This window comes from Nicrophorus vespilloides, unplaced genomic scaffold (genome assembly GCF_001412225.1).
Source record: "Nicrophorus vespilloides isolate i.1.1-1 unplaced genomic scaffold, Nicve_v1.0, whole genome shotgun sequence".
Lineage (NCBI taxonomy): Eukaryota > Metazoa > Arthropoda > Insecta > Coleoptera > Silphidae > Nicrophorus > Nicrophorus vespilloides.
The window spans coordinates 1-104889 of NW_017099275.1; the positions used below are offsets into that span (position 1 = coordinate 1).

The 104889-nt window shown below is 29.9% G+C and overlaps 3 protein-coding genes across 3 annotated transcripts; 2 read left to right on the forward strand and 1 right to left on the reverse strand.

The window, feature by feature from the left end:
- Window positions 1-17869: 17869 nt before the first annotated feature.
- LOC108564299 (laminin subunit alpha-1-like) lies at window positions 17870-83748 on the forward strand. The gene is made up of 4 exons (XM_017923297.1): window positions 17870-17881; window positions 27675-27716; window positions 49167-49498; window positions 83683-83748. The coding sequence occupies exons 3-4, from the start codon at window positions 49169-49171 to the stop codon at window positions 83746-83748; spliced, it is 396 nt and encodes a 131-aa protein (XP_017778786.1). The 5' UTR covers window positions 17870-17881; window positions 27675-27716; window positions 49167-49168.
- On the reverse strand, window positions 83404-88336 carry LOC108564300. Its single transcript, XM_017923298.1, has 3 exons — window positions 87407-88336; window positions 87260-87349; window positions 83404-84023 (listed from the first exon to the last, which is right to left on the reverse strand). Exons 1-3 carry the CDS (start codon window positions 88334-88336, stop codon window positions 83943-83945), a joined length of 1101 nt encoding a protein of 366 aa, XP_017778787.1. The 3' UTR covers window positions 83404-83942.
- Window positions 88337-99842: 11506 nt separating this feature from the next.
- Window positions 99843-102980, forward strand: LOC108564301 (laminin subunit alpha-1-like; the record flags this gene model as incomplete). Its single annotated transcript, XM_017923299.1, has 3 exons — window positions 99843-99860; window positions 100268-100510; window positions 102726-102980. Coding segments are annotated over exons 1-3 (516 nt in total), but the record flags the coding sequence as incomplete, so codon positions are not given.
- Between the last annotated feature and the right edge of the window lie 1909 nt (window positions 102981-104889).

Sequence of the window (104889 nt, forward strand, 5' to 3'; positions counted from 1 at the left end):
TAGCTGGTCTCGATGAAAATGCTTATTCTGCGTCTGGTTGAAAATATAAACGATGTTCTTTCTGGTCTCGAAGGCTACCTTTATGCTGATTCATATATTTATTTATGGGACTAAGAGACACTATATTAACAATAATAATTGTAATAATAACGGTTGGACACAACATAATAACTGATAAGTGGCGATGTGTTCTATGAACTTGGTGATTGGTAAACAAGAGAGAAACGAAAGCGTGGGTGGACGAGGTGAAGGAGGAAGATGATGATAATGTGAAGAAGAAGAAGGTGGAGGTGGAGGATGTTGATGATGAAGAAGAGGAGGAGGAGGATGAGAAGGAGGATGATTTTATTTTTAATCCCGTTGTGCTCCACACGATAATGAAGCAAAAACAATAATTACCATAATGCCGATGAGTCACGGATGGCAAAAAGGCCGTGTCTTCGGAAATCGGATCTCCAGACACTCGAGAATAATATCGAGTGGGTGTATCGAGAGAAAGAGAGAGAAATGCAGACAGGATAATGGTAAAACGAAGACGGAGAACGGAAAGAAATAAAGAACCGAAAGAGAAAGAAGAAAGAGACCTTCTCATCAACCATAAACCATTAGCTCCGCTCCAGACAAATTGCACACTTAATGCAATCTACATTACGGTTCACTTAGGTTTAGGTTACGCGTTCTAAGTTTACCTTTTACCTCTTCGTTTCTGCTGCCACTCGTACCTTACTTTTAAGCCTTATTCGTCTTGTTTTTATTGTGCTTTCCTAGCCAATTACCGTTTCAAGTACATATGAAACAAAACAAAACAAACAAAATGTATCTTCCGAAGACATCAATTACAATAAGTGTCTGTACGGATTTAGACGTAAAGAAATACTGAGATCGTTTGCAATTGGATGTAATCCTCAAATAACATCAATTTAGACAATTTGAACTTGAGTGGTTTACATGTTATCTAATTAGAAAAGAAATGTTAATTAATTGAAATCATATTATATAATAATTTATTTATCATGAATCATTAATTTCCAGATAGACTAAGTATATTTGAGTAGATTTTTTTAATTATTTAGAAAAAAACTAACACTTTTTAATAAATTGTAGAGTTTATGAAGTAATTTTATGCAACATTTACGTACATATTAAAATAAAATGTGTAATAAAAACAACAAAATAACTAGCAAATTTTACTTCACTAGAACTTACAGGTGAATGAAATAAAATTTATATTAAGAATCTAATGTACTTAGACAATAATTAATGATAAAAAGTCATGTAATAACTAAATTAGATAATCTAGTAACTAATTAATATAGATTTATGATAAATATTTTTTGAACATTAATTTTGTCAATATTATTTTCTGTAAGAAAATTTATGTAATTTGTGAAAAATTTTAATAAATTTATGTTAACAAAATGTTAAATAAGTAAATGATAAATTTCACATTTCTTGTTTAAATAAAAAAATCAGTTAAAACTAAGATATTTAGGTAATTTTAATGCATTCAACGTAAAATATATTAATGAAAAAGCATTAAAATGAAATAAAATATACATTCATTAATGCATTCACATTTTTTTTATATTATGGACAACATATAGATTTAGAATAAGAAAGTGTAAACACTAATTATTTATCGAAATTACATGTATACAATCAAAACATTTTTACACTATTTGTAAAATAAAGGTATGAAAACAAATTTCACAAAAAATAAACTCTCATAACATAAAATGAATAAAATAAGAACTAGATTTAGAAATAAGAATAATAGTATTTGACATTTTTTTTAACATTGAAAAACAACAATTTGAATGTTTCTTTTATTAAAACAGACAAATTGTTTTAATGACAATAAGTTACTACTATAGTAGAACATTGCTTAACGAGTTTAATCCATTCCAAAATTTCCGGATTTTTACTCTTATAGTGAAACACGTTTTCCCATATAAACCAATGTAAATTCCGTTAATCCGTTCCATGCGAAAGAAAAGTAACTTGGTCTCGATTTTTCATGATATTGCTTTTCATGTATATGGTTATTTTTATTCTTTAGCTTTTTATTTGGAGACATGCAGATGTTATTAAATTTTGCACAAAAAAATCACAAATAACATGTCTGAACACAAGCTTGACAAGTTTGATACAACTAGAATGACCACTAACAACAGAAACTGTTTTCCAATTCACACACATATTTGAGCGAGTATATATTTGTTTATATTATTTTACTTCTGTTTGTTTAATGACAATTTGATTTTTTTTAAATCAAGTTATCCGAAATTATCAAAATTTTTAAATTATTAAAGAAATTTCAATGTAAATAAAAATCAAATTTGTATTGCTGTAAGTGTATTATTTTTACGTGACTCTTTAAGTTATTCCACCTTCAGTCTTTTTCTTTTTGTGGTGATGCCAGTTTTGGTATTGAGTTTTCTTTTTGCAACCGTCTGACGTTTCTTTTTTTGATGGTAGGTTAATCGCAAACATTACGGCCGTTCCATGTAGTGGGTGTAGCTTTGGATGCAAATCCCGACGGATCAACGAAAACCGTACGCTACATTGCCGTTTTAATCCGTACGTTGTTTGAACTCTACGGCCAATCAAAAGCGCGCGCGCGCTATTCGACGGGATGGGTGCAGAATTGTGCACCATAATATTCCATCCGGTGTCAAACCTCGCCGACCGAAAGAGACCAATTCAATTTGCGCAAATACTCGGTCGACGGGATATATACAGACTCTCTCGGATATGCCCAATATGTTTATCATGCATACACCGACCAAATTATAATCGCCTTGTTTTACACTATTATAATCCCCCTTGTATTCATTACGCTCGCAATAATCATATCATTTCCACTAAACATAAAAAAAGAAGATAATAAAGAAAAAATTAAACAATCCAAATTTGTTAATTACCAAATTTGATTGGATTGCGTCTAATAAACTATTTATTTAAAATATTAACAACAAATTAATGAAGAACTAAACAATTTGTGTAAATAAGAAGAATTAACTAAGCCGGTGATTCTCAAAATTGATGGCAGATCAATCTATTACATACCGACATTTTTAAGTGCGGACCAAAAAGTTTGAGAAACACTGAATTAAGCAATAAGAATAATACATTTTAAATTTATTTTCTTCCAAAAATTTTAAAGTTTATTCATAAACTACTATTTTTTTTAAAATATTTACAACAAATTCGTTGAAAACAAATAAAAGTAATTCGTAGTTATAACACTAATAAAATTAGATTTTTACTTTTTTACTACCAAAAAATATGAAATCACTGAATACTTTTGTGTATTAGTTCTGCTACTACTTCTTTAGATATTTACGTAATTCCTTGATTTCCATTACATGACATCAAATGTCAAATTGACATTATTTTTTATATCATATCATCTAGGTTACATATAAATGTAACGTCAAAACGTCAAATTGTGACATTTATCAATTGTTCTTTTCATCTCGTTAGTAACTATTGAAAATGTTGAATGTCAAACTGTGATAGATGTCGTACGCCTTCGGAGAAAAGGAAATCATAAATATTGATGTGATTTAAAATATACTTAGTTTGAACATTTTCACTGAATATTGATATGCCACAATGAATTATTAATAGAAAATATATATTGTATTTTAACTGCGCTGTTCACTTTAATTACGTCCGTTTCGACTGTCCGTTTCATTGTGTCCAACTTGGAGTTTAAATAAAGTGAAAATTTTCTGTGTTCCGTTGCTTGTGGTCGCGACAGTTTTAATGGGGTTGCTGCTGTGAGTTTGTGTATGTGTAGGGGATGGTTACAAAGGCGAATTCCGAGGGGGGTTGGGATTACGGAACAAATTCTCGAAAGCGCTGACCTCCGCCCACAACCACCACCCATATCCCTCGTGTCCATACCATGGGGGATCGTAGGGGGATGTTTCGACCACCGAAATTGTATTGTTTCTGACGGGTGGATCATCATGGCACACTGATGACCGAAATAAATAAATTCCCGAAGAGGTGCGTGTGCGTATTAATAGGTTCTTCTTTTAATAAATCTCGACCCAGTTGAGGTCCCCAATTAATCGCTCAATGAAGCCGATTGATCCAGATTGATCCGACGAAACACGGGTTCTCTAATGACCGAAACTCAGGTATCGGACGGAGAGGTGGACGAAAGAAGGAAAAGAAACATCGAAATATTTTCTATTCTTTTTTTTTATGGAGAATTCCAGTGGAAGGCGCCGCACCGAATGCCCAAATTGTTGTGTAAATAATCGGGTGTTTCTGGGAATTCCACGGGGGCTTCGGCCGACCGTAGGGCCCCGCATTATATGGCCCTTGACCAATGCGCCACAAAAGGGGTTTTACAGATAATTTAATTACATCGTCCGGCCGATTGTTATGTACATTATTTTGATGCTGTGTCGGAGGGACCTCACATGGAACAACTTGTTTCCAATTTACACTTTTATCCCAAAATTAGAGAGCGGCAGAATAATATATATCGTTAAAACAATACACACACACCCCTGCTTTTATCTCCATGACCACTTTACGACTAGTTCGTTTTTTTTCATTACTCTCTCTTTAGTTTCAGCTATTCAGTATAGATAACTTTTAGTATTATTCGACACTTGTTACTTCTCCACTCTCAAACCTCTCGTTAAATCTCTACAGCTTTCAAGTAATGTTGTATTTCACTAATTCATCAATTTTCCAATTTCCAAATTACTGACTTATAGAAATTTAATAACTCTAATACTAAATACACACTATACAATTTTAAAACAATTTATGAAAATATTTTTATAGAAATATCTACAGCTTATTAGAATCTTGAAAAATCTAATTAATTAACTATCCATTTTTCAAATCACTATTTTAAAGTATTATAATTTTAACAGTGGATACAAACTACACAAATTTCAAACCACTTTCAGGTATATTTTCATAATTTACTTCTGTTTCACCTATTCAGACTATCTAACTTCTATTACTATTATATGAAACTTATAGCTACTCTTAATCCACTTTTGAAATCTCTACAGCTTATTAGAATTTTTGAAGATGTAATTCATTAACTCCACAATTTCCAAATCATTGCTTTATTGAATTATAACTTTAATAGTGAATACAAACTATACAAATTTCAAACCACTTTCAGGTATATTTTCATAATTTACTTCAGTTTCAGCTATTCAGAGTAGCTAACGTTTATTATTTTTATTATATGAAACTTATAGCTACTCTTAATCCACTTTTGAAATCTCTACAGCTTATTAGAATTTTTGAAAGATCTAATTCATTAACTCTCCAATTTCCAAATCATTGCTTTATTTAGTTATACATTTAATAGTGTATACAAACTACACAAATTTCGAACAACTTTCAGGTATATTTTCATAATTTACTTCAGTTTCAGCTATTCAGAATAGCTAACTTCTATTATTATTATATGAAACTTATAGCTACTCTTAATCCTCTTTTCAAATCTCTACAGCTTATTAGAATTTTTGAAGATCTAATTCATTAACTCTCCAATTTCCAAATCATTGTTTTATTGAATTATAACTTTAATAGTGAATACAAACTACACAAATTTCGAACAACTTTCAGGTATATTTTCATAATTTATTTCAGTTTTAGCTATTCAGAATAGCTAACTTCTAATATTATTATATGAAACTTATAGCTACTCTTAATCCTATTTTGAAATCTCTACAGCTTATTAGAATTTTTGAATATCTAATTCATTAACTCTATAATTTCCAAATCATTGCTTTATTGAGTTATAACTTTAATAGTGAATACAAACTACACAAATTTTAAACCACTTTCAGTTATATTTTCATAATTTAATAGCTAAATTCAGAAGAGATAGCTTTTATTATTTTTTGAAACTTATAGCTACTCTTAATCTTCTCTTAAAAATTGTTACAACTTATTAGAATCTTTAAAAATATGTTGAATATTTCAACTTCATATTTTCATTATTTGTTTTAGAATCTATTTAGTAAAGATCACTTTTCTCCACTTTCAAGTAATTACTGAAATCTTTATGAATTTTCAGCAACTTTGAAGGAATTACCAATTTTATAACTATAATATTGAATACACAATGTTCTATACATAAAAAAAAACACTTACATTTACTTCATTAATTACAAAGATATAATTATATAAACATATGTTATTTAAGTTGATCCACATGTACAACAATTAAAATGTAAATTTATCATTTTCTAGTGATTTTATGTTTGTAAAAACTCATAATAAATGTATTTCAATTCTTAGTCTTTTAAGAAATCAGCTACTTATTAATAATAAGTATGTACTCATCTATTACTTAACCTATTCTAATAGTTATTAATATAACTTACATATGTTATATCTTGTATTTCTTTTATCTTTTTCTTTCCTCTTTGGTTCATTCTCACCGTACCTTTTATAATGGATTTTAACAAGTGTCGAATAACTAGTTAGAATCCACTCAACTACTTCACTCTCAAGTCTTCTCTTAATGCATTTCTCCACATCTTAATCAATTTTTTCTTAGAATATAAACGATTTTTCTTTGTATTTTAGTATTGAGTTTCCAATTTAGACATTATTAATAATGAAAAGATACAAAAAAAAACAAGGTGACAAAAATTATACTTAAAAATATCGCAATGTGATTGATTGAATCGGTACCACAGATTCTAAGAAGTAGCATGGAGACACAATTTGAATAAAGCTTTCGTCATAATTCTGCCTTTAGGTTTGTCAAAATATCACGATAAGGAAAGTATGCTTTGTCCGAATCATCGTTGCGTGCTTAGATTTGTTGTTCGAAAAGATTAGTCTTTTGGAATTTGTGAGAAGGGAAACAGGAAGTGACCATCTGACGTTGATCCTATTGTCACCGTAATGATCTGTCAATCTGTCAAAACTGAAGTGACATTAGATGCAAGGTAAACAAACGGCCGAATAAGAAAATAAAACTTTGTCTGTTCGAGATAAAAGAATAAGAATGAGAAAACGTCTTTACGATGTCAGTTCTAGTTCAGCGGCGCCGTAAATTAAATCCCGCGAAGAGAAAACCTCTTGCGCGCACACACGCTCACCAAGAGGCGCGCTAATTAGCCGCCTGTAAATCTTTCGGAAATTATATAACGCACAGTTGGCAACAAACAGCAGGGCAACGAAAACAAAACAGGATCAGAAATGGTGGAACAACAAAAACAAAAACAAACAAAAAATTCATGAGAACGAGATGAGAGCAGGAACAAAATGCACGGTGTAGCTGTAATTAATTGCATAACGAAAGGATGAGTGAATAAACAGTGTGCATAACGCGTTGTTAGGTTGGCTACCGTGGCCCACCTAGGTAACCTCCGGAGAGACGCAGTTCTTTAATCTTTGACCGCGCGCGAAGAGAATAATCGCACGTCTAAACAGATAATTCCACGTAATTATGTGTGTTCATCATTAGCGATTTCGCACGGCCCACTCGCACTGACAGCTGTCAATTTTCTATTTTTACACTCGCTGCGAAACGCTGAGCTTTTTGCAACCAAAAAAGAAGAAAAAAAAAAAGAAATAGGAAAGAATCGCTAATAACTCAACAACTGTACATAATGCCAACATTGAAATGAGCAAATATTTTCGCAGACGTTAAAGGGTTATTTGTCTCTGTGAAATTACTACACTATATTTATGATTAATGCAACAGTGTTTATCATGGTAACCAGAGAGTCACTGCCTTCTTCATTGCAATAGATCATATTATTAAGTATCTATTTTCTAAGTATACTAGTTCATGCCTCTATAAATCTTACATTTTATTTAGTACAATTACTAATTTCTTATACTATATATATTCATATATCAGTTATTATTGGCCTTTTATACGACTAAAGTATTTCTGTCATAAATTCAATTATTTCTTAGTATTTTTATTTTAAACTGCTTTTTTGTATTATAAGCACATAATTTACAAATTATTCATCAAAGTAATACAAATTTACTTAATTGATTCAATTCATAATCATTTATTAGTCAATTCTTAATAAACCATTTAGGTTATGATAACCCAGATTTGATTTAAAAAAATGCTGAAGCAGATATCTTCAATTTTGCTTAAGTGTGTTTGAAAACTAAAAGATTTTTTCGGTATGTTACTGTCACAATATCTAAAAAGCGAATGGGTTTGGTTGAAAAGCTCTGATCAAGATTAGCGTATATAAAAGTATTGTTTTTTTTTTTAATGTAGCGGAATGATTGTTTGACCGGAACTGATGGTATTTTTGTAAATAATTTGGAAGCTTTTAATGCAAATCGGGATTTAAAATGGGTAAAAGCGAACAGTTGGCCGATGTTGATTGGTGTCCAAGGGGGGAGAGAGAAGGGAGGGATGGGTTTTGTAGCAGAGAGCACACATCAAGTTCCATGAGCCAACTGTAAAATGATGGCATCCACTAATTGACAACTCTCTCTCTCCGAACGTTAGTTTATTGATAAGTTGATTGCGTTTCGAAAAGGGGTTGATTTGTATTTTTGGGATGGACGAGATTTATCGACGTGTAAACATGGAAATATGCGGCAATGAATTAGGGGGGCGATCGCCTGTAAAATATCCATGCAACAACAACAACCAACACACGATGCATTCAACGTTTCATCCTTCACCCCAACCCTGTAATTCAACAACCGTTGCAGGGATAAAATGCGAATTTCGGATCGAAGACATCGCTTCATGCGGGTTTCTTCTCCATCTCTTTCTCCTCTACTTTTTCTTCTTCTCGAAGAGTGTATTTATTTTCATTTGAAATTCTTTTCCTCTCGCTGGAATCCTTGATGGAACGCGACTCGCAATTCCCGTAGTTCTCATAAATATGGACTCATAAGGTATTATTCCTCTTAAGGTCGTACGACACAAGAACAAAGTCATCGACCGAAAGAGAGCAGCAATGCCACCTAACAGGGGAAAACAAATTCCCCCGACGAGGAGAGTCGAGAGCTGAAATCCAAAAGCAAAAGACGGAGCATAAAAATAAATAAGAGTTGGATGAGAAGGAGGAGGTTGTGGAGGTAAATAAAATAAGGTCCGGCAGAATGAGAGAGAATGCGAGCAGCGATCGCGAACTGAAACAGGACTTATTTTACATAACTGTAATGCGAAATCGCGATTTAATTGCTTCCATGATTGCGGCTCGAGCCATTCCGAAACCGCTAATTATCGGCGTTTTATTTCTTAATGAAAACATAAATCTCGTACGCATTTTTAGGTCCGCGTTCCGCGAAAAGAAGGACACGGAATGGAGCAAACAAGAACGCACTCGCAACGATGAAAGTTTCAAATACTGACCAATAGTTGGCGTTACCATATAGATAAAGAAAAGATGATGATGAAGTTAAAAACATCTTTTTGAAATGCATTTAAAAGCTTCAAGAAATAAAATCAAATTATGAAGAAAAGTTTATTCTTAATATGCAACATTTATTTTCTAAATAGAAACGTTATTATGGAAGCAACATGTAGAATTGGCAAAAACATTGAAGATAAATTGAACATTAAAATAATTAATAAATACTTATTCAATCTAGATACGCGTAAATATTAATGAACGTTGAATAAAAAAAAAATATTTGTTTAGATTTTGTGATTAAAATTGTAGAGATACCAAATACTCATATGATTGTACACATTACATTTTAAATTTATCCTAAATTCCTAAAGAAAAATCAAATTTTATATTTACTTTACTAAAGAATTTCAGGCTCAAAGGAACTTATAAAAATATAAATTTTCCTCTTCTTTCAAGAAGCTTATCAAACTGAAACATTGCAAAAAATGAATAAAAATTAATGTTTGTGCATGAAATACTGATGTTATTGGTGCTGAAAATTGATATTTGTTCAATAATTCTCTAAAGGCAATAAAAAGATTTGTAAAGAAGCGTCGGAATAAATATGTTGAGCTTGGAAGAAATATAAATTGTACAATTTTTCGAGGATCAAAATTTGGATAAAATTACCTTCATATTATGAAGTCATCACATCTAAAAACATTTCACTAAATTTCTAGTCAAACGTAGAAAATAAGCATGAGTGTCACAGAAAAAAAAATATAATCAATTAAGTTTATATAAGAAATTGGCACAAAACTGCTTTTTTGAAGATTAGATTTATCCAAATGAAATAAAATGACTGTAAATATATATTTTAAGAGTATGAACAATTTTTGCAAAGGTCTAAATTTATGAAGCTGGAAAGAATGTACAACATACTTTTTAAATTATCTTGTATAAATAAACAAAAATTTGTTATTTTTCTGTTTCAAAATGAATGGAAATCTTTAGAAAAGAGTTAGATTAAATGAAACAAATTCTAATTATGTTATTAAATACACATGATTTAGTCTTTAAAAAATTGATGTTTCGTTCAGGAAACTTTCTGATCTGCACTCACGTACATGCAATTTATATTTGCTCATTTCTGTCGGTGCTCTTCAATCCTTTTTTTTGTATCTTCTTTGGCTGGCAGTACTGTTGGTCTTTCGTGAAGAAGATGTGCCCTCCGGGTCCGACACAGCGACGGGGCGCGACACTTTAATTTATAAAACGGGCAATTTCGAGATCCGAACGCCATTACCATAAATCATCCCGAAAACCGCAATTACCGCCGCTCGCGATATTCAAGCACACTTCAAAACGGAAAGGACATTAAATCTGGCGGCCCCGAAAATTGAAGAAACGATGCGACGCGCTTAAACCCCCCAGTGTATTTACCATTTGGTCCGATGAGGAACATCGTTTCAGAATCATTTTAATCAAGTGTCAAACGCGACAATTCCACTCCGGGGCTTGGGCAATCCGCTGTCATCAGACGGAGAAAGTTTCCAATTGTCTGCCTTTATTTATGGGCAATTATTTTTTTGAAAAAATTTAATTTCATATACTCGTATTTTTTCTCCACTTTATCTCATCCTTTTCAGCTTACCTCAAAATTTACACCCCAAAGTATTGGTTATGTAAATTTGAAAATAGGTTTATCTAAACCAATTATTTACTAACCAATGATTTCAAAATTTTGAAATCTACATTCATATTCATTAGTTTTTATACTTATACAGAAATATTTAAAATATACAAAAAAATCTACTAGTTAATAAGTTAAACAGAAATATAGTCATATTCAAAAGGTGGAACATTGCGTTACTATCGGCCTTCAAAAAGTTAAATTTATTGAAAAACAGAGATAAATAAAAACTATGATTTTCATGTTTTTATACTTTATGAATGAAAATGTAATCAATAATTGAACTAATCAGTTTATGCTGTAAATAATTTGATAAAATCTTCATGTTTGTTATAATTTATTGAAAGTACTTGTGGTTTTTGAAGTTAGTCATCATGTGGTTATAGATACATAGGAATCTAGGTATAATGTTGGAAAACAACAAATTTTAGGTAATTCTACGTTCATATTCATTAGTTTTTATACTTATACAGAAATATTTAAAAGATACAAAAAAATCTACTAGTTAATAAGTTAAACAGAAATATAGGCATATTCAAAAGGTGGAACATTGCGTTACTATCGGCCTTCAAAGAGTTAAATTTATTGAGAAACACAGATAAATAAAAACTATGATTTTCATAGTTTACTTTATGAATGAAAATGTAATCAATAATTGAACTAATCAGTTTATGCTGTTTATCAAGTATTTTGTCAAGTACTTGATAAAATCTACATGATTGTTATAGTTTATTGAAAGTACTTGTGGTTTTCGAAGTTAGTCATCATGTGGTTATAGATACATAGGAAGTTAGGAATCTATGTCTAATGTTGGAAAACTACAAATTTTCTGTAATTCTTCTTCAATTCTAGTAAAAGATGTAGCTCATTAGATTACAATAATTTGATTGTATTGTGTGTTAAGGCGGTAATGGTGTGTAAACGGGAAGTCGTAAATCACGTCGCTTAGCGAAGTGCATAAATTCATTGTTGTTTTGAGATTTAAAGTCGGCAGTCGGCGAAGTGAGATTTAATTAGTCCGACGATCGGTAATACCCGAGAATCCGTGATTTATTCGTTCCCGTTTGGATTTCGGTGTGGTTCGGCCCAGAGGCATTGTTGTTTCTACTATCCACTTCTTTTTTTTAGTATTATTTTCGTTTCTCCTTCGTCCTTCTTTCGCTCATCCGAATTGGCGCGTCCGTCGCCCCGCCGACTTGTTCAATTTAGCTGCGGCGCTGAAAACTGGCACGGACATATTTCAGCAGTGAACCTCTGAAAATACCTCCGTAATTGGCGCACAGAGAGAGAGAGGTGGAACGAGAGGTAGAAAACAAACAAAAGAGAGGAGACCATCGTCGTCGTCCGGTGGAGTGGAGTAGGCCAAAAAAGCCCGAACTGGGACAGAAATAAAATTACAGCTGTGTGTATTCATATTAATTACTGTGGCGTTTGATGGAATTTGGATGGAAGCGACGACAAAAATGCGGGTTAAAAATATACCGTACGAGACGCTTGTTTTTATTTTCTTCCTTCCCTAATGACTTTTAACCGATGCAATTCGTACGCTCTAAGTGCGAAGGCGATTCTATTCCGATTCCTCTACCTTCATTCCTAGCTCTTCATCTTCTCTACACCTCCGGATTCCTTTTTTCTCCTCTCTCTCTCTCTTTCTTTTTCATTCTTTTTATTTTGTCGGCCGCTTAATTTTAGACGACGGCTTATTTTCGAACGCTTTGAAGTCTTACGGTATCAAAACATTTTCAATGTCGTTTGTCAATCGCTGGGAACTGGTAATTTATTTAACGCGCTCAAAAATTTACTACTGGTACTTATGTAATCCCACATGTCCATCAAATCTCTACACTGGATTACTGTTATTATATATATATACAACCGCATACTGTTTCTTTTCAGAATCCTACGCTATGGATTTACTTTTTATTTTGTTCAAACAGACAATATTCCATGGAAACTGATTTTCTTCCCAATATTAATAGAAAATTCAAATATTGGTATTAAATGAAATTTTATTAAAATTTAAAGAAATTTCTTCTAGAACCAAAAACATAATAGTTTCTGTACATCTCACGTACCTTATTACTATTGCTGATTTGTATGTTTGGAACCGATTTTTCAAGAACATTTTGTTTTATTAATGATATTAAATGATACTGACAATGTTTATAGAATTAAATATGCTCAATATATATTTCAAATTAAGCTTTATTTTTAATTTTATATGTATTTTAGTTTAATTTGTTTACAGTTTCACAAAGTTTCTTAATATTTTAATTTATTTGCTATAAAAGTTCATTACATTCAAAATTTTGATAATTGTTTTATTTAGTCATTCATATTTGATATGTGTTGCTGACAATGTACTAAACTTGTGAAGTTGTGAAAATATTACAAAATCTTAATTTTATCACAATGTGAGTTAATTATAAAAGTTTAATTCTAGAACACACACCTTGTTTAGTCATAAACTATGAGTCATGATATCAATCAAAATAGTTATTTAACGGAATAACCTCAAATTTTATTTACGCCATCTCAAGTTAATTCTAAGTACTTTTCAATTGCATTATGTTAGAAATAAATAAGATGTATTTTTGATTAACTATACAAGCTGTTAAGAATATATTAATTTTCTTAAGCGTTGTCGAGAATTTAATCATATTTTTAGATAAAACTCTAATTTATCATTGATTCCTAATATGTATATGTATCGCTTGTCTCTGTTCAGTATTAAATACTTACATATACACTCAATAGATGGTGCATTTAATAATCATTATACTATTATACTTAGTGAAAATCAGAGAGTCGAAGCGAAATTAATTTCGTTCCGGTTTACGATTACGTTCCAAGTAAATGTTTAGTCTTATTTACAAAGTTCCTTTACTATTGTTTTCAATTATAAAATTGAAAATACAAAAGAAATAAAAATTAATTAGTGACTAGTTCAACACATTCACTTTGTAATGTTTTTTCAGTCAAGTTTCCAGTAATAATCACTTTAATTTGAGTTTGTTCTAATGTTAGTTGCGCAAGACTTATTGCTCTTTCTTCTTCAAATTTTCTCTTTTTAGTCGGTGGTTGATTGGTGGTGATTTAGGCTCTATTTTGTTTATTATTATTTGTTTATTTGAAAAAAGAAGTCCGAGTATACAAATACACTTCGTGGATGTCTCTTATACATTGTTTGTTTAATGCTCTATTCACAATAGACCGACCAACACAATGTTGTAATTTATATCTTAGTACAAATTTCATATAATCAATGCATTTGTTCACTAAATAAATTTCAATCAAATTACAAATGAATAATTTAAAATATTCTTAATTATAAATTATGATTAATTATGTATACATAGATTTAATTATACAAAACCTTATTTCGTTTTAATTTTTCACTAAAATTATTAAAGTCAATCTTTTCCTGGACACTTTTTTCTATAGACCGACGAACACAATGTCGATTTTTTTTTTCTAATGACTATATAAATAAACCAAAATACTAGCACCGGCACAACCATCAAAGAGCTGTTACAGTTACGTTTCAGTTAAAAATCCCGGTTAATTTCGGTTCGGTTCCGGTTCGACTCTCCGGTGAAAATAGATAATAATCATTAAGAGATAAGACGATTCAAGTTCAAATTATTTCTAAAATATTTATGCGTTTGTTAATATATTATGCACTCATCAAAGACAATATTTAATGATAATATTTTCATGTCATCTCTGCTAGTGGATAAACGTAACAAATCGTCATATTACATTAGTTTACAACTTTATTTTGGCATTTATGAATAAATTTGTCTGAACTACAGAGAGTAGTTCAAAATCTCATGCATTGTGGTATTGATAAGTGGCAGAAATACTGCCTGATTATAATATCATTTTTTACAAAACGCCATCTATCTAATTTTTTATATGAATTTTGACATTTAAAAAAAAATAGTCTGTGACAAAAATTCTATTTCAATTGTAGATAGACATTCACAAGGAATGTTAGTAAATAGAAATTATTATATTTATTAATAAATATGAGTGAAATGACCTAGATGTAATAATTATATATTGTACAATTGGCAACAATGCGAAATAGTTTGATACAAAGTATGGTTGGCGCGTCGGTTAATTAATAAAATCAACGCTTGTCAATTGTCAGGTAAAGTGAGGAGGAAGTTGCGTTGCATTGCGTTGCGTTTCTAGACACGCGGCCGCTGCGATTTGCATACGAGTCGAAAACAATTTAATTAAAACGACGTTCATCCATAAATAATTTAGGTTTCAATTAGACCAAGCGAATCGAAGGCATTCAATATCTCCCTTGCCCACGTAATCCGACTTCAATTAAAATTTAATTAATATTCCCCATTAATGGGTTTTGCGAAATTTTTTTTTGCGACTTACTGCACGAGCTTACATTTTTGTTTGTCGTTTATTTTCGCGGAAAGTCTAAATTACTCTGGGGGGAGAATGTGCGCATTCCGAGGCCGAAGTAGATTTCCAAGTCGGAAGGAAAGGTGGATCAAGTCGTAGCTTATCCCAGAATGGAAACCATCCATCCGTCCCATGGGATACAATTTTTATCCGGATTTCTGGCCCTGTCATCGCGCAAAACACTATTTTAGTGTTTTATGAATTATTTATGATTGCTCATAAAATATGTAAGGCTTCTTCTCACTCTCTTTCCCTTACCCACTCTTTTCTTTTCTACTTCTTTATTTCTCAACATCCCTTCGTTCTACACAAACAGAAAGAAAAGATTTCCATCTCATCCCCCATTCGCAAATCCATTAACTATTAACTTTCAACTTCGGAAGGACTTTTATTGCACTTACTTTCGAACAATCTGAAATCGGTTAGTCTCCGATTCCATCGGTTTCACCCTCCCAGCTCGATTACACACCTTCACCACTTTCTAGGCCAAGGATTACAAATTATCTTTTTATTACTCAAATTCAAATCAATTTCGTTCTTTTCTTCTCTCTTTCAAGCAATACTTGTTGAATACATTTGAATTTTGAATGGAAATATGAATGTTTAATGTTTATTAAACGTACAGTTTTAATATTATCGAATAAAATTTAAATGTAAATTATATCTCAGTACAAATTTCATATAATCAATGCATTTGCTCACTAAATAAATTTCAATCAAATTACAAATGAATAATTTAAAATGTTCTGTACTTAATTAGAAATTATGATTAATTATGTATACGTAGCTTTAACTATACAAAACCTTATTTTGTTTTAATTTTTCACTAAAATTATTAAAGTCAATCTTTTCCTGGACACTTTTTTCTATTTATCATTTACAAATTCTTGAAAATTGTATTAACTAAATAATTAAAATTACTTGAATTTCATTCAACTATTTTAGTTCCAATTTGTGAACTGATCAAATTATCTATTATTTAGTAAATATAATTGTTAAATAGTAAGTTTCTATGGTTACATGGTCGCATATAAATAAATATATTAAATACATAAAGATGATAGACTTAATACAGGACACTTGTTATTAAATATATTTAGATTAATTATAGAACTTCTTTAAGTTTCCATTTACATTATGTTGGATTTATTGATTAATGAGGAAAATTTAGAAAAAAAAACCGATTTTCTTCAGGAAGTTTAGAATAAATTCCTGAAATATCCTGCAATCTATACATCGGCAACCTTTTTGGAGCAAAGAGCCATCTGTCTGTTAAAAAATAGTTTAGGGAGCCGCATTTCAATTGTTTCCACTATTGTGACTATAGTCAACACAGTTGGGATCCGCATTTTCTCATCCCTGCAAAATAGATTTTGATTAACCTATTATGTGTTTTATATCAAATAATGTCCTTCATTTTATTTATTATCTAAATATATTTCATATTGTTGTATTCCTTTTATATTTTTCAATCTATTTGATTTTTCTTTACGTATAATTATTAATTACTAATTTATACAATCTTTTCTCTTATTATCATTTACTAACTATATTTAAACTACGATAAAATTAAACTAAACTTTCATCCATAAATAGATAAAAATATCCAAAAATGTTGGAATTTAGTCCTCAACTGTCCTGTTTATATTTAGACTTATGTTTAGACCTTAAATATAAAACGAAAATCAGAATATTTTAATAATAAATGCGTGTTAATAACTTAATACGTAAATTTCAAGATCAAACATGCCATAAATTTTCCTAACCACAAATAGGATTACAAAAATTCTTTATCGACTTAATCCTATATGGATATATAAAAAAAAATTAGAGTCAGCGGCTATAGAAACTGAAAGGTATTTAGTGCGTGACACCTCTATTTTGAGGCAACCGCTAAATTTAGTTTTCAATTGGACAGGAAATGTGCGTGCGGTGCAACTCGATGGATGGATGATGATATTGGATTTGTAATAAATAGTCGGAAGGAGACAAAGTGTGATAGGTTGTCATGGTAATACTAGATGACGGATGCATAGTCTTGACGTTTTCGGTGGGGTTGATTGGACGTTAATTTGATGGAGGCGTGGGCGTTTAGATCGGAAATAAATGTTGGAATTGGGGACAGGTGATGAGGAGGAGGTTGCTTGGACACGTTTCGTATAGGAAAGAGGACACACACATAGCGAGAGTGCACGGATGAAACAATAAAAGCGGTCAATACATCTGCCGTCTGAGATATATTTAAGTCTGCACGCAAATAGACCGACTGTACCATCTCGTTTTAGACTCTCTCACTCTGTCTTATTATGTAGCGTACACGCATACACACATGCACGCACGGTACACAATAAAATGCTTACATGTATGTATACGCATACACACGAACACACATATAAGTATATACAGACACGGCAAGTTCAAAAGCAAGGTTAGATTGTGTTAGGTTATGCACGCGCTCCTCATTTTCTTCTTCTTTCATCTCGGCCACCGCCGCGCGCCACGACGTTTTACGGCCCTTTTGAACCTTTTTCTTTTGTGCTTTTATTTTTTTTACCAAGCGCGCTCTCGTTTCTTTGACTTTTCTTTTCTTATTATTATTACCTTCGGACCACAACTTGCCATTATCAATTATTCAGTCCGTTTCGCGCCGTACAATCTGGACTCGTCCGTACTCCCACGATCCTCCACATGGTACTACATCTGCTTATGCCCTTAGGTACATTACCGTATCCAAAGTGCTAATATACCTGTAACAATTCATAGCTTTAGGCTTCACATTAATTTATAGACTTATTACTGCAACATTTATTACATTATTAAAGACATAATTTTTATATCAATTCAAATTATATTGATTATTAATATTTATATAATATTGGTCATTAGACACTACACTATGAAATCAAGAAAATGGCAGATTTATTAATATGTCTCGCATAGTCCGGGCAATTGTTTTTGCTGATATGTTGCACTATTTGAAACCGGACTAATCGAGGAACTAAATACATACAAAAAGATACTTGACCGTTTAAAGAACAATCATGATTAATGTAATAAAACAATATTCTTTATTTATTTTGAAATATTCGAACTGGATTATAGTGAAACCGGACTAATTGAACTTTGTCTATGTTAGATATTGCTATATTTATAACATTTTTAACCTGAAAAATGTTTATTCTAATAAAAAAATAGGTTAAAACAGTAGACATAAGCAAACAAATTATTCATAAGTAAAATGTTTTAAAAGTCTAATAATAATTATTATACATACGTTGAGAAACACCGGGTTGTGGAGAAAAACGTTCATCATTCGGTGAAATAGGTTCCGCGGTGATCGTTAATCATCGTAGACGCGGTTAATGAGTAATTAATAAAATTTAAGGAGTTATTTAGCGAGATGTGCGGTCGTTAAAATCTTTGAAAACATTCATAAATAACGTGGCTTTATAAATTTTTAAGTAGATGAAACGGTGAAAAAAATATATGTAAACGGTAACGAAAGGAGAGAGAAGAACAGTAACGGCAGAAACGCGTCGGAATGCCAGGGGAATAAATATCCTAGGAATGGTAGAGAAATACGATCCATACCGAAAACAAATTTGAAATCAAAAAATGCATCCAATTAAAAAATAAATAAACTACGGAGACGAAGCATCTGCGGTCCACACACACCACACAATTTCACCTCTCATTTAAACTTGGTAATATTAAATTACTTTGAAGGATTCTTAACATTGTTAACATTTTATTTGTAACCATAAATAGAAAAATATTACACATTTTTTTTAATTAGAAAAAAAGATGTATTAGTTGATTTATATGATCATTAATGTAAATAAGAAAAATATAGATATTAATAGAAAAATTTCGAAATGTTGAATAAGTGTTTTTATTACAGGCTTTAAATATATCAAATTTTCAGTAAACACTTAATTATATATAGTAAATCAAAAGGAAAATTAAAGTTTCAACACTTTATAGCAATATGAACCAATATAAGGAACTAAATAAATTACACAAAAAGTGACATGATTATATAAAGGAAAAAAATCATTAATGCAAATAAATGCAAATAATTTAGTGTACTTATTTATTAGAATTTATTTTGATAAATACACTATTTTAGAATTCACACCGACCGAAGCCGCAGTATGTGAGGTATTGTTGTATATCGATCCGCACTGTTCGAGATATTGGTAAACAAATTTCATGAAAAATCTTTAAAAATTAATATTTTCATGTTTTTAAGACAAATTTTCTATAATATTTTTCTATTTTATATATATTTCCAAATATTTTAACTTTAAGTATTCAAGATATGATAATTTGATGAAAAAAATGCAAAATACTCAACAAAAAATACATTTTTTTTTTATAATATTAACGAATTTTATCCAATATTACGAGAATTATTAATAATGACAACAGAAATGAACGTTAATTAGCGATAAAAAAAAGATTTTTTATGCAGTTTCTTATAATGTAGTTAACAACATAAAACGCTAGTTGGCGCCAAAACATGTACTTAAAGTTAGTTTAGAAATATTAAACAACGTATATTTTCGGTATAATTCGGAATTTTGGATAATTTGGTAGAATTTGTGTTAAATTTTTATGTAAAAGGAATCTAACGAGGTTGAGAAATATAATTTTTACCATTAAATTATATATTTTTCTTTTCTCTAGTAATTACATTTTTAATTAGAATCAACAGAAAATATTTATATTGGTTCATTCAATTTACTGAACTTTTTTAAATGAATATTAAAGAAATGTATTCATCATTACAGAAGGAATCTTATGGGTTAAGAAATACAATACAATTATATCCATTATTACACAAATTAATTATGATAATAACAGTTATGAATGTTAATTAGTGATAAATTTGATTTTTATGCGCGTTTTTAAAATGTAGTTAATGATATCAAACGCTAGATGGCGCCAACACATGTACGTAATGCTACCTTAGGAAAGTTATGGAATGTGTATGATTTGGATTGGTAAAAGAGGAATTTTTTTTTTTCATATAGTCCTATATAATTATGGTTAATTTTTATTCAAAAAGAATGTTATGAGGTTAAGAAATACAATTTTTACCATTAAATTATATATTTTTTCTTTTCTTTTATAATTACATTCTTAATTAGAATCAACAGAAAATATTTGGATTATTTCATTCAACTTGATACATTTTCTTTGCTGAAATTCTGAGAGGAAACCATGAATCAGATTCATTGTGCGAAAAACGCTTTTCGAATGGAATTTAAACAGTTTTTCATCATCATCATCTCGCGTTTCGCCTCCCCGGGAAAATGGTCCAATTAACGTAGACGGGGAATAAATTAAAAGGGATTCGGGATTTGCGTAAATTATTATTCTTTTTATCATTTCCACTTTATTATATGAAGGTCCCACTTCGTCGTCTTTGTGCGTTGAAAAGGACGAAGGAGAGTTCGGAATGGCTGCTACGATTTTAGATGGTAGATAGATACGCTCGGTAATTTGTCGTTCTACCAGGGCCGTTTCTATTGTTAAGTGTTCTTTGAATAATAGTAATGATGAGGTCTTAAAGGATTTCTCTATGCGAGGCTAATAACTGAGCCTCCAAATGGAAATGCCTCTCTATTTTTTTCTTTCTTTTTTTATTATTATTATTATCATTATTATGCGCCATTACGGAGAGCGCGGCTTTAAAATACGAGTGTAAATCTTTACGCCGAACAAATTACAGTCTCTCGAAGCCCTTGCCACCTGTACGCACCTGAAAAAAAGAAAGAAATGTACACGTGAAGAAACAAAAAAAAAAGTACAAAGCTGAAACGGATAATGGTTTCTCTGCTTTATTGCCGGCGCGATCATTATTACAGCACTGCCAACATTTACCATCTTTAATGTCAAAATGTGATGAGCTGCGCGAAATGCAGAAGCACATTTTAAATATACAATAAAATTTATTTATACCTGCAGAGAATAAAAAGGTATACCTGTTCCTGTCCTTTATTTGTTTCATCATTTCTGTTTACGTTTCTTCGGCTATAATTGCATTTCGCATCTCTATTTTCTGAGTGCAATATTATTTTTTTGATTACTTTAATAAAAGATAGAAGCAGGAAATAGCAATAAAAAGAAGACAAGAATATAGATAATTGTATGAATTAATATACTCGTATGCAATTAATTAAGTTCAATTTCCGGCGGATGTTTTGCATGAAGTTCCTTATTGGATTGGTTCATGAAAAACAACTTTTGTCTCAACCAATCGCAGCGAAGAACTTTCCTTAACTGGGGCTTTGTGATTGGTCGAAATAAGAGATGTCACATAATTGAATGAAAGAAGATTTAATACAAACAAATTAAATTTAGATTAGTTAATAAATGTAAACGTAATGTGAAATATTAAAATATTTCAATATTAGTTGAGTGCTTGTAATTAGATGACAGCACTGCAGTTTCTTCACATCAGAAAGAAAATTCATATTTGCATCATGGTTTTAACGTAAATATAAATTAAAAATCAATGTCATTATAAAATAATTAGATTCAATTTTAGTGATAAATAAATTATGAAATTGAATTGAAATTGTAATTAAAAACGCTTTTAAATCAAAATTTTAATTGGTTCAAAAAAGACTTTCTTCAATGATATTTTACAATTTTCAAATTCATTTTAAGTAAAAAAAATAAAGAAATCATGAAAATTTCTTATATTTTCTGCAAATTTTAATTGCTTCAATAATACAAAAGAAATGTGTTATGTAATATTATTGGAGGTTTCATTTATTTCAATATTAGTTGAATGCACGTATTTAGATGGCAGCAACGTAGTTACTTCAATTAATGAGAAATATTCATTTTTGTATCATGTTTTTAACATTTTTTTTATAGTAATTTGCATAAAAATGTTGCAAATTACTGTACAATGTAAATGAAAGAAAATCAATGTTATTTCAAGTAAAAAATAAATTTTGAAATTTTATGCAAATAATTAAAACTACTTAAAATCTAAATTTTGATTGGTTAAATCATAGTAAATACATTTGTTATGCAATATTCATTTATTTCAATATTAGTTGAATGCTTGCAATTAGATGGCAGCACTATAAATATAAATATTTATACCATGATTCCATGTTAATTTTGTAGTAATTTCTAAAGTAAAAGATAGAAAATAAATCTTATTAATATATAAATTCATTAAAATCTATATTTTGATTAGTTAATATGTAAATGTGTAATTTCACGTCATATTACACGTTTAATTTATTTTAATCAGTTGAATTCTTATATTAAGGTGGCAGCACTATAGTTTCTTCAATCCATGAAAAAAATGCATATTTGTACTATGATTTCAAGTTTCCAAAGTTTTCATAAAATATGCAATGAAAAAACTATAGAAAATCAATGTTATTTTACTATGAATACATAGATTTTATATTAATTGATTAATATAAATATGATGATTATAATAATGACAATAATGATAAAAGATGGTCAACGACCTCATTAACACGTACAAAGTGAATGCCAAAGTTCATGGGGATGTGTTAAAGTCAACATCTGGACATAGTGTCAACGACTTCTCAAACAAGTTCACAAATGAAGAACGTCAACACTATTTGACTGTACTCTCTTTCATTCGAATCGTTGCTGCTGCTGCGTACAGAAAATCCGAAGATAAATACAGCTGAAATTGATGAAACCCCGTACACAGTTTGAAGATAAACGGTCCATCAACAAACAAATAAATAAACAAACAAGTAAACCAAAGAAAAAATCGTCTGGTTTTGGTCATGCGAGTGTTTTATTGGTAGCTCAAATCGAATCTCGCGATCTTAACAATTGTAAGCATATGTATTTCTATATTTGTGTGGCAATCGGTTCCAAATATGGAACATTCACTTTTGCCTTTAACGGACGGCAGCAATTCGAGAATGTAGTCATTAATGGCCGATGCAGAAGAGAAGACACACACAGCATTCGCATACTTTTGTGTGCATTAATTTGCAAATAGCGCTCTGTGATGCAAACACAAATAATTCATTTACAATTCTAAAAGTGCAAAAGTTCAGTGTATGTCTAAGCACCTAACATATGTTTCAATTCTAATCAATTATAGGCTAAGTTTATGCTGAAATTGCAATATTACTCATTTATTTTTTTAACAAAATAAACAATGTATTGATTAGAAACGTTTGAAATAACATTTACAGTGTGTATTAAGTGCTGCCATCTGTATCTCAATTAACTACTAATCTTGGATTAAGAAACAAAATGTAACACAAAAAATACTATATTGTTTTATTATCAAAAAATAAAAAATATGGTACATTCATTTGTTTGTTTTTACCTTTTTTTTAATATGAAAAATTAGGTTATAATTCAAATTTGTAACTAAAAATCTTAATTTATTTTGAAAAAATAAAACAAAATAAAGTTTTCAATAAAATTCATTCATTTCAATATTATTTATTTAAACTAAACAATGCTATCAACAAATACAATTATGAGTATTTATTATAGTGCTGCCATCTACAAAATATGTTTTAACTAAACTTCAAAATTACTGAATTTAAACTATTTACAAGTTACAAAAGTTTCTCATAATCTAGTTCAACCTGGGATGTACTGATTCTGAGGAGTAAAGTTATTAAGAAATGAACTATTGGAAGGAAGGATAGAACCTCCAGGGTCGTATTTTACCTATAACAGAAAATAAATTATTTAGTTTATGAATTATATTTCATATAATGTAATAATTTTGTAAATAATATTTAAAGTCATGATACATAGTCCAATTTTTATGTTAATAAAAGTAATTTGTCTATAGAATATTAGATCGTGATTGGAGTAATTTTTCTAAAGTTTTTGATGTAAATTGGATTTTATAACTTTCTGAAGTTGAAATATCATGAAGAGGTAATGCGAGTTCATCTGGTTGAAACTTTCGTCAAAAGCAATTACATCCCTCGAGAATTCCAACAGTTATCGCCGAAAGAAAGAAAAAAAGATCATATTTATAAATATATTGTAGTAATGAAGATGGCTTAATTTCGGGGGTAATTTGGATGATCGCAGCGTGCGTGTGGTACTACTTGCGGCGCGCATCAAATGAAGAACGAAGAATGGAGAAGACAAAGAAGCAGTTGGATGGATGGAAAGATGAGAGGATGGATCGAGCTTTCGCAACCACGATTAATTCGATTACGTCTCTCGGCACTCTGTGATAACTGTAACCGCATTATCCGGGCCACGAGGATATGTATTATGTCGGTGATGGTGCAACTTCTTTCGCCGAAATAATTGAAAAGAACAAGTTGAAAGGAAGATGCAACAATGACCGTCTTGACCGTCTTTCGCTGTTGCGCAACCCCGAAATTATTTACACCAGAAATGAAGAGTAAAAACCGTCGAACGGATTTCCATTTTCGATGCATAATGAGGTTTGATTATGGTTTCGGCTGATGAACGGACGTGTAATCACCTGTCAATTGGGATTCGCGCACACAAAGCAAGGTTAACTTTTTTTTTAGTTGTCAACGGATAAATAAATCACGGATCACTATTTGTGTAAATGGTGTAGTTATATGAAAAAAAAAAGAGGAAGATGGAAAAGAAGGAACGGCAAACAAAGAGCGGAATTAAATTAAAGAAGCAGAGAGAGGAGTGAAGAGTAATTCCATACAATTTTGTGCCATTACCGGACGTTAAATGAGCTTTTAAATCGAATGCCATCTATTATCCACACACGCCCAACATTCAAATCTTCTGAATCTGTAGGGTAGTTGAACTCAATAGAATTTTAATTCTTTCATCTATTTATAGACGTATACAATATGAAAATTACATAAATATAATTTGAAGACTGTTACAATGATTCATATAGCTTTTTATTTATATATTTTTTTTTAATTATTTAATTAATTGTTACTAAATTTAATTGAAAATGTAATCATTATTATTAAATATTATCGATTATTTACAGCATGAATTTCCTTATTGGTTAGTTTATGAACAACTCTTGTCTCAACCAATCACAGCAGAGAACTTTGTTAAACTGCAGCTTCTTGATTGGTCCAATTAAGTCATATTATGTCATATAATTGAATTATTGCATATATTTAAAATATTTCAATATTAGTTGAATATTAGACAAAATCACTTTTTAAAATTACAGCAATACCTCGCAAAGTTATGTTTTTTTTTCAATATCTAGGATTGTTTGAAACTGGACTAGTTAAGAAACTAAATATATATAAAAGCAAACCGCACAAAAAGAGTCTTTACTATATAATGTGGAAAAAAACAATATTTTTTGTATACAATTAAAAATTAATTTATTTTGAAATTATCAAACCAGAAATATTTCGCAAAGTGCGGCTTCAATTAGTCCAGATTTACTAGACTAATTGAAGTCGCACTTTGCGAAATATTTCTGTACTTATAAATGGAACAATATAACAACAATAAAATTAATCTTCGATAATATAATTTATTTGGCTCTTGAATGATTCAGTTTCTAAAGAAAAACTTATACAAAGAAAAGCATGAATTTCCTTATTGGTTAGTTTTTAAACAACTCTTGTCTCAACCAATCACAGTGGAAAACTTTGTTAAATTGCAGCTTCTTGATTGGTCCAATTAAGTCATATTATATCATATAATTGAATTATTGCATATATTTAAAATATTTCAATATTAGTTGAATGCTTGTAAATATAATTTTAAAGTCTGTTACAATGAATCATATGGCTTTTATTTATATAATTTAATTTAAACCACAAATAAATATAAAAAAAATTACCGAATATTTACATTATATTTACATAAATTAGAGATTTGGTAATGTTTATGGTTTTTGGTTTTTTATTATACCGATGAAATCCAAATAGAATTAATAATTTGGTGTAATTACAATAAAGGCAATGAAAATTTTCTGTAATTTTAACAAATAATCACAATTTATTAAATCTATATAGAAAAAAAAGTAGAATTTATTTTTGAATTGCTTTTATTTATTTCCAGTAACACATAGATTGTATTATTCCTTTTGATCTTTCTGATTGCCGAAAATCCATCGAGAATTTCAAACGCCATAAAACGATTCGATCCTATTTCGAAAATCTCATTACACATTTTAAAGGAAACTGCTTTTATCGACGCACATGAAAATCCATTACGTTTCTCTCTTTCTCTATTTTCTCTGATTCGAATCTCTAAGCTTTTATTGTGTAAAGTGTATACGTTATTCCATTAATAAGCGCCGAAACTGAGCATTTCAAGTGACATCGCTTTGCTTTCATTAAATTTTATTACGCAACTGAGACGCGGACAAATCGTGGACACGAATAATTCACCTTGTCTTTTATTGCGTCCATCGTCATTCCAGCATCGATGCAGGCCAAAGATTAAACAATTTATGTGTTCCGACACCTTGTTTCAACTCGACATCATCAACAACAACAAACGAGACACCAAAAAAATGCGTGTTTCTAACAAGAGAAATTTTGAGAGTTTATTAACAAACTAAAAAAAAAGGGAGAAAACATTTAAATGGGAAGATGATTAAAATTAATGCCCTGAATGGGTCGCATCATTAGTTCGGGTGAGAGAACATTAGGGTTGGCAGAACAAAAAATTGGAACATTAGCGCAGTTGTTCTCTTTCGTGTTTTGATGTGTGTTTCCATATTATTATATGCTTTTTTTTTCTTGGGGTGTTTTCTTGTTTGACAAATGATGGTAGTGATTATATCTGTAGATTAAAGGAAGGGATCCTCTCTTTTGTAAATCTCTGCCCACGATCACCTCTCCGGCTCACACATATCACGCACCGAAAGAGAACAAATTGAATAGGACGGACATCGGAAACGGTAAAAACGATGTAAACATACGCATTTAAAAAGACGAGATACGTTTTCAGATAATTTCACACATAAATATCATGGTGAAAGAAAGTGAAATAATTCTTCCTTCTTTTTACTATGGAAAATAAACAACGCGACACTGAGGAATTTTTGACGCTTTTGTTTCGTTGCTCGTGGCGGGAAAAATAAATTACGGTCGTCCATGGGTGGTTTTAGTTCTTTTTTTTTGTTAAATGTTTTCAAATTCCACAGATTTCACGCCGAAATTATTTAAATTTTTCTTTAGATTATTATTATTATTATAGTTGGTGTTTTTTTTTAAGTTATTCAGAATTTCGTTATTGTTTTACAGAATTTTGCTGCGGGACACATTCCAGAGCACCACAGGCCGAGGGTATTTTTTCTGTTTTGTGTTTCATCGTCTTAATATTTTAAACTCGTTGATGTTGTCTGTGTTTTTTCTATGTTTTTTTTTGTTGTTGTGAGTTTGTGTGTGTAATTTCCTGTCTTATAATTAGAAAATGCACGCTTTGATAAGTGACTAATAGTGCCTTTACTGTATACAAAATTAATTAAAAATTTCAAATAATTTAAAAAATTGAAATTTTCTATTATATAACAATTATTGCAGGTAAAGTATTCAATTAGACATAATCACTTTTTAAAATTACAGCTATACCTCGCATAGTGCGGTTGATGTTTTTTTTTTTTAAATATAGGATTGTTTGAAACCGGACTAATTAAGTATATATATGGAAAAAAAAATCAAGTAAATCCGGACTAATCGAAGCTGCACTTTGCGAAATATTGCTGTACTTATAAATGGAACACTATAACAACAATAACATTAATCTTCGATAATATAATTTATTTGGCTCTTGATTGATTCAGTTTCCAAAGAAAAACTTCTACAAAAAAAAATCGGTTTTCGAACATAATTTGAACTATTGACTAGCGTAAAATGCGTACGTAAGTTAAAATATTTAAATTTAAATTTTTCAATATATTTGCAAGAAAACATATTTCTTCGTGTTAAGAAAAAAATAATTTAACTTTTGCAGCAACAGCTGATTCATCGTATAAATACGTCGTTTTTATAATCATCTAAGGCAATTTTTCAATAATCTCCTAATTTGTATTACATTCTTATCGAATAAGTAATTGCTTTATAGCTTTCACTGAAATTCTAAATGTTATCTAATCCATAAAAATTCAGTAAAAAGAACTGTAGGAAATATATCATTTTTATTCTAATTATTTACCAAATTTGTAGGTTGATTTTAGATCATTTATTGTTAATACAAAAATCTTTTTAGAATTAATTTTAGTTAATTTAGAGTAATGAAGATAATTTAAGAAACATTATTAATTAAAATTATTATGATAACAAGTTATACGCAAATATATGATCATGAACTGTGTACGAATAGTTTAGAACTCATTACTTGAGAAGAAGGACAATAATTGCCTTTTAATTTAATTTGATTATAAATTACTTAATTTAACTATTTTAATTATATTTTGTACATTTGATATTTATTTTAATTATTTAATAGTTTAGAACTTGTAAGAGTACAGAAATATTTATAATTTCATTGCTTGAATTCTATAACGATTTATATGTAATTGTTGCTGTACATAAAAAGCTAAAAGAAAATTTTACAAATTTGCATTTTTCAAATAAAAACTTATTTGTGTAATTTTTCGCTAATTATTTATACCAATTTCATAGATAAATTAAACTAAAACTTACTATTAGTAATTTTATAATAAAATGTACTAAAATTGCTTAATTTATAAGAATATTTAGTAAACGTACCAGATTTAAACTGAAAATGTATGTTTCTTACCTTTTGCTACTATTTCAATCAATTTTAATTACTACCTATTTCTTACTCTAAATATTGACATATTTAAAAATTAATTAAAAAGTCGTTTACTCGATGGTTTAATTATAATTAAAAAGGAATAAAAAAAACATATTAAAACGTTGAAATCTATTTTGTTTTTAATTACAAAATTTATTGGTCCTTTTGAAAAACGAAAGTATTAAATTTGTTCTTTATTGATAATTATGATCAATATTTCATCGATTAAAGAAAACTTTTCTCATAATTTTTTTTACAATATTTTTTTTAAACGTTATTATAAAAATAATATGAATTATAATAATTTAATGAAGGTAAATAGCAATTGTGCTTATTGGGAATTTTCTTTGTTATAAATTGTGAATTATGTCTCATATCACGAATAGTGTGTACGCAGCATTAGAAACTAAGAAATGCGAAATGCTTTTCATGAATACAATTATTTTCATTGAGTTAAAGCAAAATGAAATCGAAATTACTAAGAACTACCGATCTGCAGAAAGGCAATTAAGACGTTGACTATTTTAACAGGCCACACGTTCATGGTCCGTCGGTCGTTATTTGCATTTTCCAAGAAGTAGGCGGTATCTTTTAGCTCAATTTACGGATCAATTTGTTAGGCAAAAACGATCCCTGCAAAAACACATGTCATCGATCATTAATTGACGCGCCATCTCGTTCAGATGATACGTAAAACATTATGCATCATGACAGATCCGATGAATAACATGTGTCATCTGTCACATTGCTCTTAAAGAAACATATGTTTTTTCGATCACCGTTTTCTCCGTATTCCTGTCTTTGATTTTCAGCACTTTAACGACTTCAAAATGTTCGATGATGACTCGCTAATGGACAATTCAAAGTTTATTAAATCGAACGACGATAATTGATTCGCTCACAGCCGATATATCATAAAGTGCAGAGGGCAATTAAATTGTTCCCTCGAAACGAACGGATTTTATCGTTCCGGGAATATCGCATATATTCCCATATATTATTAACGCGAACCCTATCTAATATCAATTATATCTGTCGCAATTATCAAATCATTGACTCTCTCTTTCTCTCTCTCTCTCTCACTCACTCACTCTCAGTCATTCTATGACTTTTATTGCATTCCACGCAATTGAAACGCTTTTGTTTGCATTTGGTAACCACGTGTGCTGTTAAGGTAGCAATCAAAACCGAGTTATTGAAACAGCGAAAGCCATATCCTAATAAGAGAGAAATCCGCTTTTTGCTCCTTTCGCACAGTCGTTGGTGTCTGTATATAAATTTAAGTTCGGAGCGTTTCCTAAGTGAGAAATACAAGCTGGTCTTTATTCTTTGCTCATTACTGGCTGCATCATAAATCACAAACGCAAGCATCCATCACGCTGATTAAAAGCCAGAGCCGGGCTCGTGTCTTAACAATTAACCATTAATTTATGTTAGGTGTCGCTTCTTCTAAAAAAAACAAAAACAAAAATTTAACAGTCAAAGTTTGTACAGCGAAATCAATAAATCGACGCCATTTTTTTTATTACATTTTTTTTTCTAATTGATGGGCGTTTTTAATTAAACGCCAATTAATCATCAAATTTGACGCCACTCGATTATGAATGTTGTTTTTTTTTTCTTTCAACTTCTTGTCTATTTTGTTTGTTTCCTTCGGGTTGCGACGAGCACGTCGAGAATTTCGTTATTTACATAACAGAGAACAAGCGTTTTGTCGCGTCGGTTAAACAAACGGACGCGAAACAGTTGCAACACTCTCAAATTAACTGCGATTGGAAAATTAATTTGTTTCTTTTGTTTTTGTTTTGTTTGGTTTTTGGGCTAAAAGAAACAAAAGTTTAACTGAATGCGACTGTAAATTTGCTCATTACTCTCCTGTCGATTTTAGTCTTTAAATCAGAGGCTGCACTTGTAAATGAAACACATTCTAGTTAATTCTGTGTTTGAGTACACGCCATTCGCAAAGTTGAAAAGTAATTTGTAGAATCGAGTGTACTGCGTTCGGTCATTAAGTAAAAATACTAGTTTTTCTATTCAGAGAGAAACAATAAAAAAATATTTTAACAACTTTGTCAGTGAATTGCATGAAATCTATAAATACGACATGTATATAATTATGCTTGTTTTATTCTTTATAGCTTTGGCTTTAATATGGTTCTTCATTTATTTTTATGACGATTCTGGTTATTGAGAAACCAACAAAAATGTAATTAAAATTTAAATATAATTACAATATATTTAACAGAGAATTATGTAAAAACTGCAAATACCATAAAAATACAATTAAACTCTTTTTATTCTCTATAGTTTTGTCTTTAATTTGTGTATACGTTCGGCTTTATAACGTTTGTAGTTATCGAGAAATATGTAAATATGTGAAAACTTTTCCTAGATTCAAAATTTCATTTGTACTATATAAATTACATAAACATTTCTAATTCTATAAAAATACATATTATTTACTTACATATATTTAGCTGTAATTTACAAATTAACGTACCTATGATTAGCGAAAAACAATAAAAATAAATTGAAACATAAAATTTCATTTTTCCAACTTTGACATAGAATTATGTAAAAATATAAATACGATAAGTATACAATTATGCTCTTTTCAATCTTTATGATTTTGGCTTTAATATGGTTATTAATTTATTTGCATGATGATTGCAATTGTTGATTAATAAACGAAAATGTAAAGAAAATTAAAATATAGTTAAAATATATTCGACAGTAAATTATGTAAACATTACAAATACCATAAAAATGCAATTAAATTAAATTTATTTTCTGCAGTTTCGTCTTTAATTTGTATATTCATTTGTCTTTATAACGCGTGTAGTTACAGAGTAATATGTAAAAATGTGAATACTAAGAAAATAATTTTACTATATTAATAATAAATTACGTAAAAATTACATATGCTATAAAACTACATTTATACTCATATTATTTACTATATTTAGCTTCAATTTACATAAACACTTGTCTATGATTGGCGAGAAACAATACAAAATTTATCTTTTATTAATTTCTTGTTTTTTCATGATATTTCAAATTATGGAAAATATGTGAAAATTTTGACAGTCAATTACATAAAAACTACAAATACCACAAATATTCATTTTATACTCATTCATTCATTCATGACAGTTTTAGCTTCCATTACCATATTCATTTGTCTTCGTACTACTAGTGGTTATCAAGAAACAAGTAAAAATGTAAAGACACTGCTGATGTTTTAAAGTTTGAGTATAACCTACGATAATATAGATATGAATAAAGGACTACTATGAATGAATGTGCGATGAAATGTTTTATAAAAAAAATGGGCAAAGCAATAGAAAATGATTGATGGAATGAACGAAAATATTATTATCTGTGGTCAAGCCAAGCGAAATTATTTATTGGACGTTTACAGATTATGTCGTTACCGTGACGATTATAATAAATCTCCTGACACCTATGCCAACCATAAAAGAGGCTTTCAACGTAGTTTCCATAGCAATTCTAATAAAGTTTATTGTACCATAGGGAATCGCTTTCTTCCGTCACCATATATAACATAACTGAATAAAGTTTTTTTTATATTTATTTAAAGATTGTACCAGAAACAGTGCAGTTAAATTTATTAAGATGTTCACGGTTCCTGAGAAAAACGTGTAACTCGAAATTGTAACTTTTCATATGTAAAACCGTGTAAATTGAAAACTATGCAAAAAAAAAACTAATAATTTTGTTGTTTATTAATTATGATTTTTTTTTTCATTTTTTTTTTAAAGTTTATAAATCAAACAAAAATATCCATAGCCAGTTTATTATCAACATTTATTTATAATTTTACTATTTTTAAACCGTGTACAAGCGAAAACTTGTAAAAAAAAGTGCCATGTTAAATGAGGAATATGTTATTTTTAATATTTTTTTTAATACGTGTAAAAGCGAAAACGTGTAAAGAAAGTACCGTGTATTACGAGCGATTCAAAATGTATAGTTTATTATCTATTATTGAACAATTTATTGAATTAAGAAATTAACAAATAATTGCTTTAAATCTATTTTTTTTATTAATTATCTTTTTTAAAATTGAAAAACATGATTTTTAATTACGTTAATTAATAATTATTGAAATTAATGAAAAAATTCTTAAAGCTTTTTGAAGCTTATATTATTTGTTTTCTATATAATTTATATAAGATAAATTAAACTGTCATCATTGATAATGGAAACTAAAGGAATCAATGAGCGTGCATGTAGTAATCCTTCTTTAGTCTTGAACTTCTGTCGGTACTTAAACGGAACGTAATTTTTCTTCTTCAGCGAAATTAATCATCCCTTCCTTTAACTCTTATTTCCTCGTATGCTCGGAAAAGCGTGCACATGGCTTTTGGGAAATGAAGCAGATCACGATACTTCTCCTCCGCAGCCCTTTTTCCCTCTTGTATTTCTGTTTTGTGCTGTGTTGCTTGCTGCTGCTGTTCTTTTTTATCCTTCCTTCTCTTCTATTTTCTCTGTTTTTCGTTATTCGGTTTGGTCGGTTTGCGTCGTGTTTTCCGGGGCTTCGGGAGTGAATGAAATCCGGCGCACGGAAATAGAATGCGAGGGTGAACTGGAAGATGAAAAAAAAAAGAAAACAGAAGAGTGAAAGAAAATCGACGATGGAAACAGAGAAAAAGCGAAAAAAATATAAATGATGCTTGGGAATTAGTGTATGTGTGTGTGAGAGAAAGAGAAAGAAGGGAGAGAAAGGGGAGCGAACTTTCCTCGTCTATAAAAAGATTTATCCCAATTAAAAATATGTACTTAAACGTGACTGGGTTATTAGTGGAGTAGGAAAGCGTCGGGCCACGTGCCGTACTAATTTCCAGCTCATTTTTAACCTCCACCAAATTAGTCAGAAATTTTGTCGCCGACTATATTTAAAACATAAATTGTAATCGTTTTAGTGTGGAAAGGATATGCGTGGAAAATTCTATAATTGTTTTCGCTTTTTTTTTTCAATTATTTTCACCAGTCGAGCTATGTGCTATTTAGCTTTACGTAATTTACTTACGAGACAACCATTCAAATTCGTTTTACTCGCAAGTAAAAAAGTCTAAATGAAAATCGATACTTGGAAATATTTATACATAGATATCTATACGATATACTATATAAATAACTCATTAAAAAGCAATTAACAAACAATTACTAAAAAAACATCATTTGTTTAAATAAAACAAAAACTACACATTCTTATTTACAATCATTACCAAAATAATAGATATAAAAATAAATATTTGCATGGTTTCATTATTCAAAGCTATTTTTTTCTAGAGCATCATAAGAAAATGTACTAGAATATAGAGACAACAAATATTGTTGAAATTTTTGAAAATATTTGCTACGTTAATAAATGATATATATTTTACATTATCTAGTTCTAGAGTTTAAATCGAATCGGAAAGAAGTTAAAACAAAGTTTAACCCCTAAGTACTACGAATGGGTCAGATTGACCCACTTGATATTTGCATTATATTGTAAAATTCTTGAAAATATTTGCTTCGTTTATAATTGATTGATATTTTACATCTTCTAGTTCTAGAGTTTGAAACGGAAAGAAATTAAAATAAAGTTTAACCTTTTAGCACTACGATTGGGTCAGATTGACCCACTTGATATTTGCATTATATTGTGGAGGTAGTAGTACTATATTCTATTATTTTCTAATGCACGTTTTAGTAGAAGCAAAGAAATCGCGTCGAGAGGAATGTAAAAATCAATAATTTGTTTTATTTTTGAAATATTTAATTAACAGGTCATTTTGACCCATAGGTTGTACATATATTTTTTCTTTTTTGTTGTATGATTTAATATTAATGGAAATGAGAACATATGCATGGAGATAATAGCAGATTACTTGATTTTATGTAAATAAATTATAAAACAAAGTATGAATTGAAATCGTACGAGAATTTGAATTTGATAATTTTAAATCTTAATTTTTTTGAGAATGGCTAAATCTTAAATAAATAGACTTAACATGAACTCAATTTAATAATTGAAACTTGACAGATGATGTCTATACGATTATGAAATAAACTTTGGAAATGGTGATTTTGTATGAAGAAACTGGAAAAGTTATGAAAGTGTAAATTATTTGAATAAAACGTTTAAATTTGATTTAATATCATTAGAAAAAAGCATAATCAAAATTATGGAACGAGCTTTGGAAATATTGAGTTTTTAATTAAAATCAATTAAATTTTTACCAAATGATAAGTGTTAAGTAAATAAATTAAAAACTAAATTAACTACTTTGAAATTAATAATCTCTAAAATTTGAATTTAAAATTATGAAAAAATACTTTACAAAAGTTCATTTTATATAAAATAAATTGGTGAAATTTCAAATTTGCTAATTTAATTGTAAAAATTGAGTCCATAAACAGAAATTTTGTATATAGAAACTTATTAAAAATGTATAATATTTACATTCTTGTCACAATTGTCACAAAACACCAAAAAAATATTGAATTTACTTAATAATTTCTAAGAAAAACATAGTTCAATATTCTATATATTCCAATTAAAAATATTGTCTCCAATCAGAGAATAAATAAAGATTTTGAAATTACTAATTTTTTGGGAAACAGTTCAAAATTTGTTTTCTTTTATTGGAGTCATAAAACAAAGAAAATATTGAAGTAAACTGATAATTTAAAAAGGAAAACATGATTGAAAATCCTATATTATTATATACTCAAATTAAAAATGTTGTTAAAAAAAAGAAAAGAAAAATACAATTTTTTTTTGCAGTTATTGAGAAAACAGTTGAAAATCTTGTAGGATAATATTTTACAATATAAAAAAGTCTTCAATAAGAGAAAAATTGAGTAAATTGATAATTTCTAAGAGTTCTAAGTTATATAAACATTAACTAATCATTAAGTACACTTTGCGTATATCGGACTTTATGAAAACTATAAGTAATTTGTAGACCTGATACACATTTGTGTCTCATATTACGCATAGTGCGGATGGAGAAGTAGGCTCGTTTCTATATTACTTTATTTTATATGTAATTTCTTTTTTTGCGCTCGTCTCATTTTCTCTCTCGAGCTGTTTGCAGACAATGTGTGGAAAGTTCCAATTTATGTCATTAGAACCAAAACCGGAGGGCCCCCTCAAGTTTCTGAAACTTTTCCCTCGCAATATTACGTAGAACTTATCTATTTGTCTTTGGAGCTTGTATGCGCATGGACATTCGGATCCCATCAGAAGGGAACTTTCCCCTTTGAGGGAAAAGGAACGAAACCCAAAAGTACACAGACAAATGCATTTGTGTCTCGTGTGGAATAAATCCGACGATGAAATAGACGAAGGGAGAGAGAAAGGAAAGAAAGAATCAAAGACAACAGTAAATCAATCGATACGATGGGCCACCCTTGAAACGAACAAGTTTAGGGAATCCGACCGACAAAGCCGCCCATAATTTCGATACTTACATCTTAATCTCCAACTGGAAATCATCATCATCATCAACGTAGCCGCCCGAAAGGATCGTGAACATCTTCAATTAAAACTGGAGAGGGTCTGTTGTAATAATACTTAAAAAAGAGAACGAGGGACAAGAATTCGAAATGGTCTCATGTTTCTGGGTGAAAATGAAGAATCCAGTTCATCTTCGTATCGAATTAAAAGGATGGTAATGGATGGTGAGGAACGCGGTTTATCTGAGTTTATAGCGTAATCTCCCGTTGAATAATGTTATACAATATTAGTTTCATGTGCGTTAAATGCATTTAATGGGATTCATTTATACGCGCTATTGGCTTTACGCGGAGCCGCATAATCCAATTCAGTTTTATATACAAAAAAAAAAACATAAAATAAATCTGAAAATATTTCATAATTTCTTTATAACAATTAAGCATGAATTTCAGAAACTATTCTTGGTATTTATTTAGTAAGAAGTAAAACATTTTATTGATTCAAAATTAGTTTCTTCCTTAAAATCTCAAACTCAAAAATAGGCAGTTAATAATGGAAATATGTATATGAAAAACTATAAAATGAACCTAATTAACAATAAAATAAATAAATTTAGTATAGAGAAAATCGTGAAAACTTCCTTAAAATCAACAAAATTTATGAAATTTAATAATTGAGAAATAAAATAAATATATTATAGATTACTTAAATTATATAATAATTAATGATTAATCAAGATTGCTCATGGAAACCATTTTGTTTTCTTGATAAGTAAATGTCAATGTCACTACAATGCTTATGAAAATCTTCTACAATCTTTCAGTGTTTTTGAAAAAGCTTAATCTGAATTCGTTATACCATGATAAAGATATGATGGGAAAGTATCAAACTGTTATAATTATATATTTCGAACAACTTTTGAAGTCTTTTGAATCTTGTAAATACAATAAAACGTAGATTATCCGTATTAATTCGGAAACGTTAAAGATAATTGAAAAACAAAGTTAATACATACATCGCTTTTATTTGCAATAACATTAAGAAGTCTTAATATTGTTTGCTTGTAAAACAAGAGTTCAAAAAACATTATTTTATGTGATTTATGAGATGACACAAGGCAACAATAGCAAATTGGTTTATGTAAACAGATTTTTGTGTCTTTTTTCATAAATTTTGATACATAATTTCAATACAAATTCGATTCTAATTGGTAATTATTAATTAGTTATTTTGGTACACCTGATTTAGTATTTTGGTATATCTGAATAAACAGTTTAGTTTGTTGGTTTGTTAATTGTCACGTGGTGTGTAGATATTGAGAGAAATACTTGTGAATACTTATTTTTGAATCTATAACAAAAGCTATTATTTCCGTTGTATTAAAATTGCATAACTAATAACTACAGTTTATTGACAGTTATCACGTGGTTTGTAGATACTGACAGAAGAATTGTCAAAAATTATGCAAAATAAAAAAGACTGAAAATTTAAAACAATTTGAAAAATAAATTTTGTTGGCAATTATCACGTAATTTAAAATTACTGATAGAAGACCTTATCAAAAATTACAGAACTGCAAACGGTATTTTTTGTTTATAAAGTTAGATTAAATGTAAATATGCCCAACGTCAATTATTTCAATGCTATAAAATTGTGAAGCAATTTCCAAACAAAGCAACAAAAAAAAGACCTACATTCATCCGTAAATACAGGATTCGATCCAATAATTTTCATCGCTCCCAGCTGCATTTCGCACCTCATCGTGAAGGGCATATTGTAAATACATAATATCAAGCTACACAAAAAAAGGAGTAACGACACACAACACAAATCGATGCAACAACCAGTTTTGCGCTTCCGGGCGTACATTATACTTTTTAAATACCTGTTCTCGAACTTCGGTGCATTCGTTTAATTGAAACTGCAGACGAGCAAAATCACTAATTGAAGTGTTGAAACCAGAGGAGAACGCAGCTGCAAATACTCTTCGTTATATGCAAACGTTGTACGAAACTTTTGGTACATTCGACACCTAACAACTTTTACTTCAATTTACTTACCATTACCAAAACTAGTTTCTCCAGTGCAACGAAAATTGAAAATAAGAAAAAACTGTATGTAAAAATAAAAGATTATTTAAAAGAAATGTAAACAAATACACATTATCTATGATGAATGGGTCACGTTGAAATGACATTAAACATAGTTTTGTTGTATTTTGATTTTCGAGATGAGTTATATAAATGCTCTTGGTTTGCAAATATGACAAAGAAAGTACGAATCTGTTGGTACATTCAACACATTAGAACTTTTACTTTAATTTACTTACTATTACCAAACCTAGTTTCTCTAGTGCAACGAAAATTGAAAATAAGAAAAAACTGTATGTAAAAATAAAAGAGTATTTAGAAGAAATGTAAATAAATACACATTATCTATGATGAATGGGTCACGTTGAAATGACATTAAGCAGAGTTTTGTTGTCTTTTGATTTTCAAGATGAGTTATGTAAATGCTCTTGGTTTGCAAATATGGCAAAGAAAGTACGAATCTTTTGGTACATTCAACACCTCAGAACTTTTACTTTAATTTACTTACCATTACCAAACCTAGTTTCTGTAGTGCAACGAAAATTGAAAATAAGAAAAAACTGCATGTAAAAATAAACGAGTATTTAGAAGAAATGTAAACAAATACACATTATCTATGATGAATGGGTTGTAATGACATTATACATAGTTTTGTTGTCTTTTGATTTTCAAGATGAGTTATGTAAATGCTCTTGGTTTGCAAATATAGCAAAGAAAGTACGAATCTTTTGCTACATTCAACACCTCAGAACTTTTAGTTCAATTTAATTACTATTACCAAACCTAGTTTCTCTAGTGCAACGAAAATTGAAAATAAGAAAAAACAGTATGTAAAAATAAAAGAATATTTAAAAGAAATGTAAACAAATACACATTATCTATGATGAATGGGTCACGTTGAAATGACATTAAGCAGAGTTTTGTTGTCTTTCGATTTTCGAGATGAGTTATGGATGGCTCAGACATGGACGGACGCACCCTTTTGAGTACACAGAAACGCTTCAACCCTCTCCTTATTCAAATAGGACTTAAATGCATTTCGTGGCCTATTATTCTTGCATAACGAGTGGAACCCCGTCGCGCTTCCCATGGGATGAGAACGAGGAAAAACCTGTCCGGTGTGTTTGCCCTCAATGGACTTTTGTCTCTATTTATTTTATTAAAAAAGAATGAAAAAAAAAACATAAAACAAAAAGAAGTAGTAAAAACAAGAAACAAAACTCGTGTAAGTCGCCAAACGAAAACAAACAACAATTAAGCCCTTCTCTTCTCTTATTTTCTATCTAGAATCTCACCGAGCTTTTGAAAACGGGAAGCGAAAATAAAGCGCAAGAAAAAATTAAGTCAAAGGAAAGGATGAGGGAGAAAGGAAAAACGTTTAGGTAATTGCAGGATGGGAAGCACAAAAGCTCCGGAAAGGGAACAACAAAAATTTAACAACAATACGTAACCTCCCACGAGACGTGCAGCTCAAATAGTTCGTTCCCTTTTCGCTTATTCCTCTTCATATATTTTTGTATTTGCACAAAGGTCCTTTGATATTATAATATTCGCGTTTTCCCCATCGCAAAGGTAATTACAGCTTCTTCTCTTTTCGATAAAAATACAATCGGATGGAATTTCGCTTTCGACCTGATAAGTCTATTTGCCTCTCTGATTGGATTTATCGTCGATTCGTTAACTTTCATTTAAATGGAGCCATAAATTTTCATTACCTCAACGTGTTTTCATATACAGGGCGTTTCCGCAACTACTTACATATTCATTTTTGTTTTATTTTGATTTATTTATTATATTTTTTTTTTATATAATTTTACATTTCATTCCTCGGTTTTACTATTCGTTTCGCGTAAGTATCTGAAACTTGTTACTGCAATCGTATTTTAGAAGCATTGTGTATCCGACACATTCATGCATTCCTGTCACTCGCATAAACGTAATAATTTTACCGTAGAAATAGTTCAAAGCAGTTTCATAACTATTAAATTACATTTATGAATTATGGAAAAATTAATTGAACCACATTAAAATTTACAAACTGTATCGATTACGTAACAATTTGGGTTAACGTATAATCATATTTCATCTCATGCAACATAAAGAAATATTTTTGCTATTATTTACAATTGATTCGATTCTTTTTTTAAAGTTATATAAAAATTTATATCAACTATTAGATTACATTTATTAATTATTATAAATAAAACATACTATATTTAATTGAACCACAATTAACAAATTAATCACTTAATTTAAAGATTTTTAACAAAATTTACTATTATCTACAATTTTTTCGAAAAATATTCTTAAAAATTTGAACAAACGAATTTGAAAAAAATAACGAATGTATCTACTATAATTTTGAAGAACTTCAACAGATTTATATTATTAAATTATAATTTAGGACAATTTCCTTAATATTCAAAGTTATGACCAAAGTTTGAAATATATTTGAGAAAATATAGCGATTAGAACTTAATATTTAAAAATTAATTACAGTTTAACTAATGAATATATAATGTTTAAACATTTAAAAGGAAATATGATACAAAGTATTATTAAGAAAAAGAAATAGGAAATTTCGAAAAGGATAAATTATTAATATTAAATATAATTGTTAATTACTTTTTTGCTTTCAAACTGACAGTAGACTCTAGTATAACGCGAGATCCTAAAACGCTGTAAAACTATTTTATATAACGCGATTCTCATACATCGCACAATATAACGAAATGAATAAATTCCCTGTTTCCATGACAATAGTCATACCAACATGCTTATTATACGATTTTTTTCATCGCACAACACGATTTCCTTCCTATAACACCATTTCATACAACGCGTAACATATAAACCGCGTTCTTCTATGTTAGAAAGTGATATAAGATTACTTTATAAATCACACTATTTCAATATTAAAGACACATTCAAATCCAATTCCAGATCCATGTAGAAATGGACACTAAGTTCCAAATATTTAAGTTAAAAAAATGTTGACAACTGTCCAAGTTTTTGTTCAACGACGAAAAATAATGCTATTATGAATTGTGACAAAGTACACTTTAAGAAAATCGTGCAATTAAAGTACCGTGTTACACGATTGTTGCCTTATATACATGAATGTTCGGTTTCAATAAAAAGTTGTAAATAAATCATATGAAATAACATTAAACTATGAGAAAAAAACAGCAATATATTTCTAAAGCAAAAAATTTGCAACACACTGTAGATAAAAAGCGTATCCATTTCGTAAATTAATAGCGAAACGGCGGAGTGCGGTATTACCATATGCGCCATTTTAAGTGAAAATAAATCACCTCTAAATAAATTCCCAAGTCCACGACGCGAAACCCCTGCTCCGACACATTTTAACAATGAGTAATTTGCAATTAAAACCGCCTATGATTTCTGGCGAAACGCTGAAAATAAAAAGAAGAAAATATAGCATATGCATAGTTTCAGTTATTAATTAAACAGAGTATCACAATTTTTTTACGAGCACTGCAATTTTTGCTGAAAAAATCATTTAATTGATGCTTTGTTATTTTTTTTAATAAGTTAATGATCTAGGTTTATTTAAACGTAGAAATTACTTTGTTAAGCAAAGGTTCGTTTTCAGAGGTAAAAATATGGACAAAGTGATGAAAAGTTCTATTTGTAAGAAATTGAATAGATTGTTTTCGAATAAAGAAAAGTTTTATTAAATAAATTTCTTCATTAAAAAAAAAACATAAACATAAAAATAAAGTCGTAAATTGGTTATTAAAATTATTTATGCAAAAAGTTCTTTAATGTTATGTTCATTTTCTTTGTCTTCGTTGCTAAGAAAATTTTTCTAAATTTTTCATTGAAAAACCATTATCTTCTGCATTCAGTAAATTTCTAACATCCTCTTTTCATTGACATTTTTTAAACCTATTTAAACCTTTGTTAAGCAAAACTTCATTTTCAGAGGTAAAAATATGGAGAAAGTGACGAAAAGTTCCATTTGTAAGAAATTTTATAGATTTTTTTTCGAATAAAGAAAAGTTTTATTAAATAAATTTCTTTATTAAAAAGACATAAACATAAAAATAAAGTCGTAAAATGGTTATTATGATTATTTATGCAAAAAGTTCTTTAATGTCATGTTAATTTCCTTGTCTTCGTTGCTAAGAAGATTTTTCTAAATTTTCCACTGAAATTGCATTCAATAAATTTCTAACATCCTGAAAAGAGGACATTTTTTAAATCATTTACAGATTCTAATTAATTGGATGCTATTTGCTGCTTTTTGTAAAACTTCTGAGTTTACTTTGCTTGGAATTGCGAACATCGTTATATCGAAACCTCCTTTATAAGAGGTGACTTTAACCGAGGTATATTTATGAGATTTTCTTATTTTATCGAATTTTCTACTGGTAAATCACATTTCTTCTGATATAACAGAACAATTATACTAAATGAAATAACTAAATGATAAAACTTATTATTATTATTTAGTACAAATAAAACAGTTTTTTTTTTCATTTCGTATCTTCTCAATTTATGTGTGTACATAAAACTTTTGATTTATGTTCGGCTGAGTTCTTAATTTATTTATAATTTACGCATTTATTAACACGTCCATTCTGTGAGATAACCGAACGCGTATCTTTTGAAACCTCTTTTCTGATTTACGAGCGACGATTGAGGCAAAAATACGTACGTCCAATCACATAAAGAGACTCGCAAAACGGTTCTTTATTTCTTACGCGTCCTTTTTTTTAAATTTATTATTTACACTTCGACGCATTTGATTGCTCCTTTTATTACCTTCTTTAAACGTTTACGAACAACAACAACAACAAAAAAAATATCATTACTTTCACTGAAAATGTCGTCATATTTTTGTAAAAGTACATACATCAAATTTTTAATAACTAAAGAAATTCTATTACTTTTATCAATAATTTCATTAAAAATCTTTAATTAATAAAAATATGTAATACAAAATTTACTATAATTAAAGGAAAGATGATTTTTCAATGCTTCGATCAGTGCGGATTCACTACATTTCGTAATAATAAATCAAAATAAAAATTAATTCTAAAAAACTTTACACAAAATTTGTTTTTAATCAAAAAAATATAGCTGTTTTATTTCTATTTAATTTTTCGATTAGTCCGGTTTCAAACAGTACGGGATATTGGCGATATGTGCGAGGTAATTTCTCCCAAAGATTTCGTAAAAGTATATAAATCAAAAATGTTAATTTAATAAACAAAGAATGCATAATTCTCGTAAAAAAAAATCAACATCTTCATTCGTAAGATTTCGTAAAAGTAAATAGAAAAAAAATATGTTAATTAAAAAGAAATAAATATGGAATTTAGATGTAATTTAATACCTGAATTTATCATTAGCATATTTCGAATATAAATTTCTTTAAATCTAATTGATCGTAATGCAATAAGTTAACAGTAAATACCATGAAATATCTAGGAATTACATAATTCAAACTACAATTCTTTTCTTGCTGTTGTAGGATGTGGATTACTTTTAAGTGACATTTTCTTCGCAATTGAACGTATGTTATGTAGGATTTGTATGTATTTCCGGCCACCTGTGCAAATGCAGGAGCATCACAGTTGTGGAGATTAATTTCATTTTTATGCTGATCATGGCTAAGCAGCGAATAAATGCGATTCTATCTTCGTGCGTGAATATTTCCTGCTACGTGATTGATTTTTATTTTTATCTATTGTATCTTTAACTATCGTTATGTAATCTTTACTTATATATTTAATATAACATCTAAAAACAACATAAAGCAAATATTAAAAAGATTAGATTTACAAATAATGTTCTCAAATTCATTAAAATTGCAAAAAATACAAATCTTATTTATTAATTATTCTAATAATTAAACAATATATGTATATGTTACGGTAAAAGTACATAATTGGTAAATGTATACCGACTTGATCGGTAAATGTATTAATTCAGCTTACATTTTCCCGGAAATGTATACATATACCTAACGACGTCGGTAAATGGTCATATAAGTTTACAAAACTGCATAATTAAAGGTTATTATTTATGTTTATTAAATGCTTTGGCATACAAATTAAACTGATTTTGTACAGTTCCGTTTAGCGTGCAATTCTTCAATTAGTATAATTAAATTCCAGAGACTACTACTTTATTTGGTGCATATCAGTAAATGTATGCATTTACCGATTATATACTTTTACCGTAATATATTTATATATTTATACAACTATAAAATCTACAATTGAAATGTGGTACAACATAATTTATATTGTCTAGGAAAAAAATATTTGTAAAATTAACAAGGAAAAGAAAATTGTCTTGAAAGATAACTGTATTATAACATGATAACAGAAAACTTCAATTTATAAAATTATCAATTATTCAATAAGAATTAAATCTATAATTATTTCGATTTTACTTTTATTCTTTATTTTCCTACTTAAATTTTATACAGATACTACTAAGTTTACTAATACATTAAATTATTCCAATTGATAATTTAAAAAAATATTAAGAAAATTATTTTATAAATATTAAAAAAAAAATACAAGATTTAAATTAATTTATTGATAAAAATTATCACATTGTCAGTATTATTCCATATCTATATAATAAATATGAAACTTACAAAATTTCAATGGACAATTTTATTTTACTTTAATTTCTTAATTATTTTATAAATTTCGTAGGCTTAAAATATCATTTAGTTCAATTATAATTTGTAACATTTATTCTAATTAAAAACTAGTTTTATCAAACGTAATTTTTGTAATATAGTTCAAACGTTAATTGAGAATTTGAAGAATTTGATAATGAATTAATAATTAGTTTTTGTTTGTAAACTCGAACAATTTATTAATAAATGTAGGTTGAAAGCTCACAATACTTTAGTTGTGATTACTTCTTATACAGGCTATAATTCAGTTACCCAAAATACGCTCTCTTTGTGGTTCACGAAATTTAATTTTCTTAATCTTCCGTTCAGTTCCTTTCATATTATTTCTTTTTTCATTTACGTTCTTTTATCATCGTCGTCCCGGATTTAATGTAATCACAGTTACATGTCACATTCTTTTTTGTATGTATAAATAATTCGCGGCGCCCGCACCTCGACGATACTCTTCTTTTTTCTGTTATTTTCTTCTTTTTTTTTCTCTCTCTCTCGCATCCACCGGGTGGAATTGTATTTTCGTCGGGGCTTTTGTGCCTCATGCACCGTTTGTTCTGGATCGTCTTTGTGCGAGCGCCGGAGGGTGGCACATAAAGGCGCCCATTGTTCCAGAAGGGGGGCGGCCGTCGCCTCCACCGCCGCACCCCCTGTGACTACGCCACTGCCGTCGTCTCCGTCGTCTAGGCGGGCACAAATCCACCCCCGCAGACTAAAAATCTCCAACTAACCAAGAGGACGACCCACTCGACATAAGTGTGCCATGAATACGCTCTCAGTCATTTGTTTCGGGAACGCGTGTCGCTCTTACAACCCCAAAACCATCCTCTGTCTGCCATTCACCGAATACACGTCTCTTAACACAAGACGACAGGTTGAAAAAAAGGGGAATGCGTATCGCGAGTAATTAGCTTCTTCACCTTCTCCTTAGCCTGTGAATCAAATAGAATTTTAAAGTAAAACTGTCAAATGGCAAAAAGTTTATAATTTGATCAAAAGATAGCTACTTGACGTTTTGGAACTTTCAGTTAAAGTTAAAGTTAAAAATCGTGTGGCTTGCATAGATACATTACAGTATTAAGTTACTTCTTAGGTTTCTACGATTTTTGCATTATAACTAATGTTTACAATAAGATTTTCTAAGATTGGTAACTTTTAACCTTATTTTCAAAGCATTTTTTTAACACATTGCAGATGGAGAATTTGTAAAGAATTGGGCGAATATTTCTGCCGCTTGTCCGTAAAGGATTAATAAGTGATTACAACCTTATTTCTGCCTCCTTTTCGATGATTTTTTTGATTATGTCAATGTTTAGTTATACTTAATATTATTACATCTTTGGTTTCTACAATTTTTGCATTATAACTAATGTTTACAATAATATTTTCTAATATTGGTACCTTTTAACCTTATTTTCAAAGCATTTTTTAACACATTGCAGATGGAGAATTTGTAAAGGATTGGGCGAATATTTTTGCCGCTCGTCCGTAAAGGATTAACAAGTGATTACAACCTTATTTCTGCCTCCTTTTTGATGATTTTTTTGATTATGTCAATGTTTAGTTATACTTAATATTATTACATCTTGGGTTTCTACGATTTTTGCATTATAACTAATGTTTACAATAAGATTTTCTAAGATTGGTAACTTTTAACCTTATTTGCAACGCGTTTTTTAACCCATTGCGGATGGAGAATTTGTAAAGGATTGGACGAATATTTCCGCCGCTCGTCCGTGAAGTGTTAACAAGTGATTACAACCTTATTTCTGCCTCCTTTTTGATGAATTTTTTGATTATGTCAATGTTTAGTTATACTTAATATTATTACATCTTGGGTTTCTACGATTTTTGCATTATAACTAATGTTTACAATAAGATTTTATAAGATTGGTAACTTTTTTTTTTTGGGCGAATATTTCCGCCACTCATCCTTAAAGTGTTAACAAGTGATTACAACCTTATTTCTGCCTCTGTTTCGATGGATTTTTTTTATTAGGTCAATGTTTAGTTATAAGGAAAATACGAATATTAACAAATAATTTTATTTTTGTGACTATTTACGTACGTTTATGTGTCTAAAACTATAAGCACCATATAGTTTGCATGCCTCATAAAATTGTTTCGTGTGCCATATACGGCTCATGGGTAGTCAATTTAAGACCATATCACAAAACAATTTCAAAAGTTGTTTTCTTGTTTATACCTACAAAAATACCTTAGATCTTTACAAAGAGTATTTTGTGACATGATACAATTTATTAATAACAATGTTTTTCATCAAATTTTAAATGAAATTGTTGAAATCTTCAAAGAGTCTGTACCGCTTGAAATGCTTCTGATGTGCAGACATGTATGTGATGCATCTGATAACTTCACTGTCGGCCAATCTTTGATCCTTTTACAAGAACAACAGCTCGTTGCACGCGAACGAATTTACGCTCAGCCACGATCTGTTTAGCAATTATAAAAGAGCATTAAATTTGAATGGAATTAATTAAAGGATTTGTGAAGTCCGCCGTCAGATAACGTCAACCGAACCTGCATTAACATCAAAATAGTTGGATCTGAATGCTACATAACTTTACAAATTGTATTTTACATTGTAAATAATTGTAAAGTTTTGTATTGTATTGATTTTCTTAAAATTATTCATTTCATTTTTTTTAATATGTAATGTTTAAAACCATTTGTTCACTTAACACTTTGATGTATTCTGGTATTTATTTTCCACACTTAGAATATAATTTACAAGGAAGTAATTTTACGAAAGAAAATGCTTTTAAAATGAAGTTAAAATAATTACATAACTGCTAATTACAAAAGTAAATTTGTAAAACAGTATAAATCTTGATCTATTAAAATACAGTTTTGTACGTAATTTACTATGAAATCTGAAATCTTACGTTGATGTAATTATATAAACCAAGATTTCACAGAAAAATGAAATGCGGTAAATATAATGGTATATTTTGTTCTAACCTTGACATATGTCATAACCTAACCTAACCAAAGCTTATTTTTAAATTAAAGAATGTTTTGTTTTGGGGCAAGATTTTTGCTTCTTTTTTTAATAATATTTTTATATTGTGGTTAGAACATTGTTTCTCAACCTTTTTCCCGCACGATCTACACATTTGTTTGTAGTGATTTAAGTTTGTATTTCACCAGATCCTTGCTTTGAAACAAGATGACAGATGTCATTTTACGACCCAATTGTTAAGAGTATTTTACCAGTTTCACGCGTCGACAAGGTGATAGCTGTCATTTTGCGACCCATTAAAAATTAAAACCAATGTAGATTTTCTTCTAGATAATTCTTAATCTAATCCTAATTTTACCTAAACAAATCAATTTCAATCTGACCCAGCATAACCTTACTTTTTCTATTTTTGTTCTGTGAATTATCAATAATTATACGTTAAAAATTTACTTCCTAATAATGTTTTTAAGATTCGTAGCAACGAAATAAAATCACCCTGTAGATCCAACAGCTAAAATTATCACCTGCTTTAATCTGACGATTAATCAGAGCATCTTTGGAATCTGGACGTGCCGAAATTAAACTTGAATTAATTCGATTTACATTGCGATGTTTGCGTTCTCGCCGATCCGAGATCCGCATTTATTCAGTCCAATTAAGGCCGCGCTTCTTTTTTTCTTCTTCTTATTTATTCAGTATTACCATTTTCGAAATAATTAACACCGATTTTCCTCTGTTTCTTTGCAGCGATGAAGTTTCTGCGCGGTATCGGCGTGAGCCGGAAAACCGGAAACGGATCCGGCGGACTGTGGCCGAGCGTCTTCAACGTCGCGACTAAAGCTGAGATCACCACCAACGCAACGTGCGGTCACACCGGAAGACAGGAGTTCTGCAGGATGGGCGAAGGCGCTTCCGGTAAAGGAAGATGCGGCGTCTGCGACGGTTTCAGTCCGGATCCTGGTAAACGTCATCCCATCACTAATGCAATAGACGACGGACCCAACAAATGGTGGCAGAGTCCTGCCCTGCACTACGGCAACGAGTATTCTTATGTGACCATCACTCTGGACCTGAAACAAGTAAGTCGAACATTGTTTTTCCTTTTAATCGACGATTTAAATGCATTTCGATCTATTTACAATCGACGCCCTTGGGAGCGCACACACAGCACAGCGCAACCCTCGAAATTCAGTTTCATCTATGTTTTTTATATTTTGTATCCTTTTAATTTCATTTTATTTATTCTGCTTCCACTAAAAACCCAATTTAGATTAGAGATCCATTAATGAAATTTAAAATACATGTGCGGACAAGCCACCAGGGCCCACTGAATTTATTACTCGGCGATGCCCATTACAGATTAAAAACTTTACTGTGAAAACCCGTGCGAGGGCAAAAAACCTAGTCTAATTACCATTCATTTTACCTAGTTTTCTATCAAACCAAAGCTCCAATCTTCTCTCTCTCTTTTTTCTTCTTCTTTTTCGCTCTTCACCGTAAATTGCTCTTTTTTTCAACTTTAATTATAAAAGACAAACCTTTATGAACCCAGCTTCAAAATGTATAAAATTTTCCATATGCATAAACTGAAATAATGCTGTTATTCAAACATATTTTTCTTAGTTATTTTTTTTATCAAAACTGGAGCTCCATTTTTTTGGTCGCATTTCACCGCAAATTACACTTTAATTATAAAATACAGTTCGTAAAGACACAATGATAAATAACAGAAAAATTCAAATAGGTAAAAATATAAATAATGCAATTACTGAAATCTATTCGAATTAACACTTATTTCCTCTTTATAATCGAAGCTTCAATCTTTTTATGTCGCTCTTCTCCTCTTCTGCAATTTCAACTTTAATTATAAAAGACCGATCTCAAAATGTATGAAATTTTCTAATGCATAAACTGACATAATCGTGTTATTCAAACATATTTTTCTTAGTTATTTTTTATCAAAACTGTAGCTCCATTTTTTTTGTCGCATTTCACCGCAAATTACACTTTAATTATAAAATACAGTTCGTAAAGATCCGGTGATAAATTGCATAAAAATTTAAATAGGTAAAAATATAAATAATGCAATTATTGAAATCTAGTCCAATTAACAGTTATTTTCTCTTTATAATCCCACTTTTTCATCTTTAATTATAAAAGACAAACCTTTATGAACCCAGCTTCAAAATGTATAAAATTTTCCATATGCAACTGAAATAATGCTGTTATTCAAACATATTTTTCTTAGTTATTGTTTATCAAAACTGGAGCACTTTAATTATAAAATACAGTTCGTAAACACCCGATGATAAATTACATAAAAATTCGAATAGGTAAAAATATAAATAATGTAATTACTGAAATCTAGTTGAATTAACAGTTATTTCCTTTTTATAATCGAAGCTTCAATCTCATTATTTCGCTTGTCTCTGCAAATTGCTCTTTTTTCAACTTTAATTAAGAAAGACTAAAGGTTTGTCTTTCTAAAAATGTATGAAATTTTGAAATAATGTTGTTATTCAAACCAAGTTCAATTACCATATTTTTCTTTGTTAATTTGTATCAATCTGAGTCTATATTTTTCTTGCACTTCTATTTCTATTTTTTTTCTTACTCTGTTTCAACTTTAATTATAAAAATACAGTCCTTTACGAATCCGGAGTTAAATTGTATGAAATTTCAATAATACATGTACTTGATATTATTATTTAAATAAGTTAAATTTAATTTTGCTGACAATTTTACATTACATTGTTGATCAAAGTTGAATGAAAATGAAAACTTGTTAATATTATCCTTTTGAAAATAATTATAAATATAAAGTCGCTAAAATTTCTGAATGCACCCTCGTGTTATATTTATAATACGAAGCTTTGTCAGACGCTCGTTTCGGAAGTTTCAGAAGTTTCCAGATGACAAATCCCTTTGCAAAAAGAGGCGCTTGTCAAGGTCCGCTTAGCTGCCGTAACAAGTGCAATAAATAACGTTTAAAGAGGAAAACTTCCGGAGGTCGAGTTATGATAATAATAATGATAATAACGATGATGATAATCAGAAAGAGCGGAGAGCTTAACGTACCCATAAAGAACGGCAGTAAATTCCGCGATTTTTAAGGTGAAGCCTAAAAAAAAAAAACGAACTAATTATGCAACCGGATTATGCAACGTGCCAATGAAGAGAGGATGCAGCGTGCATGCCTCCTATGGAGCAGGTGTTCACAGTTAGCTTCGGATAATCTAAATATGAATAGCAACTACATGATTATCCTCACGTCCTCTGCTTCTTCAGATTCCTTGCGTTAATTCACCCTGTCTTGTTCATTATTTTTTTATTTCGTTTTTTTTTCCTTCATTCTCCTTACATTTTTCTTTGATAATTCTAAAAGGAGATGCGGAAGTGGAGAGCGGCGGGAAAATTTAATTTTGTGCAACGATTACGGACGCACTCGAATTCGAATTGCTCGCAATCCTGCTGATGCTCTGAAGGGTAGTTTGTGTTGGGCGCCTCCGTTTTCCGCATATTAAAATGGCGCCCATCGCATAATGCGACCCCTTTCCACAACTACCTCCTTCGCCAATCTTTCTTTTTTTTTCTTCTTTCTCATTTCTTCCACTTCTCACGCTGCGGTGGCGGCGGCAGCAGCAGGAAGTCATCATTCCGTGGACGTGATCGAATCATTCGAATGATTCTATTCGAATGGAATCGGTTTTGCGGCTGCTGCCAAGCCAAGCCAAGCAACCGCAGCAGCTACCGCAAATTGATTACATCCGAAGCCGCGTTTATTGAGATTGTTTTCCATGGAAACGCATCCAAACAAATTGCATAAAATAAAAGATTGCAGTCATGGATATCCAACGATTTGGTTCAAACATCTTGCCAATCAAGCACAACACGACATACGCCAATTTTATAAAATAGCTTACTTTTGTAAGAAAGGAAGAAATCCATGAAATCATTTAATTCCAAGTAGGATTTCCACATTACACAAATACTGCAACACTTATACAAAACTCAAATACATATTGTTAATTCCAATTATTGAAATGATCATAGATAATTTCACAAGTAACTTGAAATGCCCAAATCTTTGCACTTAACTTTTAGTTTACTATAGAATCAAGTAGTTTATGATTGGTGTTTACTAAATTGAAATTTTAATTAGCATATATAATTTTCTTCATAACTCCACGACTTCGATTAAAATTTAAGAATAAACATGACGTGAAGTTCAAATTATGAGAAAACAACAAAGAAAATTGATGAAAATTGTCATTATTATGAACTTTATATAAATATTTCAAGTATTTTGGTTTATAAATTAACAATAATTCTTACTTAACACGTAACAGAATGACCCGATTATAAAATATATGAAAAAATAGAATAAATTATTAATTTTTATAACAAACATAGATTAATTCTTATTAATTTATGAATTTAACAAAACATAAATCTGATGTTAGTTTTCAAAACAAATCTGAGCAAATTTTTTTTTAATCAAGTATAACAAATTGAAAATTACAAAATTATATTAAAATAGAATAGCATGGGTCATTCTGACCCATCCGCAATACTTACGGGGTAACATTACTTTTCACCTTATATTATTCCTGTGATTGTTTCTGAAAATAAAAGCATATACAAAACTAAATATATTGTTGCATGAGTATCACTTTTTTTGAAGTTATGAGAAATCTTGCAATAAATCAAATGTTGAGACTATAATTTCTGTTTTTTCTACGAACCAAAGCTATTTTCATAAAAAAATAATTGATATCAACGTTGATTATCTAAGATTTATACACGGTATACCGAGTACGTAATAACTAGTGGTATAAACTTAATTATGATTTGGTGTGCGAAAAAGCAATATGCAAAGTCGTAAATGTTATTTTATATGTTTATACACACATTTCCATTTATTATTCTACACATTATTTTATATTTATTTATTTATTTTAAATCTGATATAATAATAATTAGTTTTGACACATAAATTTAATTTTAATTAGAGTTTAATTTTCACTTGTAATTTCAATAACAAATTACGAATAATTTAAACTATTTAAACTATTCAATTCATTATTAATTCAAGATTTAGTAAAACATTTTACCTAAGTTAATTTTTTGTCTATAATCATGAATAAATATGATTATTTTTGATATAGTCTTAAATAAATGTTTATTATATAAGGTGTCGCAATTAAGATTTAAATTTGGCGCCTTTTTTGTAATAAGGTTGGCATATAAAAATTATGTAAAAATGATCTTTTACATACTTTTTTTTAATATTTTTATTTTTGTATTATAAAATTATCATCAATCAATTACTTTCTTTGTAGTTCAATAATTGTTCTATTCAAATATATTTGATTCTTAATATAATAAGAGAATAAGGTCAATTGTATTTCAATTATATGAACTTGTTTCAGTTTTGTTTTCATAGCAGTTTTTTGCATGTAAATGCAATCAAATACCAATCAAAATGTGTACTCATAAATAAGTAAATGACCTTAATTTGCAAATTCAAATGTAATTACTCCGCATCGGATATGCGATGTGAAACAAACTATCGGAATCGGGCTGTTAAAAAGTGAAAGCCATTTCGACTTTGTCGACGCGGCAAAATCTGAATGGACTTTAGGAAATGTCAACTGACAATTGTGGATCGGATTGCGCATATATGGACAACCGTACGTACACAACTACTAGTTATGAAATATCCCACATGAATATATTGATTAATGCAATTAGCGTTTTCAGGGAAAATTGTCCTTTTTTTCTGTAATTTAAATTTGTTGTTGGCGATAATGAAGTGGTTCGATTATAATTGTGGGAAGCGATGAGAAAATTCCATAGTTAATATAACGATTGGATAATAATAAATCGGCGAGGATGTTTTTATCGCGCGCAATAAATATGTTAAAAAGTAGCTAAAGGATTATTGTCTTTGGGTCTCCGTTTGTGTGTACGTCTGTCTGTCTCTGTATGTTTGCGTGTGTGTGTGTGCTTTTGTATGTCCTTATTTAGGACGGACGAACGAACTGCTTGCTGCCTGTTGTTTGCGGGCATAAAAAGCGGCCGTCGTGTGTAGATCGTAGGCGTCCATGTATGGAAAACGTTACGATCCACGACGTTCCATTGTTTCCCGGTTAAATTGTCCTAAATTGGTGTGCAATTAACTATGGAGAAATTCTCCATTTGCTACTACATATATACAGGGCGTTCGATTCTAACCGCACGAAAAAGTCTGATTCCCATGCGGCTACTTTACGCTCATCGACAAATTCAAATACACAAAGTTGGTAATACTTAATGACATATTAGATTAACAACAACATATTTCTAATTACATTCTTATTCTTAATTATTAAGTTTTGCAAATGAGTAACATTGAAATAAACAAATTCAAATCGACAAAGTTGGTAATACTTCATGATATAAAATAGTTGTAGTTATGTTTAATAATTAAGTCTATGTAGATGTTCATAATTAATGAAATGAGTTTTATTATTGATTAATATTAAAGAACATTTGTTTGGTAACATTTTTAGAATAATGACGATCTTTTATTGGTAGCAAATTCAAGTTTACCATGTTAGTATTAACTATAATATTGACTATTTATTTCTAAATTTTTAGAACTGTCAATTCTCCGTATTGACATGCAAAGTAATATGTCTATATTAACAACTATCTACTGTTTGCCAACCTACAAATTCAAATACACAAAGTTGGTAATACTTAATGACGTATTAGATTGACAACAACATACTTGTTACAATTACATTATAATTTTTATTTATAATTATTACGTTTGTAAATGAGTAACATTGAAATAAATAAATTCAAATCGACAAAGTTTGTAATACTTTATGATACAAAAGAGTTGTAGTTATGTTTTATAATTAAGTCTATGTAGATGTTCATAATTAATGAAATGAGTTTTATTATTGATTAATATTAAAGAACATTGTTTTGGTAACATTCTTAGAATAATGACATATATATTAACAACTATCTACTTAATGCCAACCTACAAATTCAAATCCACAAAGTTTGTAATACTTAATGACGTATTAGATTGTCAACAACATACTTGTAATTACATTCTCATTCTTGTTCATAATTATCAAGTTTTGCAAATGAGTAACATTTAAATAAACAAATTCAAATCGACAAAGTTGGTAATACTTCATGATACAAAATAGTTGTAGTTATGTTTAATAATTAAGTTTATGTAGATGTTCATAATTAATGAAATGAGTTTTAGTATTGATTAATATTAAAGAACATTTTTTCAACATTCTTATAATAATGACGATCTTTTATTGGTAGCAAATTCAAATTTACCAAGTTAGTAATACCTAGTGACATTTTTAGATTGGTAACAACATTATTATTAACTATAAGATTGACTATTTCTTTCTAAATTTTTAGAACTGTCAATTCTCCGTATTGACATGCATAGTAATATGTCTATATTAACAACTATCTACATTATGCCAACCTATAAATTCAAAGCCACAAAGTTGGTATTAACAGTGACATAATAAGATAGGCAACAATTAACTCTTTTATTAGCGAGTAGATTTTACTCATTTATATTTGAACTACTTATATAACTACTACTTATACTACTACTACTTATATAAGTTGCTCAGAGGAGGTAATAAGAATTAATTGTCTTTTTTATGTTAATAATTGATCAATTTCATAATTGATTAACAGTAAAAATAGACGCAAATTTCTGCCCACTGACAAATTAAAATCTACAAAATATTCGTATTTTTGCATTCGTTAGTATTTACTTTAGTTTTTATATTTAGAAAATAAATTTTACTTAAATTTCACTTAACTATATATGAGAGTAAACATACGTGTCAAGAAAATAAAATTTAATAAGTTAGCAATAGCAATTGTTAAGAAATTTTCAATATAATTTTATACTGAGCAATTATTTATTTACTAATTTTAGCTGTAATTTGGTCCAAAATCAACATCTTCCAAATTATTTCAAATTCCATTCTTATAGAAAACAAATCAAACTTATCAAAAGATAAGTACATAAATTGAATATAATTGCACTATAACTTAATTAATGTACGAAATATGCATGATTTTTATGGCTACCATTTCATATGTACTTAAACTTGTCAAGTAACTTTTATATGTACAAATTATAAAGATTGATCTCTTGATTTATAACGCTTTATTCGGTTTGTTAAACTTTTTGTCAAGTAGTACTATTTCTTACAATATAAAAAGCTATCCAGTATGAAGTATATTTTCTATCCTCTTATTTTCCTTGCAACCTGCACTAATGATCTTTTCATAATGTAGTCTTCAGATAATTATTATTTCTCTTTTTATAATTATTTTATAAACCGGAGAAAACTAGCAAAATTTAGCAATGCTCAGGCTAAATGTGGAAAGTGATAGTTAATAAAGAAGAAAAATAGAACTATTTACGATTTACGTATTTTTGCAATTGCTATTAAATAAAACATGATTTTGCTTTTAGCTATAGAAGTTCACATTTGCATGGTTTATAGAAATAGTAGTAAGAATTTATTCTACATCGTTAACTTATAAATGCTTTCTTCATATAATATGTTTTTTATTATATTTTTAACATAACAACTGTTATATTATAAAATGTATATTCAACATACTAATAAACATTGTAGTAAATAGCAGGAATAAATAGTTACTTACAATTCATATATTCTTACCTGGAGCTGATATAGTAGATGTACCATCATTACGCCATTTTATTCATTTATTTATTTTTTGAAAAAAAAAAGCTCCACCTTCCGGCATTTGGCGTTGATTGAAACATTCCTGGAAAAGCGAAACGTTCGTCCGCCGCTGCTGCTGGTTATATTATAGCATAAGATGAAGTTATTGAGACGCTTTCATGAAAACAACGCTCGTTTGTTTGTTTCCTATATATGTATATATACAAACAACAGCAAAGAGTTTGCGTGTAAATGGAGATGTCATACAAGTTGTTCAAACGCGTACGAATGATGCAAAATATCGCTATGCATGATTAATAAATAAACGAGTTAATGACGACGATTAAGGCTAAATCATTGCCGGCGATTCGCGTTAATATACGTTATTGCTGGAAAACGTGGTCGTCGGATAAAGCCACCCACGCTCTGAGCGTTCAGTGATGTTTGGCATTCCTTGATCAAAGCCATAGCATTTCGAATGCTGTCAACGGCGGCTATTACTAACTCTCATATTTTTTTTAGTATTTGTTTTGCTTGTACGCTTGATGCGAATGTTTTACTTGCCTATGAAGGGAGGGAACATTGAATGTCCATTCTCTACCAAAGCATTCAAGAAATTAATTAGGGAATTTACTAGATTGATGTTACACAAAATATCCTTTATATATGTTACGATCAAAGCACATTTTTTTGTTTACGTATACTACAATTACTACAACATATGTTTGCAGAAGGTATCAACAATAGCATTAATCACATTAGTAAATTAATTATAGTCTAATACTTCATTAAAAATCTAACTAGAAAAAGATTAATTTAAATAGGTTTTGAATACCAATTATCAAAAATGAAATAATTCATACGAAATATCTGAATAAGTTAAGAGAATTATATAAACCAATAAACACTGTATTTATAAGACCAGAAATAGAAGTATAATAGAACTATGATTATTATAAACCTAAAATATGAAAATACAAATATTTATTTTACAAATTAATGAATATTATAATAATATTTTAATCGCAAATTGATTTAAGCTAATTACTAATGAAAACTTATAAAAACATTTGACAGTTGATTAGTAAACTAGTTGAAAAATCTGTTTTTTTTTTAAATTAGTGTTGTCGATAAAAAAAAATATTACTCCTTTAGATTCTAGTAATAAGAACAATGTTTATTGTATGTTTATGAAACGATTAAGTTTACTCAAAATTGCTTTGCGATTTACTGTTTCATAAACATTCCAATCTTATAATTAGAAATTGATGTGTATTTATTGCAATAATTATACAAAAACACAAATAATAACAATTGTTGCAATAATCATACAAATCAATGAATAAAATATTTACTTATAGATAATACCAATTATAAAATAGTTGGTAAAATCTTACAGTTGATTGAAAATCTGTTTATTTAAATTGATGAATTGTATAGTAAGAGTATAGATTCAGCTAAGTTTGTTGATTTCGAGGACCCTGTAGATGCATATCGGTTAGATATATATATGTATGTGTAGTTAATGGTCGCCCAATTACCATACGTTCGTTGTTTCGTTCTCTCGCCGGCGACGAACAGACGAGCACAAATAACGGCGAAAATATGTCTATATACACACATACACACTAGCATACGTATCCACACATGAACATACAGACGGGAAAACCGCACACTCGCACACGCAAAACACAAAGCGAAATCTCCCTTTGTAATTTTGCCGTTTGATGAAGTTGTCCGCATCCCGCCCCGTAAACAGAAGATCTACTGGATTTTCGAATTTCGCGCCTTGGCGGTTTCACCCGCCCTCATGACAGTTGACTCACCTGTTGCCAAACGCTTCAGTTAGTGCCACCTACCGAAAGTTAGCAAATTACTACATTACATTAGATAAATTAAATCAATCATTAAATTAATTACCAACAAAAATAACCTTATTCGGAGAGAATACTAGATATTCCATTAAAGTTTACCAAAGCTTGATGTGAACAAATCAATACATTATGTACTAATCAGAGCATACAATAATTTAAGTCATGAAAAAAACATCGTTCATAATATTGGTTATTTTTTTCAATTAGTTACTTCATGTTTGCATATAAAATGATGTCATTCTGACACTGGATGAAATTGAAACGACTACTCCATGATACAAGTATAGAATGTACGCCTGAGCACATATAAAAGGTCACCAAATCTTAATGTGAACAAAACAATATATTGCAATATGTAGAAATGAGAATTCTTCTCCTTGGTAATAAATTAACAAGTCATGAAATAACATCGCTTTATGATTTTTGTCATTTGTTATTTTGGTCAATTAGTTATTTCATGTTTGTTAATCTGTCTCTAGAAAAACATGTTGTCAATCTGACACTAGATGAAAATAAAACGACTGTCTAGCGTATCTACTATATTATCTTACTTGTTTCGTAATCGTAAGAAATTGTCAATCTGACACTAGACGACATTTGTTAATTTTGTCAATTGTTACTTGACGTTTGTCAATCTGCCATTACAAGAAATTGATGTGAATTTGACAATAGACAAAATTGCTTTTTCTTATAAAATGTTGTAAAAATGTTGTCAATCTGACACTAGATAAAGATGAAACGACTGCCTAGCGTATTTTCTATACTTGTATCATGATCTTACTCGTTTCGTAATTGTAAGAGTTTGTCAATCTGTTACTAGATGTCAATCTGACATTAGACGACATTTGTTAATTTTGTCAATTATTACTTGAGGTTTGTCAATCTACCATTACAAGAAATTGATTTGAATTTGACAACAGACAAAAATTGTTTTTTCTTGTAAAATGTTGTAAAAATGTTGTCAATCTGACACTAGACAAAGATGAAACGACTGCCTAGCGTATTTTCTATACTTGTATCATGATCTTACTCGTTTCGTAATTGTAAGAGTTTGTCAATCTGTTACTAGATGTCAATCTGACAAAATTGATTTTTTTTGTAAAATGTTGTGAAAATGTTGTCAATCTGACACTAGACGAAAATGAAACAACTGCCTAGCGTACCTTCTATACTTGTATCATGATCTTACTCGTTTCGTAATTGTAAGAGTTTGTCAATCTGTTACTAGATGTCAATCTGACACTAGACGATATTTGTTAATTTTGTCAATTGTTACTTGAAGTTTGTCAATTGTTTCTTGAAGTTTGTCAATCTGCCATTACAAGAAATTGATGGGAATTTGACACTAGACAAAATTGATTTTTTTTGTAAAATGTTGTCAATCTGACACTAGACGAAAATGAAACAACTGCCTATTGTACCTTCTATACTTGTATCATGATCTTACTCATTTCGTAATTGTAAGAGTTTGTCAATCTGTTACTAGATGTCAATCTGACACTAGACGACATTTGTTAATTTTGCCAATTATTACTTGAGGTTTGTCAATCTGCCATTACAATAAATTGATGTGAATTTGACAATAGACAAAATTGCTTTTTCTTGTAAAATGTTGTCAATCTGATACTAGACGAAAATGAAACGACTGCCTAGCGTACATTCTTGTATCATGATCTTACTCGTTTCGTAATCGTAAGTGTTTGTCAATCTGTTACTAGACGACATTTGTTAATTTTGACAATTGTTCCTTGAAGTTTGTCAATCTGTCATTACAAGAAATTGATGTGAATTTTACACTAGACAAAATTGTTTTTTCTTGTAAAACGTTGTAAAAATGTTGTCAATCTGACACTAGACGAAAATGAAACGACTGCCTAGCGTACCTTCTATACTTGTATCATGATCTTACTCGTTTCGTAATCGTAAGAGTTTGTCAATCTGTAACTAGATGTCAATCTGACACTAGACGACATTTGTTAATTTTGTCAATTATTACTTGAGGTTTGTCAATCTGCCATTACAAGAAATTGATTTGAATTTGACAATAGACAAAATTGCTTTTTCTTGTAATCCTTTGATGAAGTTATTAACAAACAACGAACAGAAAAGATGCATTTGATTTTTGAATTTCGCGCCTTCTCTGACAATTGTCACAATTGACACACTTGATGCCATCTATTGAGTGTAAGCGAATTACGCGACTCACTTTCATTGGCTATTAGTAAATGGGCCAATCAACGGTCCACGTGTCTCTTCAATTATCCAGAAAATGTATGGTTCTTGTTCGTTACGTGACCATCGTAAAGAGTTCGCACGGTCGGATGCGTGTGTCCCAAGCTCATCGCGCGCTCACAACACGCACTCCACTCCATCTTCAAGACTATGATTAATAATTTGGAAGATTACATACCGATGAGCAATACACATACACATTATAATAAAGCTCTTCACGTTATTAATACATTATTAAACTTTCTCAAGAATACAATCTATGTTTAGATGCGTACGCATCCTTTATGTAGACACTTCAGTTTGAAGGTTAACAGATTCTTAACTCTGAAGTTTACATCCTATTAACACTCAATCTTGATGAGAAATCACAATTAAATAGTTACTTGACAAGTAACCAATCAAGTACCTTGTTTACTTCCACAAGAATTAAGGGAATCACAAATATTTGAGTAGTTGTCTCCATTACTACGTTATCCTTCTTCCAGATACAATAATTTGTCAAGTATACTTAATAAATCTGTATAATAAATTATTAGTTACATTTAATTACATTTTCTCCAAACGCGTTTATATTTGAATGATGTAATTATTAATTTTTTAAGATAAAATCTATATATGAATAATAAAAGCTATGACTTTGAAAAAAAAGTCGCATTAGAAGAGAACATGGAAGATCTAATCTCGAAGCAACTGAACACGATTCTCATTTTCGTTTGACGGAAGAAAGAAACGATGCGACCGTCGGATGTGTGTATTTCTCTGAATAAATAAGTGAAAAAAACAAGGAACGGTGGATTATACGGAACATTGAGGTCGCCTCAATTAATTACAGATTATGTTCGGTCGGCCGTGGAGAGGGGAAAAGAGCTTTTGTGGATGTACAAATTTGTAGATTTGATAATAATTCTGGGATTAGCCATTAATGGAATTTATAGGAGAGCGCTTCAGTTTATCTGAAATTATGTAAAGTACATATAATTAAAGATAATGTTAGTGGGGAAATGTCTTCGAATGTATAAATAAGTTTTCAGAAAGCCAACCATTAATTATTGTGCATGATGTGGCTAGAGAAAGAAAGAAAGAGAAAGATGCGATGTGGAGATGAATTGGAAAGAACGAGATGGATGAGCGAAATGCGAACGTTACAATCAATAAAACGAAAATTAATGATTTACTCGAGCGTGCCTAATTGACTATGCTCTTCTTCATCATCATCATCTACTTCTTCATTTTTCTTTATTTGTATTCTTCTTCAATTCTAAAAGCCGAATCATCTCTATCATCTCTACTTCAACTTCTTCCTTTTTCTTCCCACACGCCTAGTTCTATAATCTGTACGAGATGTTTCGTGTCTTGCTTTCAGATCAGCACAGAACAATTTGCACAATTCATGTCTACACACGCCATTATTCCTTAACGTAAATTATACTTTTACATAATATTTCTAAGAAGCAATGTTGTTTAAATCTTTTTCAATTTCATTAAATTAAACTAAGTTTCATATGTGATTGTGGTTTATATCTGCACTATATAATAATTTTATTAAATAAGTATTCTATTAGTAACATTATCTAAGCAATGATGCATTTGAACTACTATATGAGTAGTTCAATTAATCTATATTCGTTAGTCAATACGAAACAAAAAATCTCATTTATCAAAGTATTGATAGTATTTCTGAAGTTTTATTAAAAGTAGTTCTAATGATCTATATTATTTAGAAAGACAGATCAAAAAGTCTGATTTATCATTCATATTATTATATGTTAGTTTCTTTATAAGTAGTTCAAATGATCTAAATTGTTAAATTGAGATCTTGTCATTTTATTTATAGAAACAATTTATGAAGTTTCTATATAAAAGTGACCTACTTTTTGCCTTTTTATATATTATATTAGTTTTCATGAAGTAGTTCAAATCAAGCATAGTTAAAATCATCCATTGTTTCTAAATACGAACTCAACCTCAGACACATCTTTCAGCGTTATATTATGAACATTTCAGTAATTTTCGTATTACATAAATGCTCTTTGATGAAGTGAATGCGTACCGAATGTAAATGTCAGGTGAAACAACAAAACCCTTTGAAATGTTGTTGTTGGGTGGAGGACGCTGGGCGCCGAAACGGAGCGAAGTGTTTGCGACGCGTGCGTGCGTGTGCATGATGCATGCCCCTACTAACTCTTTGCAGATTTTATCGGCCTAGGTCAATCTTCACAAACAGCAACTTTGCCGCACGCACGCAAATTTACTCGAAGACACGCCACAGTTAGTAGTAATTATAAAAGAGCATTTAATATTAAAGCAATTGATTAAGATTAGGCGAAACGATTAAAATAATGGCTTTGTGTCATGTCATTTGTTTTAGTCAACTTAATTTTTAATGACCTGCAACTTTGACACTATTTAATAGAAATTATATTTCAACATAATTTTCTTTGTCCACACTGTATTTAATTTATATTTATTACATTTTTATATTGAATTTTAAAGCTGGATTTGTCATTTTTCGACAAGTTTTAGAAATATAATTTGGAAACCTATTCAATAAGAAACTGAACTAATAATTACATCTTTATCTGAGATAGTTAATAGCAATTTTTAATTTTATAAATATCTAAATATGTGTGAACTTTATTAGTAAAGAAAACCTGAAAAAAGGTTAATAAATATTAAAAATTTGTAATTATGCTAATAATTAAAATATTCAGAGGCTTAAGTTTATTAATAATTAATTGAAATTGATCCTGTTATGTTTGTATGAATATTCAAATATAAATTAATTTGAATTTTAGATGTTAATCATTTTGTATATGTACATTTATTTCAATTTAATTAGTCATTATTTTATGAATCAAGAGTTTTGAATTCATTTATTTTAAATATCTTAAATAATTAATTAAAATTATGTCACGATAAATATTTGAATAGAAATTAATAGAAAATTTATTTAATTACGAGATTTTAATCATACAATCAGTGAATTCATATCTAAATGACCGTTTTTTAAATTTTGTTCAAAAATGCAATGTAATAAAAAAAAAATGTGTAATTTGTTAACAAAAATGCGTTCAAAATATTTCTACAGAAAAGAATATATTTTGTTCACTATTCAATTGGCTTTTTTGACCGCTCACGGTAAGAATAAAGTGTCGGTAGATTTAGTGTTAAGATTACTGCTTTTTAAATGATATATTTAGGCGATTGTTGATTGGAAGATAATTGTACTAATATTTATTAAATATTCAACTTGTTTTATAATATGAGTAAAGAAGTTTATTAAATAAGAATGTATGTACATTGATACATGATCTTTTAGTTATTTTTCAAATAACGAATACATTAATATTATGTATGTAATTTGTTATATGTAGTTCAAATAATCTAAAAAGAGAGAACTAAAAGTCCAATTTTTCTTTATTTTATTGGAATATAGTTGAAATGATCTATAATGTTTAGTCAAAACAATACTAAAAGTAAAGAAGCCGTAATCTACTAGTTATTTTTCAAATAATAACGCATATGAACTACTGCATTAGTAGTTCAAATGATCTATGTTACTTTCGAGATTGAGCTAAGGCGTAAACTGATCGAAGTGGGAAGGCGTTTAACAAGAAGCTTTTTTATTATATATTTACTTAAATATTAATTGGATGATAAATTTACTAATATTTATTTAAATTTGTGAAACAAGATGAGTAATGAATATGTTCAGAGGTTTAATGTTATTAATAATTAATTGATATTAATCTTGTTATGTTTATATGAATATTCAAATATAAATTAATTGAATTTTAATGTAATTAAGAGTTTCTGGAGACAAGATATTAATAGAGGACGAGTGTAATTTGTGTCGCGGAGGCACACAAAAGAAGGACGAGGTAATTAAAAAATGAAAATTAATCATCGACCATAGTCAATAATTGACGCAAAGGACTGCCGACAACAATTGCCCGTAATGGATGGAAGGAAGGAAGAAAGAGAGAAAGAGAGCCGAGTGTAATTAAACATTTAATTCAATTTAGAAATTGATTGATTAAAACTTTAGCTGTCGGCGAATGGAGCGACAAGGGGAGAAACGAAACAAGAAAAGCAACACATACACACAAAAAGAGCTGAGTAAATGAGAGAACGCTTTTTCGCATTTCTTAATTGCAATTGCAATAATTATTATCGCCAACGAGAGCCAATTAATTCCACACCGAGCCGTGGAGACTCGCCTCTTTTTCTCTTTCTTTTTGTTGTTTTTTTTTTTTGTTTGAGCGGTTTCTTCATTTGGGTTAAGGATCTGCGAGGAATTCGCGCTCGGATGCTAAAAATTATATAAAGAAAGTCCCGAAACGAAAGCGGAATTCGCGCCGAATCCTTCAAGACGAAAAGGGATAATTTCACTTCCAAGTATCTTCAGTTATTTCATCTCTTTTATTTGCTCAAAACGGAGGAAGATTTTTTTTCTTCATTCACTCTTTGTTCCCACTCGAAGCGGAGATGCTCTTGTTTGCTCTCATTCTGTTGCCGTCGAAAAAAATGCGGGGCAATTTATTGTTCGCGATTTACAGCAAATCTCTGTACAGTAGAATCTCTGTTGTGGTGGAGGAGGAGGAAGAGAAGATGTGGTCGGATCGTTCGAGTGTAAAATCACTTTACATTCCCTGTAGTCTTCTTTCCCAGCTGATGCAGTTTACGTGAAGAATATCATCCTTTGCGCTCAAATTCTTCTCGTGTAGACCATCGCCTCCCTCTAGTCTTTCTATTCGGATCTATATCAAAATCCCGACAATCATAATCCTGATAGTGTTAAAATCCACACACTGAAAATCCCGACAAATTCATTTGTTTTACGTCTAAATCACATAAGAAAAAATATTGTCGGGATTATCAGTGTCGGAATTTCGACTGTCGGAAATTCGATTGTCGGGATTTTGATCCAAACCGCTCTAGTCTTGTCTGGTCTACGCTCCTTTGCGCTCGAAATCTTCTCGTATAGAACATTGCCTCCATCTGGTCTTTCTATTCGGGTCTATATCGAAATACCGACAACCAACATTCCGACATTCATAATCCTGACAGTGTTCAAATCCAGATAATGAAAATCCCGACAAATTCATTTGTTTTACGTCTAAATCAAATAAAAAAAATATTGTCGGGATTATTAGTGTCGGAATTTTGACTGTCGTTAATTGGATTGTCGGGATTTTGATCCGAATCGCTCTAGTCTTATCTGGTCTACGCTCCTTTGCGCTCGAAATCTTCTCGTATAGACCATTGCCTCCATCTGGTCTTTCTATTCGGGTCTATATCGAAATACCGACAACCAACATTCCGATAATCATAATCCTGACAGTGTTAAAATACAGACACTAAAAATCCCGACAAATTCATTTGTTTTACGTCTGTATCAAATAATAAAAAGTACTGTCGGGATTATCAGTGTCGGAATTTCGACTGTCGGAAATTCGATTGTCGGGATTTTGGTCCGAATCGCTCTAGGTTTGTCTGGTCTACGCTCCTTTGCGCTAGAAATCTTCTCGTATAGACCATCACCTCCATCTGGTCTCTGGTCTTTCTATTCGGGTCTATATCGAAATCCCGACAACCAACATCCCGACAATCATAATCCTGACAGTGTTAAAATCCAGACATTGAAAATCCCGACAAATTCATTTGTTTTACGTCTATATGAAATAAGAAAACATACTGTCGGGATTATTAGTGTCAGAATTTCGACTGTCGGTATTTTAATTATCGAAAATTGGATTGTCGGGATTTTGATCCGAACCGCTCTAGTCTGGTCTGGTCTACGAGTGAGGAAACAATGAGTAATGTCGTGCGACGTCGTCTCCCGGGTCCAAAAATGGAAACGACCCGACAGTCGTTTTATTTTCGCCGACTTCTGCTGCTACTTCCACTGCATCTACTTGTACTTGTACAATTCTCTCTTCTACTCCATGTCGGATCTCTCGGAAACTATTTCAAACGCGGCGGATTATCTTTCGTTTTCTCCGTTCCGCCGCTCGCAATTATCTTTAGAACGAACACAAAACGCTATTTATTCTTGATTTAGCTTTGGGATTCTCCCCTGAACGCCATTATCTTTTATTTAAATATTCATATCGAAGTAATTAGCAGTTAGTGTATTTATACTATTCACAAAGCGAATTACCAGCTTTAATTGCTTTCGCCGGACGAAGAAATATGCTCAACCAAGGGCAGTTCTGTTTCTCTCTTCTATGATATTCTACATTTCTTGTCTTGCTTGTAGTTGACTATGATCATTTCGACATGCCGACTATTTATAACAATAACCGGATTATTGCAGCTATGGTCATCAAACTACTTGAGCTAATTTAATACCATTTCTATTTCAAACAACTTCCAACAAATCATTACTAAATTCAATTAACAACAACAATTATTCAACATTTGACAATGAAATATTACAGAGAATATAATTTAAAACATCTTACAAACTATATATACTGAAATAATTACATAGAAACCTTTCATTGATTTTTTTTCAATCTACATTTTTGTCTTACATTTAAAAAAATATAAATGAGACTACTCACTTGATAATTACAAAGTAACTTGTAAATGTATTAAGGGAAGTAAAGGTAATTGGTTACAAGCTGAGGTTGTCACAGAAACTGTTACATTCTTTAGAAACTTTGAGTTACTTCGTACTTTACAAATAGATCAGTTACAACAACTTTATTTCATGTTGATAAACTTAATTTTTATTAAACAAATCTATAGTTCTGATTGTTATTGAAAATATTGAATATTAATCATTGAAGAAATCATCAAAGAAATATTGATCATTGAAGAAATCTCAATTCTTTATAATTTTATTGCAAACTTTTCTGAAGTTCTTTGTTTTAGAACCAAGAAGAAATCTTTGCTGATGTATATGTAGTTTTCTTTCCTTCTGTGTATGAATGATTTTTTTAGTGTAATCATAACATGTATATTATTCACAAAAAAAGTCGTTTTAGATTTTATAGGAAATATTCATAATTTGATTGAAAATGAATTTGAATTAGTTCTAATTGAATCATTCTAATAATTAATCTATTTAAGCTTGTTGAATACTCGAAAATCGTACATTCACATTCAAAAAAAGAAATTTCAAAAAATATGGTTTAAATTAATATTTTTTAATGATTTTTTTACAAAATTTATTATAATTTTTATCTAGTTAACCATCAATGTTAAAAAAGTTAACAAATTGTTTTACAACTTCAAATTTTTTTTTATTCTTTGACTCAATTTGTTTTTGCAATTTTTCTTTAATACTGAAAATTCTATGATTTTATTCCTTTTAACTGCAGAAAACTTGAGATTCTAATGGAAAAGCAAAAGCTTACTTATTAATTAATTTATAATTTAAAAAATGATTATTTGATTATTTTTTTCAGAAATCTATTTTCATTAATATAAGAACGTATGTTTAAAATACGAGGAAACGATTAATTTATATGAATATGTTCTTAAAGAAATTTAAACTTAATTGAATGAGTTAAATCTGTTAATATCTTGTTGGTTTACGAGCGTATTACGAAAATGTGCTCTCATATATATTTAGTCGGAGGATTTCTGGCAGAGAGTCGAAAATAATATCGGCCGTCTGCAGCGGTGGTTTCATCTAAATTTACACTAACCTAGGTCGATTTTATTTTCCTTAAACCGAACGGAACCATAACTCAGCAGTAGCATAAATCTCCTCATTAAGAATGATGAAGCTTGTTAAGAAGGATGAAATTAGAAACCAAATTGAATTCACAGAAATGATGATACCAAAAAAAAAAAAACTCTTTGATGAAATTGATGTGTTTGACCTACAACAATGAAACGAAGAAGAAAGTTAGGAGTAGTTTATTAGAGTTTAATCAATAACTGTACAAAACACTCTCTAAGTTTTGTTAAAAAATTGTAATTTTATAGTTTCATAAATCTATTTGATTTTATTTTCCTTAAAACGAACGGAACCATAACTTAGTAGTAGCATAAATCTCCTCTTTAAGAATGAAGAAGCTTGTTGAGAAGGATGAAATTAGAGATCAAATTGAAATCACAGAAATGATACCAAAGAAATGAAGTTTTTGATGAAGGTTTGACCTACAGCAATCATTGGCAATATTCTTTTGTTATGAAAATGCGAGATTCTTTTTATTATAAAATAAAGAAAGTTAGGAGGAGAATAATTTACAAAAATGTATCTAAGGTTTGCTCACAATATTGTAATTTCAAAAACTCTTAGTAAATATGATTAAAGAGTAAAAACATACCAAAAAACATTAGAAAGATCTTGAAATTCGAAATCATTTTCTCAGATGAAAAGATAACATATGTAAGTGGAGGAGTGCGAATAGTAGTGCATCATTAAGACTCTAATTGTACCAAGAACAGCGTTTGTAGAATACAAATGGGAGGACGACCTCTCGCTTCGGAGGAGGACTTGTTTCGCTCTTGAGAAGTCTTTAAACTTTCAGAAAGAAGTGCCAATCTCGAAAAGGCGGTTTCGAGTTCGCGCGCCTCCTGCTGTTTAATTAATATCAGCTCTAATTCAATAGAGAAAGGCGAGCAAGCGCACCTCTAACTAATGCGAAACGCATGCAGAAATTTTAGTTTCTTCACGTGTTTCTTTATTTTTCTGGATGACCGCTGCAGACCGGGCCTCCTGCTATCGATCAAACCGCACACACACATAAATACATATGTATATATACCATATATATATATTTAAAACCTGAACGTAGGAATTCAACACATATTTTCCCATGGCAATTTCCTGCAGAATGTCGCCGGCATTGCTTAAAGATTGCTAACTATATAAATGTTTGCCACATTTTCCAATCCCGAAGAAACCGACCGTAAAATCGGGTAAAATCGCGCTGAAGATTCTTCATATCAGTTTGCTTCTTCTTTTTTTGTCTTGTTCTTTGCAAAAGCAAAGACGGGATTAAAACCGTTGATGAAATTGTCACAGCGTCCCTGGTATCGAGATGCTGAGGAGATTACATTGTTTTAAACTTGCTGTTCCACTCGCGTTTACTTACATAATTAATTGATTGAATTAGTGTCCACTTTGATAAACAACGCGCGTCTTCTTTGGTCTTTTCAAAAACATACATTTATACTGGGTGATCATGTAACTTGGCACATTGTTTACTTCTACTTCGGCAAGTAAAATTCAACAGGTAATAAGAATTGATAATTTACATTCATTTCATCAATTTAAAGTACTTGACATAGTGACATTAATTGACTATTCACATTAATAGGGACAAAGCAACAAAAGTTACTTCAAAAACATACATGGTGTTCGTTCAACATGGTACATTTTTTACTTCTAATTAGGCAAGTAAAACAAGACAAGTACTTGGTGTACAATTATATTTTCATGCAACAAGTAATAAGAAACTTGAGCATTATTCCATAGTTTGTGTTGGGTCGTAATTGATAAGTTACATCCATTTTATCAATTCAAAGTACTTGACATAGTGCGGCTTCAGTTAGTCCAGATTCACTATAGTGAAACATTACCCGCACTATGCGAGGTATTTGTTGTATTCACATTAATAAGGACAAAGTACCAAAAGTTACTTCAAAAACATACATTTATACTGTGTGTTCATGTAGCTTCTTGGCACATTGTTTACTTCTAGATAGGCAAGTAAAATGCAACAAGTAATAAGAAACTTAAGCATTATTCTATATTATGTGTAGTAATTGATAATTTACATCCATTTGATCAATTCAAAGTATTTGACATTGTGCGGCTTCAATTAGTCCAGATTCACTACAGTGAATTGGTAGAAACATTACCCTCACTATGCGAGGTATTTGTATTCATATTAATAAGGACAAAGCACCAAAAGTTACTTCAAAAATATACATTTATACCGTGTGTTCATGTAACTTCTTGGCACATTGTTTACTTTTAGTTAGGCAAGTAAAATGCAACAAGTAATAAGAAACTTGAGCATTATTCCATATTCTGTATAGTAATTGATAATTTACATCCATTTGATCAATTCAAAGTACTTGACATAGTGCGACTTCAATTAGTCCAGATTAACTATAGTGAATTGGCAGAAAAATTACCCGCACTATGCGAGGTATTTGTTGTATTCACATTAATAAGGATAAAGCACCAAAAGTTACTTGAAAATCATACCTTTATACTTTGTGTTCGTACAAGTTGGTACATTTTTTTACTTCTAATTAGGCAAGTAAAACAAGACAAGTACTTGATGGACAATTATATTTTCATGCAACAAGTAATAAGAAACTTGATCATTATTCCATAGTCTGTGTACGGTTGTAATTGATAATTTACATCCATTTTATCAATTCTAAATACTTGACATAGTGGAACTTCAATTAGTCCGGATTCAGAATAGTGAATTGACAAACACATTAACCGCACTATGCGAGGTATTGTTGTATTCATATTCATAATGACAAAGTACTAAAAGTTACATAAATAAAATAAATAAAAAATAATTAAAGAACATTTTGATTTGCTAAAAATATTATCTAATTTTTTATAATATACTAATAGTAAAGTTTAAAATCTTCGAAAAATTCGTTATATTTTAATGTTTGAAAAAAAAAAGTTTGATCTTTATATCAGTTTTAATAATAGTTTAATGAATCTGTTTCCATTTAACTCTTCTCACTTTGCTATTATTTCCAATGAGAATGAAGATAAGGCGAGCATAAAATATGAGGGGAAAACATCGATAATACTAATTGTTTGTGCCATAACGCCTTGATACATTTGATAAACGAGATGAAGAAAGCAGACGGAGCGAAGAAAAATAAAGAAAAAAAAATGAAAAGAAAAGCTGCGAGGAATCAGAGATAATTACCAATTAATAACGTTTTATCACGGCCATAAAAAGCAACGGAAGGCGATAATTTTTCTACTGTTATTGATAATAAATAATTAATTGAAACCTAGTGACATTGTAATTGAGGATATTGATAATGGTAAAGATTAGAATGTTTTAATCAAACTGTTAATAACATAAATATTGAAAGAATGCTACAGTAAAACTTTTACTTCGATCAGTCCGGATTCACTACAGTGCGGTTTGATAATTTCAATACAATAAATTCAAACAAGTTTCATTTTGTGCAGTTTAATTTTTTGAGCTTTCGATTCGTCCGATTTCAAATAATCTGAATTATTGCTATAAAGTTTAAAAAAGTTCAACAACGTGTTTCAAGGATGACACTAGGATAGGTGATAATTTGATATATTTTCAGCGAGAAGATTCTGAAATAGTTGAATAAAAAACTAATTAGATCTTTGTTTTATTAAGAGTAATTTCAGAAGATGTTTTAAAAAATATATTTTGAAATGTATTTATATTTGAACAAATATAAACGATATCTATTTCAATGGTTTTAACTCTACAAATAGCATGTTTTCACTTTAAGTGTAAATTGAAATTGAAGATGAAATATTTAAGAAAATTGGTCTGTTAAAGTGACATTAAAAGATACTACTTAGGAAAAACGGTAACTTGAGAGAAAAAAGGAACGAAAGCTCTTTGATTTATGACGGTGGTTTGGCTGCTACCACTTTCTTTCCGTACTACACGTGCATTAATAAGCTGGGAAAAGAAGATGCGTTCTATATATGTGTGTGTGTGTGTAATATAAAGGAAACACTGTCGATTGATCACTCGGCACTTATCTCCAGCATTTAGAGCGCACTTCTTTCTCCCGTTTAATTCAGACTTTCGGTACTTTTGAGCTCGGTTATTTATGAGCCGTGAGGAATTTCTTTTTGGAGAGGAACGTGTGGTGGTGTACGGTATGCGTGAGTAATTCGGGATCCGGAATTAAGAGAGCAACGGAAGGAGGAGAGATGATAAATCATAGACAGAGCAGGTGATAATGAGGATTAAGCATACGGAAATGCCGTGAGCACGAAAGGGGAAAAACGAAAGAAGGACGGGGAAAAAAAGGGGAGAGATATTTGAACGTACGGATGGATGGATGGTTGGAAGGAAGGATGGAATGCGCGAGGAAGTGGAAAGAAGTCGAAAGGGGAGAAGAGTTGTTGTTGGTTCCTTGGAACGGTTGAAATGTTTATCGAGTTGTGAGATATGTATGATGAGTGGTGTTGTCTGGAAGGCGAACGAGCTCACTTTCCGGACGGATAAATAAAGATAATGCGAACGCGTTGTCTGCAAATGATAAACAAAAAAATGAGCATTTATATATTTATAAAGAGATGAACAAAAACTATTGTGTAGCCTCGGACGCCTTCATCTCAAAAGTTGAAAAGCATAAGTTGCAATTATTATTATTAAATCATAAAGTATTTTGTTGCGGAAATAACAACAACAAAAATATGAAATAAACGACCGAACGTTTTTTTCAGCGAAACAAAGTAGATACAAATTGGTACGATGAACATGGAATGCAATCGAGTAAATAATACAGTCGAACTGTTCCCAATGAAGTATTTACTTTATTTTTGTACATAAATGATGCACTATGCCTTTTTTAACGCAACATTTGTTTCGTTTAATAATTGAAGCAACAACAGTGTATCAATATTAATTGGGAATTAAACGAATTCAGCACTTTGTGTTACATTGTTTGATACAGACAATTTGCATTGAACATTTTATATTTCTTACAATCTATTTTTAAACTATTTAGTTATTATATAAAATATGTCATTTAGTAAAAAATTAATACACATTTTGTGTATTTTATAAATTAATTTTGTAATTGAATCAACGTTTTGTATTTATTTATTATATTTTCTAATTAAATATGATTCATTTCATATTGCGTTTACTCGAAATTAAAATGTTTGTACAAATTTCGCAAATATAGTAAATTCTTTGTATTTTTACGTAAATTATCAAATTATACATACACTTTGGGAATGTATGTATTATACCAATAAATAGTGTAGTTACTTTATTTTTCAAGTAAACTATGATTCATTTTCACTCATTCCTTGTAATAACTAAATTATTAACATAAAGTTGTAATTTTATTGAATCTATTAACGAATTACTTCGTTCCTTTGTAAAGAAAAATTAAAAGCTTTTTCTATGTACAAAGAATTCTAAATCAAGATTATTTTGACTAATATAAATTTAAAACATTTTAAACGTAATTTAAACACCATTTTATTAACATTTTTTTCGATTAGAACTTTTTTAATTTCGTCTTTATTTTATAAGATTTTCTAAATCTTCCACTGAAAAACCATCACCTTCTGCATTCAATAAAATTTTAACATCCTCTTTAAAGACATTTTTAAAATCTTTAGCTAGATAACGTCTTGGTTTTTATTGTTTTCTTTTAATATAAATTCTGGTTCATGGTTTGCGCCAAACAAACAATTTAAGCATTTCTTTCTAAGTGTGATTTCTTTCCAAGAACTATCAATGTTTGCAATTGCGTTTTAACAGTCATTTCCTCTTTATCCTAATTTAACTAAATCTTACACATATATAATAAGTTTCTGTTGAATAATTTTAATTTTAAATCGCTAAAGGCATTTGATCCAAAGAAAAATCTTAATGATTTTTTTACTATTTTAGAGGAAAATGCAAATTATATTTAAAAGAAATTAAACCTCATGTAAAATTGGTCTTAGAATTGCTGTGTTTGTTATATCGTGGCTTTGTAACCAGAGGTAACTTTAATTAAGGTATATCTGTATTAAGGTATAACGCTATTATTTTTTAGTAAACCAATTATCACTCAAATTTCATGTATTTATTATAGCAGAATTTATAATATTTTTCTAACGGTTATCTAATTCAGCGGTCGCCAACCTTTTTGACCTCACGGACCACTAAACTCAAAATTTGTAATCTCGTAGACCACTAAAATGAGATTCTAAGTATGAAATTATAATACATAAGTTTGCATTGTGTCTTTTATAAACATGCTATTATTTAATAAATCAAATAGTGTAAAAAAGTAGAATCATAATAACAAAAACTTTGTGAACGACCAAAATTCTCTCATGTTCCACCGGTTGGAGACCACTGATCTAAACTATTGAGAAACATCCTTTGAAAGTAAATATGTAGTATATAAAGCGAAATGCCATTGCTGAAGATTCCGATCTGATTAAGAGAGCTCTGCGACTTGTTACAAAAACAAGTTACTATTCCATCAATTATTCAGAGGAATCACCAATTAGCAGACCATAGGTAGTCCATCTACTTGCAGCAAACCTTGTCCATATATTTCGTATCGATGATATTTATTTATACGCGTCGAGAATAAATATATGAAGAAAAAAAAGATTGGTTTCTCAAAACAAAAAGAAAAAAAAACTTTCAACTGAGTTCATATTCCGTGAAACGGCAGGAGATCTGATGGATGGCCGACGATTTCTCTGAAAAAAAATATATAAAAAGACCAACGAAATAAATAAAACTTAGAAGAGAAGACGAATGTTCCTGCAAATCTCATCCAAATCTGAACGTGTTTACAGTTTCAATTGATTCCGAATCATTTTTGTTACAACCAAAGTGTCAAACTACTGTTGGTAGTAATTGTTTATTATGTAACTAAGGTAATTAAACATATTCAATAAATGTATATAATTGTACATTTATGAAATGACATTTAGTTGTGTTGTATATTTTTAAGATAAGTAATTATAAAATTTGATGTACAGCGGAGTTTCTTTATTTGTATTTTTACCAGTTCCTCACTTTGGCATAACGTGACAGCTGTCATTTTGTTACTCAATAAAAATTTAACTCGACCTATAGGTTGAGAAAATCTGTTACACAGCCTTCTTCAAATCTCTCAAAATATATAAAATTAGAAGAAGAAATGATAAAAAACTGTTTATATTATTAATCACGCAACTTAACATATTATTTATAGTTTTACCCAACTTTTATTAAGTAAATTATTTAAATATTACCGAAAATAATCAAATTTTACAGACTGATTTCTATGCAGGCCAATATTTAATACTTTATGCGTAAATATGGATCTAATAATAATGAAGGTATAATTGAAATATTTCTGTAAACAGAGTTATTAAGAAATGTTAGTTTTGAAATTTAAAAAAAATTATTACAGAAGGTCAATTTGATCGCAAATTGTTACTTTTGTATTGTTAGAAAAGTAACAAATTGTTACATAATTTACCATAAAATATATAAAATTAGAAGAAGAAAATAAGGTTTAATAAAACAAACTTTTAACTGTTTATATTATTAATCACGCAACTCAACATATTAATCTTTAGTTGTACCCAACTATTATTTTACCAGTTCCTCGCTTTGACAGAAAGTGACAGCTGTCATTTTGCATTAAAAAATTAAAGCGCTTCAAATATTGTTATACAACCATTTTCAAACTTCTCAAAATAAGAAAAATAGTCTGATAAAATGGAATTTTCAACTGTGTTTATATTCTTAACTGCGTAAATCAACATATTTGTTTGCAGTTGTACCAGCGACCTAATTGTTAAATCACCAATTCCTCATTTTAACACAAGGTGACAGCTGTCAATTTAACACGACCCAATGGTTGAGAAACGCTGCTGTACAACCTTGTTCAATTCTCTCAAAATATATAAAATTAGATGAAGAAAATAAGGTTTGATAAAACACACTTTTAACTGTTTATATTATTAATCACGCAACTCAACATATTAATTTTTAGTTGTACCCAACTGTTATTTCACCAGTTCCTCGCTTTGACACAAAGTGACAGCTGTCATTTCGCATTGTTGTACAACCTATTTCAAACTTTTCAGAATAAGAAATATAGCCTGATAAAATGAAATTTTCAACTGTGTTTATATTCTTAACTGCGTAAATCAACGTATTTGTTTGTAGTTCTTTGTTCTTCATTTTGACACAAGGTGACAGCTGTCAATTTAACACGACCCAATGGTTGAGAAACGCTGCTGTACAACCTTGTTCAAAGATCACAAAAAAATATAGAAAAATAGAACTGTTTTATATTATGTGAAGCAGCTGAAGATTTGATGAATGACCCATGATATATCGAAAAACTAAGAAATTAATAAATCTGTATAGAAAATACCAACGATACTGTAGAAAAATGAAAATAATCTCATCCAACTATCATTCTATGCTAAACGTGTTTTCAGTTTAATTGATTCAGAATCCTTTTTTTTTTATTTATCGTCTTCAATTTTCTTCGCGCGTCGGGCGACGGGACTTTGTTCTGGATAACGTACCCAATTAACAATTTCTCATTAATATTAATAGGATACAGGACGGTAGAAGTAGCTCGAAGTCCGGCAGATCCAAGATTGGATTATGCACGCACGTTGCCTATCGCAGTAAAACGAGTAAATCGAGATCAAAAGAACAGAGACAACAAAAAACAGACTTTCAAATGCAATATATCAAGGAGCGTCCTAAATATATATTTATTATTTATTTTCACAGTTCGTCCTATTTCTATTTCATCAGATTCGTTTTGTTCGAAACGCATGTTTATTTCTGTCCTCCTCTTCTTCGTTTCTTTTTGCTGACCATCTTCTGTAGCTTAAAATGTATTACAGCGAAATGAAAATGTTATGGCATTTTATATATGTGAAAGGGTCAGGAGGAGATGTTCGTCCTCGACGCGACATCCTGACCGCACTTAAATAAATCCTTGGGGCAGACGTGAGCCAAGGACGAGGGCGGACTTTGTTGTCCATCGAATGCGAAAAAGTGATGCGAAGCGAGAGGAGAAGATGAAGAAAATAATACATAAGCCGTACCGGTTGAGGATGAGACTCTTAATTCGTCAGATATAACCTATATTAGTAATATGTCGCACGTTTCTTTTCTTTCCTTCCCTTTCTTCTTCATCTTCCATACATGAAATGAATAAAACGAATCCCTTCTTGCAGCGCCTTTAGCGAGTCGCAGAAATCTCCTACTTTTACGACGGGATATATCGGAGGGGAATACTAATGGATCGGCTTCCCATATACATTTATATCTTTCTTATATTCAATACGTAAGCATTTCCTAAATACGACCCACTTCCTCGTAAATTGTCAATTGGATCCGACATACGCTTCTTTTTATGTATTTTTATTTTTGTACGACACACAACCTCGAGATTTCCAGCTCGCAACAAGTTATACTTTATTCATGGGACTCGACGAAATTTTGTTATAACATAGTAAATAATTCAACAGCATCCACAGATTAGCACTTCGCTTCATAACTGCCAATATAAAAGTACATTTGTAAACTCAACAATTTTGTATATGATTTTATTAGTTATTTTTCTGCATCCTCACTGTTTTAAAAGACATACATTATAGATAGTTCCTTCAAAGACAGTCACGTACATATCTATATGTCTTTAAAACTATAAGCAAAGCATTCGCAAGTAAAACTTGATTGAAATGCATTTGCGGGACGGCTGAAATTACCATTTTGGATAAAATTCTGTTATAATTTATGTCAATTTCTTTGGATTAATTTTACATTTTGCTAAAACAATTGGGACAACAAAATATTTTAATTCTTGTTTCCTCAATATCTATAAGTTTGTAAAATTATAGCTTACACATTCTTCTGATATTTCAACATTAGAAATTAAATCTAACTTAGGTAGTTTTTTAGGAGAAGAAGATATACAGATTCTTTAAATCATCAATTACATGTTAAAAAGTTTGCTTCTAATTATCACTAATATTATTCTTCATTTAAGAGTCAAAAGTTTAATTGGTATTAACAATGAAATGTATATAAAATCCTTGTTAATTTAATTTAATATCCTTTAGGTCAATGCACGTAGAGTAGTAATCGTTTGCGAATGTGCATTTATTCATTATATAAAATGGGATTATTTCGCATCGCATATTCCATATCAGTAATTAATTAACTTCACATAAATGGTATCAAATGGAAATTCTCATTTATCATCACAAGCACGCATTTTTTTTTGTAATTAAATTGAAAATAAATCCTTTTTATTTTTTATATAAACGATCCTATTTACGAACAGCGGATGATTCGTTATATTTCATTATTAATTTTAATTATTTTTGTGTTATTTAATTTGTTAAAATTAATGATTTACAATGTTTTAATTGGTAAAAAAAATAGTTTAATAATTTACAAATAAACAAAAAATATTTATATACAATTTATTTCATTAGAAGAAGGAAAGAAATTTATTTTCATAATAAAAGAAGAAAATGTAAAAAAATAATAATTATATACAAAAGTTTTTTTTAGCAAATATTTTTTTTATGAAATAGTTAAAAAAATTAAATTACATATTATTAATATGAGGAATGATTGTAATAATTTAAAATATAGTTCAAATCATTACAGTGAAATGATAAATTTAAAAAATAAATATGAATGTTAGTGTCAAAGAATTTGTGTTTGAAAAACAGATGCATAGAAGGAGAGATCTGAGGCAGCGTAATAATTTTCAAATACCAACATTCCAGCTAAAAATATCCCCGAATCAGAAGCGAGAACGTGCCGTAGATGAAACATGGCCATCTTAAATTATAAATGAAAAATGTATTACACACGTTTCGTTCGCGTTTTGTTTTTGTCCACGTTTTTTTTTATTATTTATTTTTCGTTGTTGCCGCTTTTCCGATGTTGTGGTTTTAAATTCCGGTAGCGCAATGTCTGTCAGATGGTCTAGGGGTGGAGGGATTTGTGTGAGTGGCGTTGTTTATAAAATTTATGTATATCGAGAAAAAAATGTATACATTGGAGTGAAGAGACTGAAGAATAAGAAGCGGAAGATGGGGGGATTCCCCGAGTTGGGGAGAGATTAACGGGGGGCTGCTGCTGTCTATTACAGAACGTGTTCTGCTGCCAATCGGGCGACTTAAGGAACCCATCACTCTTCGCCGTCGAATAAAATTGACACTTTCGAGAGGGTTTTAGGAGGAGGAAACCCGCAGAAAATACAAATATTATATCGGGGGACATCAATCATTGCTTTCCCAAATTTCTAATCCAATGAATGCGTGCTTGCGTATCCTTGTTGTTCTTGGTCTTATTCTGCTTCTTATGATCCTAATATGCCCTATATAAGCAGTTTCCACCCTTAACTTATCATCGTTATTCCTAAATTATGCTTTGAGTTATATTTGTTTGACAACATACATATTGTATACTTATCCTACTACTACTATGGATGTATAATTGATATTTAATCACATAATTATTAACACTTTGAAAATAATTTATAAGGATTAATAACTTCGATACAAACGTATTAAATAAACACAAACATTATGTATTTTCCAGCAAAACAATTAAGTTTTTTCATTTTTCTTATGTAATTTTATTAAGTTTATATATTTACAAGAATATTCTAATTTAAATTAATTTATTTCAATATTTCATTAAAATTCTTTATAATTTACTAGAAAACAATAGAATTTAAATAATTTTCAGATGTAAAAACATACATTATTTTATTTACATAATTTTTGACAATTGATATCAATGGAAATAAATCTTGAATATAATTAATATATTATATCTTATTAATATGTAAATCTGTATTATGTGTTGTAACAAAATACAATGACGTAACTGTCATTTGACTAATGATTGCAGCTGTCATTTCAGTTTCAGTATTATTTGACTCAATAATAATTATTACCAACATACAGCAAAAACACTAACTCGCTCTAGGTTGGTACGTCTGAAAAACATAATATTTGTCTGTCAAGCATAATGTCAATGAAAAAAAAGTCATTTTTTTTCAAAAAATAAGTAATTTTTTAAGTTGAACACCAAAGAAATGGATATGCATAGGACATCTGAGGTAGTGTTACATAATGTTCATGGTGAGTTTGTTCTTTTATATTATAAAATAGAAAATTTAAATCTGATTATAAACGCTATTGAAATATACAAGATGTTCAAATTGGAATTACTTGGGAAATAGAAAAAGAAATCTCCACGAAATTGTAATTTTAATATTTCATTAACAATAGGTTATTGACCAAAACAAGTTGTTTATGCGTCATTGTGTGATTTTCCATAAAACGTGAATACTGAAATTAAAAAACAATAGAATTAAACCAAATCCAATTCCAAAGAAAGAAAAGACGATTGCAATTAGTAACATGTTTAATGAATAATGGCTACTATTTGTTTATGTTATTTGAATCAATAACTTGGACTGTTGTAAAATAATTTACATCATTCTATGTATTAAGTCTCTGAGAGTGTAGAAATCTGCTCAAAGTCAATAATCGTATTATATGACAATTTCAATACATGTAGACTGGGAAATCTAAAGAAAAAAGTCGTATTTGTTAAGTGAAGTAATACTGAATGAATTATAATAAAACTAATCGAAGTAATCAACTTATTGTGAGATTTCTTTGTAAAAGAACAGTTTTAGATAATTTTTATTATTGAAGCAATGAAAGATTTTAAAAATCGTTTAACTAAATGTTTCTAAATAAGAAATTCATGTTTTTGTGCTTCAGTCTGGAAACTTTCTAATCTATTCTTGTTTATAGTTGTAGTTCAGATCTATCTCTGTCACAATACTAATTTATGAGTATACACAAGAAGCATGTGTATACGCATCAAATATATCAAAAGTAGTCTTGTCTATTTCATTTACGCAAATACACGTTCTTTGATATTAAAAAAAGTTACTATAGATTGGACATGCTTTATTTGTATTCATTCCCTAAAATTATAATCTCATGGCAGCAGCGCTCAGATAAACACTCTCGCCTCTACAAGGAGACGTCGCTGTTCTGGTTCTTCTGCACCTAATATGCATTACATAAGAAGCCTTCAGCCTTATGTAACGGACGGGACAGGATCGGTCCGACCACACACAAACAGATCATCAGCATTCTGCCGTGTCCGGGGCCATGTCAACAGCACTTTGGATGCACATTCACGCGCGTCCATCACGTCTCTCTCGCGCCTCGCAGTCTTCCTCCATCTGCTTTTTCAAAAATTTCCCGCTCTCCGACCGCAGTAATTTTAGTCGACGCGCTAATTCTGCACACCGCTGCTAAATTCACAAGAGCCAAGATCCAAGTCGGATTATTGCGACCGGATGCAAATTCGCATCATCCTCCTAAATAAAACCAAAGCTGCAGTCGGGAGAGTTAAATGAACTTCACCTACGACCATTTCGTTGACAACGTTATTACAACCCAATACCATTCGGATAATAAACACATTTGGGTATTACAACGTTAAACGCTTGTATATATTATACATACACACATACATACAGAGACTTAAATCTATTTATTCACCGGAATTCCACATTTGCTGACTCATTAGGAGATTCAACTGCAACAGTCATAGGTTTTAAACGGACGACGTTTACTTAGAATCAAAGGCACTTGCAATTTATATCAAGAAACACTATTCGAGAAATCACCAGAAGACTTCTACAACATACTTAATCTTACTGATGCATCGTCCTTGACTAATTAAAAACAGTAAGCTTTCAAGTTTAGAAGTTTTTTTTCAAGAACATTCATTATTTTTAATAACTAGAATCTACTCATATTCGTAACTAATTACAATTAGTATGACAGAACCATTAATTTTACCAACCAAAAATCTAAATCTTAAATATGATTTATTATGGGAAAATGTGTTGTAACGTATCAATTTCATATATTTACTTGTATTTTTAATCATCATTTTTTACTTAAATTTCACTTTTTTTTAAATAAACATTAAATCGACTACAAAATACATGTTTTATTAGTACTTATAAATTTAAGCCAATTTTTGGTATCCTTCAAATATTTATAATTTTCCATTAGAAATTTATTGATGTCAAGTGTTTCAACTGTTATGTTATCATACGTTGTTGTTTGTTGTTACATAAGTTTATCAGTTGTACCAACTGTTATATAAGTTTAATTGTAATTTATACAACATATCAAGCAAAGTGTGAATGCAGCATTATATTAATTATATAAAAATTAGTTAATTTTTTAATAAAATGCAATAAGTTTGTAAACAAAAATATATGAAATGAAGTTGTTCTCAACATAAATAACTGAGCAATATTATCTGTCATAGTAGACTGTGTTATGGGCAATTATAGTTACGTACATTCAAATCAAGTAACATTTATTATACGGTGACTGTTGATCTGACGTTTATAGTTTGCTCGAAAACACAGAACCTAAAGTATTTTACAATTACTTAAGTATACTATAAACTAGGAGGACGGCAATTAAAAAGCTTCCTCGTGTACGTACGTCGCCTCGTCATTTGAATTTGCTACGTGGGTTGCACAATTAGTATAAAAGCTTCACCATCTGCGAAAGCTATTGTGCATTCCATTTCTTCTCCAAATAAAAAAAAAATGAGTGGAAAAAGTGGCAAACGTTAATCGAATTATATTATACGAATGTATATTTTTTTTGTGTGTAAGTGGATTGCTTATAAATCCCAGAGGTTGGTGGGTCTTCCTCCTCATCCTCATCCTACTCTTCCATAAAGGAACGGAAATCCCCCGATGCGGCATTAACAATTAAATACAACACGATGCACATTGGTTGCCGTTTCTGTTTAAGGGAAAGTCCTCCGGTTTTCGAGGCTCGGGATTAGCCTTATTCGGCGCAGCAGTAGCAGCAGACCCTCTCCGTATATGTAAATTCTGAATTTTGTTTACATCCTTACGGGGGCCTCATCCTAAGCGGATTCCGCCTCTGGATTTAACGACGGAGCGAAGTGGATCATAATTGAAATTAATGTTATGCAACCGCCCAAAATCTGAAACCCAAAATACAGGCAATAAGACAGACACAAGGACACATGTCCTTATACTATTCAAATTAACATCCCTGCTTAATACTGCAATCAACAAACCAATTAATTTGATACCAATATGAAAATGCAACAGCCAAAAATATACATCTAAAAGTTCAAACAATAAAACGTAGCCATCTACATATTATTTAAATTTATGTTTACGGAAGAAACAGTTGTTATTGTTGTTGTGCGATTTATAACTTAAAAATAATGACATTTATTTATTAAAATATATTTGAGAATAAAAAATATGTGAAACATTCAAATCAAAAGAGATGGTTTCCTAGAATGGACCATTTAAGCAAAAGTACATATTGTACAAAAAGTACATTCACTGCAGTATACTGAATGACTTCTTCTTTAGTACCTGAATATAAAATAATCATGTGATGATTTTGTATCTTAATAAGTGATAAAAATAATTTGTTCAAAATTTGAAGATTTCACTTTCTTAACTTTTTTCGCTTTAGCTTTCTATGATATGGATTTGTAGGAACTACTTGTTATTACACTATCTCCAATTTGACTGGTCCAATTTAGGCAATATCTTGTGGTATGCAATTAGACAACTTTTACACAAAAAAAATGAAAATATTTCACCTAACCTTTTGAACTATTATAGAATCTGTAATTAAGTCTATTTTAAAAGACTAATTCTGATATTTATTTTAAGATACTTTAAAGTATACTTTATAGTGAAAACAATAATTGATAACTGCTTGAAGACAACTGCATCCACGGCATACTTGATCATAAGTTTGCTTAGCGTCTAGAAAACCTCTATTGGTTATATGCTACATTGCGCAAATTACCATAGTGGTCCAACGTAGGCACCGGTCCGAATTAGGCAACCCTTAATCAATATAATTCCAAAATGGTGCTTATACTATTATATTATACAAATTAATCATTACTATATAAATTACAATGCAATACCAACCCGCAAAAAAACACAATGAAAAATAATAATATAATTGTTTTATAACGAAAATATCATTCCATTATTTGCATATGATTATTTGACGTTTCCCCTCGTATCTGCAGTGTCACACTATAAATGATTCTTTGTTCATTCTCTGCTCGCCATTATTTTCTAGTCACTTTTTCTTTCTTTTTTTTTTCTCTCTCATTGTTTATTTGTCGCGTTCGAGCTGCAAAATATTCACGGATTAAAATCTCCAAATGGAATTCGAGCTTACAAAAGCGTCGCGACAAAAGAGAATTAACAATCCGCAGCGTCAATTAATTTTTTGGGACAAAGCCCGTCGAATAATAGCTCGAACCCAGCAAAACACAGGAATGTACAGTTTTATTTCGACGGCGTGGAAACGAGCTTCCCCCAACGGTGGTTTGTTTGTTTATTTTTTTTTTGTTATACCCATGTTTCGTTTCGTCTCTCATTTTTTTTTAAATTTTCTGTTCGTTTGTTTCATTTACGCCTCCCCCCGTTTTTAATTGATAATCGTAATGAATGGGTGAAGAGAAAATAATTTGTAATTGAATATAAAAAGGGATTAGTTTATGTGCTGGTAATTGTAATGGCCTTTGGGAAAAAAACAAAACAAGAGTAGTTTTGTTATTCTTTTTTGGATGTTTTTAGATAGAATTTTGATACGATGAATTAGTTTCAGTCTTTTGTATTAAGCTTCAATCTGTATCCATTTTTCAGGAAGAATTACTTACAAATGTTTATTTTCTGACAAGCTAACTTAAGCTACACCAAAATAACTTGTCCAATCTTAACATATTTTTGTAGAAGGGTTTATGTTGAACCTTTGTCTAAAATTAGGTTAAGATAGATAAAGTTGATCTAATGTTATGTTCGATTGGGAACATAACCTACCATAATCTAACCTTAGTTTTGAAGGCAATGAAAACACTTTGAAGTATGCCTTTGAGATTCTTAATGATGAAAGTTTTACTTTTTATAGACGAGTATTTGCTCCTACCGAAACTAACCTAAAGTTAGTTAAAGTTAACGCACTAATTATGTTAAACTATTGAAGTAATTAATTAGCTTGTAGTTACTATATTATGTAACGATCAAAGTAATTTATTTACTTTTTTTATATTGTATCAACTACATTTTTTTTTTCATTATTTCTCAAAGATATTACCGCATATATTTGCAAGTTATGTACATTAAGAATGTTAATGGAAAAGTTTACAAACTATTTGGTTAGTTACTGATATTAATATCTAATAGTTAAAAGTCTATATTATAAATGTTAATTAACGTTTTGCAATGATAATTACAATTATTCTTTGGGATAAAACAATTTGTAACTGAATATAAGTAGATTAGTTTGGAAGCCATTAATGGTATTGGATAACAAAAAACAAGGATAATTTCTTTGTTTTTGTTTATTTTTGGGGGTTGGAAGAGAATCGGATAGTGCGGAAGGGTTGAAACGCGCGAACGTCGAATGGGCTGCAATTAGTTGCAGTGGGTAGGTAGGTGGATCGTTAAAATCTACGGCTCTCTCTCTCTCTCTTTCCTACGCCGTAAATCACGCGCTCAATTCTTGTTGCGTTTTCGATTTTATCGTTATTTATTTGACCATTAATTACACACAAGTTCATAAACTGGAACTACAAGAACTCGTTAGTTACCAACTATTAACGGAGCCCTAATTATGCCGCGGTCATCCATCATCGATCGATTAATTACGTAACTTCTTTTCGCCGCGCCCGCGCGCCCCTCCGATCTTCATACCAGCAGCGAAGTTGGAAAACTTTGCGATGAACGCTTTAAGATTATGCTAAAACTTGATTCGACGTTGGTATTTAGATTGCGTCGAGCAATATTTAATAATGTTTATCTAAATACTTGATTAATTTCAAAGGAACTTCTTCTATAGCAGTAAAACAAAATTGGGATGATAATAATAACAAGTTTATGTCTTTAATGCAATATGTACTACAATTACATAATTATACTGTCTTGTGTACATAATAGTTCGAATATTTCAACTTACGTACGTCCAAGTTTTTTTTGTTGTAAGTCAAAAAGTGTATCAGTTCTAATTTTTTATAAGTTCATATAATGTAATTAATGTTTTTCTTTGATTCGATTGAAGGTAATTACTAAATGTTTTTTTTTAATATGAGATTATTAGTTTTAAACAAAGACTTGTGAAGGTGTGAATTGGTAAACGTTTAATGTAATCGGTTTTATATCGATTAAATTAACTTACTTGGAAGATGAAGGCGACATTGAGATCGAACCATCCTCGAGCTTTAAACACGAAATCCGAGTTGAGCAGCTTCAGCAGTAATCTCTTAATCTGAAAAGAGAGCGAGACTGAAATATGATTAGATCCCAATTTGCTTAATGGCTTTACATCGGCCTGATCACCTCCGGTCTTCCCGAGGCGCGACACAAAGAGCACCCGAAACCGATCGATCTCCCACTTAGTGAGGTCACAGGTAATCAGGATGCTCGTCACCGAGATCACCTCGACGGCGCTCCACGAGATGGCGAACAAAAAATTACGAAATTCGCAGCGATCCGCAAAACCGTTCCTCAAGATAACAAGGATGTAGTACAACTGGTAGCAGATCCAAATGTAGCTTTTGGTTATCACTAAGATATTTTGGTAACCGAAAGCTTTGTTGATCTCTTTTGTGATTGAGAGTAGACGAATGTAGAAGTGGAGGAGGTATTCGAGGTGATTCGTGTCTTTAGCACAGTTGAGTTCTCTATTGAGATGAACGAAGTAAGATTTCGTGTGTAAGACGTAATCGACGAATTGGAAGATGGCCAAGCAGATGGCAATGTTCGGAAGGGTAGTTCCCAAAGTGTAAATGAAAAAATCGTAAACGCTGAAGGAATAGCAATGGTAAATTAAGATGAAAAAGCAAAAGGTTAACTGTGGTATAACAATATAATCGACTTTGTAATGTGGACGTGACGATATCCATTCTTGCATCTCTGTAGTGCAGCTCCTTGTCTTCCTGAAGAAGTTCCTCACTTTATTCCTATAATAAATCAAGAAAGAGTAGATCCACACCAAGTTGAACATCACAATGAAATTGGCCAAAGCGAACGCCCACGAGGATAAACTAAAGTGTTCCTTGACCAAATAATCCATCGTCAAGTTGAGTTGAGCCGTAAAGCAGATGATGGCTTTCATGAGGCTTCTGGCTATGTAAGATTTCGCGTTGTACACGAAACTTATCTTGCCACGTGGACTTTTCTGAATCTCGAATGGGAACATCGCCAGCGAGTTGGCCAACTTCAAGTAGAATGAGGTGGAGGCCGTTATCGACATCGGTGTTCGCTTCACTCTGCGCTCTTTTCGTTATTTCGACAATGCGAAGCTCTTCATTATCTTGCGAATGCATCAAATTAGAACGCCCACATTGTTAATTAAGGCCCGACGTTTTCCGAGACGCTACGCCCTTCTTTCAATCTTCTTGCCAACTTCTTGATAAGGGAACCTCAGGAACGTTAACGTTTTCTGTTTCAAATCAATGATTTCATAAAATTACATTCAATACGAAAATATTTAACGTCTATTGTTTAATTTAATTAGAAATCTAATAAATCATATATTTATTAATAAACTGCTTTTAATTAAATATTTCTAATTCAGAAATATTTAAAATTTTTAATTATAAATTAGATTTTATTAAATAATTATGAAGAATATATTTTTTTTTCTTTCATCAAACTAAAAATACAAAAATGTGTTTCCATTTAAATTATTTATACTGTGTACAGTTTTTTTTTGTTGTAGTCACTTAATTTAGTACATATTTTGTGACATTTTTGTCACCAGAGCCGCATGCGGCTCCCGGCTCGCACAGTTAAGCTAAAGTAATGCTAAGTGCGGCTCTGTAGACGATTTTAAATCAAGTGGCTCTTTGCTCCAAAATAGCTGCCGACCTCTGTATTATATATAATAAATTTCTTGCGTAAGTTCTTATAAATAATGTATATTTAAATAAGTTATATGCATTTATTTCCACTGTCGGTTTGATATAAATATATATTTATTTCTTTGTGATCGTTCCGTTTTATAAATTACACGCTTTATGCGTAATATATGTAAACATCGCAGCAAGAGCGTGAACGTGAAATTTATTTGGTAAATATGAAAATAGAGAAAGTACGGGGCGAAAGAATGTTGAAGAATGCGTATTTATCATCAAATACGTTCGAAATCGGGAAGTGTTTTACGCTTTCGGCGTGTGTGGGTCGTTCGTTGTGTTTCTGGTCCAGAGCAAGGAGGATGTGAATGAATCATAAAGCCCTAATGGACAGAACGAAAGAGTAAAAGAATAGTGTGAGAGAGTGAGTATCGAATTGGAAGGGTTTTTCCCACGAAAGTCAATTTTTAAGTGGTCAACATAAACCAAACCCAAAGAAAAATTCCATCTCTCTCATTCTCACGTTCATTTTCGTCCTGGCTCCAAAGTAATAATAATAATAATAAAAAATAAACGTATGGGAAACGATGTGTCACGTGCGTGGAAAGCCGTCTTTTCCAGTAATAAGCGTACGTAGTCATCGACGAGGGGGCGAGAAATACAATAACCGAGGGGGCGGTCTTCGTGTTTATTATCTTGTGGGAAATTGTAATTAAATTAATCAACGGACGGAACGCCTTTCTTTGTTCCACGATGTAACTGAAACAAAAGAAAACAAAGTAAAAAACAAAAGATAAAAACGAAAAGAAAACAAAAAAGATGACAACGAAGAAGAAAAAAATGAGACATAAGGAACGTGCATATCCTCTTTGGAAATCATGCGATATTCACGCCCCGACCTAGGCGTAATTTTCTGCAGACCCTCCGAAAACGCAAGAAGTCGCAGTTCGCGAGAGATGGTCATCTCGGAGACGTGACCGGAATGTTTGAAGCATCATATCTGCTGGAAGCATCGTCGGAATATGAAATTCGGATGTCCCCGACAACCAGAATGCTCAATTAATTGTGATTTATGGAGCGCACTTCTCATCGTCACGTATTTTTCCTCCAGAATTGCCACTGACAATCTTTCCGAAAAACGCATTCCAATTCCAACATTAAACACAGTTTTTATTTAGTACGAATACAAATGTTTACACACATTCAATTTCAGTAACTAAATTTGAGATTATTTATTAGAACAACTATAGAATTACATAAATAATTATAGAAAAGTACAATTTTCATCAAAAATACAAGGAAACTATATTTAAAAAAAAACAATGAAAGAGTTGCAATTAAGTGCACTAAACCATGTTAGAATTGTCTGATTCATAAATGTTTCATTCAAAATTACTATTTCAATTTATTCACATATTGAACCAATAACTCTACTTGGTGGAAAACTTTGGTAATTTAAGATCATATTAGTAATTACTCCTTAAGTATTATTTTTTTCTTATCTAAATACAGCAATGCCTCATATAGTGCGGTTTCAATCAGTCCGGATTCACTGGACTAGACTAATTTGAAAATTTCAAAACCAACTAATCTTTATTTGAAATTTATCGTTTCTTTCTTTCGTTATACAGTAAAGACTATTAATTTTATACGGATTTAAAATCCTCGATTAATCCGGTTTCTATCTTTGGCATTGGCTGTATAAGTAATCGATGCACTCACTATACGATGTATACTCATATTTTTGCTTAGTTATTTATATTACATTTGTAGCATACAAACTAAATAAAAAAATAATTTATTGTTATCTATTAAACTCAAAACATAATTCGTATTACGTAAAACGTTGTTGAATTAACTATAAATTACGCGTTGCGTCTAAATTTTACAGTTTTTTTTTTAAATTTATTTAACAATAAGAAGAATGCATGAATAATTCTTGTAAAATGTCACAAGAAGTCGGTATAGATTTCGGACACAATGAGATGTTATCACGCGTTATCCGCGTAGTGCCATTGACCCGGGTCCTGACCCGACCATAAATTTTCAATTGTATGTTGTACAACCAATAAATAAGCGTAAATTAATTGCCATACGCATAGGCATCGCATTCCTGCCTTGTTTAGGTTATCTACAGATGTAATTACTACTTCACTGCATGCTACAAATGCGCTTTGTTGTGATGAAGATAAACTTTGCGTATAGTGAGAATACGAAAAAGAAATTTATTTAATTTTTTTATTAAATTATATTAAGTATTTTTTAATTTTTCTCATAATTAATGATACAAACTTATGTAGAAATGACGAAATATTTATATAAAATTTGATATTTTTAGGCTCTTGAATAATTGAAAAGATTTCTTAAACCGTTGTAATAACAATGTAAATTTATATTGATTCGTTAAAAAGTTGTTGAGAAACTTAATAGTAACGTTTCTTTTATGACAATTTGTACTTTTTTTTTTTCATAATAAAACAAAATTTTCAATATTTAATTAATTATGAATTTAAATTAATAAATTAATCAAAATCAGTTTCATATACTTAGTAGATAAATTTCAAATAAAATCAATACAATTTCAGTATAATTTAGTTATATAGTGCGAATTTGAAAAAATAAACATATTTTTTCGTTAATGGAAATTTATAAAAAAAATAATGTACCTGCAAAAAAAAAACTATACTAATAACACTTAAATAAAATCAAGTTTAGTATTATTATATAGTGTAGATTTGTAAAATCAGAGCTGTTATCGTGTTCATTCAAACATTAAATTGTCATCATTGGTTGGTATAATGCTTATGTACATTCGTTGCGGAGGAGTTCAAAGGTCCGGAAAGATTAAAATAAGAGCTGTGTAAAATAGAGATGCACGTGTGAATAAATAAATGCATTGCACGTTTCGCATCATGTAAAATTGCGAACGTCTTAAAGCCGTGGAGGGACAACAGGGGTCGCTCTAAATTTATCGTCACCCTTTTCTCAGCGCAACCTCCGATGGAATTCCTCCTTTTTCTTTTATGTCTCTCTTTCTATCCCGTTGTCTTTTTACTCCTGCTTTCAACGTTTTTCTTTTCTTCCTTGCTCTCCCCCGCATTTCGCGCGACTCAAGGAGGAGGAGGTGGTGGAATCTCATGCATTTCAGAGACGGACGGACACCGTCTCTCCCCCTGAACTACTACATCAACTTCGTGCATCTCGGACGCGTGACGTCACGTGGCGGCAATTGTTCTCGCGATTTGTGCATCCAACGAAACTCGAATCTCACTTCTTCCCCCAACATCGGCAGATGCGATATAAACCCCAACAAAGATTTACGATCAATTTACCTGTAATTCTCAATTATAATGATACTTTTATTGCACACTCAGAGGTTTGTCAGTCTTGTATTTATTATTGTGAAATACACTTCCAATTATTGCATAAAGCATTTCAATTAATGGATAGATTTACAAAAGTACTAAATGGTACTTAAATATGCCCAATTAACAGTAATTAATACATTTTTAATCATTTATTTAAATTTATTGCATTTTTTTAATATAATAATAATTGCAAATAATGCACATACAAGCGTACTAACTGGTATATAAATTTGTATAGTCTGTAAAGTTGGCTAGATTGTCCAAGATTTAAACATTAAAAAACATTATTAAAGAAATAAATTCTTTGGGGTGATTAGCAATTAAAATATTGTATTTTTTTTAGATTTCAAGATGCAGCCCTTGCAAAATTTGATATAAGGAAACAGTCAAAAAGATTCTGCCTTTTGCTAACTTGGTTAAATTACCCCAAATTGAACAAAGAAATGAAATTATTTGTGGTAATGATGAGCAATTAAAATATTGTATTTTTTTTAGATATCAGGGGCTGCATAGGCTTGCAAAATTGTATAGAAGGAAACAGTCAAAAAGTTTCTCCTTTTTGCAACAACCTACCTTTGCTAATTATGTTAAATTATCCCAAATAGGATAAAGAAATGAAATTATTTGAGGTAATGATAGGCAATTAAAATATTGTATTCATATAGACGTCAAGGGTTGAATCGGCTTTCAAAATTGCACATAAGGAAACAATCAAAAAGTTTATGCCTTTTGCAACAAACTACCTTTACTAACTGGGTTAAATTACCCCAAATTGAACAAAGAAATGAAATTATTTGGGGTAATGATGAGCAATTAAAATATTGTATTTTTTTAGATTTCAAGTGCTGCAGATGCTTGCAAAATTGTATATAAGAAAACAGTCAAGAAGTTTCTGCCTTTCGCAACAACCTACCTTTGCTGACTGGGCTAAATTGCCCCAAATTGAATAAAGAAATGAAAATATTTGGGGTAATAATAAGCAATTAAAATATTGTATTTCTTTAGATATCAAAATTGTATATATGGAAATTGTCAAAAAATATCTGCCTTTTGCAATAAGAATAATCCACTCTAAAGAACATACAAACAAAGCAGATAAATTGAATGAACAGTATGCAAATTGTTCCCTTTCGAATTAAGTGAGTAACGTTTACGTAATTGAATAGATTTTGGGGCGATAGGTAAAAAGTTATACTAGTTAACTTTGCTTCAAACATGACAACCGTAATAGTTAGTTAATTTTATATTAATAGAATTAGTCATTAGACTTTTCTTGTACACATAATTTTTAAAATGTTTGTCCAACGATCCATAAATGCTATCACAAAAGTTACAAATCTTGTCAATAATTGATGCATTTTTGTCCTTTTATTTAAAAAAAACTTGTAATTTATAATACAAATCAAATACTTTTCTTACATAATCATCGCTGTATAGTAATATCTCGAACAATAATTGCAAATTAAGATGTGTCCACACCTAGTATACACTTTTAAAATTACCGGTATTTGATCAAAATTTGTCGGTAAAACCGGTTAATTTTTTACTGGCAATGGAAGCTCTAATTGACAGTACAACAGCAGTCATTTTTTTTTGTTTAAATTAAGTTGAGACGTTGGATTTATGATTCATATCGCGTATAGTGTGCATAACGCAAAAATGTAAACTACAATTTTTATATATAGTAAGGTTGATGCTCATATTTTTTTACGACGTTTAGAAGAAATGAATAATGAATTTTACAATGTAAAAATCATATACAAACACTTTATGACTGTAATAATTCTTTTAAAGCTAAAACGATGGTATAGAAAAGTGTCTTAAAAAAACCCATTCCGAATAACTTTGTAACAAGATTAGGAAGTCGTTCCGTTAAATATCTTTCATATAAATTCTAATTTGGATCTTAAGAATATTAAAAAGTGTCAATTTTTTTTTCTTTTGGAATGAGAAATTTGTGGTGTAAATACGAAATATTTTTTAAGTTTTCTTGTTAAATTAATTATTAATTATTTAATGCTTGACAATCACTTCAAATCAGTAAAAAAAAAGCAACCAAGAAACATTTTGTAATTTATAAATAAATAATACAAAAACCTAACTTTTTCTGCAAAACATTTTTCATATTTTTACTGGTCCGCAGGTTTAGAAAGGTTGAAGAATGCTGGTATATAGGATAGAAACGTTTACATATAAGAATTATTTTTTTAGAATTTGTTGAATTAGAATTTAGTTTATTTTGATATCATCAAATTGGTGAATCCGCACTGAACGAAGCCTGATCCGCACTATACGAGATTTTAATTAAATTAAACACAAATCTTGTTTCCTTTTTTTAGATTTGTTTGTTTAATTTAAGAAATAAAATATATTTATCAGTTGAAAAAAAATTCAATTTCAGTTTATCAAAACATGTTTGTACTGAGTAATTCATTTCAGGAATATCGAGTAAACAAGTTTACAATTGATCGCGTTCGCTGTTTCCTTCAGTCTGTAGATTACGTGAATATAATTATATAATAATGCTGTATCGTCGTCGCTGGATTGAATAAAGTGTTGCGGGTTTCGGCATTTCCCCCGAATAATCAATGTTTGGAAACTAATCCAATACAGGCGGAAGACCTCATCGCGCCTCAACAAACTGTGTGTGTAAGAGTGAGAGAGTGACTAATAGAAGGATGCATGTCATCCCCTATTGGAGTGAGCGATGTTTCAATAACAATTAACGCGAAGGAGGAATTCCGGATGGTTTAAGAAACATTTATTGATGGAAACTCCCGGTTTTCCAGAGTTGACGATTAACACTTCAGTTGCTTATTACTCACGATTACTTAAACTACAGAACTTTTCGATTATAATTATTGAGAAGGCATTAACTCGTAAAATGTAGAACGAACCTAGAATATCACAGTGAGGACTTTCTTTTCACATTACACTTAATAAAATATTAATTGGGGACTAAAAGCTTTCCGCATCAACACAATCTTTAGAAGAAGAAAAAAAAAATTTATTACTTAACTACTTTTCTTCTCATTAGTTAATTAATGATGATTTATTGACTCATTTAAAATATTTAATATCATAGGTAGATTTTTGTATGCTAAAATCATTTATATAAAAATTTTAATTAATTAGTTTAAAATGAAATTTTTTAAATATTTTTTTATTCAATATTTGTTTTAAAGTAAACAGAAGTATTAAGAAAATTATATTAAAATTGTAATTTTTTTATAAAAAATAATATTATTTATTTACTTGAACCTTTTTTTTAATGCTGACAGAAGTATAAAGTTTTAAGCATTTGTAAAACTGAGAAGGGTATAAAAGTAAATACCATTTAAAAAAGGTATACTTGTTATGACTGTAATCGTTTCGTGAATAAGTGCATATTGTTTTGCGAGAATCGTCGGTCCGTTCTTGGTAAATTGTATTTATAGACCGAGAGAGAGTCTACACACAACACACCGGTCCACAAATTCAGCTGTTCCAATCACACAGAAAGCATTATTCTAAGAACCTCCTGAGCTTCTGGTTCTCTCGCTCCGTCTCACAAAACCCTCTGTGTTCATTATTAAATTGCCCTTTGTGTTATATATTGATTAATTGCTTTAAATAGGCCGTTTCCTCCCAAACTAATTATGCTTTCTTCACAATCGCGTCCGCATTTATTCCATTTATACTCGAAATTATTTCTTTCTTACTATAGAAACCATTCATTCCATCTTAAAAGCTTTCAACGAGTGAAAAGGAAAAAAAATGAATAAAGTAATAAAGATAAACGTCAGCATTAAGTTTTTAGGGAGAAATTTCAAATCTGACACATTTTAAATCAGAAATGAAAACTTATATAGCTTATTTATTTTTTAAACATCTTATTGAAATAGAGTGGAACCTCGCTTAACGAACACCTCGCATAACGAGCATTTCGCTTAACGAGCAAAATGAATTGTAAAAAAAATGACTCGCTTAACGAGCGACGTTTCGCATAACGAGTGATGATGAGAAGAGAAGTCCCGGATTTACGTCATTTTTAAAACTTATGTACACATATGTGTATTTTTTAATGTTTCACTATACGAGTAAAAATCCGGAAATTTTGGAACGGATTAAACTCGTTAACTTTTTGAAATTTTCGATGAAATTTTGTATTTTTTCAAAATTTTAATTCAATGTTTTAAAGTAAATGTTTAATAATTTACTTACAAACAAAAAAAGCAATTTTTTTAATTAATTTCTATTTTCTCAAATATAATTTCCACTTTTATATATATAATTATTGATTTGTTTATAAAGTATTAGATGTGAAATTATAGAATAACTGAATCTTTATAAATGCGACTCAAATGTGTATATTTTAAGTAAAGTGTTGTAACTTTGTTTTCTTAGAATAGATACTAATTCTTTGTAATTTACCTTTTCAATTATGAAATATGTTAATTACTCAGTTTTTATTAGAAAATGTGTGAGAAAACCCATTAAAATTTTCTCACTAATAAGTTACAGCATTCGTATATACAACTTTTAATAGTAAACTTGTAATTTATATTAATTATATTATTATATAATAAAAAATATATACATTTTTAATCAAAACTAATTATAGAATATGTATATACATTTAACAGAATAATTTAAAATTGCTTCAATTATAGATTTCTTAATACAAGTATCCCCGACTTACGAACTAGTTCCGTTCCAAAGGGTTATTCGTAAGTCGAATTTGTTCGTAAGTCGGGGAAATTTTAACACTTCATCTTGGTTTTTACTATTATATGTGTTAAATTTCGTATTACTTACTGCATAAATTTGAAAAAGTAGATTAAAATAAACAAAATACTTACTTACAAATACTTTTCAATGTAGACATAACAATTATTTAATAAAAATGACAAAAGCAATAAATGCAATAAAACAGATAGTACATCTGTACTAATTTTGTTCGTAAGTCCGGGAGTTCGTAAGTCGTGGACATTGAATTCATTCAAACCATTTTAAATAAATTTCAAATACTTTGGTTAAGAGACACACTAATTCTTCATAATTTTCTTTTTCAATTACAAATTTGCTTTAACTTATGTATTTATATATTTACACCTATTAATTATAATATAATTTTTCAAATAACAATTTAAGATTTTGATTATTGTTATTATTAAAAAATATGTAATTTTCTTAAATAGAAATATTGATTTTACGATTGTAAAATAAGTGAAAGTTCAACGATTCATTGATGAATCTACACATACAAATTACTCACAGTTTACGCTACTAATTACGATGTTTTGCTTTAATAATTTACACATTTTCCAAATCCATTCATCGTTCTCTCTTCATTCATATATTTTTTTAAATGGAATTTCAAACTAATGATACTAAATACAACTCCAACACTCTTATTGTTATATAACTGTACATTTGTTCTTTAAATTTGTATTAATATTTTCACATTAATTTCTAATTTATTATAATATTTTTTTGATAATTAGTTAATTACTTCAATATTTTTTTTGTTTATATTTATAAATATGAAATGATAATAAATTCTCATTCTTGTACACTTAATTATTCCAATACTTTCATTATAATATTCTTTTTAAGCATATTTTGAAAGTTTTCAAACACTTCATATTAATTATTTATTACATTTTTTACTCAAGAATTTCATTATTTGTAATTCAATCTTATTTTGATAATCTTCTAATTATTCTAATCCTTTAAATCAATATTTAGTTAGTTATTTTTTTCTTAAATGAATACAATAATTTGCACATGCAAAAGGTATTATTTGTTAGAGTATATAATTTAATAATAGCTTCTATATATATAATTAAATGAAATGATATAGTATATATATAAGAGCTAAGAGCTGAGATGTTCATAATACGTTTTATCGGTACGTTTTACAATAGAATTATATTCTAAAGAAAGGTCACATGCTGCGGTTTAAAGTGTAGTCGGTTTTAATGCAAGCGAGAGTCTCGGTTCAGGATATCACGGAAAGAAGTGGATTGAGATTACATCCATGATACGTATCATGGTTTATAACAATTTATCTTCGATCTCTTGAACTGCTTTTTATATACGTAGACTTATAAATGGAATAATCTGAGGAGATGTGTATATGTGAGTGTGTGTACATATGCAAGTTTGTATCTGTGTGTGTGTAGTTGAGAGTGAGCAAAGGTAGTAACGGTCTGAAATGGTCATATATAAATAGCGTTCCGTTCGTGAGAGTTAATATTAATAACAAGCAAATGTTAACAAATGCTCGTAATGTGGCATGTGCATAGTTATCGAACGTGACTTCGAGTGCGGAACTATAGCATGCGTTCGAATTATATCATCATCATCTGGTATATGTGTTGAAGCGAAATCTTAAAATGTACACTTATAAATCACTGTTGCTTCATATTTTAGTATAAATATCAACTCAATATATTGTTCATACTGTGCATAGTAAATCATCATTATTTTGTATATATATTGCTGCAAAGTCTTATAAGTCAAATAACGCTTTATACCTAAAATTTTTGTAAAAACATCACCTCGATTTCGTACTTACTGCAAAATCTTAAAAAATTGATTTACAACTTATTATTTAGTATATATGTTGCATCAAAGTCTTAAAAATAGTAAATGTACATACTTACTAATAGAGTTTACATTTAGCTAAGATTTATCTAAAATTATCAAGATAATATGAAAATGTTTACTATTTCTGGTCAATGTACATACTTTCTAGACAATGCATATATTTGCAACAATAAGTTAGTAAAAAGTATTAACTCAATATAAAATATAGATGATGGGAAAAATTGTTAAGATTATTAAAATTTTCATAAAAAATAGGTAAATTCTGTATTTTTAGTAAAAGTTTGTACTCAAAATGTTTATTATTACTAATATATGTACACATTTAATATACAGTGCTTGTATTTGCTGCAATAGATTGTTAAAAAGTAATAACAATGTATAATCTCAAAAAAACTATAGTGTAAATTACAAAGATTATTAAAATTTTTATGAAAAATTGGTAAATTTTGTATTTTTAGTAAATGTTTTTGCTCAAACTATAAACGTTTATTATTAGCATGTATTTGCTGCAATAAATTAGTAAAAAGTATTAACAGAATATAAACTAAAAAAAATGGTAGAAATTGCCAATATTATTTGAATTTTCATAGCAAATTCTTATTTTTAGTAAAAATTTCAACCGAATATAAAAATGTTTACTATTTCTGGTAAATTTATGAAATTTTAATTGATATTGAAAATTATCATAATTATGTTACTTTTCATAGATAATAATTTAATTTTTTGGATTTTAGTAAAAGTTTCCACTGTACATAGTTAGTAGTTAATCTATTTGCTACAATAAAATAGTAGAAATTACTAATATTATGTATTTTTTTTTAGTCTAAGTTTCTACTCAATATAACAATGTTTACTATTACTCGTAAATGTACACATATTAGACAATACATATAATTGGAGCAATAGATTAGTAAATAGTGCTAACACAATATGAACTAAGAAAATGAGAATAAAGCTGATGGTAGAGTTAATGGACAAAATTATAAACATAAATTATACTTGATTTTTATAAAAAAAATATAAATTTTCATTATTACAATCAAATTTGTCCATTTTCCATACATTTGTGAATTAACAATTAATTACTATTAATACTATAGTATTCAATGTATGGTATAGTTTAGATATGTACTCATCTGCCAGCAAAAGTATTAATTCAGAATCTAAAGTATTTACAAAACAAATAAATATATATATTATTTTTTTATTGTGTGAATAATTTTAGTAAATAAGATGTGAAAATGTGAATTAATTTAGCTTAGGCGACTAGTTTCATTAAAAATTTACTAAGTTGTCGCTTCTATTGTTACATATAAAAAAATCTGCAGGAAAGTTACTAATTTTACGTTTTTTTTCTTTGTTTTGTAGGTTTATCAGGTGGCGTACGTGATTATAAAAGTCGGTAACTCCCCGAGACCCGGATCGTGGATACTGGAGAGGTCGATAGACGACGGCAGTTACGAGCCGTGGCAGTATTTCGCAACAAGTGATAAGGACTGCCAGGATCGATACGGAATTCCAGCTCGGAAGGGGAAGCCCCATTATTTCACAGACTCCGAGGTCATCTGCACGTCCTTTTACTCCAAATTAATGCCCATGGAGAACGGCGAGGTAACGCACAGAACCAACAAAAAAAAACACACACACATTCGCATACATACATATATAAATAAATGAATGAAAGAAGGATCCTAGGAGCAGACACATCCATCTCATCTCATCTCGTCTCATCCTTATCCATTTTTTCTCTCTCTTTCCCTTCTCGGCTATCTTAATAAAAAGAGAATCGCACCATCCGTCGTTTCACGTTCCGTCGGTGAATCGATTTTATGACATTTAAAATTGAAAGAATATTCGGCCCGAGGAGGAGGATAAATAAAAAATGTAACGGTGCACTTCTTCAATATGAGAATTCCTCGATGTTCCCATCCACCGTCTGCCAGTTGTTCTATTTTCTTTCCTTCCTTACATAAATATCAATTACATTCACGTCAAGAAATCTTATAGATTTTCTTCAGCAAAATTTGTTATAATTATACAATGCATCAGCTCATATATCCGCTGCGAGAAACTTAATATTTTCTAGAAAACTTATATTTTCCATAGTTTATTATAAGTTTATAAAACGAATGAAACAATGACAAAAACAATACTGAAAACATAATGAAATGTTTCACTCAATTTCATCATAATTCAAGTTTAACATTCAACAACTCGATACAATTTTAAATATACTATTTTTATATATTTATATATATATGAAAATTAACTTTTTTATATAATAATTATAAAATTGCAGAAATATTGTTTTTAATGGGCGAAAAAACTTAGGTCGATGGCCCTTTGGTCACAATTGTGACTAATTTTGATGGATTATGAAACTAATTCAGCTTCTTAAATTATTTTTGCAGTAATCATCAATTTGTACTACACATGTTGATGTACACTTGGATTTGCCTCAAATTACATTTATTTAACTTTTTCTATTATTGGAACCAATTTTTCGAGATTATTAAAAAATATTGTACATTCCATTTCTTAATTCTTCAAATATATTCCAAACCGAAATCCTCAAAGCTATTAATTAGAAGAGATCAATATTCATAATTATTTTGGTTTTTATTGAAAAAAAAAGTATTTCCATTGAATTTTTTTAACGATTTTGTTTCAATGTGGAAATTATTTTATTATATATAAATGTTATAATTTTCTTCAATCAAACTTAAATTCGTTTATCGAAATTTTTTCCAAATTTAAAATTATCTTATATCCATGTATTGATGTGACAAAATTAAGATAAATTTAAAAAAAAATGTAATAATATTTTGTTCTTTTTGATTTGATTTCATCTAGTTAACAAGATTTTCTACAAATCGATACTTGTCATGTTACTTGTCAAATACATTTTAATTATCGTGTAGTGCCTCTCTCTAATAGCTTGTTTTGTAAGTGATTCTTTTGTTAACCAATTAGTTGCATTGTTTGAGGTTATTTGTTAAGCTTTATGCAATGAGTAGTCAACTTTATATTACTTAATTATTTTAAAATACAGTCAGACCTTATTAAGCACTTCCTCGATTAACGACGAATTGATATAAATGGATCTACTCGAAGTCTAAAAAAGCTCTAAATTTCACTGTATTTGAATTATGTTTCTTCGTCTACGAACTATAAGACCATAAAAAAAATATATATAAAATTCCACACAAAGCAACTGTAACAAATTATAAATGTGAATAATTATATGATCTACTTCTTTAAATTTATTGCTTGTTTTGTTAAAAAATATGTAGGCAGTATAAGTTGGATGTTATATTGAATTGCGTTTCGAAACATCGAGAGACTGCGGATCGATGGAGAGCGCGCAACAAGATTTCTTTCAAAATATATATGTTCGGTTGGAAATTAATGGTAGCAGTGAGGAATATACTTGTTAAATGGTTGACGATGGGTTCTCGGAGGCCTCTCGCTGCGGTTATTATTCATCCGTTTTGTTAAGTCTTGGATTTCCTGCGGGTTCTCAGCTTGTCCGCTCCTATTTACAATATCATATTGAAATTGTTTCTACCGGGAGGCCCAGCGGACAGCCAGACGTGATTTGTATTCCACTTAAGCATTATGCAACGAAAAAAAAAAAAACGAACGCGAATCGAACAGAAGAAACATGAACAGTTACAAAAGTATAATAAAAGTAAATGCAGAAGATGGCTTTGATCAATTGACAACGAAAGAAATGGCAGGAGTTTTGACAGTGATTTGCAAAAAAAAAATAATGAAACGAATGTAATGAATTCGCTCAGAACTAATCCCCTTTATATCGTTTCAGATACACACGTTCTTAATCCACGGAAGACCAGGGGCTAACGAAACCAGTCCGGAACTGCTGGAGTTCACGAAAGCCCGGTACGTGAGGCTCAGGCTTCAAGGATTACGTGGATCGGTCGAGCCACTTCCGGTTTGGCTGTCCCAGGATCATTTCAGGAACAAAAGACTTTACTATTCCATCCGTGACATCAGCATAGGTGGTCAGTGCGTCTGCAACGGACACGCTGCAAGCTGCAGACACAACGTCGCATCCGGGGTAAGGAACCAAACAACAACAAACAAACAAATATACATAACCTTCTTCATCATCGTTCCTTTTCCATTTCGTCCTTTTCCCGCAGCAACATTAATCGCGCTAATCCTTTTTTGAATTATTAACCTTTCCGGAAACGGGTTTGCGGAAACGCAAGATGAAATATGGATTTCGTTTCTGCATTATGCATGTATACGACTTTTCTTTCTCTGTCAAGATTACATTTGCAATATACATGTGCTCCTGCTTTTTTTTTTCTTCATTCACCACGAAACGCAGATACCGGAGGAAAACATTCCGAGATAAAGTCTCCTGTTTATATAAAAATAACACGCAGTTTTTATTACCGCAAAGATTACTTCAATTATACATAAATTTTATATAAGAAAACTTCCTACCGACACAAGATTTATTTACAATTTTTTATTAGACTTTGATAGAAAGAACACATTTTTATTAAACCAACCTTTAATTAATCTATACCAAATTCAGCTTCCTTCAAATACAAATATTTTAATACTTTATTAGTATATAAACCAATGTACTTCTCTTTGTTATTGTAACATTGACTATAGATGTTCTAGTTACCAATAGCTTTATTTCATTTAACAAATTGTCCTCGATCTACAAGTTTTCAAATATATTTATCACCTATCCAAATTCAATCATCAATACGAGATGCTTAACTATAATACATCATTATATTTTTCAAATATTTCATCTATTATATAACTAATTATTTATATTTAATCAACAATTTTAATACAATTCTTTTGCTGTTGTTAATGAAATATTTGTCATCTTCACATTTAAATATCATCATAACATAATAACATCAAGATTTCAGTAAATACAAACTTTTGAAGCGGCTCAAAGTTCTTGAGATTGAAATAAATTAATTAAGCTGCATGTTCAACTTGATTCGTAAATTAAATTGTACGAGAATAACTTTCTAAAGTGGGTTTTAGAAAGTTGAAATAAAATTAAATAAATCTAGTTAAATTAATGTTTTCATTTCGAAACTGGAAATTAAACTTTGCCCTCTGCGCGTATTCTGATTACGGCGTCAGGTACAAAAATTTAATTTATATTTTTTTTTTTGCTGATTCAATTGATACTTTTCGAGTGTTTTTTTTTTTAATGTATTATATTGCGCGAGTTTCATGAATCATATTATACTTTTTTTTAATGAAACATGTGTTGAATGCAGATATTTTGTTATAAAAATCTTTCTTATTTCAAGCAAATGAAAAGATATAAGTTAATTTTCAATTAAAAAATGTTGTTTTATATTCTTGATATAAAAGTTTAACATGTTTAACTATTATTGGTTAACATGGAGTTTAATGACACTGAACTGACAGCTGTAATATGGATATAGAGTATGGATACTGCATAACACATACATATACTGTTGACATATGTACATTGAGGTGATGAGTAGCTAATAGATAATTTAGATTTTGAAGTCGAATTAGTCACATTAATTAGATAACAGTAAGAAAAAAATATTAGTTTATTTGACAAAATAACACAACGAACTACCGGCCTAAGTCATTCTACCCTAATAATTGCAGATAATCAATTCTAATTTAACACTAATAATTCAATTATCATTTATGACATCATGATTTATATGATTGATTTTTAAAAATGATATTTTAACAAATATTTATAAAAATGTGTATTTTATGCAAATGAAAATTATAGTAAGATAATTGAATAGTGGCATATTTCAATAACGATGATCAATTTGGATTAAATCCAAATGGGATATGTAACACGATAACGCTCGTGTACATAAAAAACACAAGATATTCGTGTACATAAAAAACACAAGATATACCAATCTTCAACCCGCTAGGGCGTGAGTCCGTGACGTGGGAAGGTTCAGGGCGCCACTTCCTTTTAT

What these genes read in the sequence shown, in the direction of transcription:
- LOC108564299 (XM_017923297.1), top strand. Translation starts at nt 49,169, where the DNA reads ATGAAGTTTCTGCGCGGTATCGGCGTGAGCCGGAAAACCGGAAACGGA. An exon ending in TCACTCTGGACCTGAAACAA is followed by an intron (nt 49,499 to 83,682) that starts GTAAGTCGAACA and finishes TTTGTGTGTAAG; the next exon opens with TGGATTGCTTATAAATCCCA.
- LOC108564300 (XM_017923298.1), bottom strand. Translation starts at nt 88,336, where the DNA reads ATGTCGATAACGGCCTCCACCTCATTCTACTTGAAGTTGGCCAACTCG. An exon ending in CCGGAGGTGATCAGGCCGAT is followed by an intron (nt 87,350 to 87,406) that starts GTAAAGCCATTA and finishes CTCTCTTTTCAG; the next exon opens with ATTAAGAGATTACTGCTGAA. An exon ending in ATGTCGCCTTCATCTTCCAA is followed by an intron (nt 84,024 to 87,259) that starts GTAAGTTAATTT and finishes TTTGGGTTTCAG; the next exon opens with ATTTTGGGCGGTTGCATAAC.